Source organism: Nyctereutes procyonoides, unplaced genomic scaffold (genome assembly GCF_905146905.1).
Source record: "Nyctereutes procyonoides isolate TBG_1078 unplaced genomic scaffold, NYPRO_anot_genome, whole genome shotgun sequence".
In the NCBI taxonomy this organism is placed as follows: Eukaryota; Metazoa; Chordata; class Mammalia; order Carnivora; family Canidae; genus Nyctereutes; species Nyctereutes procyonoides.
The window spans coordinates 12,143,648-12,287,826 of NW_026575121.1; positions in this window are offsets into that span (position 1 = coordinate 12,143,648).

The following is a 144,179-nucleotide window of genomic DNA, read 5'->3' on the forward strand; positions in this document are numbered from 1 at the left end:
GCAATCTGCAGAGTACTCGATATTTAACCGATAAAATCTATGTGGAGACAGAAAAATCAAGAAAAATTACACCATGACCAACTACTAAAAATCAGGAAAAAAAGCTTGTTCCGTTTTCTGCCATCTATATCCATTGCATATAGAAAGAATCTTAGCTTACTGAATTTCAGCTGGCTTTTAATTTAGGGCCTTCTAGGCTTAGCCTCATGATGTCAAAGAGAAATTGCATCAGATGGAGTTAAATAGACATGGGAAACTATTGAAGAGTATTGCAGTACTTCCCTAAAAGGCAAGAGAGTTTGTGAGCACTGGGTTGAGTTGATAGGAAAGTATGGACAGATTTGTTCAGGGAGTTGGTTCATGTGATAAAGCAATCTGTGTTTGCTAATTGGTGCTTATTGAAGTTAGGGCCCTATGCTCCCACAGAGACTGGAAGATTGGGGCCTTTTCTTCTATAATGATTACATTTCAAAATAGTTGTTCCCAGGTTCTTGAGAAAGATTGTCCTAGGTTGTAGATTTCTATCTCAAAGGGGCAGAAAAATAATTTACAATCACAAATTATCTAAATTTAATGCTCTAGGAAAGGAGGGTGAGGGGCTTATGTCAGGTAGAAATTTATCTCAAGTTTAGTCAAGTTGAGGGAATCATTAATTAATAATGACTTACAGAAGCCTTCTATAGACCACAATGGATATTTGAATTAATTATCCTCAGCGTCTTTTTAATTCATTCAGAAAACTGATAAAAATGGGCAAAAGACATGAATAAACTTTTCCAAACAAGACATACAGATGGCTAACAGACATGAAAAGATGCTTAACATCACTCATCATCAAGGAAATACAAATCAAAACTACAGTGAGGTATCACCTCACACCTGTCAGAATGGCTAAAATTAACAACACAGGAAACAACAGGTGTTGTCAAGGATGCAGAGAAAGGGGAGCCCTCCCACACTGTTGGTAGAAATGCAAACTGGTGCAGCCAGTCTGAAAAATAGTATGGAGGTTCTTCAAAAAATTAAAGATAGAGGTACCCTACAACCCAGCAGTTGTACTACTAGGTTGTTGATACACAAGTGTTGACTCAAAGGGATAGATGCACTCTGAGGTTTATAGCAGCATTAGGTACAATAGCCAAATTATGCAGAGAGCCCAGATGTACCTCAATTGATGAATGGGTAAAGAATAAGAATATATATGTATATATTTATGTTATATATATGTGTGTATATGTATATGCTTATATATATACACACACATACATATAATAGAATATTACTCAGCCATAAAAATTAATGAAATCTTGCCATTTGCAATGACATGGATGGAGCTATAGAGTATTATCTTAAAGTCCGTCAGACAAAGACAAATACCATATGATTTCACTCACATGTGGAATTTAAGAAACAAAACAGATTAACATGAGGGGATAAAGAGGAGAAGCAAGCCATAAAACAGACTCCTAACTATAGAGAACAAACTGAGGGTTGCTGGAGAGGAGGTGGATGGGGGAATGAGCTAAATGGGTGATGGGTATTGAGGAGGGCACTTGTTGTGATGAACACTGGCTGTCGTATGTCGGTGATTCACTAAACTCTACACCTAAAATTAACATTACACTGTATGCTACCTAACTGGAATCTAAATAAAAACTTGACAATGGAAAAACAACAAGAATCTTTTCTCCAAATATTATGGGGATAAAAGGAAGCAAAATACAACTACTGACAAGCCTGATTCTTTTCTTACCCTTAAAGCTTTGCACTTCAGAGCTGATTACTAGAGGTAAGAAACTTCCAATTGTTTCCATAACAAATCTCAACTTCTTAGTACCTATGTTCTTAGAAAATAATACAGCTATCCCCCAGGAGGACAAAGTTGACTGCAATTCCTTGCCACTTGATTGACCCAAGCCTTACCATGTGTTAGTCTATTTTGGCTATTAACCTCTTTTTGTCATATATGATGAAAGCTCATTCATATTTCATAACCTCACTTTAATGTCAGTTCTTTCTAAAAAAAATGTTGCCAAAATAAACTCCAATATATACAGACTATCATTCTTTCTTCTGTGTTAGTATTGTACCCTTTGTACATAATTCTCTTATTACATTGATTACATTATACATTTACATAGCTGCTCCCTTCAGTGTCATCTATTATTTATCTAATCCACAGAAACCAGTAGAGGTCCAAACATATAATATTCAACAAATATTTGTAGAATAGATAAACAAATGAATAATCATTAACAGTTAATATGAAGATCAAATATAATAAATTATATGAAAATATTTGAAAAACAGATGTAATTTATATCTTCACGTGGTTATACACCTATAAAAACATAAGTAGTGGCATAATTCTAGCCACTATTATGATTTACACATTTATATGTTTCCCTATAGGTCAGATCTAGAAACATAATTATAGGGAAACCAACTAGTCTAGGGTTCTATCTGATGAATAAAAGAATGAAAATCAAAATAGGATCTCTGTAGAGAAACATTTCCTTAAATAAAGCTTCAGGAATAAAAATCCTGGGAGATTTCTACTTGGGAAGAAAATTAAGTATTGGAACATTATTCAGTGTAGCATTTCATAAATAAATATGGTCAATTCCACAAAATAGATATTTTATAAAACCAAGTCAAAACCATGGCAATGGAGAGCAGATAGGAATCAAGATCCAAGATGGTTCTGCAATGAATATGAGGTTAAGTGGAATACTTCCCACTCAAGATGGCACTGAGACATCAAAATCTTGAACCAGTTGTGTGTGTTTTTGACCTCTCCTGATACCAGCCTCAGCCCCAAACTCAGTATGAAGGGTGACATGACTTTTCCTTGCTTTCTTGTTATTTTCTGGAAATACTATCCTTACTATATTGGCTAACACTAGCAGACTGTGAAGAAAGTGAACACACTAGCCCCACAAGCCTATATCATACCTACTAGATTTCACTTCAGGGTCATGGCTCCCATCTGTAAAACACTTTCTAAGAGACATTAGGATTAATTTCACCATAACTAACTTTACTGTTCGCTGCTGTTTTTTGTCCAGCGGGCATGCCAGTTGCTTCTATAATACATGATGTACTACATTGTTACACCCTTACTGTCTTTGAACGTCTCTTCTTTTACTCTACATTGCCTGACTACTTTCTCCAGCTTTCAACTAATCTCTTGAATGCCTGTTCTAAAATCAGCCAACCCATTCTCTGAACGCTTCCTTCATCATATTGCTTTAAATGAAATCTTGCCATTCCCAGAGGACCTGTTTTTTTTTCTCTAATCATCAAGGGAAAATATTTATTTATTCAAACCCTTCATAATTCAGGGCAAGAGTGAAGATGTTGCCTTGACACTCACTACTGCTTCCATATCATTTGTCATCCCCCTAGGATATAAAAAAAAAACTATTTTTAGCATCTTATCATCAATATTAGATTAGTCAACTCCCCATCCCTTGATTCATTGATGACTTGGTTATGGCTGACACATCAGATTTTGACATTTTGGGTATATTTGATGTTCACTGATAACCCCTGAATAGCCCGGCCTCTGGGTTTTTGGCATCTAAGATTTTTGACTTCATATTTTCTAATGACTTTCTCTTCACTTATCCTCACTAATTCATTCTACAATCACAAATTATATTTTTCTTCACAACTAGTGTCACCGAACATAATAAATAATTTAAACATCAAACTATGTATGCAGCCACACCTCTTTTCCCTCCTTACTCAAGTACTCCAGATGCAGTTTTTCCTTCTTCCTTATTATAATTAAAACCACTGACTTCCTCCTTTCTAAATCTTTTAGTGTCTAGTCCCAGATCCACTTAGCAAACATTTAGTGATTTATCTCTTCAATCACTCCTTTGGATGATTTAATTTTATGGTATATCTGAGGTCATAGCTCACATACCTGCCAAATTCTGACCCTGGAAGAAACAGCATGAAGGGCTGACGAATTTTGTTTTGTTTTTTTTTTTAAGAAGTCAGACTACCTATATTCTTATTTTATATTAATCATTATTTACAGATTTATTCAAATCATTGTAGGCCTCAGTTTACTCAAGCATCACATCAGAATAATAATAGTAGATACTTCATAGAATTGCTATAAAAAGAATAAAATAATCAGTGATTATTCTATTAATCCAGTAATATGTTTATCACAGCAAATATGTAATAGTTTCAGCTAACAGCATCACTATGGTTATTGTTTTTACTTTTGTTTATTTTCTCTGTCCTTGCTTATGACAAAATAGAGGCAGAGTTTAAACTTATGATCATTTTATTTTTTATTTTTTTAGACATTTTATTTATTTATTCATGAGAGACACAGAGAGGGTCAGAGATGTAGGCAGAGGGAGAGGCAGGCTCCATGCAGGGAGTCTGATGTGGGACTCAGTCCCAGGACTCCAGGATCTCGCCCTGGGCCAAAGGCAGATGCTCAACTGCTGAGCCACCCAGGTGTCCCAACTTATGATCATTTTAAACGTATGGTCATAATCTTTAACTGGATTTCAACAATGATTCACAATATTATTACATTTTTAAAATCTTTGCCTTATTAGGGAAACTAGTCTTCCAGTTCTCTCTACTGTCCTCCAGGTCCTTACCTACCAGTAATTCTGCCCTTCTTCATCCTCATAACCTTAACTTGTATTTAAAAATATGGGCAGCCCGGGTGGCTCAGCAGTTTAGCACCTGCCTTCAGCCCAGGGTGTGATCCTGGAGACCTGGGGTCGAGTCCCACGTCAGGCTCCCTGCATGGAGCCTGCTTCTCCCTCTGCCTGTGTCTCTGCCTCTCTCTCTCTCTCTCTCTCTCTCTCTGTGTGTGTGTGTCTCTCATGAGTAAATAAATAAAATCTTAAAAAAATATATGAACATAGGCCAGAGTGTAAGAACATTGCTTCCTCCCACCCTGAAATCTCTAAGCCTATAGGAATAAACATGCATTTCATGGAGCACTAGACTTGTTCAAAAAAATATCCCTGAGTAGGAAAAGTAAGTTCCAAGGTATCAGTGAATATTTTTGCCTTACCCTCTACTCTATCTTGACATACTAGCACAATATCTGCTAACCTATATGATTATCATATTTTTAACAAATGAATGGAACTTTTATGTACATTATTGTTATTTTTTGGATTATCATAATCTTGGAAAACAGAAAAAAATATAACTTTTTTTGAGCTAAAATGTGTCCCTCCAAAATTAGTAATTTGAAGCTCTGATGAGCAATGTGGCTATATTTGGATATAGGCTTTTAAGAAGGCAATTAAGGTTAAGTGAAGTCATAAGTGTGGGATCCTAATCTGATAATACTGGAAGAAGAGGAAGAGGCATCAAAGAGCTATCGGTCTCCACAGGCATATAAAAAGAAAAGGCCATGTGAGGACATAGTGATAAGGAGTCCGAGTCCCTCTGTAAACCAGGAAGAGATCTCTCAGACACCAGCGTTGCTGCTGTTTTAATCTTGAACTTCTAACCTGCAGAACTGTGAGAAAATACATTTCTGGTTTTTATCAGCCTATGATATTTTATTTGGGTAGACTGAGCGGGCCAATATAATAGCTTTTTAACAAAAGCTATTGTAATTTCCTTTGGAAAGTTAAAGTTTATTTGAACTTTTTCAGTTTTCCATCACTTTATTTGTTACTTGATGACACCTAAAAAAAATTATTGAAGAACTATGGGAAATTTGTATCATATTATATTTGCTTCAAATTGTTCTGCTGGTAAAGAAATCATGTAGAGAATTATGGATTTTTTTTATTGTCCAAATGATACTCAGTTTTAAAACCAACTAACTTCCAATTTGTATGGGAAAGAAAGAACAGAGATATAGAAAAGTAACTCTTCTTCCCTTGACAGGAATCAGAAAATCTATGGGATGTTGAGTTGAGGAAATGAGACTTGCTTTGCAATTAACTATCCTAGTACTTACACAGCTAAATACTAATAACTGAAAAAAAAAAAGCCAAAACCAAACCAAACCCCTGAAATGTAAAGAGACCACCTGAAAACTGGGACACTCCAGGAACAATTGTGGGTTTGCCTCTGGGCGTGCTGGTATACTATAAGGGGATGCAAGAAGAGGAAGATTATCAGCTGAATCTTCAATCTTCACTTAATAGCAAAAGCTAACAATTTATATTTGTAGAAACTTATACCTTCTCACATAAATTATATCCTGCCATTCTCTCCTTTCTGTGCAAAGCTCATTACTAACATTTCCCTCTATGTTACCTATTCCTGTTGTATTACAAAAATAGTGCTCCCAAAAGATTAAAATTGTCTACACTTGAGCTGTGTTCAGCTTTGTTCCATGCTTGCATCTCAGTCTGTCAATATTAACTGAAGAGTTCTTTCTAAAAAGATAGTAAATGAAGCATGCCAGTAAACGGTACGATACCTTTTTCCATACGTTAGTTAACCCAGGGATTCTCAAGTTCAGAATCACTGACATTTGGGGCAGGCTTATTCTTTATTGTATGTGATGCTCCTGTGCATTGTAAGGTGCTTAGTAGTATCTCTGCTCTTTATCCACCAGTTTCCAGTGGAGTATCTCCCCACATTTTGTTGAAAGCCTAGAATATCTTCAGATACTGCCAGATATCTGCAGGAGGACAAAACTCATTCTTGGTCGAGCACAACTGTGTTTACTCCTTGTTGCTTTTAATATAAATTAAAAAATATTAAAATTCTACACACTAGAGAGGTCTATTCAAATCCAGGTACTTTAATTTTTATTAACACATATAACTTGGTAAAAGAGTCAAGTTTTTTTCTTTATTGGGCGCATCGTAAAATAATATATGTTAATGACAGACTGGTGAGATCTAAGCACATAAACTTTAATTTTCTCCAAAGGTCAACTTCCATTCTTGACAAATGCTAGTCTTTATTTTAAACATTGTGTTTTATGATGCTGGTTCATATCATTTAAAGTCATATCCCATCTGTAGTAGGCTATATCCAAATGTCAAGATAAAATTTTCCAATTTTTGCATATTTAGATATTTCTGACCATAGCAATAGCCGCCAATTAACATGCAAAAAAAAAAATACTCTGGCTTATTACCAAGCCTATCTGATCATTTGGACAGCAGAAATCACTGGGCCAGCACTTGATTGATACAGTATGTTCAGTTGAATCAGACCAACTTCACAAGGATTCAGTTGATGGAGTGGGAGCCATTATTACTGTGAAGAAAGCCACATGCATTGCAGGACAGTTTACTCAGTCTCAGAATAAAGGGACCTTTGCATTGAAAGGATACCGGTAATTATTTAGTCCGAAATTTTCATCGTTGAATTTCCTCATAGATATTAACTCAGATATGATTGTAAAAATTCCGAGTTGTCGTGAAACCAATTTCTCAAAATTAGAAAATGGAAATATTATAATTATCAATATTTTTCATAGGGTACAATTTCAGGGATCTTGTGAATCACCTTTCATGCTAAGGCATTTTCAATCACTCAAAATAATTTTGTTGTATAGAAGCATGAAGACAGCAATGTGGAAGAAGTGCCTTATGTCTTTCCATCATACATGTACACAGATATACTTTCAATGGAATATTTCAAAAGGCTATTATATAAAACACGGATTTGTCTTACCCTAAACCTTCTCTGCAAAACAAACTAAAAAAGATAAGTATCTTTTCTTAAAGTATTTTTAAGTCTGTAGTATGATTCAGTAAAAATAGTAAAAAGTCCATAAAGATATCCTGAGAATATTCAAGCATTTTTATGGTAACAGAAGTGTACATTTTAAGTTAAAAATCATGTCATTGACACATTTACTAATCAACTACAAATAATGTTTACAATTTTTGTTAAAAACACTAACAAAAAATATTTAAAGTAGTTCAGATGTTTCCCTTTTTGTGGATATGTTTAACCAATGAAATGAGGCTTAAAAATTATTAATATCTGTGAATATCATGGTGAAATCACCATCATGGATTTGCTCCTAAATAATGACCTTGGAGAAGCGTGTAGGTATGTGTCTACATAAGATCTCAAGTGCTGGGCCACCTGGGTGGTGCTGTTGGTTGAGCGAGGGACTCTTGGTTTTTGCCCAGATCATGATCTCAAGGTCAGGATCTGATGGTTCTGAGATCAAGCCCCACCATGGTGCTGTGTGGTCAGCCCAGAGTCTGCTTGGGATTCTTTCTCTTGTCTCCACCTAACGCCTCCCCACTGTGTTTTCTTTTGTGCTCTAAAATAAATAAATCTTTAAGAAAAAAATTCAAATGCTAAACAAATACTTCTAGAAAATGAGGATAAATTGCTTTTTTTTTATCTTTGATTTTTACTTCTCATTTTCTGTCTTTATTGCGCTCTCTAGGGTTTCTGCTACACAATAGAAGTGTTGATAGTGACTATACTTGTTCTCAGAGAGAAAACTGTCAATACCTCAATATTACATATGGATTTTTTCCATACATATTATCAGATAACAGAAGTCCCTTTGTATGGTTAAGCTTTTTTTCCCATCAATAAGAATTGTTGGCTTATTTGTAAAGTTTTTCCTTTCTTGTTGATCACGTGACTTTTTCCCTACTAATGTTGCAAATTATATAACAGTTGAAAATGATAAATAACTGTTGTACTTATGGAATAAGCTTTTCCGTGTAAGCATGTGTTATTCTTGTTATAGTTGAATTTGGTTAATATTTTGTTAAAGATTTTTGCATCCATGTGCATGAGAGATACTGATCAGATATTTTCTGAGTTTCATAAAGTGCTTACAATTTTTGATATGAGGGTCTTATTGGCTACATAAAATTAATTATTTCTTTGCTAAAACCTGGGAAAATTTTGCAACATTGATGCTATTTCTTTCTTAGAAATATAGAAGAAATATGTGAGAAACCTGAGCATGAGTTTTTCTCTTTAATTTTTTAAAAATTATGTATCTTTTTTATAAGATCTGTAAAAATTCAGATTTTCTATTCTTTTCTGAGTAAGTTTCAGGGTCTGTGAGGAATTTGCCTACATAGTGAAATTTACTGACAAACATTATAAATACTTTTACTATTTTTATGTCTAGAATCTCGTGATGATCATTTGGGCTCTTTCTATTTGTGGCAGATTTCTTAGGAGTATCAATTCGGTTAATCTGTTAGCATTATCATTGTTCTCGGTCGCATTTTCTTTCCTTTTCATTGTTTTTTCCTTTATGCCATTTTGTTTGATATTCTTTTTGGAACTTTTTGAGATGGAGCTTATAGACTGTACATTTATTCAAAACCATAATAATTAAAAATGCTAGTGAGTTGATTAGTCCAATTTTCCAGTTCACTAAGGGATGGGTAATTCATAAATAATAATTATGTTACTTCACAGAACTTCTGCAAATTAGAATCAGTATAGCCACCACAAGAAGTATTTTATAAAGGTTTTCATATCTCATTTAGGCAAACGTGAAATTAAAGAATTTTGTTTTCATTCTATATGAAGAATGTTTTTTTTTTTAAAAAAAACCACTGCAGGTAAGACTTATGCAAGTGTCTATGGGTTCTGTGCTGCTGATCCAGTAGGCAATGCAAAACAGATGAGATGCTAAAGGACCTGTATGAAAATATATCAGACATCTGGATTTGAGTTTGATAAATCAAGGCCTACATTACAAAATTGTGAGTCATAGCTCAATTTAAGAAAAAAATGCAAAGTTTTTTTTTTTTTAAGAGGAATTATAGCTCTGTACATAATTCTTTATCGCCTAGCTGATGAGATAGTGTAAAAGTGGTATGAAAGCTCTGGGTGAAAATAACTCTCTTTAAATAGAAAGAAGCCATCATGAAGGAGAAACTCCCTTTTCCTGGAAGTTTAAACACTTTTTCCTATTTGAAGGGAAAATAAGGGAGGAAAGACATGTTGAATAGTACAGCTCTCTTGAAAAAAAAAAAAAAAACAAAGTATATCTCTAACTTCTAACTTTTAGTAAGAACTTTTAGTTCTTTTTAAAAGATATATATGTATATATTTATAATATATATGTATATATATAGTTTTCAAAAAGTTACACAACACATATACACACATTACTGTAAATAAGGTATAGGTAGGGAGTAATTTTTTCTGAATATTAGTTTAGGAAATATGATAGTTAATAACATAATTATAATGGTAATAATAGTATATTATAAACTCCAAAATTAATTAAAATGACGTGACAAATTTACATAGGTAGAAACAGTGTGAATTACTAGTGATCTATTTTTAAAATATATTTCATACGGTGCTATAAGAGGTCAACTGAGAAACTACCATTTACTTAGAGTCAACCATATCATGAGAGTGATATTTGAGGAAGCGTTTGATTAGGAGGAGCATTATGTCTTTGAGAGAAACCTGCAGATCTATTAAAGGAAAGCAAAGGAACCACCTCTAGTCTAGTATTATACAGTAATATTTTCTTCATTTGTTCACTGGCTCTGACAAAGCATGCAGTTTCCCCTTACCTTTGTGCTATACCTTACATCAGTGACTACATCATTAAAATACAGAAAATAAGTTGCATTGTCTATCAATTCTATAATACTAGTTTGAAATACTATATTGCTTATCTTGAATACAGTCTTAGTCTCATATTTCCTTATAACAATGTCCATATTGTTGCCTTACATTGTTAGAAACCTAAAATGTGTCATTGTGCCATAACAACTCCCGTGGCTGCATTTCATAATAACAATGCATACGAACACATCTCTCTCTTTTTTTTATACAAATTTCCTGTTGTAAAATAAATTTCATGGGGATATAATGTATATAGCAAGGTAAGTCTAGATAATAATTGAATATTGAATATTTGAAATTGGCTAAAAGAATAGATGTTAAGACTTATTACAAGAAAAAAATTTGTGACTGTGTATGATAATGGTTGTTACCCAGGTTTACTGTGGTGCTCATTTTGCAAATATATACAAATATCAAATCATTATAATGTATGTTTGAAAAAAACCACAAAAAACAGTCAACACCTTACCCAGTTAATACAGTGTCAGAAACCTTAGAATAAGTCAGTGTTAGAGCTGGATAGGTCCTAGGATTATCTACTAAAATTCTTATATTCTAAGGAATGCTTTGTGCAGTAATTGACAAAGACGAAGATCCGAAGACTGTTTTATATCTGAAGGTTGACTGTGTGTGATAGAAACACACACCCCCTTCCCCAACAATAATACACCATAGAAATAAAAATGATTCCTAAACTTACAAAAACAACAATACCAACAACAACAAAAACAAAGCATGTGTTATTGAGTCCAGGACAAAGGCCAGTGCCACGTTTGCCTTTTACTAGCTTTTAATCTTGGGCAAGTTCCTAATTCTCTGGGAGAGTTATTTACCATCTCTATCTTTTGGTTTCTTTCTCTGTACAGTTGACACTAATCGTTGAATCCGTTTTATAGGACTTCTGTAAGGATCAAATAACACAATGCTTAACAATTATTGTAAGATCTCAACAACTGTTAAATTTTCTTTATGGCCTACCTTAAATAATTTTGTGCACTCAAAAGGGCCTACGACATGTAACATATACTAACTGCATACTACTTAACAGCATTTAGTGATTAAAGACGTTAATTCCAGAATGAGTCTGTCTGACTTGGAATTCTTGAAATTCCAGTTTCTAGCTAGTTTCCTTGGTGAAATTATATGGCAATGATTAAATTACCTATTTACTTATGGAACTCTTAAAACAGTGCATTGAATACATAGCAATATACAATATGTATTAATCTTCAGGCATACTAGTATTATATAAGAATATTGATATTAATAATAATTATAATAACTTCAGCTTGGACACAAATTCACTGTTTAGACTTGGAAAGACAGTTCTTTAGATTTTAAGTCTCCATCCTTGTGTTGGGTGAGAGAGATGGCTAAAAGAAACACCTGGTAACTTAATGCTGAAAAATTCTATGGTCTACTGTATCAACTTTATTGCACAGTTCTTTATGTTAAGGTAACAGAACAGCAGGGGCATAACTCACTGATACACCTCAATCACTTATGATTATGCCATATCAAATTTCTTAAGTTAAAATAGCAAAGTTTATAAAAATCTATTTATAAAAATAAATTAGGGAAAGATCTTCCCTGTCATGAAGTCAGTCTCACTCACTTGACTTTACATATGCTTTCTTGAGTGAAAGAGAGAAATATAATTACAACAATGAAACTGAAGCAAGATTTATCCCCATTATTGATGCAAACACATGGAATCAATGGCTAAATGTGAGTTACAGCATTTTCTACTGACCCCATTAAAAAAAAGAATACATAAGTTGCTATCATGCTTATAGACTTTTATCCTATCCAAATGCATAAAAATTGCATATGCCTTTTTTAAGGTTCTGGAGGATTGCTGTTTGCCTGCCCCCTCAACTCCCCAGTGCAGGCTAACTGGAAGTCCAACTTTCAGGCAGCAGCTGGGAAAGTTAGGCCATTGGATATATACAATCTACCTACTATGAGGGAGAAACTGGGATTTGGGTAGTTTTTACTCACTCACTCTGTGAATTGGAGGGAATGGTTGCTAGGAGTATTTTGCATCCGATAGAACCACCCACCTCTTTGTTTTCATGTGATCCTGGGGGACTCTGGAATGCCTAGCTTATCAGCTCCTAGAGTTAGGTAATTTGGGGGCCAGTATCTCAGGTGGTAGCCATAACAATTGGGTACCAGATGTATGGACAAGTTCCTTCCAGGAGGAAGCTGAAGACCTGATTTACTTTTGGAACCAGCAGGGCATGAGCCCACCAGCTCCAAGAGGCTCTCGGGAAGATTCTTGTCAGTCCTATATGCAGGCTGATTAGAAGCCAGAAGCTCAGGCAGCAGCTGGGAGTGTGTATAGTCAGATCCCTTCCAGGGAGAAGCTAGAAGACAAGTGTTTCTTCCTGCTTTCTCTGTGCTAAGCCCGAGGGACAGTTATAAGTGCTTTGTGCTCATTTGAAAACTATTCTTGTTTAACATGGTCCTGTGGAACTTGTGAATGCCAGGCTCTGTTGACTATCAGAGCAAGGTGACTTGAAGGACTTGTTCTTTGAGTGGCAGCCACAAAACTTGGAATGTAAGATGCATGGAGAAGCTCCTTTCCAGGGAGATGCTGGAGACCAGTTTTTCCTATTGGAGCAAGCCTAAGGGAGAATGTGGGGAAAGTGCCCACCAGCTCTTTCAGCCTCTCAGGAGGATGCAGGGTGGTGAGAAGCCTGACCCTCAGACAGAAGCTGGCAAAGTATGCAGCCAAACCACTTTCAGAGAGAAACTGGGGGGTGGGCTTTTTGTTGTTGTTTGTTTTTGCCTGTTCCCTCTACAGTGAGTCCAGGTATATAGGCATGGAGAGTGGAGTGTTCACATGCATCTATAAAAAAATTGCTTCTTTGGGAGGCACTTGGGTGGCTCAGTCAGTTAGGTGTCCAACTCTTGACTTCAGCTCAGGTTATGATCTCAGTGTTCTGGGATGATAGAACCTGCCCTGAACACCCTCCTCAGGCCCCACTCAGGGTGACGTCTACTTGACGATTCTCTTTCTCTCCCTCTGTCCCTCTCCCTGCTCATGATCTCATTCTAAGAAAGAAAGAAAGAAAGAAAGAAAGAAAGAAAGAAAGAAAGAAAGAAAGAAGTTGCTTCTTTGCTTGCCATGGTGCTGTAAGACGCATGAATGCACACTCTGTTGGCTAGGTGTTTGGAGGGCCTATTTTTCAGGTGGCAGCCTTAGGTGTTGGGTGTTAAGATGTGTGTGGATAGGCTCCTTGAAAGGAGAAGTAAGTGACTTGGCTTTATTGTTGGAATGAGCAAGAGGGAGAGGATGGGGAAAGGACTCCCTGGGTGATACCCTTAAAAGACAAGGTGCTAGTCTGATGCAACATCTTCCTTTAGGGAGAACCCAAGAGGTGAATGTTCCCTCCCAAATTTAAGGCATTGTGCAGGGGTAGGGGTTGATGGTGAGAGTGTGTCTTAGTTTATCAGAGCCCTTTTTGGTGTTGGTACTTTCTCAGTTGCCCAATGTGTAGAAGTCATTCACTAGTTTTTGAATTTCTCCCAGAGGAAATTGATCCAAATGTAGCTACATATTTTGTATGTCTGTGGCAGGAGGGAAAGTCAGGAGCCCTTCAAGTGGCCATCTTCATGACATCTATCCTTAACTCTTGTGAGATGTTCACTTTGGTTAAAATTGTTTTTGCTAGTAGAAATAGAAACAAAATATATTATATATATTTCATATATATATATATATATATATGTAAAACCATTCTTCTATAAATTACTGGAGATCAGTATGAAAATAATTATTTTTAGAAGGTATCAAATAGAGCATTTGTATCTAAACATATATGCCTTCTTTCTCGCCTTTCATTTCAAAATGAAATTTAGATGAAAAATAAATTTTCAAAAACACAATTTAAACTATTTTGGAAAAGGATATAATGTATGTTTAAACAGGGTAAAAGAAAATTGAAAACCCTGACATCAAAAGACAATTATAAACCTTTATTGAAGTTTAATTATAAAAGAGATCCATGTTGGATGTGTTTATCAACTCATTAAATATGTTTTAATTCTGTACTTATAAATTTAAGGAATAGATTTCCTTTCTCATGTCGGGTGCTTGGGGAAATAACAAAGTAATAAGATAGTGTTTGAAGGAAAGTTAATTTAAGAAATTAAATTATCCAATACAATAAAGTTCACACTAAGTGACATTTAAGCAATACAACACAGTACTTAAGATGGTGTGTAGCTACTGTAAATTAATTTCCACTCTGTTTATTTTGCTAATTTATCTTGTTTAGCAAAATAACAGCAACATACCAGAGAACTGCTAAAACCTTTGTCATTGATTGATTGATTGATATTTTAGCTAAGTTACAGCTTTTACATCAACATATACCTGTTATAAGTATTGCTGTTAAACATTGTATGCACATGGGTACTTCAGAATAATTTGGTAAATAAACAGTAGTTTCAAGTCTAAAAAGGGATTTATCATTTTGCTCAGGATATATGTATTTCTACTTTATTTATTTTTATTTCTCTCAGGCAAGTTGTTGCAGGAGAAACTCATGGTTTTAAGTTTCTTGTTCCATAAATGTAAGGTTGGGTATCAGCATTCAATAATATCTTAAATCTATGTGCTTTCTAAAATATTATAAACCTAGGCAACTAAATAAAGTGTATTAAGTGCTTTTTAAAAATGCCAGATCTTAGCATAATAAAATCACATTTTTTACTGTTTTTGAGCAAATTATTCAACTTGAGCATATCAATTTTACTCCCCAAACATTTAAATTTCATTTTCCCTATCATTTACAATATCCATTTAAATAAACATTTGGAGGAATGTTTGAGAAATGATGATATTTCACATATAAGCAGAAGTAGGAATAAGGTAGTGCCATATATTTGAGCATTCCATTTTTCTCCTGGAAAATGTAGAGCAAGAGCAAAACAAAAGGAAAAACTCCTCAAACTACATCTTCAGCAAAATTGGACAATCCAAATGTCCAAATTACTTAAAATTACATTAAAAGTTACCGATAGTAGCCATACTGGTGGACAGTAAGACACAAAGGTGTAAAGAGGTAGACTCAAACAAAAGGACCTAGCTATGTTAGATCTTGAAGTCACGATCAAGCAAATGTTCTTCCCCGGAAAAAAGAACCTCACCCTATACATGCACAGCACTGAGCTGAGCTGGTACTTTGCATGACATCATGGCAGGTGGAGACAGAAAAATCTAGGTTTGGTAAGGGACAAGGGGTGGGAGGCTGGGGCACTGAGGTAGAAGACTTTTGAAATTAAGTAATCATTTTGGAAAACTTCAGTAGAAATGGCCAGTGAGTGAATGGGCAATTCAGCACTGAATCAAGAGTATTCCTAAAGCAAGTAAGTTTTGACAGTAGAAGAGGTCTACCTACACAGAGAAGCCATACTTTCATGAAACAATCCATGCCTGTAGGAACAGAGAAAGAAGCCCTTAAGCTGATGAAACAGGGAAACATTCCTGGCTTCACCTTCTACCATGGGAATTCTCTGCTAATAACTGAAATAGTAAAATTCAACTCATTTAAATAACAGTTACACCAAGATAAACATAGTATCCATACAGAGATACTACAAGAAAGAGATAAACAATATGAGTACATTCACCAAATTCTTGAACCAAACACTGTAATGTAATTAAAAAAAAAAAAAAAAAACCAAATGCTATGAGGCACCTGGGTGGCTCATTTGGTTAAGTGTCCAAGTCTTGATTTCAGCTCAGGTCATGACCTCAAGGTCATGAATAGAGCCCCAGTGGGGCTCTGTGCTCATCGCCGAATCTGCTTGAGATTCTCCCTCCCTCTGCCTCTAAATAAATAAACAAACAAAATCTTCAAAAAACAAAGTATTGGCTCATGCAGTTGGAGGCCAAGAAGCCACACAATCTGCCATTTGTGAGCTGAGAAAACTGGTGTTCTAATTCAGTCTAAAAGCCTGAAAACTAGGAGTGCCAGTGTCTCAGGGCAAGAGTTTATTGTCCTTCCTCCATCTTTTGTTCTTTTCAGGACCTCAATGAACTGGGAGGTGTCCATCTCAACTGGTGGCAGCTGCCAATTAAAATGTTAATCTCCTCTGGAAATGGGCTCACAGACCCCCATTCCCCACCAAATAATATTTTTTTCCCATATACCTGGTCATCCTTCAGCTCAGTTAAGTTGACACATGACCACAGAATTAAAAGAAAACCAGGAGGATAGTATCACAAAATAGAATACAATTGTTATGGCTCTATGTAGAAATCATTCCACTGACAAAAGATAAATGAGAGAAGAGGGGAGAAATGCAGAAAGTAGAATAAGATCTATATAAATTGCAATGCCCTGGGAGGGCAGAAAGAGGTATGTTAGTAATGGGAGTCAAAATTCTTAGTCAATACTGTACACTCATATGCCTCTTGGTGAAATATCATATTTGAAGAAGGAGTTGAAGAATTAACTTTGCAGAGTCTTTAGAACTGGAAGACAAGAAAAAGAAAGAAACATAGAAAGAAAGGAGGGAAGGAGGAAAGGAGGGTTCCCTCCAGGTTCCTGATTCCAGTCTCATATTCTTCTCCTCACCACAACTTCTTCTTCAGATAGATAGGGGCAATGCATTTTTTTTTCCACTGAGTTACTGTGAAAATTAAAATATGTATTCACCCTCAGAAAAAAAAATATGGTTTTATTTTATTTAAATAGATGTACATTTAGAGAGAGCCCCGGTTCTACTGCACTTCTACTCTCTGGTTGAGAGGATGCTATATTACTACTACATATTCAACTGATAATAGATCAGGGCATTAGCTTAACTTCAAAACTATTTAAATATTTCCTTACTTTTGAACAAAAAATTATTTGTTTCCTTCATTCTTTTCTTCCTTCATTTCCATTTTCATTCTTTTGTTTTCTTCATTTCTAATGCTGCTACAAAATCAGTCCTTGGCAGCTACTTCTGCTTACTTGAAATATGCAAAATCTATGATTTCCAGACACGGTACTTTTTTTGTCTGAGTATATCTTCCAAGTATATTTTATCTTAACATGCCTCTGACCTGTAATTAAATAGAATTCTGTCTTTAATTTGTTTCTGATAGTGATGCATCATTAGTATATCAGCACAGAGATGGTGCGCCAGTATAACACGTTATCAAACATGATGGAGTGCTGATATTATCTTGAAACAATAGAGGGAATGTTCTCTGAATAGTTGGACTTCATTATGAGCAAGAGAAAGGGTAGGGACTTGCAAGGACAAAACGACAACGGTGAAACTTTTGCAACTTCATTCTCAAGGACTAATATCTTTTGCCAATCAGTCTAGAAGTAAAAAGTCAAACAAATTTTACAGTCAACATTTAGCTTGGAAACTAAAGAGTAAAATAAACTTGACATTGAAAATGACCTGCATTGTGTTTAAACTTCCTGCCTTCTTAGGACAGTGAACCCCGTGACAAACAGGCAGACCTTAAACACACGATGATCTTATCTTTCAAATTATAATTTTTTTTACTAATATTATCATTGATTTGACATGCTCTTGGTGACAATACCTAATTTATTTTGAAACTCAAATGACATTAATGGAGAACATAAGAATTTGATGTTTACCAAAATGGATCATAGGTTAAAATAAAGTTGAGACACGCTTGTTTGAACATACATTGGAACTTTAATTATAAAATGATTATCAAAACTTAAATGCACTAATATCTTTCTCAGCTAGCTTCCTGAGAAAGATGAATATATGCTGTGCAATTGATTAGTTCATGACGTTGAATGTATATAGATGCAAAATAAGAGGGAAGGGAGTACCGGGGTATTATCCAAATTTCTGACCATATCATTGTATTTTTCCCATCTTCATCTTTTTCAAAAACAAGAGGTGTTTTTTTTTGTTTTTTGTTTTTGTTTTTTGTTTTTTGTTTTTTGTTTTTTTTTTTTTTTTTTTTTTTTTTTTTTTTTTTTTTTTACTTTTTTCCTCATCTGCAAATGACTGTATAACTAATTTGCCTTTCAAAATTCCAAAATTTTGTTTGATTTCCAGAATTTCCAGTATGGTGCTTGGTTGACTTGGTAGGTTTTAATCACATTAGTGAAATGGTAAATTATAAACCAAAAATGGACACATTTGGGGATCCCTGGGTGGCGCAGCGGTTTAGCGCTTGCCTTTGGCCCAGGGCGCGGTCCTGGAGACCCAGGATCGAATCCCACGTCGGGCTCCCGGTGCATGGAGCCTGCTTCTCCCTCTGCCTGTGTCTCTGCCTCTCTCTCTCTCTCTCTCTCTCTCTCTCTCTCTCTCTGTGACGATCATAAATAAATAAAAATTTAAAAAAAATTAAAAAAAATGGACACATTTACTACAATTTGAAATGTAGGATATTTTACAGGGATAAGTGCTTTATTCTGAGGCATTATACATCACGGTCAAAACAAGGACCTGGGTTCATGTTGTGAAGAATAGGCATAGCAAGATACAACACAAGTCAGTTTTAACAGCTATCAGTCATTTATTCCTGTCAGCAAGCTAAGTGGCAACTATGAAAAATCAAGAGGTGAAAGGGGGTGTGTCTTTCTCCCTACCTAGGCTACCATTCAGTCCCAGCTGCTGATCTAATAGTGGTGACTTGTTCCTTCAGCTGACAGCCTCCTCATCTGTGCAAAGGGTTGGAGCTGCCTCATAACAGGTGACAGTTCCTGAAAGAGTCCAGTGCGCTAGGAGAGATTCAGAGTTAAATCTTTTCTACTAGCAGGAAGTCTAGGTATTTTGAGTGAATTTCACTTTTTTTGCCTCACAATTGCTTCAACTGCTAATTTATACCCAAAATTACATACAGCACTCCATCATTCATTTTATGAGTTGTTAACTGCTGGAGCACCTGGGTGGCTCAGTCAAGCCTCTGACTTGATTTCAGCTCAAGTCATAATCTCAGGGTCATGAGATTGAACCTAGTGTTGGGTTCTGAGCTAGACCTTGAGCCTGCCTAAGATTTTCTTTCTCCCTCTGAGCCTCCCCAGTGCTCTGGCTCTCTTAAGAGAGATTGAGAGAGAGAGAGAGAGAGAGAGAGAGAGAGATCTTACTATTTCTATTAATTTACTATTTTTATTAATACTTTCTGGTCTTTCTTTTTTTTTAATTGGAGTTCAATTTGCCAACATATAGCATAACACCCAGTGCTCATCCCATCAAGTGTCCCCCTCAGTGCCCGTCATCCAGTCACCCCCACCCCCCGCTCACCTCCCTTTCCACCACCCCTTGTTCATTTCCCAGAGTTAGAGTCTCTCATGTTCTGTCTCCCTTTCTGATATTTCCCACTCATTTTCTCTCCTTTCGTCTTTATTCCCTTTCACTATTTTTTTATATTCCCCAAATGAATGAGACCATATAATGTTTGTCCTTCTCCGATTGACTTATTTTACTCAGCATAATACCCTCCAGTTCCATCCACATCAAAGCAAAAGGTGGGTATTTGTCGTTGCTAATGGCTGAGGAATATTCCATTGTGTACATAAACCACATCTTCTTTATCCATCATCTTTCGATGGACACCGAGGCTTCTTCCACAGTTTGGCTATTTTGACATTGCTGCTATAAACATCGGGGTGCAGGTGTCCCGGCGTTTCACTGCATCTGTATCTTTGGGGTAAATCCCCAGCAGTGCAATGGCTGGGTCATAGGGCAGATCTATTTTTTACTCTTTGAGGACCCTTCACACAGTTTTCCGGAGTGGCTGCACCAGTTCACATTCCCACCAACAGGGCAAGAGGGTTCCCCTTTCTCCACATCCTCTCCAACATTGGTTGTTTCCTGCCTGTTAATTTTCCCCATTCTCACTGGTGTGAGGTGGTATCTCATGATGGTTTTGATTTGTATTTCCCCGATGGCCAGTGATGCAGAGCATTTTCTCATGTGCTTGTTGGCCATGTCTATGTCTTCCTCTGTGAGATTTCTGTTCATGTCTTTTGCCCATTTCATGATTGGATTGTTTGTTTCTTTGCTGTTGAGTTTAAGAAGTTCTTTGTAGATCTTGGAAACTAGCCCTTTATCTGATACGTCATTTGCAAATATCTTCTCCCATTCTGTAGGTTGTCTTTGAGTTTTGTTGACTGTATCCTTTGCTGTGCAAAAGCTTCTTATCTTGATGAAGTCCCAATAGTTCATTTTTGCTTTTGTTTCTTTTGCCTTCAGAGATGTGTCTTGCAAGAAGTTGCTGTGGCCAAGTTCAAAAAGGGTGTTGCCTGTGTTCTCCTCTAGGATTTTGATGGAATCTTGTCTCACATTTAGATCTTTCATCCATTTTGAGTTTATCTGTGTGTATGGTGCAAGAGAGTGGTCTAGTTTCATTCTTCTGCATGTGGCTGCCCAATTTTCCCAGCACCATTTATTGAAGAGACTGTCTTTTTTCCAGTGGATAGTCTTTCCTGCTTTGTCAAATATTTGTTGATCATAAAGTTGAGGGTCCACTTCTGGGTTCTCTATTCTGTTCCATTGATCTATGTGTCTGTTTTTGTGCCAGTACCACACTGTCTTGATGACCACAGCTTTGTAGTACAACCTGAAATCTGGCATTGTGATGCCCCCAGCTCTGGTTTTCTTTTTTAATATTCCCCTGGCTATTCGGGGTCTTTTCTGATTCCACATAAATCTTAAGATGATTTGTTCCAACTCTCTGAAGAAAGTCCATGGTATTTTGATAGGGATTGCATTAAACGTGTAAATTGCCCTGGGTAACATTGACATTTTCACAATATTAATTCTGCCAATCCATGAGCATGGAATATTTTTCCATCTCTTTGTGTCTTCCTCAATTTCTTTCAGAAGTGTTCTATAGTTTTTAGGGTATAGATCCTTTACCTCTTTGGTTAGGTTTATTCCTAGGTATCTTAGCTTTTGGGTGCAATTGTAAATAGGATTGACTCCTTAATTTCTCTTTCTTCAGTCTCATTGTTAGTGTATAGAAATGCCACTGACTTCTGGGCATTGATTTTGTATCCTGCCACACTGCCAAATTGCTGTATGAGTTCTAGCAATCTTGGGGTGGAATCTTTTGGGTTTTCTATGTACAGTATCATGTCATCTGCGAAGAGGGAGAGTTTGACTTCTTCTTTGCCAATTTGAACGCCTCATATCTCTTTTTGTTGCCAGATTGCTGAGGCTAGGACTTCTAGTACTATGTTGAATAGCAGTGGTGAGAGTGGACATCCCTGTCTTGTTCCTGATCTTAGGAGAAAGGCTCCCAGTGCTTCCCCATTGAGAATGATATTTGCTGTGGGCTTTTTGTAGATGGCTTTTAAGATGCTGAGGAATGTTCCCTCTATCCCTACACTCTGAAGAGTTTTTATCAGGAATGGATGCTGTATTTTGTCAAATGCTTTCTCTGCATCTATTGAGAGGATCATATGGTTCTTAGTCTTTCTAGTGCTTTCTCAGATGTTTACAATTTTATTTTGTTTTATATTTTTTATTTAAAGATTTTATTTATTTATTCATGAGAGACACAGAGAGAGGGGAAGACATAGGCAGAGGGAGAAGCAAGCTCCCTGCAAGGAGCCTGATATGGGACTGCATCCCAGGAGCCTGGGATCATACCCCGAGCTGAAGGCTGATGCTCAATCATTGAGCCACCCAGGTGCCCCAAGTACAGAAGGTGCTTCATCCCTTGTGCCACTTGTTCATATTTGCACCAGAGAGTCTTACAAGTGGCTCTTTTCATCTCTCTAGGTGCCTATTGATCTTTTTAGTAGTACCATCGTCACATCAAGGCCTCCTCTAATTTCAATGTGGTAAAGAAAGAAGAAACTGGAAGGTTTTGTACACAAAATTAATTGATATGGTCCTGAACTAACACATATCACTTCTGTCAAGGTCGTTGGGTCAAATTAAATGCAGATACTTTCCTGAATGTGACAGGGCTAAGGAATTGAGTGTTCATGGACCAGAAGGGAAGAAAAAGCAGATATTGATGAACACTACTGCTGTCTATCATATCGCAAGGACATTTGCAATCATGGATTCCTGATACAAATTTCAAGATCTTAAAACACAAAATATTTACATAAAGAAATTCTATGATGACAAAGGAAAGCCATTTAAAATTGCATTTGGGGGGCACCTGGCTGGCTCATTCAGAAAAGCGTGTGACTCTTGATCTCAGGGCTGTGAGTTCGAGTCCCATGTGGAGTGTAGAGATTACTTTTAAAAATAAAAAAAATTAAAAAAGAATTAAATAAAATTAAATTAAATTTGGGCATGGTAGGCAAAACAAAAAAAAATGCATTACTACTATTAATTACATTGATCTTACCTAAATTGAGATTTTTTTAAGCATATTACATCTGATATATTTAATCAAGTATATTAAACCATATTGATGAGCATAAAACTAATTTAGGCATATTATATCTCATATTTTATACTTTGGTATAATTAATTATTCTTAAAAATTAATAATTATTTGGATCCATGTTTTAAAAAGCCACAATAATGTATGTCCCTTCATTATAATCTGAAGCCATATAGTGCATTTATCTATACGTAATAGCAACTATTGAAAAGTCCATTTTATTGGTTTTCATGAACATAGCACCAATAGAGAAATAGCATCAATAGATAAAAAGCATTATAATATATATTAAGATAATGCTTTGAGGGGATCCCTGGGTGGCTCAGTGGTTTAGTTCCTTCCTTCAGCCCAGGTCGTGATCCTGGAGACCTGGGATCGAGTCCCTCATCAGCTCTCTGCATGGAGCCTGCTTCTCCCTCTGCCTGTGTCTCTGCCTCTCTCTCTCTCTCTCTCTCTCTCTCTGTGTGTGTGTGTGTGTCTCATGAATAAATGAATAAAATCTTTAAATACAAAAATAAAATAAATAAAATTATATAAAATAATGTTTTGAGGTATTATCATATTAAGGGTATTTCTAAAGAAGCCTTAATACCTGGTTTACTGGGATCCCTGGGTGGCGCAGCGGTTTGGCGCCTGCCTTTGGCCCAGGGCGCGATCCTGGAGACCCAGGATCGAATCCCACATCGGGCTCCCGGTGCATGGAGCCTGCTTCTCCCTCTGCCTATGTCTCTGCGCCTCTCTCTCTCTCTCTCTCTCTCTCTCTCTCTCTCTCTCTGTGACTATCATAAATAAATTTTAAAAAATTAAAAAAAAAACCTAGTTTACTTATTTCAAATGATTTCAGTTGCAAAGACCTTTCCCTGTACAACCCCAGGCTTTAAATTCCTCTGTCTCTTCCTGTTGTTAATTAGTTATATTTATGGAGCTTAAATTCTCAGAAAATAAACTAATAAGGCAATCCTCCCATAGCAGTTTTTCTTTTCTACATATATATGTATATATATAATTTATCAACACAATAAATGTGCTCTCTATATATGTTTAAGTAAGTCATGAAATTAATTTCAGCCTGAGCTTCACAAATTTCATAATATGGATCAACCCATGCTAAAGATTAAAACTTAATTATATAACAATTTTGAACTTTCTCAGATAGTCATGATCAAAATAGTTTTTATTTGTTCAGCTTCATCCATTGTTCATTTCTCAGATGACCTTTGTGAAAAGTTAACATTCTACTGCTTCCTTTTTTTCTATAAACACCTAATTATGTGACTGTTTATGTATAGTAAGTATGTTATGCATAATGAAATGAATAATTTGTCTCTATTTTTATTCTGCCATTAGTCATTCTTATGTGATTCTAATTAGTCTTTTCAATTATGTAGTCTTTAATATGAGCTAAACTCCACCATATATAGAGATTACAAAGTATGAATAAATGAGTTTGAGTGTTAACAAAAATATTCTAAGTGAGTAAAAGAAATACGAATTTCTGGTGTTCATGAAATTGTTAGTGAAACTAATATCTACTTTTTTCATCCCACAAAGTAAGCCATGTATAGAAAATATCTGAGTATTCAGGTATTTAATAGAAAATTAAAGAAGAACAACATAGAGCAGTTTCTAAAATGTGGCTGATATGTTCAACTGAAGATGAAGATTAAGTTACATATTTGTAGGACTCCATAAAATTCATATGAAAAACACAAAAATCCCCTTGGAGAAGAAATTTCAGTACATTAAACAGAAAATAGTCAAATAAAACCCAACACATAAGGAAACAAGATAGCAGAGAATGACCTCCAACAATGTGGAATTTAGATTAACAAAGACAGTTTATTTTAAGAGGCTTTTGAGAAAAGGAAGCACTGTTGATGAAATCAATCTGAAAACTTGGGATGATTTTTCAGACCTAAATCTTCAGCAAATATAATATGAATAATAAGGTAATGAAAGTTATCTTTTTGACTCAGGAACTAGACAAGGACATCAATGATTATCATTTCTTCTCAACTTCAATTTCTCTCTTTCTTTTTCTTTTCTTTTTTTTTTCTTACTAATCATCTCAACCAGTGAGGATAGGCAATATAAAATAAATAAATCAAAGATTTGAAACTGTATTCACTAATGATATAATTTTATATCTAACAAAATTTTCAAATTTTAGCTGGAAACATTTACTATAATTAACAAGAGAGTTAGGGAAGTAGCTGGAAGATACAAAGAAATTGTAAAAAAAAATATATTTTTTTTATCTACAAGCAATAAAATTAGCAAGTAGAATTTTTTAAATGCTATTGATAAAAGCAACCCAGAATATGAAGAATCAAAATGAGAAGTATATCATGTTTATAGATCAAATTAGTCAATGATATGAAGATGGAATTTCTTCCCCAAAAAAGTCCATAGGTTCAAATAAATTATTAAAATACTCATGACTTTTTATTTTATTTTTAAATATTTTATTTATTTACTCATGAGGACACACACACACAGAGAGAGAGAGAGAGAGCAGAGACATAGGCAGAGGGGAGAAGCGGGCTCCATGCAGGGAGCCTGATGAGTGACTAGATCCCGGGATTCTGGGATCATGCCCTGGGCCAAAGGCAGATGCTTAACTGCTGAGCCACTAGGCGTCCCTACTCATGACATTTAAAAAAAAAAAAATGGGACATAATTAATTAGCTGATTCTAAGTATATTTGGAAATGAAAAAGATCAAAAAAAGACAATATGTTCTTGGGGAGGGGTGATGTATTTGAAAGATTTTCTCCACCAGCTATCAAGACCTAAAGAGCTCTGTTATTTAAGACAATCAGATGCTGATATCAGGCTAGAGAAAGATGATGGGACAAAGTGAAGAAGCCAGAAACAGACCTCTACCTTTCTAGAGACAAATTTTTAATGCAGCAGTTTGCAGATTATAGGGAAAGGACGGACTTTTCAATTAACACTGCTAGGATATTTGGGTAGTAAAAACATTTTACAAAGTGGGAATCCTACTTCATACCATATGTGAAATTCAATTCCAAAGAGAATAAATACCAATATGTAAAATGAAATCTATGAATATTTTAGAAAATAGGATAACTATCACCATGATTTCAAGGCAAAAATTATATTAAAACAGAATACAGAAATTATAAACATTAAGAAAGTTAACCTTTAGGACTCATAGGTGGCTCAGTAGGTTAAACATCTGCCTTCAACTCAGGTCATGATCCCAGGGTCCTGGGATAGAGCCCTACATTGGGCTCCCTGCAAGATGGGCAGCCTGCTTTTCTCACTTGTGCTCTCTCACATATTCTCTTGCTTTCTCTCTCTCAAATAAATAAATAACAATTTTTTAAAAAGTTAACAATTCTGACTGTCTTAGAATTAAGAATTCTTTCTATTAAAATTAACATTATGGAAAAAATGAGAGAAAATACTTTTCACTCAGAATCAACAAAGGACAAGGATCAAGAATATATTAAACATTTCTACAAATGAATAAGAAAACAGACAAACCAAGAAAAAATTTATCAGCAAAATACTTTTGATATTTCAAAATGGAAAATATAAATGGGCAATGTGTTCAAAAGTACTTAGTATTTTTAAACATAAAGTGAAAATTACAACCATGAAGAGATTTTCCTAGATTCATTTCAGAATGACAGAAAAATGAAAATTGGATAATACTAAATATTAGAGATCATGTGGAACATAGATAAATTTCATACCTTCTCAGTAGTGTAAATGTCACAGGTGATGTGGAAAACAAGTTGGCCTTACCTAGAAAAGTTGAAATATCTCCCAGCACTTCAACTACTAAGTACCCTAGAGAAGCTCATGTAAGTGAACACCAGATTCCATGCACAATAATAATTATACAAACCTTGCATGAGAAATTCCCAAACAGGAAGTAAACTAGATGCTCATCAATTATCAACTACAAAATAAACCAATAAACAGAGACACATTCTGTAATGGGTTACCAAAGAGAAAGGCTAAGGAGTGAAATTGGGTCATCTACAACGCTGTGGTTTGATCTCAAAAGCATAATGAATGAAAGAAGCAAACTTAAGAGAATATTCACAATACTATTCCAGTCACAGAAAACTCAAAGGGCAGGAAAAAAATAAAACGATATTATTTAGAGTTGTATACATGTGTAATAGCACAGAAAAACAAAGCAACGAATGAATAAAACAAAAGTCAAAAATAGTCCTTGCTTTGAGAGGGAAAATAGGAGTGTTTGATTATTGAGGGACATTTACGAGGTTTCTGGGATACACATGTAATGTTCTACTTCTGGATTTGAGTACAGTAAATTCCTTATGTATTTAACTGTACATAGGTGGTTTCTATGCTTTTTTGGTCTATGTAACAATTCACAATAAAGAGAAGACAAACCACTTACTTCAAAAGACTGTTGTGATATGGAGAATCAGATGTGTTAATGCCCATAACAATCTTCTTAGTTTAGTAACTGATATAAGAAAAAAAAATAAAACCACTCTTTTTATTGTTATCAGCAACCAGTGATGACTGTAGTTGCTTACACTTTGAGAAACTGAGTTGTTGATGCATCCAAACATACAGAAAATAAAATGTGAATCAGAAGTTGTAGACTATATTTTTAAAAAAAATTTTTTTTATTTATTTATGATAGTCACACACAGAGATAGAGAGAGGCAAGGCAGAGACACAGGCAGAGGGAGAAGCAGGCTCCATGCACCAGGAGCCCGATGTGGGATTCGATCCCGGGTCTCCAGGATCGCGCCCTGGGCCAAAGGCAGGCGCTAAACCGCAGCGCCACCCAGGGTTCCCTGTAGACTATATTTTATAAGTATTTAATTCACTCCTTTACCTGTACTTTCAACAATTATTATTACCTCCCATGTGCAAGACATCTTTCTTAGTGAGGTGCACACACACAGGTAGATAATAGTGCCTGCACTCAATCAGGATCTCGGTTCCTAGGGAGCTTATAACCACTGCAAGATAAGTGATTTTAAACAAGTAAATCAACATTTCTAGAAGATAATTTGATGAGTACTATAGAAGAAATAAAACTGAAATATGAGATGGAAAGCAGCTGAAGCACTGCTGTAAGTCAAATGTAGGGAACAGCCTAACAGATATATGAGGAAGTGATGATATTTAAACAGATTCTGAATATGGAAGGTATTTTAACAGCATTGACATAGGATTAACTCCACCAGATGTCAAAATCTTTTATAAATTATAATTTTTAATATTGGTCCAAGGCTAGATAGAAAGATCAGTGAAAAATAGGAGAGAACTTAGAAACAGTCATTTAAGAAGTGAATGAATTTATTTATGGATTGCAGAAGGAATGATAAACTTTCCAATAAAGAGGACCAAGATATTCAGATAATAAGTACATAATAAACTTGAGTCCCAGTTCATAAAATATGCAAAATTTAAAACACCTGCTTGAAAATTTGCTCTTCAAGGGTAGATACCTTTCTTGTTTTGTCCAATGATAAGCTTCAAGTGCTCAAAACAGTACCAGGCTTATGGTACTGGTCAATAAATGTTTGTAAGGCAAATGAGAGCAACTAGGAAATACCACTACATTTGAAATATGTATCAAATTTGAAATATTTATCCCCTTAATTCAACAATTACATTTCTAAAAATTTATGTTTCAGAAATAGATTAGAGGGAGTCAATATACCTACAAAATAAATGCTTGTAATGCTAAAATTATAAACGCTATATTTGTCCCTTATTGGATATAGTTTAAATAAATTATGGCAAATACATATTATAAAATATTATTCAACTATCAAAAGCCATTTAAGCCTACACAAACTTATCTGAAAAATTATCTATGATATACTGTTGAAAGAAAAGTCAAATTGCATAACATTATATTTCATATGAACACATTTATTTAGAAGATTTTTCATTCTTTTGTAGTAATCGTATATTCATGCATATGAAAACATGTGAAAAACTAAACTAAATATTCATATTAATAATCATGATTGTCACAAGTGGCTTTTCTAAATGTTTAAATTTACTAATTGGTCAAATTATTATATATAGTTAGAATAATTTAAAAACTAAGTATCAGTTTTATACATTTGGTACTAGGATTATTTTAAAGGTCAGTCAGTAAGTGGATATGCTTTTTTAGAAAAAATAAGTACTAGAAATTAATTTCTTATATGGGGTTTGATATCCTTAAAGTATTAAGAAACATAATTCACATTAGAATGTATGCATTTTCTTATATTGTTTTAATTCCCTTTCTCTTTGGTCAAATTAAACATAATCTTCAAATTATGAAAAGGAGAGAGTCGAAACAAATATGTTTATTCCTGTAAAAGTTTCTCAGACAGCCTACAATAAGCTCTTATGGAGTTTCTTGTTTAACTGTAGCTCTTGTTACAAGAAAAAAAAATGGTCATAGGAAATAGTATAATGGGTTCTAAGTATAGCTTTGGAGCTAAAGTTATCCCATAGAAGTTTTACTTTTCAACTGCAGATTATTCACAATCCTGAAGTGTTTTTACTTTTAAAATATTTGTCTTGGGTCATTCTGTATGACCCCTTTGTATAAGAATAGTTCTGCTTAAAAAAAAAAAAAAGCTTTGCCTGATCTTTTAGGCATATACTAAATAGCATTAATTTGACTTTGTTGGAGATCTTTTTCACCTAAAATAAAGTTAATCATACCTTGGATGACTGTTCATTTGGAGAAGGAAATAAGAAAGAAGAAAGCCTACTAGGTAGTCTTGTTTTTGTAAGTATTGCAAAATATATATTTGTTTAGCAGCTATCAGAGTCATTATTCTACCAACAGAAAGTTTAATGTAATGAGTAGAAAGTTTTGTAGAATGAGTCTTTCTCTAAATGAATATATTTTGCACATGAGATTTTAAACACGTCCTGTTAGACTTCCTTCCTCTCCCCCTCCCTCCCTTTGTCCCTTTCCCTTCTGCAGTCCTGCTCATTTTTTCTTTTTCTCTTTCTCTCTTTATCTTTCTTTCTTCTTTCCTTCTTTCTTTAATCTGGAAGAGAACTATTACATAAATAATATATAAAATAATATTATAAATAATAAATAATATTACATAAATAAATGTAAGCACTATAATAATTTTGGTACCTATATATCAATGTTTAAGCCATTCTTGTGAAAATTAATTGTAGATTGGAGTTTATAATGGGAATCCAAATGCGCCTAGGCAAGTACTTCTGAATTTCATACCACGTCTTAATACATTTATTAGTATCAGGAAATATACTTCAGCCATAGTCCGTATACTTTTTATTGTAGATAAGAAGGTAATGCTTTTCTCTTTAGTGTCATATCAAGAGCTTTTGAAAACCTAATAAATAGAGCTAGCTTCATCTATGAGCCCTCAAGTATTGTTGAATTGGAAAGACCACATGACTTACTGAAAGATATGCTAGGATATCCTTGAATATTTCTGATAGTTGTGTTGAGACTCTACGCAACCAACTACGACTTTGTTACTCTCATCAGACTCTGCCTAATGATCAGGGCAATCCTACCATCTCTCTTAGCTTGAGCAGACATTAGGTAGGTTTCTGCTTTTATGTCCTGACCTCCTCTTCCTTAGAGCCTTTACTTTAAACAACTTGTCAATATAAATTATTTCTCCACCACTTTGAAATATATGTCGATCTTTAAAAAGCCTCTTGCCAGTTTTAAAGCCCAGGAATGCTTTCTCAGTGATCTAGGAGCCATACCTCTGAAATACAATCATCAAAGAAGATAGTGCTCTATCTCTATGTGTCTGTAGGAGGGTAGGAGACTACAACTTCAGTAGGTGTCTGCTCTATCATAAAACTTGTCCCTGTCATGAATGTAAGGGACTGAGTAAAGCCAATTAGCAGACACAGGTGGTCACCTTTGACTGTTTCACTCTGGTGCGATTTTTACTTTGATACTAACTCACCAAAATGTATAGTATATATTTCAAACAAGGCAATGAAAGAAATGGAAATTATATAATGATAAAATATGGTATTTCTAAATGAAATTACGAAGAATAGTTTCATTTTAGGTTGACTCCTGAGGCAAGGGTGGGATGGAGAGGGAACAGTTATCTTCTTTTGATGTTGAGGGGGTGTAAGTATTTTCATAAAACAAACAGGACTATGAAGAATTGTCTTTTTTATTTTTTTGCAGAAATATTTCTGTATTTTGTGGAACTTTAATTCACAGTTTAATAAATAAATTTTCTAAGTCCTCAAGAGCAAGATCAATAATTCTTTGTACTGGTGAGCCATCTGTCGGGAGTGCAGATGGTGTAAAAGAGGTAAGACTCATGCACTGAGTTGCATAGTTGTTGAGGGCTAACTTTTGCCAAATGGAAGACTTGGACAAAAAGATGGAACTGGGCAGCATCTGTACATTCAAAAATAACTCCTATGTGTGGATAAAGCATTTCAAATACATATATAGATACATCTGCCCTCTCCCAACTGGAATGAAACACAAGCAACACCCTGTTACCAGAGGAAGAAAAACATGTGAAATTAGTATTTAGGTTAAATCTCTTAAATAATGCCGAATTGTCATGTTTGTTCTAAAAATATTTAACCTCACAAATCGTATAATTATACAGTGTAAGTAGTCCCATATAGCCAATATGGGGAGGTAGATATGGCTTTTAAAAATGTAACATATAATTCCAAAAGATTTTTGAAGAATAAAGTTTAAATCAGATTAAAACAAAATCGTGAGGTACCTGGGTGGCTCAGTCAGTAAGTGTCTGACTCTTGGTTTTAGCTTGGGTCATGATGTCATGCACTGTGGGATTGAGCCCCTTCTCAGGCTCTGCACTCAGTGAGGAGTCTGAAATCTTGTCATTTGCAATGACATGGATAGAGCTACAGTGTATTGTGCTAAGTGAAATAAGTCAGTCAGAGAAAGACAAATACCTTATGCTTTCATTCATATGTGTGTAATTTAAAGAACAAACCAATGAACACAAGGGAAAGAAAAAGAGAGAAAGGCCAACCACAAAACAGACTTTTAACTATAAAGAAAACACTGAAAGTTGCTGGAGAAGAGATGGGCTGGGGATGGGCTAGATGGGTGATATGTATTAAGGCGGCACTTGTGTTGAGCACTAGGTGTTATATGTAAGTGATGAATCACTGAATTCTACTCCTAAAATTAATATTGCACAATATATTAACTGACTGAAATTTAAATAAAAATGTGAAACAACAGTAACAACAAAAATAAATAGTTACAAGTCTTGAAATAAAAAAATGGAAGAAATTTATCAGATAATTTCATATCACAAAAAGCTAACTATAAGAAACTAGAAAAAAATCAGACTAGATAGGCTTTAAAAAATGTTGGAGATAAGGAGCACCACTACATAGTAATAGTAATAAAATATATTGATTACTACACAGTAAATAAGTATAATTATAACAGATAAATAGCACCAAATACAGCAACCTCTTCTCTCTTCCCCCATCTCAGTTATTAATGGAATTACAAATAATTAATAGATAAAATATAAATTGCTAGGAATATAGATGATTTTAATTTCACAATTAAAAAGCTCAATTTAATGGCCATTCATATACTCTTGAATGTAGTAATTAGAAAGCTTGTGTTCTTCTTAATTTTATCTGGAATACTTGTGAAAAAGAAAAGCATTTTACGCCAAATAGCAAGAGTCATCAAATTTCCAAGTATCTGTTTATACAATCCAACTTTTCTGAATACAACTAAAGTAAATCAAATCATAATGTTTAGAAAGTAGCTTAAAAGACTCTTAAACCTAGATAAAGTATTTTATAGGTAATGAGTCAGACACATAAGTAGTCATAATGGAACTTAAAATTAACTAGAATTAAGAATAATGAAAACTCTATAAATTTTAGAAGAAACTAAACTTTGAGGGAGAAGTATGGTCTTAAATTCAACCAAGAGGGAAAGCTGATTTTTTTTTAAGATTTTATTTATTTATTCACAAGAGACAGAGAGAGAGAGAGGTAGAGGGAGGAGAAGCAGGCTCCCTACAAGGAGCCCCATGTGGAACTCAATCCCAGGACTCCAGGATCACACCCCGAGCCAAAGGGAGATGCTTAACCACTGAGCCACCCAGGAGCCCCCAAAAAGTTGATTTTTCAATGGTATATGGAATCCAGCTTGAAGAGTAAGGGTAAAAAACTAAGTAAAATAGTAAGAAAAAATAATAATTAAATGAGGAAAAATTATTGAAAGAAAACAAAACCCATGAAACAAAACAGTAAAATTTATTATTTGGAAAATAAATGTTTGGAAAAAAAAAAGAAAAGAAATGTTTGGGAGAATTTATGAAGAATATAAAAAAAATGAGCGAAATATACCAAATGAAAATTTTATATGAATATTAGTTATCAAATAAAATTAAGAGATAGTATAATAAAGGATAAGTATGATCAATCATAAGTCATAAATTTGAATATTTAGAATATTTCCTAGGAATAGAACTTCAAAAACGAGTTCAAAAGGAAATAACAAACCACGCTTTTCCTCTGAATCAAATAGTGATTTGTGCAAATAAAATCTGTCATTTGGTCAAAAATTAAGGTAATTATTTTTTGAACTTCACTGATATGTATATTGAAAGTTTACAATTCCAAAAATCTCACAAATTTAGCTGGCTATGTGTATCTCCAAAATCAAAATACAAGATGTTTGTGTCACCACAGAATATACTCATGCCGTTTGCAATCATTCTGATATTTCTGTGCCCTACCCCTAACAATTTTGTACTCTGATTGTAGAATTGTCTTTTTCTCCTTTTAAATCTGTTGACATTTTCTTACCATATTTTGTGGTTCTATTATTAGATGCGTCCACCTATATAGTTACTGTGGTGTCCTGATGAAATTTTCCTTTTATCATTTTAAATACTCATATTTATTTCTGATATTATCTAAAAGCCTATTTTATATAATATTAATTAAACTTTAGTTTTTGCTTAACATTTTATACTGAGCTTTTTCCTCACTATTATTTACTGTCAACACTTTGTATCATTAAATTTAAAAGATATTTCTTTCAGGTAGTATATTCCAGACTAGCATTTTAAGTACTGTGTCATTTTTTTACTTAATGTATTTTAAAGCATTAATCAGTATTACTTAGTGTTAATTAATATTTAGAGCCTTAATTTTCATGATTGAATTTATCACTGCACTCTTATTATTTACTATTTTTTAATCTTGACTGTTTTTTCCTGTTTTTCCTTTTTTTGGCCTTCTGATAATTTGGTTATATTTTAGTATTTTATTTTAATTTATCTTACTTGGCTTTTTTGACTGTAGTCCTTGTGCAATATTTTTAGTGGCTGCTCTAAAATTTACATTATGCATATGTAACATTTCACAGAATACTTACAGTAAATAGTGTTTGATTTTATGCAAAATGGAGAAACCTTGCAATGATGTAGGTCCTTTGACCCCCATCTATCACTGACATTTGTGCTGTATTTGTTAAATATATTAACCTGCATACATTGGCAACCCCACCAGGCAATATCATATGTATGTATATAATATGTCTGTATCAGAGAGAAAAAATGAACCAGAAAGATGATAAAATATATAAAATGGATTTTGGAAAATCAGTACATATGGATGGCAGATGAAAATATGAAAAGTTGCTAAAATTCATTAATGATTGGGGAAATACAAAATTAAAAAGACATTCTATATCTTAGTATATCTACCTATTATATCATATATCTATTTTATAAGGGCAATCAATATCATATCCACTAAAACAGCCAAAATTCATTCTGACAAAACGAAATGTGTCTAGGATGCCGATCATATAATACTATAAGTTAAAATTGGAAAAAAATGTCTTAGAAGATAAATTGGCTACTCTAATAAAGTTGTAGGTAAGATCTTCTTTGACCCAAAAAACCCATGTTTAAGTTTGTACTATAGAGCAACTGAAGAAAATATACACACACACAAAAAAATAAAAATCTGTACAAGATCATTTGTTTTCATTATATTAAAAAAACTATTCCTCAATAGAGCAGCAAAATATAATCCTTCATTAGCAATGGACCTATTTTTGGTGAAATGAGAATTCTGTTTTGCTCATTGAAAATTCACAATATCTATTAACACATAAATGGATTTTTGAAACAGAATGATTATGCATATAAATCTGAAGCCCTAAGGACAATTCTAAGCTAGAAAAATAAATCAGGACTCATATCATTGCAACTGATAATTAAAAGCAAAGACAGAGATACAATGACCCAAAGAAAAAGTTTAAAGCAAAAAGAAATAAGAGGTCAGGATCAAAATGCTCAAGAAAGAGAAAAAGCGTTTTTGTGGAATCCACATTAAAATACTGAGGAAATACCTGGCTGTGCCAAATGATTCTCAGCCATAAAGTCAAAAATATGGTTTTGAGTTTTAACAGCTAAAAATTCATTGATGATCATTTGAGCAGCAGTTTCCATAAAACGAAGGGTGAAAATAGTTGGTTGAAGGAGATAAAATAAAACCGGTACATATACATGCCATTTAGGAAGATGGAATATGAAAAGAAACAGAGAAAACCACAGGTGGAGTGTAAAGAACAGAAACCTCTCCGGATTATGCCATCAATTCCCTTGCTTAGTTCTGATTTCTTAGTACTCTCTTGGCGACTCTAAAATTTTCTACCTGCCCTGTGCCTGCTCTGGCATCTGAATGGCTAAACAAACACAGGCAGCTAGGCTGACTTGTCTAACTTTAAGTTGTTAATCACTAGACCCAAGTGGACCCTTTATGTCTGTTGGAATTAAGGCTAGCCTCCTGGTCTATTCACTCATCTATGTTTCATACGGAAGGATCAAGAAATGTTAAGTTCTTTACAAGGTGGGTTTTTTTTTTTTCTTGCTGTCCAAAGTAACAGTATACCTAAATACTAAAAAAATAAATAAATAATAAAATAAAATAATAAAATAAAATATAAAATAAAATGAAATAAAATAAAATAAAAACGTTTGAAGTAGCATAAATTGTAACATTTGCCCTCAGGTTTGGTGTAGCAACATTCTTTCTGAGCCATCTTTCTTGCTCGCTATCCTATCAACTCTACCTGCCTTGGCTCCCCCCTGAAGAACAGCTCTATTCCTCCATCAGGGCACATGTCTGGCTCTGGGTGGGTCTTCACTCTGCACTGCAAGCCTGGAAACTCAGACCCATAAGTAAACTGGGATCCTATGTGAGTAGGGCTCATCTCCTTTCTTTTCCATACATCAGAGGTCACTGTCTCATTCCTTCCTGCCCAGAGTCTTGCAAACTACTGTGTAATGTATTTTCTCTGCTTTGTGATTGCTTCAGATGGGGAAGGGAATTCCATTTTTGTTACTTCATCTTGCCCGGAAGTGAAAATGAGGGGAACCTGGATTTCTTGGCACAATATTTTGCTGCCTATGAGAACAATACTGGTAAAATCACTAATATGTTTAGAAGTGGGGAATAACCCACAATATCACGCGATAGATTATAATCCCTAGTGAGGTAAAAACAAACAAACAACATATTAATTCCCTGGACCCTCCTCTGAAGCTCTGAAACTCCTAGGAAGTTTCTGGCAAAAAGATCAGAATCAGTGGACAGGATTGTTACTGGTGCCCTCTGGGGTATGGGAAATGTGTGCAAGCTGTGTTCTATATTTTAAAGAAGAGTTTCCCTCAGGGCGCCTGGGTGACTCAGTCACTTACGCGTCAGTCTTGATTTCCACTTGGGTCATGATCTCAGGGTTGTGATATTGAGGCCCCATGTTGGGCTCCACCTTAAGAGGGGAGTCTACTGGAGATTCTCTCTCTCCCTCTCCTATACCCCTCCCCTGCTCAAACTCTCTCTTGCTCTCTCTCTCAAATAAGAAATAAATCTTTAAAAAAAATAAAAATAAAAAAGAATTTCCCCAAATCATGAAGATTATAATTTGTCCCTCTTGTATGCCTATGATGTATATCACACTTCATTGCATTCTATCATTTTGTTTTGTTGTTTATATGTATTTTTTCCCCACACCTGTGAGATTCCTCATGGTTTTATATATCTTTCTATTTCAAGAGGTTTGGGGAACATTCAACATGTTTCTTTTATTGAATTATATATGATATGTAATAGAACTGCAGCCTATAGGGATATTTTTTGAGGATTTTGACAGTGCATGTTGCAATGTAGGTAGGATACCACTGAAATTTTCTTATTTTAGACTTAATCCCTTTGAAGAATTCTGAAAGTAGCCAATGTTTTTTGGTTGATAGTTCAAAAGTACCCATTATTTTTTGCTGATTTTAATATAGCACAATATTAAATAATATACATTAAATATTAAGAGAAAAGGCAAAGTAACCAGAATCCTGAAGTAATCAAAGGAGAAATTTTTTTTTAATTTTATTTATTTATGATAGTCACAGAGAGAGAGAGAGAGAGAGAGAGAGAGAGAGAGAGAGAGGCAGAGACAGGCAGAGGGAGAAGCAGGCTCCATGCACCGGGAGCCCGATGTGGGATTCGATCCCGGGTCTCCAGGATCGCACCCTGGGCCAAAGGCAGGCGCTAAACCGCTGCGCCACCCAGGGATCCCTCAAAGGAGAAATTTATGTGAGTATGTGTGTATATGTGTTTGAATGCATATATATATATATATATATATATATATATATATATATATATAGCTATATAGCTATATGAAACAAATCCTAAGAAAATCAGCTGCAGGAGAATTATAAATTAAATCCAGGTTCTAAAATGTGTATATTTTAATACAATATACTTTACAAAAATTATTCTTTTTGTATTATGTAGAATGATGTCTTGGTCATTTTACAATTATTACAACACAAATGCTTAAATTGTTTTCACTGCATATGAATAAATTAAAACAAAGTGAAGATTTTAAAATAATGGTTAATGCAAAAGGGTGTATTTTGAATAGCTTTAGTTTTCTCATATTTAAAAGGAAATTCAAAGAAATGGAGCCAACTTTTATTAAGAAATGAATATAAAATGGGATAAAAAGCTGATTCTACCTAAAAAGATAAAAATATGAAAGTTGTTCAGAATGACAAAACTACATAAACTTAATTCATGAATATGGTTCTGTATTTGGGCATGAGCATTGGATATGAGCTAGTTAGCATTTTGTGATTTGGGTTTTTTTTTCCTGTCCCTCTCTTTTTATCCTTCTCTCTTTTTTCTTTCTTTTTTTCCTTCTTTCCTTCATTTTGAAATATGCTTTTAACTTAGTGAGATTGTATTTAACATAGCTAGCACAGTACTTATCTCTACTAGATGCTTAAAGAGACCCAAAAAACCTTAATTCTCTGTTGCAATCCCTTTATTATTTCTGGATTGTCATTAGTTTCTAATCAAAATTTGTACTATTTATTTTGACATAAGGATGGAGTTGATTTCCAAACTGGAAAAAAATAAATAAATATGCAGGGTTTTGGAATTTTTCTCTAATGAAATTTTTGCTTATAATTTAGGCTTTGTTTGTTTGTTTCTGATGAGCAGCTTTCCGTGTGTGAATGATTCTATATTACCTCATCATTTCCAGCTATTTTCAGGACTGAATTCATTTTTTAATGATATTTAACTTTGCTCAATATGTTGAAGTGATTACCATACCTTGAATGATTTTTTAGCATTTCTAGGTGCATTTTTTTTCTTAAAAGCTTATTCTAAGGAGGGTTTTATTTTTAATGTTCTGGTAAGGTAAATAATACTTTGCAATCAGCTTAGCATAAAATGCCTTTGCTGCAAAAATTATTGATATATATCAACATTATACATAAAACATTATGAATTCCAAAAGCAGTAGTCTGCATCTGAGAGATTAAAACAAAACAAAACAAAAATAATGCAATCTTCTTTTAAAGCAATACTCCTAATTTACACAAATGCCTTTCTCCTATAATATACAAATAAAATATATTAGTATATGTGGTAATGGCTTGCCATCATTACTCTGACATGAGGAAATGTATTTTTACCAAGTAAACCTCAAGATATTTTAGATATTTTTACTAGTAGTAACGGAAGTGTTATTATCATTATTATTTCTTAGTCATCTTTAAATTATGATAAATGAAAATATTTTTAAAATATTGGCATTTAGACATTAATTCAAAAGTTAATTTATATCAAAAAAGAAGGTATAATTCACATAATGCCTTTCATGCCTTTTATCAGCGCATAATACTTCATATTTAAATTCTTTCTGATATTGTAGGTGTTAGAAGAAGACTGTGTGGTTTATTGCCAATGAATAATGTCATTAAAATATTTTTAACATTGTGTTATTTTTCAAAAATATGTATTCATCAATGTGCCCAGTGAAATGTTTCATCTAAATGCATACTATTATAATGTTCCTTAATCTTTTCCCCAAGGTCAGGATTAGTAGGAGGAAAAGAAACACACCTTTTCTATGTAGAATTTCCGCATAATCTTTGGCAAGACAAAGGCTTTGTTTGTTGTTTGTTCGCCTATTTTTTTTCCCCTAAATCCGTATGTTATATCTCTATCCATGAATGGGAATTTTCTGAATATAATTTCTTCCTATTATATTTTAAATTTATAGTTGCTAAGCCCATTATTAAATCTATGTCAGAATTTTATCATCAGATTCGTGGAGGCTGCATCTTTACAATTTTTCTTACATTTAGTTTCATACTTTACATATGTTTGCTTCAATAATTACTGTGTTCATCATATAACCAAAATTATATTGGTCACTGGGAATTTTAAAGAAAATGCTAATTGCAGTATCACCATGAAAAATTACCATCTTAATTTTGTCCTGAGATTGAGAACCCTGACTACAATAGCCTGGAAAGATTGTGAAATCTCTTTTCAGTGCAGACATCCTTCAATGCGTTAACCGAAACAGTTTCTAAAAGTCAGTTTTCAAAAGTACCTAGATTGATTCAGTGAAAAGTTTCTCAAGGCACCTCAATTACTGCATGCACAGATTTGAAAATTACAGTGTTTCTCTCTACTTTATATTGCTTTAATCATTGCTGGAAGGGGGATGCTTATATTTTCACTAGCATGATAATGGCTTTGAAAATCATTTGTGTCACGAAGAGAAAAAGTTACACAAATATACAAAATTTCACCAAAGAGTAGAGAATGGACCTGCAACAAAATTAGTTATGGCGATGACATTTCCCTTTGCAAGTTATTCAGTTATGCACCTAAGTGTGAGCATATGTGTCTTGATCCAATGCTCTGCAAAGTCTGGTGTAGACGGGTTTGGGATTTTTTTTTTTTTCCCTGAAGAGAAAGAGATGCAGAATGAGAATGATCTCTTTAAAAATGAACCACTAACTTATGTCTCATGTGACTTTTCTCTGTGAAGATGTGATACTTGCAGTAATCTGTGACCTTGAGTTTAGGAGCTCTAACCCAGGGAGGATGCTAGAGTGGAACAGTTGTAGAAGTGTGGGTCTTTAGAGAACATTATTACCTTGATAAACAAACCCTGAGAGCTCTGCCTTGGATTCATCATTAAATAACTATAAGTTCCTGTCTGTTTTAACTGGCATCTCAGACAGAGTACTTGTACCCTAGGGCAGGGAGGGGGACTTGTTCCCAGACAATCCAAATAGTATTGTGGTATGCATATTTTTTTAGGGGGGATCAATCACCAAATGCGTTTTTTTGAAAACTGATTAAGTATTCACTTCAGTTGGCATGATTCTAGCTCTACATCTCATTTTATGATCATTCTTCTCCCACTCTAAAATAGAATAACAACATCCAAGAGGCATACAAATTCTTTTAGAAAAAAAATATAGTGAAACTTCAGCTTTTAACAATAGCCGATTAAACTATGTCATACCAATTAAATGATCTGGACTATATACATGTGTGTAAGTGTGTGCATGTGTGTGTGTGTGTTAGTGTGCGTGTCTGGTGTTTGGGTTTTTGTTTCAGTTGGAACGTAGAAAGTCACACGACAATAATACTTACAAACTAGATGAGCTGCAAAATTACAGATTTTTAAAGCTCATTATAGAATCGAGGGCTCAGAGAAACACATGCACTGAAATCCAGAGAAGTAACAAAGCCTCTTAACATGGAAGAGACCTATATCGACTTCCATCTTTGCTAGAGCAGCAGCTGAACTTCTAATGAATTGTCAAAGTTTGAGCATATGCCAGTGTGATGACTTAGAATCACTTGGAGCCCCAGATATAAGGAGAGTCTGTACTTTCTTGACAAGTTTTCTGTGCAGGCATTTACCAAGTGCTTGTAAAACAGAGTAAGAGCAGGGTAAGAGCTAACAGATATCCCTTACTTGGGGCCCAGAGAAGCCTGAGGAGAGGTCATGAGTGCCTCCAGGCACTCCAGGCCTTCAGTTGTCTAAGCCCGTGGGAGGCTCTGGTTTATTTGGAAGGAGAATGTCCCAGAGCACAGACGTAGGCACAAGGTTCTGGGAGTTGAGTATACCATCCAGGCCCTGTGCATTTCACACTGAGTATGAGGTGAAAGCTACCTGTAGATGAGTGAGGTGAGAGACGTTGAGAAAGACCCACATGGCCAGGATGCTCAGGCTGTAGGCAGGTCAGAAGAGAAGAAACACTTCTGTTTTCTCAGATCGACTATGAAATGTTCACCTCCAATTCCACATTAAGCCAAATCATCATCCAAAAATAAGAGTGACCTCAAGCCAGTTTCAGACAGATTACATAAATGCTCTAAGACCCATTACCAGTTAACCAGCATGTACCCACAACATTTTCAAGGATGATTTTTGCACTGAAGGGAAATTATATCAGAGGGGAACCTAAGGATGAGGAACACCAGAGAGTATAATATGTCAGTAAACATAAAGGGCTTTTTAGTATCAAGATGTTAAATCTCTGTAAAAGACTATCAATTTCACAGAGTAAAAATAATAACCATGCCGTGTGGTTTTATAGCATATGTGAAGGTAGACTAGTTGACAACAGAAGTACAATGCATCTCAGGAATAATTGGAAGCATATTTTGGTGAAATTCTCATATTGTATGTGAAGCAGTAGAATATTTTTAAAGAGAGCTGTGTTAAGCTACGTCAAGATGCATATTATGGTACTGCGAAAGCACTGAAAGCAGCACAATTAGGCATAACTGAATTGACAGAGGAAAAATTGGCAATGAAACAAGTGCCTGACTCATTGAAAAGAAGGAAGGATATGAGAAACAAAGAAATAAAAAGCAATGGGGAAAATATAAAACAAACATCAAGGAGGTGGTAGGCTTAAACCCAAATGCTTCAACAAATACATTAAATGTAATTATATTAAACATCCTAACCAAAAGGCAGAGACTGTTAAAAGTAATTATGATATTCCACAGAAACAATATATAAACCTAAAGACACAACCATGTTAAAAGTAAAAGATGACGAAGTCTCTATCATGAAAACAGGAATGATTAGAGAACTGGTATGACGACATTAACGTAACACAAACTCTACTTCCAGACAAATCGTGTTAAAGAAGGGATAAAGAAGAACGTCATGGTATTAAAATGTCAAATCCCAATGGAATGCACGTATCATATTCATTCAGGTTGTCGGTGTTTTCACAATTTTGCCAAGATAACTCAAATTTTGAGCTATATTTGCCTATCAAGTCCATTTGGACATTTTCCTAAAACAAATAAACAAACAAAATTAATATCTATTCTCAAAGGTTCATAAAATCTCCATCTTTAAGTCTCAGAAACTAACTAGTTTATACAAAATCACCCTCCCTTCTTCTTTTTTATGTATTTTCATAAATTTTAAGTTATAACTACAGGGAAGATATGCTGTTACAGTATTTTCTATTTATTCATCTCTTTCTACCTTTGTAATCATTACCTTAACATTTCTCATATTTTAGCGTGTATTCGTAATCAAAGATCTTATTGGTAAACAGTCTGAGCCCCACCCTCTAAGATGCAGATTTATCGAGTTTGATGGAATTCAAAACTGTTTTTTTTTTTTTAATTTCCCTTTGTGATTTTGAGGCATGTGAGCCAACAGCTATACTTGAGGAAACACTATTCTAGGCTTTTCTGTTATGTTGTTTGCCAGAATGAATTTCTTCCAAAATTTAGCCTCTTTCTTCATCTTTCATTATCACTCCACTAGATTGTAGCTCTGGGTCGTTATTCCATTTCACTATTCCATTTCACTAGCAGAACGGGGCACTCTCTACTTCACATGGTAGTTATCAGAGGAGAACTTTATAAAATTCTAGTAAGGAAAGACATGATGTTGCAATCCTATAAATACACATTAATATAAGTCATTGAAAGATTTAATTGTTATGCTCGAGAATATTTGACTTATGTTAGAAACAGCATAATGTGTCAAATTATGTGTCAGAACTATGTGAGAGCCATATACAAGGAGGCTGAGGAGAAGGAGCTATTACACCTTTTTATAGAAAAGTCTTCTACAGAAATACTGGACTTTGAGGCGGCAAGGTTTGTTTTCTTGGTAATTTTGTGATAGCTGTCATTTGCTGAAAGTTGAGGTGGCCTGCGTTGCTGATTGAACATCTGATTTGGGTAGACATGAGGCTCAACCCTGTCTAAATGAGTAAAGCAGTTGGAACAGGGATCCGATGGACTCACTTAACTACATTTTTGAGACACCCCAACAGTGCATCTTTACCACCCTACTCTGGGTTGGTTTCAGAGAGCCAGAATCTGTATACCTTCTCTGAAACAAAATACTAAATGTTTGTTTATTTAGATATTCTGAACAAAGTAAAGTGGATTTTATTCCTTTATATATATTTAAACATTTTTAAACACATGGCAGTAACTTGGATATTATTCTTCATCTCTTTCTACACTTAGAGGGATAGGTGAACTCTGTAAGCAGGTGATTTGCCCGAGCCAGGAAAGCAGGGAGAGAGGGTTTATATAGCTCACCATGCACGTGGTATGGTGCCACGTTCCTTCCTAGCCTTGAGGTGTTTGGATGCAGTTTTGCTAACATTGGAGATGTACACTGCACTCCAGGAAATCATCCAGGCCTAGGGCAGATATATATATATAGACTTTCTAATCCAAGGAGGACCAGCACTATGCCCAACCTATTGTCAAAGAAAACTGCATTCCTTTTGTTTAACTAATCTCCTAACTCCACTGTCCCTCACACTTCTTTATTATTACACTATGTGGTTCATTTACTGTTCACATTTCTATTGTCTTATTGAAAGATAACTGAACACCTATCTTTAGTTTTATATCCCTCAACGAGTTTTTGATATTTCTCATGAAGAAGTCATATCAGGGCATAGATGAGAGACAAAAATGAAAACACTATTTTTTATTTACCAAATAATTATTGAAATGTATTCCCCTTAAAATGGAACTTCAAGGGCATCTTAGCCTGTTTTGAGAAACAAATGAGCAGTTAGTGGAGAGAAAATAAATGTACTCATGAAGTAGCAACAAAGTCTATCACTCAGCAAGTGCATTTTATTTTTTATAAATGCACCATTGGTTAGCAGAGAAAGCAGAAGGAACACTGGTATTAAAATGCAAATTAACATCTAGCATAAAAATACTGATATTTCTCCAAATTTTCCTCAAGGTGATGTCTGCCCATTCTAAGGCTTACAATTATTTGATGAAATTTTCAAAATTACTTATTAAAAGTAATTTTAATACTTAAAAGTAATTTCCCCAGCAAAACAAATATTAAAGAGCTAGGATACAGTGATGATTTTTCTAGTTTAACATTTTGTTATTGGAGAAGTAAGACTATGTTTACCGACTATATGCTGTCTGCAGGGAAATGCTAATAAATGGAAGCCTAAATTACTTTCGCTTATCTCCTTTCAAATATAAAACATAAAAATTATAAAATGATACAATGGACAGGCTAGAAATACAGCATTCAGGTATTATACATAGTAGATGCTGAACAGCTTATTTATGTATTTCTGATGCTGCAACTTCCATATAAATGGTGGTTCCCAAAGGGAACATGTCACATTATGTCTACAAGTATCGCATAATTAAAATTAGTCAGTGTACACCACTTGTTAAATGGGTTCAAACAAAAATGGGACTACATGTGTGATTGGGAATAAGAACAATGTTTAAATAAACTTTACGATAACAGTTAATATGCTGCTAAAATTGTTTTTATTTTTATGATGGCTTTTTTTTGGTACTATCACATACTAAAATAATTAAATATCCCCAAGTGGTTCGTAAAATTATGCGTTTCTGTGAAAAGTGTTTATAAGAAAAAAATGATGGGAAAATATCTAGATATGACAATTATATTATGCTAACAAAGTCTTACCTGGGTATTATCAATGTAAAGTACTATGCTTTCATTTCCAGTGTTGAGGATTACTATTAATTCACGATATGTTTCCTGTTCTTAGGAAGGCAGAAATTGCAACAAATGGAACAATTGCCACTTGCCAGAGCTTTCACTTGATGAAATGTAAATAGGCTTTTTCTTGAAAGTACAAATTCAGAAGAGGATGATGAAATTGTTACATGGAGGCTATAATAAAAATTGATTAATTTGTACCAGTTCTAACTTTATTCTATCTAATGCATAAGAATATATTCTACTTCAGTGTATTGCCTCTGCAACATGCTCACATCACAAAAATACAAATTTGAACAATATTCTTGCTTTTTCGTATTTTATATTAAAACAGGGTAGCATCATTCTGCTGTTTTGACCCTTCCCAGATTTCTCATAGATAACTGAGAGGATTGAGAGCCAGCTAGATTCTCAGTAAAAAGGGTTTAATGAATGTTGCAGAAGGGTAATTTGCATGGAAATGACATTTTTTGAAGTCTGAGAAATGTAACAAAAAGAGAAAAGGAAACAACCTATCTTCATCCTGATGACAATGTTTATAATGAGTCTGAAAAACAGTAGAAATTTAGCCAGCTCTTGCAATATTATAATCTGCTTTTGATTTCTATGGGAGCTTTTCAAGTAGACATGGGTATGACTAAATAAATTATATTTAAAACTCTTCAATTAAACTAAGGATTGATAGAAAATAGTTCATTTATGTTCAGTTAACTGTGTATATGATCATCAGTAATGAAGCAAATCAAAAAAATAATGATGCAAATCTGTTGATACCTTCATATTTTATTCTTAAATTGAGACCAGGGAAGTTTAGTATTAGTTTAGATGATTCTCTCACGTTATTTCAATCTCTCTCTCTCTCTCTCTCTCTCTCTATATATATATATATATATATATATATATATATATATATATATATATAATTTAATGTAACTATTTTGCACCAATAGACAAATGTGCAGCAGGTAAGTAGATATAATGTATCACTTTAAAAAGAGACAGTAGTGTTGAGAAATCAGAGAAGCTAATTCATAAAAATTAACTGCCTGGAGGAAATTGCCTGGAGAAAATATAGGGAATATTTCAAACACTTCCAAAAGTTAAATTTTCCATTGGCATATATTCCAGAATATTACTAGTAAGTATTAGTTGGGATTAAGAAACCGATGACATGCTGAATTTATAAGCAACAGTTTATCTTTGCTCAACAAGAGATTTTCCTAAATTTCCTAACTTTCATACCGATGTTTTTGTCTCACAGTTGATTTATTTTTCAGCCATTATGTGACATAATGGGTAAACTGAGGATATTAACATGTGCTATAAATTAAAAGGTTTCAGTTAATATAACTGGATTCTTTGAATCACTTTTGGCTACTACATCTTTCAGATAGATGACATATAGATGATAGATGATAGATAGATGATAGATGATAGATAGATGATAGATAGATAGATAGATAGATAATAGCTAGCTATAGATTACAGATTTAGCTATATCTATACATGCGCATACATACGTATATATGTTTTTACAGGTTTCAAAAAAAAAAGAAACAAAATCCTTTATATTAAACCAAAGGCAAAACAGAAAACAGAAAGCAATTTTTCTCATAAAAGTATATATCTCAGTGTTTAAGAAACTCACCTGTTGTGTTAAACATCTGTTATGAACTGTTACTTATTGAAAAGCTTCATAAGGTTTTAAAGGCTAAAGAAGAAAGATCAGTCAGTGTGACATTTTGTCTTGCAATAAGCAGAGGGACACTTGGCAGTGTTGGTCCATCAATATGCTGATGACACTCAGCTCAACATTGCCTTTGATGTGACCCAGATGGTGTTTTGCCAGTTTTTTTTGTTGTGTCTTGCTGTTAGGGACATGGATTAAAACAAACTGACCAAGTTGCAGTCCAAACAAGAAAGAACCCTGATAGGCAGGAGGAATCATCTGGAGCATGTATAAAGAGCAGTCTTTCTCAGTTATTTCTCTGTCTTTGCTACTGAAGCCTGTAGTCTAAGACGTCTTTGATCCACAATACTTATCAGTTAACCCAGTGGTTAAAATCCAGTTGTATATGATTTATAATTTTCATGTCTCTTTGAAAGACAACCCAGAGGAGGAACTCTGTGGCGCTCTGTTCTTCTGATAGGAAAAAAAAATCTCTGGTAAGAAAATTAATAGCCTAAACCTTTGATATACAGGGGAACCATGGGGATATTTTACTGTTTTGCCATGAGAGTAAATGATGTTTACATCATGAAATATAACCCTCTTATTTCTCTATTCAGAAATGATCTTTCCTTGTCTGAATCTCAATTATCCATTTTGTACTTCTCCCACATTTTGTAGATATAACACTGATGCTATATCTATATAATGTGTTTTCTATATGTATTCATATGCGTGTACACATAAATATAAAACATTATATATATACATACATATATATAATGCCAATGTTAGTCTTTTCTTTTAATAGATAAATTTGTCTTATTTTTTGCAAGGGTGTAAGAAAGCATAATCAATCTTTTAAGCCAGTGGATCAAAGAATTCGACTTTTAATTAATTAAATTTTAATTAATTGAATTCTAAATAATCACAATAAACTATTAGTTACCATATTAGACAGTATAATTTTAGATTCTTTTTGATAATATAAAATATTAATATAACTTACTAAAGTCAATCTAATATTTTTAATTTAATAATTTTAAGTGTAATAATTATTGAATTGTAAAAAAGCATATTTGATTTCCAAAATTCTGCATTCTTACTAGATGATGTTTTACAGATGAAGAAAATTACCACAAGATACAGATTGATAGGAACTCATGCTGGTTTAAATTAATTCCATCAGCTAATTCAACTTCATATTACTTTCAGCTAGAAGATAGAGGAAAAGCGAGAAATCAAGAGGGAGAAGATGACTGAATTCTATGGCATTCTACACAATGCCTCTCCTTTATTCCTACAATTGGCTAAAGTAGTCATTCAAAAAGACTAAACTGGGAGGAAGTGAATTTTGATGGTTTAGTAAGTTTTTATACTTCTATGTCTATCTTGTAGAGGACGTAAAAGTACGTTCCTTTAGAAGATAAAGGAAACGCATCTGAATTTACTCTGATGCTTATTTGGTCTTTACAAAGTCAAAATAATCATATATTATCACTAATTTCTACCAGACCACTTAATTTGCTGGTAAAATTTGGAAAGACAAAAATGAGTTACTATTTTAGCCAATGCAATTCCTCATCAAAGTATAAAGATAATTTGTATAGTTTTCTTCCCCCTTTTTTTTGGACACATTTTTGTTTACTTAGACCAATGATTTGAGCTTTTTATGTGTTTCAGAATTGGACGGGAAAATGAAAAAGAGTGTGGATGGACACATGGATTGAGCTAGGAGAGTTATTTACAGAGATGACAGATGGATGTTAGAGCATCTCTTCTTCAGTATGTGAGGAAAAGTGAATGGGGGAGAGTGACTTTAGAGAAATTACATTATATATGTTATATATTACTTAAAAATGACAGATAAAATATCTTTACTACTACAAGGTTAATTGGTGTTTTTGGATTATATATGTGTGTATATATAGACATAAATTTATTTCTAAAATATACAAGGAATGTGATAGTATATAGGACATTGATTTAATAAGGTATTTGACACAATGCAACATCTAAAACCATTTTAGAGTAATATGGGCTAGAGAAATGATTTGATTACTTTTAATTAGCAGGAAAGCTTTTTATTTTTCCAAAGAAAATAAAGTAAAAAAACATTTTTAGGAGGTAAAATCAGAGCTATTCTAGTGAAAGTAGAGAAATGAATGGCCTATCCATTTAGAGTTCCTTAATCCTATCCCTCAACTCCCAGAGGCTCTAAAATCTCAGATACGATTGGAAACTCCTATGACTATAGTTTTCCATATATATGGTATATTTTGAATTCTGGTTTAGAAGGATGATCATTTTTTTTAACTATTATCAAATTTAAGGGAGAGCCTTCCACTTCTGTTAGTCATATTTTTTTTGTTAGTCATATTGTTTTCACCTTGACAGACAATACATATGCTTTATAGATTACCTGAAACTGAGAGAAATTCTTAACCCGTTAGCTATAAAATCACTAAATGAAATATTTGTGACAACAGTTGGAAGCAAGGTTTTTAATACATAATGTTTTGTTGTAACACACTCCTATTAATTCATTATGTACTACCTGTGGTTGCTTTCCTTCTACAACCATACAACTGAGTGTCTGCAACAGAAACCTGTAAACCCACAAAGCAGAAAATATTTACCATCTGGCTCTACACAGAAAAAAAGGCTTTTCAACACCTCTTCTTACCTAAAAAAGACAAGGTGTAAGGTAAATACTTTTACCTATCCCCATTTTGTTAGGTATGTAGATTTGCCAGGAAAACAGACACAGCAATGAATGTGAAAAAGATATTGAGATTTTAGTTGTCTATAAATTCAGGGTTTTGATTTGATTCAAGGTTTGTGGTGTTCTTACTCAACATGTAAATATAGTTTTTAATCACATTACTTTAGTGAACTTTTGTAATCAAGGAAGACTCCTGTGGTGATTAGCCCAGGGGGTGGCAAACCATTGCCTGAGGGCCAAATCCAGCTTTTGCAGCTTGTTTTTCTATGGTCTTTAAGACATATAAAATATTTTTAGTGCATTCTTTTAAAATACAACAACAAAAAGAATATATTACATAGACAGTATGTGGCCACAAAAACCTAAAATATTTACTATATCCTCAGGATAAGACTATCCTTAGAAATGTGTTTGTGTTCTGTTTTAGACAAGTCAGATTGTGAAAAAACAAACATATAAACAAACAGGACAAAAGATAGGTTAAAAGTTCTCTTAAAAATGAAAATCTTAAAAAAAATGAAAATCTTTAAGGGAACGAAATGTGCTTATTTTGGATAAGGGATCATTTAGGAAAATGTAGTTCAAGACTTCCTGCATTTGAAGATCTCTCCTGCAGATAAGAATCCTTACCATTTTGTTGTTTATAGAGCAGAATTAGAGGGTAGAGGCAAATGTGTGGGAGCCACAAATATGCAGACTGTGCCTGAATACGAGAAATAATTTTCTAAAATCACCGGGTAACACTTGTAAATCACAGAGAGTTTTCTATTAGTAAGGTGGCTAAATGGAGTAAAATAGGTGGCGGTGTAAAATAAGTCTATTCCATATGAAATGGGATTAAGGATTCTAATGTACTTCTATCATTTTTAATTTTTAAGAACACTTTTTACTTTTTGAATGTTTTTATTCTATCATTATACTCTATTTTATAAACGTCTTTATTAACTATAAATATTAATATACTTTTAGAAATTTTTCTTTGCAAATTTTGTGTGTGTGTGTGTGTGTGTGTGTGTGTGTGTGTGTGTAGGATTTCTGGTTTCCAATAGAAAATTTATGTAAAATGCCTATTCAGGGGGCACCTGAGTGGCTCAGTGGATGAGCGTCTGCCTTTGGCTCAGGGCGTGATCTCCAGGTCCTGGGATTGAATCCTACATCGGGCTCCCTACAGGGAGCCTGCTTCTCCCTCTGCCTATGTCTCTGCCTCTCTCTGTGTGTCTCTCATGAATAAATAAATAAAATCTTAAATAAAATAAAATAAATAAAATAAAATAAAATAAAATAAAATACCTGTTCATCCTTGCCTTTTTCTCTATTTACTGATCGCTTGAAAGCTGATTGGGAGCCTTCTGCGTATTGTCTGAGCTTGTCTTCTCTGGAGGGTGATCTGCTGATCTGCTTAGGATGCTTTCTTTGAAATCAAGAATGTTGATACTTTAGGTCTTTTCTATTTTGTGCCACAGATATCTCCAGAAGGCTCTTCCAGTCCTTAGCATGGAAAGTAACAGGACTATCTTCCAGAAACCCCTGAGAGGAGCGCCAGATGAAGGCTAGTGTTTTCAATATGCAATATTGGATTAAAAATTTAACAGCTGGCTTGGCTTTCCTCTAGCTGCAGGAGTGCCTGAGAATTTGGCTCTTTGTTGAACCCTCCTGCAACATAACTCAAGGACAGGATAAGTACACCACATGCAAAGGAAATCAAGGTTCTTCTCAGTGTTATATACCTATCCAAACACCTGTGCCTGGTGACAGAAAATGTTTGTTGAGGAACATGCTGCTGATAAGCAGCCCATAATTGATGAGTAATATTTAAGTGATGAGTAATATATAACTGATGAGATATAGCTTGACCTGGGAACTTGTCATGTACCTCTGAGGAAGCATATGACCTGCAAGGTATAAAAACGGAAGGAGCTCTACTAAAGATGCCTTCACCCCAGAGGCATCACCCTGCCTAGCCTCTCCTAAGGGACCCAGGGCAGTGTGATTGAGACTTTCAGACAACATGTCTAAGAGGCCCAAGAATTATTCCAACCTGTTACTGCATATTCTGTGTCCTTTCTCATCACTGTTTTGGCAATGCCTCCATTGTCTTACGAGTTTGGTCATCAAATCAAACCCAGGAACCCCGCTGTTGGAGCAGTGTGGACATTGCTGGATGTAGACTTTTATCTATTACTGCCACTCACAGTATGATAACGCCTCACACCTGCCTTAAATAATTGTTCCAGTGTCCTTCCCTTTTGCCTTTTTTTTTTTTTAAATAAAACATCAGGTTTGTTCTGAACAGTCATCAGTTCTATAGACCGGCAAAGAGATGAGGAGGTTTGACCTCCACTTAAAAAGATTGCTTAACCAATTCTGTTTTACCTCCCTTTCACTTCACTCTCAGGTGTGGCTACCATTGTCAATTCCTGCATTTTGGGAGGGAATTCAATATATCAGTTAGCTTCTTTCTTTGCTTTACATTTTGCCAGTTTCACATGCAGCTCAATAGCCTCTTCTAAGTTACCACTTGTCCATCAGTTTTACAGTTTCCAGTATTGTGTTTTTGATCTTTTTTTTCTCCCATTTGTGTTGATTTTCAATTTATGTTTAAAAAATGTTTATTATCCTTTTGTCGTAGGTGGTCCTCATATATTTTCTTCGTACATCTCTTTGGCAGGCTAGAAAAGTCTATGGATTCTCAAAATAATGATTTAAATTCATGAGATAAAATGTATAAGAATACAACAGAAAGCAACAGCACTGAAAGGTGGTTATAAAAATATTTTAAACATTTTTATGTAAGAATAAATATGTGTCTCCACTCATGCATTAAATAAAAATATTGAGTTGCAGGTCTAATATCTACCATAATTTGGTAGTGATCAGTATAATCTAAATTCTAGCTCTGCAATAGATAAATGCGATATGAAACTACCTGTGATTTTTAATGATAATAAAGCCATAAATATTGCTAATACTACTGGGGTTTGTTGCCTGTACCTGTAATTGAAGGAAAGATCATTTTCAGTTAGAGGTTACTGAAAATAAATATATACATTCAAGTTCAAATCCATTCAAGTTCAGGTACTATGGTTATGAATTCCTGATTTAAAGGGTCTTCAAGAATGTAGGAACTAAATCTGTGTTTCAGTGTTCCACCTTACACTGGAAGTACCATAACTTAAATCCATGCAAATAAAAACAATTTTCTAAAAGTCAAATTGGTTGAAAATACATTCCAAGTGCTAGTAATAATTCACAGTCATCGCATGTGATGTTTCACCACTCTTGTTAAGAAAAAATGCATAATATAAATATATTTAATGGGTAATATGTATTATTTTCAGTGTGTTCATGCAGGCAGAAGGCTACCAGAATAAAGATGCAGCACTGATATTTAAACTGAATTGAAATATATTCTTGTTATTAAAAAAGGTCATGCTCTAGTTGTTGAGGTAAGTGGGATGAGAAAAGAAAACATTTGAGGTTGTCATTACTCACATTGTGGAACTTCTAATGTAATACATCAGAAGGCATGCAGCATGATTTGCTGGTGCATGAGTATTTTCAAATATGTGGGAGAAGAGCCTTTTTCTGAACCTTTGCCCATATCTCTGTGGTTTATGGAACAGAATCTTTCTGAGCTGACATACTACAGTGCCATATTTTTTCTTTGTCTTCTCCATTATTTATGTGGCTTAAAAGAATATATAGATGTATATACATTAAATATATACATGTTAAATTAAATGTCTGAAATGCTTAAATCTGTCATTTTGAGAAGTATAAAAATATATTACCAAAAAGTAATAGACTAATTTCTCCCTGCCTCTTTCTGCTAAATACAACTAAAACCCCAGAAATAACAGGTAATGAAAGGACGACTCAGAGTGTGGTGTGAAGATGAACTGGTGTGGTGCCCCATAACCGAAGGAACAATACAACAGAGTATTTTATGTCCTCCCATGCAACAGAGGCAAGAGATCCTGGCTCAGAGCTTTTATAATCACCAACCAATCTAGAAAAAACGAAACAAAACAAAACAAAACAAAAAAACCCAACTGACCAAACAAACAAAAAAACAGAATAAAACAAAACAAAACAAAACATGGTGCAAATAAGTTCATTTAATCTCTGGATCATTTGGGAGTCCCTCTGACAACAGACGAGTCTGGCACAACTGGCCTGTGAAAAATAGGTAACCCAGCAAAATGTTTTTATCTGTTGAGTCTCAGACTTCCCTATCTATTGACTAAGAGATAATGGGGTAACTGGGTCGCACTGGTAAGAGGGACTCTTGACATTAACAAATGTCCTTTAGTTCCATGTGCCAGAGATATCCATATTCTACCCAGAAAGACCAGGATGGCCAAGGAGCACTGGTAGGGAGGATCACACCATTAGAACCTACCAGAGAGCTCCCTCCTTTCTCCACCATCCTGGTTGTGTGTGTTAACTGTTCCTCGCCATGGCTTCTCAGAAGACTTTCAGAATCAAGTGATTCCCAGCCAAAAAGCAAAAGCAGAATCGTCCTATTCCGTAGTGGATTCATATGAAAACTGGTAATAAAATCAGGTACAACTCCAAGAGGAGGCACTGGAGAGAAGAACCAAGCTGGTCTATGAGGAGGCATCACACATCATGAGATAGCAAACATAATTGGCACACGTTTTTAAGCTGCATGGAGATCATATGTTCCTATCCTATCAATATGGAAACCTCCTTCCTACCTGGAAAATAGACATGTCTTATTAAGGAAATGATTTTCTCTGTTACTATGCCTCTATCTCAGTAGGTTTGTTCAGCAATAAATGTGAGATCTTTCAGCTGAGCTGCTATTGTGTTCTGATTTGTGAAATACTGAATTCCCCCTCCTGTCAGATCTCACATAGCACTGTCTGAGAACTTTCTACAGTGATAGAAATGGCCCTTGACAAGCAAGTATTTAAAGTGTGACTAGGGGGTACCTCTGTGCCTCTGTCTGCTAAGCCTTTGGCTCAGGTCTTGATGGGGAGTCTGCTTGTCTCCCCCTCTTGGCCCCTCCCCCTGCTCATGTGCTCTTGCTCTCAAATATTTTTTTTTTTTAAAGAACCTACCAGAGAATTGATTTTCATGCCCCACTACAGCAAATGCCTAACCAGAGAAGCCTCTTCATCCCTGAAGTTCTGAAATGAGACTCTCCGATGGATTTGGTTTCCTTCTGCTGCTAAAATAAAGTGCCACAAATTTAGTACCGGTACTTAAACCCCACTCTAACAAAAAGGTTGTACAACCCAAGCACCTGCCTGGCTACAGATAGTGCTTCCTGAGTAACATACGATTAACAAACAACCTATAATTGATGAGTAATATATAACTGATGATATGCAGCTCCACCTGGGATTGGACGCTTATTACATACCTCTGAGGCAGCACATGACCAGCCGGGTAGTCTCTCCAGAGCATGCTTTCCTCATAATTAATCTTCTAATTTTAGCACCTTTTAAAATCTGGATAGGCTGAGAAGTTTCCAAGACATCAAATCCCGGTTCCTTTTTGCTTAACAGTTCTTCCAAAATGGGAGTAAAAAAAAAAAAAAAAAAAAAGGTTAAGGTAAAATATATATATAAAAAAAAAAAAATAAATTAAGGGTTTGGGGGGGGGGGGTAGGGTTTTATTTTATGGGGGGGGGGGGGGTTTTTTTTTTTTATTTATTTGGTGGGATGTGAGAAGAAATGGGGAAGTTTTTTTATTAATTTTTAATGATATGAGGATTAAAGTGAGGTTATGTGAGATTAGTTTGTTAAGTAAGGGGAGATAGGTGTGGATGAGGGATGGTTTAGATTTGATAAATAATGATATATGGGGTATAGATTGTACTTTTGTTTAGTAAGGAGGGGAATTTATTTTGAAAGAATTTAAGGAGTTGAAAATAGGATATAATGGTTTTATAAATATGGTTATGATGTTGGGTTAGGGGGGGGTTGGGGAGTGTTTTTATGAATGGAGGTGGGGATGAGTATTGAGGGAAGAGAAATGTAATTAGTAGTGAAGAAAATATTGATGGTTGTAATGTTGGGGGAATTGTTAGGTGGTGGTGACTAATATTCTCTAAGACAATATGATTTTTAACTATCTATCTACACTTCCTATAGGTCCTGACTAGCTTAGTGATGACTTTGTATTTCCACTAACAATCTCTTCACGGGGCACCTGGGTGGCTGAGCTGGTTAAGCGTCTGCCTTTGGCTCAGGTCATGATTCCAGGGTCCTGGGATAGAGCCCCACATCGGGCTCCCTGCTCAGTGGGGGGGGGGTCTGTTTCTCCTACCTGTGCCCCTTCTCCTCCTGTGCTCTCTCTCTCTCTCAAATAAATAAATAAAATCTTTAAAAACAAACAAACAAACAAACAAATATCTTCAAAGAAATTTAGGCTACTTTTTTTTAGCATGCTCCTCAAAGTTCTTTCAGCCCCTACCCGTTACTGAATTTCAAAGCCACTTCAACCTTTTTTAGGTATTTGTATGTAATAGCAGCATCCCACTTCCATGTAATAAAATGTCCATTATTCACTGTTGCCACAACAAATTATCTAAATATAATGCACTAGAACAACCCAGATTTATTGTCTTACTGTTTTGGGGGTCAGAAGTCTTAAAATCAAGGCGTGGTCGGGGTTAAATTCCTCTGGAGGCTCTAGGGGAAATATATTCCCCTGACTATTTCAGGTTCTAGAGGACATCTGAATTTCTTGGTTTGTGGCTCCTTCCTACATTTCAAAGTTTACAACTCCGAATTCTATTTCTGTTCTGATACCTCTTCTGACTCTTCCATCTCCTGCTTCAATCTCAGGGACCCTTTTGATTACAATGGGCCCACACAGATTATCCAGCATGTTCTTCCCATCTCTAGATACGTAACTTAAGCCACATCCTCAAAGCTGCTATGCTATGCAATGTAACATACTCACAGGTCCCAGAGATTGGGACATGAACATCTTTGAGGGACCATTAGTTTGTCTACTGTGCCCACCTGAGACCCTGGGCACCTCAACCTGGGGAAAGGCCCCTGAACCCTCAACAACAACAATAAGGGTCATAAGATTCCCCAGAGATCGCAGAGATCTGAAAACCAGAATAGCTTGGTAAAGACTCTGAAAATTAAAATGTCCTTGGAACCAAAGTATGCAAGTGTTAGACAGGATATGTATGTACTCAAACATAGTGACTGCCTGTTAAAAGAAAGTATTTAAATAAAACTCAAGTCAAATGCTATAGTAGATAAAATGTCCAGGCTACTATAAAAAAAAAGCCACTCATCTTATTAAAAACAGAAAAAAAGTTACAACAGATGCGAACACCAAGATGAATCAGATGTTGGGAGTATCCGAAAGTATTTTAGAACAGTCATGTTTAAAATGTTTCCATGATAAATTAAAAAGTCTCCTGAAACAGATATAAAATAAAACTCTCAACAAATAAATGTTATAAAGAAGTAAATGTAAATTACAGGACAAAAAAAATACAAAACAAAAATTAAAAATTAGCTCCATAGTAGCCTGGAGATGACAAAGGATAGGATCAGTAAATCTGTGGAAAGATAAATATAATTTACATAATACAGACGATTATGAACTAAAAAAAGATATGAACAAAGCCTTAGGGACAATAGGGTAGTAACACAAGCTCCACCACTTATGTCATCAGAGTGATTGAGAAGAAAAGGAGAAAATATCTGAAAAGGGATTTGAGGAAATAATAGCGGAAAACACCCCACATTTAGAGAAATAAATAAGCCACAAAGTCAAACAGTTCAACAATCCCTAAAAGGATACAAGAGTTATTGCCCAGAAATAGAATTAAATTTTGAGGACTAAAGACAAAAAAAAAAAAAAAATCTGGAAAGCAGCCAGAAAAAAAATGACACATTACCTTTAGGGGAACATCAATTTTCATAATGGTTGATTTCCTATTTGAAATAATAGAGGCAGAAAGAAGTAACACAACCTCTTTCAAATGTTAAATGAAAATTACTGTCAACCATGAATTCTATATCCTTTGAAACTATTCTTTAGGAATTCAGCAAAATACATTCTTAAGTGAAGATAAACTTTTAAAATGTGTCTGTATCAAACCCACTCTTAACAATTGACTAACTCAAAGCCTTGGAAATAAGAATCATTTTTCTTACCCTAGAGTCTGGGATAAGACCCTCTATTCTCATCTCCTTTTCTCTTTGGGTTCTATATTCTCCTCCCGCAGCATGTGTCAGATACCCCATGGTCATGATGTAATATTTACTTCAACAAATGTAATTTGCTTTAGTTGAATATGATTTTTAGATTAAGTTATAGTGGACAATATTAAATAGATTAAAATAATAAATAGTCAAGACATGCTGTAGTTTTTCAGTAATTGTGCCAATCAATATAAACTAACATTTCTTTAACTTAACACAAAACTTTAAAACCAAAGAGGACAGCCTAGGTGGCTCAGTGGTTTAGCGCCGCCTTCAGCCCAGAGCATGATCCTGGAGTCCTGGGATCAAGTACTACCTCGGGCTCCCTGCATGGAACCTGCTTCTCCCTCTGCCTGTGTCTCTGCTTTTCTGTTTCTCTCTGTGTCTCTCATGAATAAATAAATTAAATATATAAAAAAAAACAAAGATAATAGGATGATATTCTGGGTAATCTTTATAATGCTTTTGATTAAGTGATCTTCTCAAGATTTTGATATGGTTTCATTTATGAGCTATGACTATATTAGAAGTATATTGTGCACATTACTATCTGTGAAGGAATAATTAGGTTACTTCTAGCTTATTATTTTAATCACTACTTAACATATTTTATAATTATTTACAAGCTCAAGGAAACCAAAGAACTTGCTGGTTGGTTGACCAGCAAAAAGTAGTTCAGTTTCCGTACATGCATAACTGATATTACAATAGTACACATCACTTAGATTTATGTAATAATAATAATTATTATAACAAATAATTACATAGTGCTTACTGTGCACCACAGTCTGACCTTTGTGGTCCACGTATATGCATTCATTTAATTACTCAATATGCCTATTTAATAAATAGTATTTCGGTGTCAACGCAAAGGTACATATCTTGTAAAAAGCCGTATTTTATTATTTAACTGCTATAACAAGCAAGTCTCTCTCTCTCTCTCTTTTTTTTTTTTTTTGCAAGTCTCAAATCTCAGTGAAAAAATATGGAAGTTTGGTTTTACTTAGATCAAATTCAGTGATAATGCTTCTGGTCAGGTGGCTTCCCTAAGCCCTTTTTGAAGTGGGAGTGAAGGTCACTAGCTGATGCAATCTTCTGTTTTAACTCTGCCATCTTGTGGCTTCAAGTTGACCCTGACTTCACTGAGTCAGGGAAAAGAGAGCATGAGGAAAATTATATAATACAACTTGACATGGGACCTGAAATCGCATATTATATTAGGCAGGCCCAAGTCCCTGACCTCATCTAGGAGGTATGAGAAATTAGAAGACATAATTAAATATAGTCCCTAATATGGCAACCAGTTTCCAGCCAAAGTTTCTTACTATGGAAGGAAAATGAGTATCTAGTCACCATCTTGTCATCTGTAAAACAGTGAATTAACCAGAATATAAACTCAGAAATTTGGCTCCAAAAACTATGTTACACTATTGTGTCAACAACAAAAATAGAATAATACATGTATTTTACAGTGTAGTATATATTATAGTATCTCATGTAGAACACATATATACATAATACAATGTAGTATATAATAGTGTTTGGTATAAGACATTCAATAAAAGTAAGCTATTATTATACTATTAAATAAATAATTAATAACAGAAACCATTTCAACAAATTTAAGAATAAAAGGATGATTCATTACAAGGATACAAGCATATCTTATATCATAAAAAGGTGGGAGTGAAATATGCTTATAATGAATGAAGATAGAAAAACTTAGCAAAGAAATAAAGAGTATAAAAAAGAAACAACAGGGATTCTAGACTGATTAAAATATACCTGAATTTTTAAAAATGCTAATGTACTGAGTGGGTACAGTGCATAATATATGATAGAGAATGAAAACAGATTTTTTAATAAAAATCTATAAATTATTAGATTTCATAAATGTTGACTTAGTTTGAGTGTAGTAAGTGGATTACTTAAAGATTGTCATAGTCATGAAACAATCAGTAGTTGATATTTAGTTGGAAAAAATTCCAATATAATCAGCTTATAACCAGACATTTTGAATAATATGTATAAATATGTATACATATGTATATGTTTAATTTGTCCTTGTAAGGCATTTGGCAATTTCTCCTCCATCCTTGGAGGGTGTCTTTCTTCTTGATATCTGAAGTGTGGAAAATGAAATTTTCTATTTAGTCCCAAATTTGAATTCATTAAAAAGAATTAAAAACCACAAGGTCAATTTTAAGATAGAAAACCCAGAAGTATTTTGTGAGAAAGAAACACTGGCTATAATAGACAAAATACTCTGAGAGATACCTAGGGAAAAACTTTTTACAATTGCATTTTTCATTACAGTATATCTCACGAATACGGTATAATGCTGAAGGTTATAGCAAGCAAGAAAGGCAACATATCCTAAAAATGCTTTGCCTTTAACAGAACTCTGATGATATGCATTTGCAATTGTGTAGTATTTAGTATGTAGCAGGCTTCAAGAAGGAAATATACACACATACATAAATTAAGTATAAAAGGTGCAAGAAAGTGACATATACACTTCATTTTTTTGTATAAAACCATATACATATGACTGCTGAAAATTCAACTGAAAATCTTGATATTTATAGTAAAGATTCCAAATTAGGATTTTGAATTAAATTTTCATCTAGTTAATTGAAGTAACTTTGGTATAATCTAACTCTGCATTAAAACTTAATAAATTTGCAAATATGTATACACCTTGAAATTTGGATTGAAAGAAGTTGAAGAAAACTCAACATGGTATTGATGTAATGGGAAAATTATGAATGTGTATTCTCTGCCTAAAATAAAAAACACAAGAGGGGTGCCTGGGTGTCTCAGTCCATTAAGCATCTACCTTTGGCTCAGGTCATGATTCCCAAATCGCAACCAAATGTCAGGCTCCCTGCTAGTGGAGAGTCTGCTTCTCTCTCTCCCTCTTCTCTCTCAATCTCTCTCTCTCTCTGCTCCTAACCCTTGTTCCTGCTCTCTCTTTCTCTCTCACTCACTCTTTTTCAAATAAATGAATCAAATCTTTAAAAAAAACACACACATAAGAGACAACATGTGTTGGCGAGAATGTGGAGAGAAAGGAGCTCTCGCGCACTGTCGTAGGGGTGCAAACTGGTACAACCATTCTGGAAAGAGTATGAAGGTTCCTCAAAAAATTAAAAGTAGAATCATCATATGTTCCAGTAATTCCACTACTGGGTATTTGCCCAAAGAATACAAAAACACTAATTCAAAAAGATATATGCATTTTTATGTTTATTGCAGCATTATTTATAAGAACCAAATTATGGAAGCAGCCCAGGTGTCCATCCATAGATGAATGGATAAAGAAAAAGTGGTAAATACATATAATGCAATAAAAAGAATGAAATCTTGCCATTTGCAATAAAATGGATGGATCTAAAGAGTATAATGCTCAGTGAAATGTTAGCCAGAGGAAGACAAATACCATAAGATTTCATTCATATGTGGAATTTAAGAAGCAAAACAAATGAACCAAGGGAAAAAAAAAAGATATTAACCATTTATCAGATATATGGTTTGCAAATATTTTCTCCCACTGCGTAATTTGACTTATTGTATTGCTTGTTTGCTTCGCTGTTCAGAAGCATTTTAGTTTGATGTCATCCCACTTGTCTATTTCTGGTTTTGTTACTTGTACTTTGGGTGTCACATGTCAATTTTTTAATTATTTTAAATAGACATACCTAAAAATAAAAGCCAGCATTAAAGGGAATGAAAAAGGGAAAAAAAGGAAATTTTGATATAAAATACAAAGATAGAAATAATAGGAAAAAAGAAAAAGAAATGCTAGCTGCAAGATAGAGGTAACATAACAGTAGTAAGCATTCCTGTTTCAGAATGAAAAAACAAAAAAGGACACTCTGGAAAGTGCTGCGTACATTGAAGATTTTGTAGCCATTTGGTGGTAGGTAGGAGAGAGTGGGCGGTTCTCCAGGTTCCTTTGCTATAGAGTTATAAAGGTGAGATATTTTGGGAATCTGCGAGAAAATTCCCTTCTTAGCTGTACTGTTCATACTGTTAATCTTCTAAAGAAATCCAACTGTTATTTCTCTTACTGCCAACATACTTAATTATTGTTGCATAGAGCAAAACAACGATAAGATCTGAACAAAACAGATGGTGCAGCATTGCCAGAAAACTTATGTTTTACCATGAATTTTTATAAGATAGAGAAGAAAGTACAATTTTGTTGAAAATGGCCTAGACAAATCAGTATTTTTTACAATGCTGATGCATATACATTCGTGGTGATTGAAGTACTCTAACATCATTTCATATTTCTAAAAGATGGTTATCTAAGTACTTTATAAAGCATAAAGAATACACAAATCATTTCTAAAGGATGACATAATTAAGAATCCTTGCTTGTTCATGGTTATAGCCAACTTACTGGATAACGTTCCTTTGTATTGTTGCATACTATCTTTGAAAAATCTACCTGTAATCTGGAGTTTTAATTAAATCAGTTTGGACTTTAAGGTTGCAGGGTTCTTTGGATTTCCTGAATGTATTTGACATGTTAATTTCTAATCTGTTATATGAAAAATAATTAGTTTGCTCATACCCATTTCTAGGCAATACATTATGACAGGTAATATGTAGACTGATGATAAAGGGCCTTGCTCTTTGGAGAATTACCACCCTGTAGGAGAAGTTGACATTTAAACTGACAATGTGGGATCCCTGGGTGGCACAGCGGTTTAGCGCCTGCCTTTGGCCCAGGGCATGATCCTGGAGTCCTGGGATCGAATCCCACATCAGGCTACCTGCATGGACCCTGTTTCTCTCTCTGCCTGTGTCTCTGCCTCTCTCTCTCTCTGTGTGTGTGTGTGTGTGTCTCTCATGAATAAATAAAATAAAATCTAAAAAAAATAAATACAAATAAACTGACAATATACATTTTATGAAATTATTAGGTAAGTACAAAGTTAGAAGAAAACCTGGGGAGCACAAATATTGGGGCACTGAAGTCAAAATAACAGGGCCAGGAAAAACTTTTACGTAGATACGATGACATAATAGTGTTTTACAGAGAAATGGATGTCTCATCGATGTGAAGACAGATAGAAAATGATTCAAGTCTGTAAGAAGACCATCAGAAAAACCACCAGTGCATTATAATGTGTGGTGTAGGTAGCCAGGCGCAAACGTAATACCCAAGGTGAAGAATACTGAGAGAAACAGCTGAAGAGATAAGTAGTCTTGAGTCCTGTTGGGGCCTTCTCTGACATGTAATACATTAAATGTCACTCTGTTGGTGGATGGAGGGCAATAAACATGTACAGAGGAATAAAATGAACCACTTGGCTGTAATATGAAAGAAGAGTTTAAGGGGGGAGATAGCACTGAGATCAGAATAGATTAAATTTATAACAGTAGAGATATACACTTGCTTGTATGCTTGGCAAATAAACAAATGAAAGACAGTATGGTATATATATGGGCATACACATGCACATGTTTGCGTGCACACACACACTAAACCATTGTTGACTAAATGGAATTGTACATCTTTATTTTGTTTTGTTTATTTTTAAAAAGAAAACAAACATGTTCAGTCTTCAGATAAAGAATCTGAAACTCAGAAATATAGGTGACATTTCTAAGGACACACAAGAACTAGAGTCAGATTCTGCGCTTCCAAAACAACTTGTTTTCCACTCTACTATTTTCTCCATCAAATTAGTAAAAATAATGACTTAAAATTTATTTCTATAGGAAATAAGTTTTTCTGTAAATATGTAGTAGTTATTTTAGGGATTCTTTTATGCATGTAGTATGGGATTTTAAATCATTCAGTCTGTTTAAACATATTGCTAGATTAGATCGATAATTTTACATTTAATAAAATAAACCATCTATAGAATGTCTTTTAATCATTTCTGCAATTGTTTCATAGTCTATTCTAAAATTAGCATTGATAGTTTAACAACTGAATCATTTCTGAAGAAAATGCTATTATCAGAATGTTTCTATAGTTATTTGAAAACCTTATGATCAAAATACTATAAATATTAATTAAACTGTATGAGAGTAGTCTATTCTTAAAAAAAATCCAGAAGGCATGTAAATGGATTTTAATTTACTTACTTACATTTTTATTGATTTTATTTATGTCTATTTATGTTCAAATAGTAAGAAATGCTGGGAAAATACATTAATTATTAATGATTTTAAATCTTGAAATAAAGCTTACACACATTTTTAATGAAACCCCCGTGTGCTAATATTCCTTTTAGTGTTGAGTTCATTGTACATTTCATTTAAATACTTTTTTTTTCATCTGTGAAAGTCATCACACTTATATCTATTTTATTATTTGCTTCTTGTCCTCACCTGTTCCTATGTAGAAACTTCTCATAGATACCTACTCTAATGTGTTTTATATGACATTGTCGGTCCTTGAAAATGTAAATACTGTGATTTGGTATATATCTGTTTTAATTTATGTTAATGCTATGGTGATAGAAATTGCATTCAATTTCATACTTATTCTATTCCACAGTTTTTCAAAATCTACTCATATTGTCAACAGTCTAGTCCAGGAGTTGTATTTACTTCACAGTCTACTGCCATAGGTACCCAACATATTGCTCTTATCCATTTCCTTGATTGTGGATACCGGGGTGCCACTATCTCACCCCTACCAAAGGAAAGCTTCTCTGAAGACCCAAGTATACACCTGTCTGGGGACCTGAAAGAACTTTGCTGTAGTATGCAACAAGTAGAATTTCTATGTCATAAGGAATGAGTATCTTTAATTTCACTAATTGCCAGGATGGTTCCCACATCAGCTGTGTGATATCAAGTAAGACATGAGTTTCTCCGTATTCTCACAGACTTTGATATAAACGTATTTTTACATTTAAGCAATCTATTCTATATTAACTGGATCTTAAAATCACATTTTTCTTGAATGCTAGTGAAGTTAAGCTGCTGAATTAATATTTATGTATGTATGTATGTGTGCATTATAAATAGCTATAGATGTAGATTTACATAATTAATTGCATTAATGAAAGAAATTTAAAAACAATCAAAGCCAAAGATCAAGAAAAAAAATTTTTGGTATCAGATTTCTGTACTTATTAATACATAGAAGTAGCTATATTGCCTTATAGGCTTAAGATTTTATATGTATCTTCTCCAGAATGTGACCAACCTACCTATTCTATTCACTCCAATTATAATATTCCACATTAAGCAGACATAATTAATTTTAATGAATTCAAATTCATAGAATTTTATGACTTGTACTTTAGGGTTTCTTTTAGAACTATTCACCTTAATGTGCTAAAGATATGTTTCTCTTTTCTTGCATTACATTTTAAATTTGTCTTTCCCATTTTAGTCTTCTGTCCACCTGAATAACATACTTGTGTAAGGTATAAAAGCTCCTTTATTTAAGTCCATGTAATGAGCCAAGTTTAAAACAATAATGTTGGAGATCCCTGGGTGGCTCTGCGGTTTGGCGCCTGCCTTTGGCCTGGGGCATGATCCTGGAGACCCAGGATGGAGTCCTGTGGCAGGCTCCCTGAATGGAGCCTGCTTCTCCCTCTGTCTGTGTCTCTGCCTCTCTCTCTCTATCTGTGTCTCTCATGAATAAATAAATAATTTAAAAAATAAAAAAATAATGTCCACACTGACCTGTAATGCTTCCTTAACCACATACTGTATTCTCGTATATAGATTTGTCTCTTGTTGGACACTCAATTGTGCTCTGATATCTCTTTTCTGTTTCTTTCTAGTATCACCTGTTTGCCTGTATTTGTTTATTCATTGATGCATTCGCTCGCTCATTTATTTATTTTTATTACCATGAGTTGGCAACATGTTTTGTCATCTATAAAACAAATCTTTCCTTCATTTTTTTTTTTTTTTTTTTTTTAGAGACGGAGAGTGAGCATGTGAGCAGAGGGGAGGAGCAAAGGGAAAGAGAGACTCTTAGGCAGGTTTCATGCCCAGTGTGGGGACCCGCCACGGGGCTCAATCTCATGACCTTACTAAGATCATAGCCTGAGCCAAAAACTAAGTCAGATGCTTTAACCCAGTGGGCCACTCAGGTGTCCCTCTCCTTCATTATTTATTTAGTTATTTGTTAAAGATTTTATTCATTTATTTGACACAGGGAGCACATGCAGGGGGAGCTGCTGCAGGAGAGAAGCGGAGTCCTCGCTGAGCAGGGAGCCCAATGTGGGGCTCAATCCCAGAACCCTGCGACCTGAAGGGAAGGAAGTTAACCAACTGAGCCACCCAGGTGCCCCTTTACTTCAATTTTTAAATCCAGTATTCATAGATATTTGTGAACTCTCCCCTAAGAATCCATTTGTAAAATTTATTTAATTAAAAATCCTTTAGATGTTTAATTAAAATGGAATTGTATTTCTAGATTGCTTTGAAAAGACCTGGCATCTTTACCATGTTAATTCATGTGTATGTCTTTTTGTATTGTCTTTCAAGGATTTTAACCATATTTAAAATTGCCTTTATATACATATTCTTCATATTCAAATAATTTTATATCCAGAAACCTTGCATTTGTAAAAGCAGAAGGCAATACATTAAAGTTGTATCTCCACATATCAATTCAAAAATATGTTAGAGTTTTTAATTATGCTATTCAAATACTCTGTATTATGGCATATTTTATGTGTTTGTGCTTTTTGTTTTATTTTGGTCTGGCTGAACTGTTTTTTTGTGGTGGTGGTGGTGTTTTTCACTTATTTCCCCACCTTTCTTGTTTGCCAGATCCTGATTTATTTTAAATATTATAACACAATTTTTGAAAATCTGAGTCTTTGTTCTTGATTTATAGTTTACCAGCTACATTTCTGAAAATAGTAGTTATATTAGACTTAATTTTGCCATCATATATCTTACTTCCCATTATCAACTGAAACAGATTTTTTTCCTCTTTTCCCATCCTCTACTTTACAGATTTATCTGGCAAATCTTTTATTTTATTCTCTGGTGGCTATCCCTATTATATTATTATCTATACGTGTGTTTATCCTTTCTTTTTCCTAAATATCTCTATCTCACTTTTATATTACCTTCAGAAAGGCAAATTAAAGTGCTTTTAGTGCCCTCGGGGCCTTTCTTTCTCTTCCATTTGGTATTTTCGTAGAATACTAATTCTCAGGATACAAAGACATAGATAATTTCATGATTGTTTGTTTATACAACAAGTAGTTATTATTCGTCTTTCGTGTCCAGGCATTTGCCGAAGCATTGTTTCAGTCAGTGGTCGATCAGAAAAGCAGAAGCCTATTATGATGCTTTAAACAGATGCATTTAAAACTGGAAATTAGGTGTAAATGTGATCAAAGTACAGGCGGGAAATAATGAAGCAGGGATCTGAAGTAACAACAGGAAGCAATGACTATTTTAGGAAAATTTTATTACTGAGTTCCCAGATGCCATGCCTCAGAAGCTGCTGGAACATTCCAGTTGTCACCGTGTTTGTAACCAAGCTGCGTGTGAGCAACAAGCCCGGAGCCTGGCTAGGAAGTCTGGAAAATGTAGTCTGCTAACTTCTCACCCTGGCAAGATAGAGCAGACTACAAAAGAGCAAGTGTGGCAGCGAGAGAAAAGAATCACTATTTAGTTCAGGTATATTCTTCATGGGCGTTTTCAAAGATGACCTTTGTGTGGTAAAATTTTTGAGAGTCTTGAATGTTTAAGATAATTTTCATTTTTCCAGGAAGTTTCATTGCATTTTTCTGGATATAATAAAATCTTGTTATAAGCATCTCTTCTTTCAATTTCTGGAAACACTAACCCATTGTCTTAACCTCCTTTGAATGTTGCTGGTAACAAATTTGCTGCCAGTATATTTCTTATTGCTTTGTGGATATAGTTTCTCCGTGTGTTCTGATTCAACATATTTTTTTGTGTGTGTTCTGATGCAATATTTTCTCTATAACGTGTTTAGATTTATTTTTCTTTTCTCTTGTGTCCTTTTGATTAACCATATTTTCCTTTCATTTGATATATCACATTTTTATTTACTTTTAGACAATCCTAAAATTACCTTAAAATAATTCTGCAATTCTTTTTTTTTTTTAAAGTATGGTAAGAACACTGAACATAAGAGCTCAACAAATTCTTAGGTACACAGTACAGTATTGTTGACTATAGGTACAATGCTGTGCTGCAGATCTCTAGATTTTATTGCTCTTGAACAACTGAAACTTTGTATCTATTGAACAGCAACTCTCCACTCTCCCAACTCTCTGTCCCTGTGAGTTTCACTATTTTAGTGACCTCATACAAGTGGAATTATATGTCCCCTAATTTTCCTTTATTCTCTCCTATCACCCTGGTATATTAGTTTTTGATATTTTTGCCTCTTTATTCCAGATCTAACTTTTTTCTTATCTTCCCACTTTTCTTTACCTTTCTAATAATGTCTGGTTGAATTCCTTCCAGGTCGGTGATTTATTCTTTAGCTGAATCCATTTTACTACTGAACACATATTGGTGATTTTTGTTGTGGCGACGGTAGTTGTTATTTATCTACTGTAAGTATTACATCCCATATTTTCAGCTATTTCTTTACAATTGCTCATAACAGCCTTATATTTCTAGTGCATTTTCTTTTCCCCTTAATGTTATTTATTATGCTCATCAAAAATATTTTCTTGTCTAGGCCATTTAATTCTGTTTTTCCTTGCGTCTTTATCATGTTTGTACTTTATGCTTTCTTTTATTTTGTAACGATCATACTTTTCACATATACTTGACCATTTCCTGTCATTATATTCCATTGAGAGCATCAGCTTCTTTGATTCAGTGTTCTATGGCTACAATAAGACATCCACTCCCTAGTCTATCTGCTGCTGAGTTTAAGGAGAGAGAAAAGTAGGGACAGATATGCCTGGGGGTCAAGAACCATTGATTTTAAAATCAGGACTCACCTGGACCCCACTTTCATAGTCCTCAATTCATCAACAGAGTGTATGGAGAATAATTTCCCTATCACTATTTTAACAACTTCTCTTGTCCAAGTTCTTCTTAGAAAGTTTGTGAGGGGCACATTACAAATGACTTGATGATGCCTCCAGTCATTACATGCTCCCACACTCCCCATGCAGTGATGTGATACCACTTCACTCTTGGAACTCCCGTTTTACTGTCCCAGAGTAGAGGTAGAGTGTACAACGTTATTCTTTCATTTTTTTGTATTCAATATCCTCATTACTGTAAGATTGTATTTCTACCACTTCATTTTATTTGTATTACTTTTCCTTCAGCTTACTTGTATAACTTTGAAGTCTAGAAGGTGAAAGTTAAAAAAAAAAAAAAGTAGCAAGGAAGCAAATAAGCAAACCAGCAAAAGAGACCAAACCAAATATTTTAGTAAACGATTGGTTAATATAATACCTAGTGATGGGCAGCCCTGGTGGCTCAGCGGTTTAGTGCTGCCTTCAGCCCAGGGTGTGATCCTGGAGACCCAGGATCAAGTCCCACATGGGTCTCCCTGCATGGAGCCTGCTTCTCCCTCTGCCTGTGTCTCTGCCTCTCTCTCTGTGTGTGTCTCTCATGAATAAATAAAATCTTAAAAAAAAAATACCCAGTGTTATAAATAGATTATTGATCCTTTTAATACCTATTTTTATTGGTCTAAGCCCCAAACTTTGGATTCAACTTATTCAAATCTTAATTCAAATTATTTTTGAAATAAAATTCAAACTAGGGGGCACCTGGGTGGCTCAGTTGGTTACTCATCTACCTTCAGCTTAGGGTCATGGTCCTGGGGTCCTGGGATAGAGCCCTGTGTCAGGCTCCCTGCTCAATGGGGAGTCTGCTTCTTCTCCCTCTCCCTCTGCTGCTCCCCTGTTTGTGCTCTCTCTCTCTGTCATATAAATAAATAAAATCTTTAAAATAAATAAATAAAATAAAAATTCAAACTGGATGAGCTGGTAGAGCTCTGCCATAGAAGTCTATTAAAAAAAATCAAAACTATTCTCTCTTAAAATGAAATCAGTCTGCATTTGGCTGGCTAGAAGTTTTATCGTTAATAATTTTAAATTGTTAAAGATTCTTTTTATATTGTTTTTCTTTACTTTCTCCCCCCTGGGACTTTTTATTTAGGACAAACTCATATTGGAGATAGGAAACAGATGCAAACACTTGAGCTTGTTAATGGTATGTGTGAGTAGAGAAGAGAAAAAGTGTTGTGATACATATTCTCCAACAATAATACAAAAAGGAAAAGGAAAACAAAGGGTGGACAAGAAAAACGGACCTCTTTTTTTTCCATTCCTGGAGGGAAATTTGACTTAAAGAAACTTCCTTTTCCTTCCAACTGGTGGGGTTCCTCAGTGTGATGGATGTCTCCAATTCCAAGCAATATTATAGCAAGTAGCTCAGCACCACTCTGCTCAGCAGTGAAGGCAATGCAATGTATTTTCAACTGGCACTACAGGGGAGCTGAGATTTTTCTTTTTATATATCATTTATAAATTGATACTGTAACTCCATCAAGCAGGAGCTTTTAAAACTTAATGAGGATGAAAAATTATGTGTATGTTCATATGTATACCTGTGTGTGGGAATAAGTATATGTTTAACATTTGATGTTCTAACAGGTTGACAGGAGCAACAATTCAAGCACTTAAATATATTTTTATGTTTTCCCTTCTTTTGTAAAAACAACTTTATCTTTAATTTATTGATAATGAAAAATACAGGACTAATGATTTAAAAAAATCTGTATTTGACATTGTAAGACACCAAAGCACTATAAATATATGATATTTGAAGTACCCTGGCTATTATCTAGAGAATCTACAGATTCCCACTTAAATTTGAATTTCAGATAAACAAGTACGTTTTAATATAAGTATATTCCGAATATAGCATGGGAAAATTTATACTAAGAAAATATTCATTGTTTATTTGAAAATAAAATTTAACTGAGAATCCTATATTTTATCTGGTGACCTTAATATTATCCACCACAGATTTCATTCTCATGAAGCATAATTTGAAGGAAATATAAATAATTTCAATGTTTATGTATGATTACAGAACAAATACTTAGGGGGGATTAAATAGATCCTTGAGAATTGGAAAGCTGATTTTTTTTTCCCCCTGTCTCTGTATTTCAGTAAAGTAAAGCAGTGAACAATGTTCCATAAAGGTCAATTGGCAACTGTACCATCTGCTCCGGGTCCCTAGAATAAATCTCCTGCTGGGGTCCTCATACACATGAGCACATGTTGTTTTCACAAAGACCAAAATCTTATATTGTATTCTTGCCTGATCCCTGCTGTGGATGCCAGCTTAACAGCATCAGTGATGCTGTTTGGGGCTGAATTCTGGACCTTCATTATGCTGATTGCTGCCAATCCCAGGAATAAAGATTCCACTAGGTTAAAATAACATGAAGTGAAATGCTGGAATTCATGCCTGTCTACTAACAGATAATGCTCCCAGATTACCTTTAACAGATCCGTTTGCCCATGCCCCAGGTTCTCTGAGTATTGGCTGCGAGTGACTCAGCTGCACTCTTCTCTAGAGAATGGCTCTGGGAAGACAGAAATGCCTGGGAGGTCATGTGTCTCCTGTCATCCTCAGCTATGTGCAGTGAATGAATGATTGATAATAGATTGCAAAATATCTCATGATGGGACAACTCGGTGAGGTAATTAATACTCCTGAGCTCCCTGTGAAATCAGGCTGAGTCTAAACTTAGGTAAAAACATAATTTTTTTTCCTGCTATGTTCTCATAGAGAACACTATCTCAATAAATCAGTTGTACATAAATCTTCACCTCAAATTCTGCTTCTGGCATCTGGAACCAAGACATTATCCAGTTGTTACAAAGGAAAATATTCATTTAGATAAAATCCAATGGGAGGATCAAAGAATTAGCTGTTGAAGGTAAAACCATATATGAGAATAAGTATACACGATCAATAATAGCTATACTTCTTCCTAGTCCCTCATGGCACTTCACAGCAGGTTTACAGCCCAGAAGAATAGTCCCAGAATTACTACCATTTGTGAAAGACTCGGTTGCTAGAGAGAGTGGCTAAGAGTTAAGAACAGGTGATTATAAAAAGGCTCAAAGACAAATCTAGCCTTCTTTACAGCTTTAAGCCATTTCCTCCTTTTGTTTAACAAAACAGCACTAAACCTTTGACTCCAGTTGGCATATGTTGGTTTCTATGTTGATAGAACCCTATAAAATAAGATACCGTAGTAATAGCCTATTATTGTCTTCCATCCAAGGAGAGGATAAACCATTATCATAGAGTTAAATATATTTTTAGTAAATACATGTTACAGTGTGCAGTTTACTAAACAATCTTGTAGATATTTATAGGTACCGATTTCCCAAAAAGTAGAATGAGGTCAACATGTGGCATGTTACAGGATCACAGGCATGAACATCCCTGCCCTGATATACATGAAAAACAAGCACCTAAAATACAAGAATGCAGTGAGAGAAATACTCAGGTTCTAATGAACAAGGAGGAGCAGTTCCCCATGGTGAGATGAATTTATAGAAACAACATTGGCAGAATGTGGTAACAATGGCTGCATGTGGAGGGAAGTGTGGAGCACCTTCACATTAGAATTTAGGAAAACCAGGGTCAAGATTATCAGAAGAAATTTAAACATGCTTTCATGTGCAAGATGCTGAAAGTAAGTTTGTGTGACAGTTTGATAAGGGTTCAAATATATAATTGTTTTCATCATAAAAACGAGTCATCTCCTCAGAATCCTTATACTGAAAATTTATGGATGACAGTCTGTTGTACTGACATTTTATGTTGTTACATGATTTTTTTTAATTCTCAATTTTTATCTGCATCCAAATAAGTAAATGTATTTTTTTAGTGTTCACTTCCCAATAATTTAATGTAGCACCATCTGACGAAAGGATTGAAACTATTACAAGTCACTTTACATATTTGAAGTATTTCTTTACTAACAAGTAATATGTTCACTTATTAAGATACACAAGATACTGATGATACACTTTAAAGTCTATTTTGAGGATTCCTCTTTGACTCTGATAACATGACCTCATGGCGAAATAACACATAGAGGTAGGATTTTTGTTCTTTTGTTTTGGTTTTGGTTTTTTTTACAATTAGCTAAAATCAAAGCACTCGGAATACAATATTTTTCCAGATTTGTGTTCTATACATAGCATGGAAGCTTTAAGTATAAAGTTACTGACTTCTTAACTGGGTAAATATGACATAGGAGTGAGACTGTAAGTCACTTCTCAAAACTTTTTTAATCAATATTTTCTGACAAGAAAATTTGGAACTAAAATCATAAAAATAAAGTGACATTTTTTCCCCCATCCACTTTTTGTAAGAGGCACCAGATCTATCTATGAGAATACTGCATTATAGAAAGAAAGAAAGGGGGGAGAAAAGGTAGACAGAAGTTACAGAACCTTGAAGGAAACAGCTATAAAAGCTAAAAATCACAGCAATAGTGAAAGAACACACGCATGCTCAGTTATATATAATTGAATTCTGAATTGTGGCTTTTAGCTCACTGTGATATGTTACATAGGTATGATTTTATCTGATGTTTCCTAAATTTTATTCTTAGGCAGAAAAACTGGTGACACTCTGGAAACTGGCAAGTCAGCAGGGCAGATGAACTGAATATAGTGCCAACTCCACCTCAACCATTCTTAATGGCAAACCCATTCTACAATGGTTAGACCTTCACAAACCTGGAGTTGTGAGACATAATAGAGTCTTACTAGGACCAAAGAATCAATCTTTTCAGATTAATGGCACAGGTTGGAATACCGTATACAGTTGTTTCATTTTACCCAGACAACTGTTAACGATTGCTATCCCCCACCGAAAAACACATTCTTGGCCTCATCCAATGTCCAGCAAACACACAGGTAGGTGGAGGGCTGGGATTCTGTGTGATGTGTTGTGTGTACACGCCCTACAGGTCTTGTAGAACAGAACATGGGGCTACTAAGGCGAATCCTTCCTAAGAGATTCTTCAGTCCAAAAAATCTGTGTTCCCCTAACAACTGAAATTGTCTGAAACTTATCTTCGCAGACATTGATCAAGATCCAGTGCCCTTCAGATGAGCCCCAAGTGTCTGGCCTGTTTTAACAGAATTCCCCTTAATGTCTTTTGGTATCAACATTTGCTTTGAGCCTTCCATTGTCTTAGGTAGCTAACATATTTTTCAGATTAATTTCCAATCACTACTTCAAACATATGAGACACCCTCTTTTGTTTCTTTTCTTTGAAGTTGTACCCCCCCCAAAATGCACAAAAAATCAACACATTTGTGTCCAGTACCCGATAACACAAAAATATACCTCGTGGAACTAAACAATACTGCAGCCCACAGGATCACAAATTCCAAATTTCCTCCTTGGTTCAGACTGTAACTCCACTCTCCAAATAAGATTTATGACTCCTCTCGGGACTTGCATTACTGGTCAGTGAGGGAACTTTCCTCAGGAAGGGGAACATGTATCTAAGTCACAGCAGAGTTCTGACAGATTTTCTCCTGGAAAGGATGGGAAGATTAAGAGCTACCTTAAATCCCCTTAAGACTCTTTTGATGGGAAGCAGTGAAGCAAGTTTAAGGTAATGTCATTTTCTGCTGCTTTATCAGTACTATCTAAGATAAATTTCACCTTCTAAGCTGCCATCTATCAGCATTTTTAGTGATAGTACAACAAATGGGACCAAACAGAAAGTCGTTCAAATTGCTTTTTTCTGGTATTGTGAGGTCTAGATAAGCCGAAATTCTCTCCGTTAATTTAAATAATTTTCCTGCAAGAAACAACCTTAAGAGGACCTAGGTCACCCGATTTTTAACACATTCTGCGGCTGAAAAGCTAAGCTGTTTAAATATTAATTCTTTCATATCCTTCATAGACCAGATGCAGGAAACTGTACTTCATGTGCTACTACTGAGTTCTCCCTGAATATGCCTCATGTTAATTACTTGCTTTAATAAAGGTTAGGAGTGGATGTCTCAGAAATAAAACCCAATGGAAGAAACAATCCTTTCATCCTTTTCTGCACTTATTTTCTTTTATCATTTATCCTTATAGTTCTGTTCTTTTGTGCTTTTTAACTGGCTATGACAATGGTGCAGAATGTTAAAAAGGCATATCTCGGTTCAATGTCAGGTAATAATAACCTTCTCCGGTAATGATCAAGATAGAAGCTAAATATTAACCATTTTCAAATTTTCTTTTTTGACTTTGCTGGCGGTAATCTAAGAAGATGACAATGTAATATTCTTTTAATATTCATGCACACAATTATATGAATATGCAAAACTCATGCTCCTAATACAGAACAACAAATAATATGAAGAGTCTTACTTTGGATTTCACCCTTATCTATTCTAAAGTGTGCGGGGATTTCAAAGTAAAGTATTCTCTTGTGTATAATATATCTAGCTCAATTTCAAAATCTTTGACAATGGCTAAATGTACTTGAATAAGTAATATATAGTGCATTAACTTTCTCAGTAAATGTTCTTGTATTGTGAGTTTAGTCATAATGGGACATTCAGACACTGAATGAGTATCTCTGCTTAACAATTATTTTCCTTCAGGGTCATTTAAATATATGGGTTTTTGGTTCCTCTTTTGTTTAAACAAAAGAATGATCACCATGAAACATTTCAACCCCTCCCCCAACTCTATTTGTGTTTAGTCTTCTTATATTTAATTTTTTTTATTTTTAGCAACAGTGTTACCAGTCTTAAGGTGCCTCTCAAAATGGGTATATTACCACAATTTATATTAATAATTATTTTTTCAAGATAAAAGATCTGTCCCTCCAAAGCTACCTCCACCTTATCCTACCACTTCGTGGAATGATTTTACTAAAACCTCAGTGGCAGATGCAGAAGTTAGAGTTATATCACTCTTAATAATGCAAAATTTAATTTAAAATATGTATTAAATCATTCTCTTCTTCCACACACATATCCTAAAATATTCCTGGTAACCAGCTGCTTCATCTCCCCTGATTTTTTTTTCGTTAGTATCTCCAGACTAATTAATATTACACCTTCTATCTTTTGAAACTCCTTCTCCCACAAACTTTCAGCAAAAATTTCACTGCTTGTTTTATTAGTTGGGATTCTGCTGGTACTAGTGATCACAATTCAACTCCATGTAAAACAAAAGTGAACCTAATTTGTTTAGGTAACTCAGAAATCCAGAAAAGAGACTTGTGTTCAGGTACAGAGAGACCCTTCTATGCAAAGAATGTTGTGACTTTTTACCGTGGGTTGTGTTTTTTGGCTACACCTGCCTGATTGTTTCTTACTGGGAGGAGTTACTCCTTGTGTCAGAAAGTGGGCTCTCTGGCAAGACCAGCAAGAACCCAAACTATTCTCTAACTATGGACATTAACGTTTAGTACTAGAATAATAAAGTAGTTACCTATATGGACGATAATTCGTATTAAATATTGAATTATATTTTATTTTTAAAAAACACTGCATTTTAATTTGTTTTCAGAAGCCTTGAAGAAAAATCAGTTTAATGGAATTTGAGAAGAGGTTTCCTTAGTCATAAGGAAGTTATCCTCTTATTTCCATCCTTCTCCCAGAATTTTCAATACCCATTAATTTGAAAAAAAAAATTGAGTACTTAACAATTTTATGACTCTACCGAATGTTTATGGTCATTAAGATATTCCCTCATGTGCATGTATATGTATAAGTAGCCAGTTTGGTCCTAGCAGAAATAGAAGAGGTGCAACACAAATATATCCTCTCTCTGTGTTTTGTACTATGACTCTATTTTCCCTGCATCTTTATAGAGGTTGTGTAGAACTGTTGAAGTCCTTTTATTTCATGCACACAACTATGTGAATTATGTAAACTTAATTCATATAAATTATGTGAATTTTATTTCATTTTGTCTTCCTTCCTTTGTTCTTTTATTTCCTTTTTGATGAAAAACAGAACATAGCCCACCATTTCTTTTTTTTTTTTTTAATTTTATTTATTTATGATAGTCAGAGAGAGAGAGAGAGAGAGAGAGAGAGGCAGAGACACAGGCAGAGGGAGAAGCAGGCTCCATGCACCGGGAGCCAGACGTGGGACTCGATCCCGGGTCTCCAGGATCGCGCCCCGGGCCTAAGGCAGACGCCAAACCGCTGCGCCACCCAGGGATCCCTAGCCCACCATTTCTGAAAACATATAATCTTGAATAATTCAAACCTAAGATATGACTATTAATAATAGTATAAAAAGATTAAAGAAAGTCATGAATAGATGAATAGATTCCCCAGCATTAAATACGATCCTCTTAAAAAGGCAGGATAAATGCTTACTTATTTCTCTTTAAATTACCAATTTTCTGAATAAACACGTGATGTCATAGATACTTCAAATGATATAAGTTATTTTTATCCTTCTTTGGGTATCCCAGTGGGCTCACTTATTTATATTTGTTTCATTTCTTGAATTTTATAATGAGTAAATTATAACATGAATTTGATAAATCATTTAATAATGAATTTTAGAATCTTATGATTAATTAGAATCATGTAATGCTTTCATGCAGTGTGATGAGCACCCCAAAGATGACCTCAGTCCTTTTGCAAACTCTTCCCGTCTCTCAGTATCTCTTGTTCCCTGGAATAGTGAGGTACTTAAGAAGATTTACCTGGGAATTTCATGATTCAGATCTGGCCAAAATATGCATCTTCCTAAGATTGGATCTTTTCAGTGGTAGATTATGCTATGAGCCAAGATCTCAGAGCTACATGTATTTATTGTTACTGGGATATTTTTGCTTCCAAACCTTGTAAATAAAAAGAAAGTTTAGAAAAAAATATGTACACATTTGTAAATTCATAGATGTGTCAATAGACAAAATACTTTAAAATTAAGTGGGGCTTAAATGATTTGATTTGTTTTTTTTTTTTTGCAGTCCCTTGCACTTATGCCAAAATTTGTGATTATTAATAACATCAATAGAATTACTTAATGTGCCACCTAACATCACTCAATGAAGTATTTTAGATTACAGTTAATGTATTAATACTAACAGACTACTGATAAACTTTATGGTCTCTTATTTTTTTTTTCCTTTATAGAACATCCCCTATCGATGTTCAGAAAGAGTGTATTGCTCTAAAGTAACTTGAAAAGATTTATATGTTTTTCTGTGTGGTTAGGTTACCAATTTGAATACATGAATCAGATGTCAGCTTTCATTGCCAGTCACTAAACACATTCTTTTCTTATGTCACTCTCTAGAGCATTTAACCTAGAAAAAATTCTAATTACTCAAAAAATGTTTTCTTAAAGGCTTGCCACTCGCCAAAATGAATGAATCCAATCAAGAAAACTATCATTCTCATTTATTGGCTAAAATTCTAGTATGTTTATTAAATGATTTCTGATTTAAGTGAAAAAGAAATTCAGATCTATTAAGTTTAATGCCACTATTCCTTTCTATAACAGAGCTTTTCGGTCAGTACAAATGTAGCCATCTTTTGTTCTGGCCAGTGAACTAAATATGTAGTATGCTTTCTTCAATGTAGTTGGCTTGTGCCAATCTGTTTTCTTTCTTTGTTGTGATTTTCATGCCATTAACATCTTTTTATTTTTTAATAATGGCTGTTAATTCACAATTATTTAACAATACATTAACATTAACATAGATATGCGATGTAGGACTACAAATATGCTATATTGTAGGTAGATGGCACGGAGAAGAGTTGGGATCCGAACCAAGCACATAAGCTTATATTCCCTACCATTGGAAAACACGGAGAAAGTATGGAAAAGCTGAAAATATCCCTCAATAAGCTTCTAATTGACTTCAGATAAAACCTATCGAAAACTTATGCAATAAAGTTTATTTGTAAAACACAGACAACTAAATATACTCTATTGGGAAAATAAAATGAAGAAATACTGCACAGAAAATGTTGGAAAAAAATAAAATGCTATCACTGGTTAAATCTAGGTGATGGATTTACTTTCACTTTAAAAGTTGCTATTTATCTTTCTTTGTTTTTCATAACCTTTACAATGAGTATATGTTACTTTATTATAATGTAAGAGAGGTTATTAGCTGATTATGACAAAGTCACTTTGCCAGCAATGTTAAAATGCATGGGTAATGAATAAGATTACAATGACATTGCCTACCCTCATTTTTCAAAGGCTACTACAGTATTAATTTAGAAAAGAAAATGGTAATGTAGAGTGATCCAATATGATTTTCAAAGAAACCATGAAAGAATGATAATTCTTTTTTTTAACCTTATATTCATAGGCTTATTTTTTAGTATGTATATGTTTCAAATACTGACGCTAAATCAACACTTCTTATAACAACAGTATAATTTCTTTTAAAATGTCTCGCTTATCTTTCCTTTCCTTTAATCACAGACTGAACACATTTACAATATCATATATTTATTAGAATCATAGAACATGAAAGCTCATCGCATATTTTTTCTTAATAATCATTTAAATGAAAAATCTGAAGTGTAAATTTGTAAAGCCAGTTTGTGTGTGTGTGTGTGTGTGTGTGTGTGTGTGTGTGATTGAGATCTGAAAGTATGATTTAAAAAGTTATCTAGAGTTGGGATCCCTGGATGCTTAGCGGTTTAGCACCTGCCTTTGGCCCAGGGCGTGATCCTGGAGTCCTGGGATCGAGTCCCATATCAGGCCCCCTGCATGGAGCCTGCTTCTCCCTCTGCCTGTGTCTCTGCCTCTCTCTCTATCTCTCTGTGTCTCTCATGAATAAATAAATAAAATTTATAAAAATAAAATAAAATAAAATAATAATAAAATAAAAAGTTATCTAGAGAGAAGCAAACCAAAAAACAGACTCTTAACTATAGAGAACAAACTGATGGTTACAGAGGGGATGGATGTGGGTGGCAAAGTGGGTGAAATAGGTGATGGGGGTTAGGAGCACACTTGTCATTATGGACAGTGGGTGATGTACGGAAGTTTTTAGTCACTATATTGTACACCTGAATGTAATATTATGCTGTATGTTAACTAAATTTGGAATCTAAATAAAAACATAAAAAAGAGAAAGAAATTTATCTAGAAAAAAATTTATCTAGAAAAAGTGACTTAAAAGATCTTTTTTAAAATGTATTCACAAAGGTATGGTTTCATAAACATTATCTAATTTTAGAATACTTTAATCACCCAAAGACACCGTGTACCCCTTAGTTAACTCCCTATTCTACCCAAATACCAGCCCTAAGCATTCAATTATCTACTTCCCATTCTATAGCCTTGTCTGTTCTGATTATTCATATAAACGGAATTATGTAATGTATTCTATTGTTGACTGGCTTCTTTTACTACTGTCTTGAAAGCTCATCCATATTATACCATGTATCAGGACTTCATTCTATTTTATTAGTGAATAAAATGCCACTGCATAGATAAGCCACATTCATTAAACTATCCATTAGTTGATGGACATGTGTGTTACTTCCACTTCTGGCTCACATTGTTCAATTATGAAATGTTTGCTATGAAAATCTGTGTACACATTTTTGCATGGTGTAGGTTTTCATTTATTCTGACCAAATGCCTAGGAGGGGAATCTCTGGGTTATGGCATATCGTAACTCCATGTTTCACATTTTTGAAGAACTGCCATACTGGTTTCCAAAGTGACTGCACAATTACGTATTTCTACTACCAATCTAATAGGATTATAATTCTTCCTCAACAACTCATGCTACCTAGGGTTTTTATTTTTGTGTGTGTCTGATGTTTGTGGCTTTTTTTTTAACTTTTTTTTTTTTAATATAGGCTCCGTGTCCAACATGGGGCTTGAACTCATAACCCTGAGATTGAGTCCCATGCTCTACTGACTGAGCCAGTCAAACAGTGTTGTTTCTGATGTTTTTTTGTTTGTTTGTTTTACTGAAAACTGTCTTGTTACTGTTATGATGTGTTTGTTTATTGATTTCTTGATTTTAATAAACTAGTACATCCTACTTCCCCTGCAGAATCCAGTCTCTGATGTGGCACCATCTTCCTGACACCCCGTACCATGTGGATGACTTCCTGCCTTGTCTACCTCTGTTACTATCACATCCGATATTCATTTCTAGTGATTACTAGTTAATCACTGTTTTGTTTTTGATAGTACTTTTATGCATAAGTTGCTACACAGTCTGTTCCAAGTTAAGTAAGTCTCCTGTGGGGCCCGACCCAATCCCAAGAAGCTTCTTTTTAACTGTCTTTCCTGTTTCTCCCTGATAAACATCTAGCTGGCCTATCATTTTACTTGCTGCTGTCAAGAAGCTACCAGCCTCCTCTTAATTGCTCACCACTAAGATTGCCATTTTTTGACAGTATCCTTAGTCTTGCAGGTCCCCAAATTTTGCTCCAGATTAAGTCAGTAACTTTATGGAGAGCTATAAAATTCTCCTCCTGGGTAGAATTGATTGCCATTGCCCCAGAGTAGGAGCATGGAGAGTAGCTTACTTGACTTAGAGTGATGCTCTACAAGCAAAGTACTGAGCACGAAAGATAGCCTCTGATTTCTTGGTTTGCTTTTCCTGCTATGGGACATCTCTCCGATGAGCCAAAGCTGTCGTATGATAATTGACTGGGATGCTCAACCTGCTGCAACTGGAATAGTCTTCCATCTTTTAAGTAGGAGCTTGGTAAATGAAGCATATTGATTTATCTTGCTCTGGTTGCCTGAAATAATGCTTTTGAAACATGGATCTGGGAAGGGGGATGAGAAATCCTATACCCCTACCAGGAAGAAACCATTGCCTTAATTGGGAGCTTCCAGGGAAAGAGAGTAGGAGAGAGAGAGCCCTGTCTTGTCTGCACCCATCAGGAGTAGTTTTCATTACACTGATTTCAGAGGAGAGGAAGTGGATCATGGCTCACCACCCACAATATCTCATTTTTCTTACTGAGATTTAGGAGATCGTCTTGAATATGTTTCTCCGTTTGTCATGTGATACTAGGACAATTCCAGAGACATGATTTTTTATTTTTTTTTAATCCTCAGCAATTCTAATTGTTTCACTAGAGAGAAGGTCCATAAAAATCTCTACTCTGCCATTCCGGAAGTAGTTCTCCTCGAATTACTTTTTAATACATTATATTCTGAAGCAATGTGTTAGTCTAAATATCTTGTATTCTTATGCCTTATATATGCGGTGCCAAATGCTAATGTTGATATAAGTTTGCTATGGCAACCTTGACAAGTAATGCACAATATTCTAATCCTTTTTTGTTTTTTAAATTTTTAGTAAAAATGATGATAAATCCCTCTGCATCACTCCTTACACAAGACTGTTGTGAATAAAACTCAAAGACAACCTACAGAATGGGAGAAGATATTTGCAAATAACATATCAGATAAAGGGCTAGTTTCCAAAATCTATAAAGAACTTATTAAACTCAACACCAAAGAAACAAACAATCCAATCATGAAATGGGCAAAAGACATGAAGAGAAATCTCACAGAGGAAGACATAGACATGGCCAACATGCACATGAGAAAATGCTCTGCATCACTTGCCATCAGGGAAATACAAATCAAAACCACAATGAGATACCACCTCACACCAGTGAGAATGGGGAAAATTAACAAGGCAGGAAACAACAAATGTTGGAGAGGATGCGGAGAAAAGGGACCCTCTTACACTGTTGGTGGGAATGTGAACTGGTGCAGCCACTCTGGAAAACTGTGTGGAGGTTCCTCAAAGAATTAAAAATAGACCTGCCCTATGACCCAGCAATTGCACTGTTAGGGATTTACCCCGAAGATTCAGATGCAATGAAACGCCGGGGCACCTGCACCCCGATGTTTCTAGCAGCCATGTCCACAATAGCCAAACTGTGGAAGGAGCCTCGGTGCCCATCGAAAGATGAATGGATAAAGAAGATGTGGTTTATGTATACAATGGAATATTCCTCAGCCATTAGAAACTACAAATACCCACCATTTGCTTCAACGTGGATGGAACTGGAGGGTATTATGCTGAGTGAAGTAAGTCAATCGGAGAAGGACAAACAGTGTATGTTCTCACTCATTTGGGGAATATGAATAATAGTGAAAGGGGAATATAAGGGAAGGGAGAAGAAATGTGTGGGAGATATCAGAAAGGGACACAGAACATAAAGACTTCTAACTCTGGGAAATGAACTAGGGGTGGTGGAAGGGGAGGAGGGCGGGGGGTGGGGGTGAATGGGTGACGGGCACGGAGGGGGACACTTGACGGGATGAGCACTGGGTGTTATTCTGTATGTTGTAAATTGAACACCAATAAAAATTAATTTATAAAAAAAATAAATAAATAAATAAATAAATAAAATGAAGTAATCACCTAAAATGCCTTGAACTTAGAAAATAAAATTTATCCATTCAGCCTAGAATTTTCTTTATTTAAGGTAAATATATTTACTCCCTCCTAGGAAAGATAATGGACACTTAAAAAAAAAGAAAATGAAAGTTCCAAGTTTCCAAGGAAAGTATACAACATAGAGACAGAATTGGCAGCAAACCAGGATAAATGCAGAAGTGCCCTTGGTAACTTGTGTCCACTTGCTTTATTTATGCTCTCTTTCTCATTTTGGATATTAGCTCTAGGCTTATTTCTGTAGCAATCTTCTGAACCTCAGATTATGTTATAAAAAGGGTTGATAATTAAATTTACAGAAGAGCCCTTTGGTATGTGATGCACATGTTCCAGTTTATTTCTGCTGCCATAATTATCCAATTAACTTTATTTTCTGAACAATCTAGCTCTCAATATGAACAACCTCAACCATGTTATTTATTTTCCTGATCTGCCATCTTCTGTGTGTAATCATGATGGGATCAACATGGAATATATATGTAGGATAGGTATGGATACACATTACCTTTGTGTTTCTCTCATAAGCCATGAATCTGTGCTCATCAGGTTAATCACATAATATAGTAGCTTTAGGTTCCTTCTTAGCCTTCACTGAGACTGCTTCCAAGTCTGTTTTGTACAGGTCATTGAACATTTTATTCCTAATCATAAAATATTCTTCATTTGAACTAATGGTAACATAGTTTTCCCTCTAATATATTGATAGCATATAGCTTGTTAAGTTCTAAGTAGATTGAACTGCACATTTTAAGCAATAAAGGAGGATGACAGTTTTCTTGAACTAGAGCCTGTTTGTTTATTTGATTGGAAAATAGCATGCCACATAGGAAGATTTGGGTGTGAATTTTAAAATTCTCATCACTTTAACCGTATGAAAATTAAATCTCATACAGTGCCTGAGGAACATATTCTTTTAGTGTAGTGGGCAGTAAAAGCAGATATCTGATTAGTAAAGAGTGTTCTTCATTATTAAACATCATGTTCAGACTCCTTTTCTATCTCAAATACAAGGCAATTCATGTGCTCATAGACTCATATAATGTTTCTGGATTTTAAAAGGCTCCACTAAATGTAGAGATATTTTGTTTTAGATGTTTCTAGAAAGGAGAACTATGTATATTTAACAAGATAATAATAATAATATTAGCATATAGAACATATTTTTGCCAAACATTTAAAGCTCTTTACTATATTCCCTCTTCTTCCTTTTGTATCCTTTATATAATAAGCAACAAGAAATGATAAAACTGCCAATAATGGTTAACAGTAAGTCTTCAATTTTTTTTCTTAAGAATTTTGGTGGAAGAAGGGGAATGTCCAAAGAAAGAAAGAAAGAGAAAGAAAGAAAGAAAAAGAAAGAAACCAAGTTCCACTCAAATCTTCACATACATGTGCTAATGACAGGACCCCTAGAAATCTCACGAACACTATTTGCTAGCTGGAGTGTCCTTGTGTACGGAAAGATTGCACAGACTAAGCTATGCTATGGTTAGTCTGTGTAGAACATTCTGTAAACAAACCTGGAATCATGAAATTTTGAAGCATGCCTCAAAGAAAATATTACACAGGCTGTGCAACTATAACGTGGAGCTGTTTCAAGGTTGCATGTCTCTCCTTTAAGTCATGGTGATACATATAAAACTTAGATTTTCAACATATCAATCTTAGAGTACATCCTGATAAGCAGGAAGGGACCCGTGGAGTTATAAAGGCATTCCTAGACCTCACCCTGCTTCTTCTGAATATTATTATAGTCCTTTGTCATTACTTACAAGTAATAGTAATCCTTGATACTGGGTAAAATTTCTGGTTTGTGAAAGTTTGATTTGATGTTCTGATACTTTATGCATTTATGAAAGCTGCATTGTTACCTAAAAATATATGTAATTTATGTCTTTCTACCTAGATTGTACTTGTTAAACAGCACTTTATCACTTTATTTTAGTCAGTTGGAATTTAACCTGAAAGGAATATAGTTATTAAAAATACTTATATTACCTATAATGCAGATATACATAGAATAAGAAATAATTTATAATTTACTTAGGTTTTTTCTAGAGAGATAAGCACTTTATTCCTAACTCTAAATTTTTATCATTAATCCATAAAATTATAAATAAAATCTTAACTAGGAACTATCCCATGTTTATGTTTTAATTACTTAATAATATTTGTCATAGTTCATTCATTATCAAGTAGAAATTGCAAACCTTCTTTCCTGATTCCCCTACTATTTTACCAACCAGAGGGTATTATGGCACTCACCCTAGCGAGGCTTAGAGTATTAAACAAATGAATATTTAAAATTAAAATATAGCTTGTCACAAAGAATGAGCACCTGATGCCATTTATGAGAAACAGGTGGGTGTTTATTCAAGCATGTTTGATGTACCAGCAGGAATTATTTCAGTTAAACACCAATGTCATTGCCATTAGAGAAGACTAAAACAAGAGCAAAAGACACACACACACACACGCGCGCGCGCGCAAGCATGCATGTGTGTGTGAATGTGAGCGCGTGCACACATGCACACAAGCGTTTAAAGCACCTGAACGAATCAGATTTGGAGGATGAATTCAATTTGTCTTGATTGCCTAAAGTATGAGAAAGTAGCCTCAGAAATAGATCAAGAGAGTTTGACCTTTGTTGTTACAGTGAAATGTGCAATTCCTGCAGATGTCATTATTCTTTGGCATTTTCTCTGGGTGAGTGGAAAATAATATCTTTTTAGAGGGATAGAGAATAAAAATGACTAGGAAAAATATATGTCTTTGCATTTAGTATATAGTATCTTGAACTAAGGAGTTAGAGCAGTTATTTTAGTGGAGAAGAATATACAAAATAAATATTTGAATTAATCACACATGTAACTGTTCCTAATAGGAGAGGGGAGGAGATAGAGAAAGAATGTAAATGACCTATTTAAATATATTTTTTTGAAAAAATACTCCAGGATATTATTATCAGTAAACATGTATATGTATTTTTACAACAATGATGGCAACTTAATGTATGCAAAATTAAGACATGTTTTAGTACCAAAATACCACTCAACAACATAGTGCATCAGCAACCATTCACCCTGAATGATGTAGATAATTAATCTAATTTTCCCTCTGCTTCATTTTGTGTTCTATTAGTTTTCTTATTCAAACTTTCAAGTCACAAATCTAATTTAAAACCTCTTAACTAGTCTAACACATAATGTGTTCTCTCTACGTTCAGTGTCTAGCATGAGCAGCAAAGCTGGAATACTAATTTACTTCAGAGTGTGCAAAACACTCAATAATCAAATAATAAAATCCTGGATCCAGCACTTCTTAATGACATGACCGAATGAGTCCAATGCCTTGAAATGTGAGCATAAGTTAAAAAATAGAATAAAAGCATGTAAATGAAGAGGGGGGAAATCATGCTAACCAAAAGAATATATTCAATATTATGGGTCTCCACTCAAAATGGTCCCTATTCAAGATAACAAGACTTTAAAATTAGCAAGACATGTTTTGATTAAAACTAGTGTTGCTATTTTAGTCTTGTCTATTCGCTATATTACACTCTCTCTTCTTTTCTCTGTCTATCATGCACACACACACACACACACAGTTACTATATTTATTTTACAGTTTATATTGGAAGTAATTTTCCACAGTCTCTTTGCAAAAATCTGTATTGTTTTTCTCACTGGGATAGAGGGGCTTTCTTTCTCTTTTCCCTACTTTCTATGTTTACATCCCCTTCGTTAAAATAAAGTTTATTTCTATATACTCTCTTGAATTCAAAGTCAGTAAAATACACACACACATTTCATAAAATGAAGAAACAGGATATGTCAGAAAAATTAACCATGTACTGAGTGATTAAACTATTTTGTGTAAGAATGTCATTTCTATTTTGTTTAAATGTAATGCAATTTACCAGACCATAAAGAACTCCTTAGATGAAATGGCTGTTTTCCAGGCAATGCTGCTCTGCTGCTGATTGCAATATATTCTGACATCTATGACAGTTTTATAATTCTTCTATTCTGTGCTCCGAAGTGTCCTTACTTTGCTGAAGGCTTTCTCCTGGGAAAAGGCACTAAAGTTTTGTGGACTGAAAGGACGATAAACAGTTTGATGCGAAAACGGTATCACCATGTGATGCAATCTTGTTGCTAATTTGTTTTATGTTAATATAGGAAAGTATTTCAAAAGACCTTTACATCAGGATTTAGAGGAGATTTTGTCACACATGTGAATATATTATGTGAGATATAGAGAAGGAAATCATGAAAAAGAAATAAGGACCATCTTGTTTTGATAGCTTCTTCTGTCCAATGCAAAAAATGTTAGAACAAGGTGTATTATGCAAACAGTTCAAAATATTACATATAAGACATTACAATGAATTTGAATACAATAATTTTAATGAAGATCATCTTAGGCTAAACAACAGAATGTAAGATTTGGACAACACTTTATCATAAATAGTGACCAAAGATTTTACTGCTTGTAAAATTCTGTTAAAGCTGGTTCAGTAAATAATATTTAAATAAAATTTTTAGGAACCTATGAAAGGTCTGTGATGAGTACTGTGTTTCCACTAAATAAAAGCGGAAATATAAAAAATAAGTTCTTATTTTGAATGTGTTATATTAAATTAACTGTAAGGAACATACCCATACACACCCATAAGGATGAAATGTATATCACAAGGACAGAATCACAAGAAAAGAGATTGCAATGCTGTCAAACAGGCAAAAGGAAAGGGTAAGTGCATGCATACTCATACTGAGAAAAGCTATGGAACATATTGGCATATGCAAATACACAAATATCCATATGACTTTCATATATAGACCAATGGAAAGGATTTCAGTTGAATCAGTGTTCAATTTGAAGACAGCCACAACAAATGAATTTTTAAACAATTTTTAAACAAATATTTAATAAGAATTTTATTCAGAGTAAAATTTAAGAACATGGACCATTAAATTGTTAACTGCTTCATTATAGAAGTATTAATAAAAAAGTTTAAAAATGAAGAGCAACCCCAATCAATTATTTGAATCAAGAATTAATTTTCACATAGAATAAATAGATTGCATGAAGCCCAGAGAAAAGAGAAATAGTAACATAATTATCCATTTGTTTAATGATCTATAGCTTTTTAAGTTTATATATACTATTGCACCTCAATTAGATGAAATATTTATATAAATAATTGTGTTTGTAGATTAGAGAAGCCTACTTTTACATGAAAATTGAAATGGAAAAAATAATTAATTTTACAACAAAGTTACAAATATGCAAATATTGTAATTGTAATTGATTGGATATTCCTGTTTCTCTGCATTTTTTAAGAAGGCTGAAAAACTAACACCAGCAGTTTTGTAGCACTGACTAATTTCAAGATCTAGAATTGGGCAACCTTTGCATAGGTATAAGCCATGAGTTGCGGTAAAAATCCTTATAGAGTTAAAATGTTCTAATTTGCTAAATTCATAATTGTGTTATTTATGTTATTTCTGGATCTGTCTAAATCATTTATTTTTCTTGGTTATGGATCATTCTTCTGCTTTTCACATATGCAGTAAATTTTTTATTAGATGCTAGACAGTATTAATGTTATTGTTTCAGATGTGTAGGTTTTCTTTTAATGACTATGAAGTTTGATCCCTGCAGTAAGTTACTTGGAAAAGAGATTTATCTTTTCTTATATGTGTTTTTGTTTTGTTAGAGGGGGTAGCCTTTTTCTCTAAGGCATGAGCTTTTTGGGGTCTCTATTGAGTGCTACAAGTGTTCAAACAAGGATTCTCTTTAACAACTTAACATTTGACTTATCAATCCCACTTCTAGGTAATACTCAATAAAAATAAAAATATATGTCCATGAAGAACTTACACATGCATTCTCATAAGAGCTTTATTCACATTATTCAAAATCCTGAAACAAAACAAATGTCCACCAACTAATTAATGGATAAATAAAATATAGTATAACCATACAGTTAAATATGAGCAAGAAAAAAATTATGAATAGTGATAAACGTAAGAACAGATAAATTTCAAAAAACATTATGTTGAATGAAAGAAGCACACAAATTATACATACTGGATTATATATTTACATATAATTCTAGATAAAGAAAAAAATTACAGAATAGAAAACACATTAGTGGGTGTCTAGGACTGAGATTTGGGAAATTGAGAAAGAACTGGAAGGATTATTTGGAGAATGGAAGTATTTTATATCTTTATTATGGCGGTATTATGTGGTAGCATACATTTGTCTAAGTTAAATAGATATTTAAGACAGGTGTGTATTGTTCTACGTGAACTCAACAAGGTGAGTTAAAAAAATATTTACATATCAGCACTTTTTGAACTTGAGTTAATTCACTTGGGAAGGCCAAATAGCATGCTAGAAGAGCCCAGCTGTATATGATGGGGTCGAGTCAATCCTCACATTTATAACAGCGGGTAAGTTAATCACTCTCTCCGAGTCTTAGCCTTAGACGTTTGTTTGACATTTCAGATTGACTCTGAACAACAATTCCATCTCTCACATTAGATATACAAAAAAATATTAGCCTTCTTCTCTCTTTGATATACATTCTGATTTTAGGGTATGGTTTAAGTGATAATGATCATCTAATGATGACATTGTGAATTAGTCAAAATGATTTTATGCATAAGTGCAGATCTATATTTAAAGTATGTTTTAAATACTCAATATTTTCATACGTCAAACTAAGACACAAAGACTGGCCAACCTTAGTATGGTTTGTTTGATGTTGACGTTTCCGGTAGAATAAGCTGTGGCCCACAGAGAGATCTGATTTCAGGGGTGCCATAGGTTAGTTATCGACTGAGATTTTAGTGGGCAAAACTAAACTAGTTTTTGGTTATTCATTCATGCTTATAAATTTGTAATCTGTCTATTAGAAATTAAATATCAGAGTGATTCCTAAAGAATTCTATTTTTCAAAACAAGAAAATAGGAAAAAAAACAGGCAAGCATTTAAGCAAAAAAATACACATGTGAGAGTATATGTTGGAAGCTCACAATGAAGTATTCATTATAATCTGCAGTTACTACAGTCTTTAACATTTGAACAAAGTTTAAGAAGTCATTTAAGTATTCCATATAAATTGCATAGATTTAGATTTTCATTTTCTTAGGCTATCCCATTTTCCAATAAAAATCATCACTGTGACCCATCTTGCATCATTAACTGACATCTAAATTTCATCTGCTGGTGCTATAATAAATAGCCTAGAGGAAGGCTATATGGGAGTGCATAGCACATTAAGTAAGCTTCTGAACACAGAGAACTAATAATTTTATACTTTCTTAGAGAACAAATTGTTTGAAAGAAATAAACAAGTTTAAGGGAGGTAATGAAAACTATCTGGAAAAGAAATATACTATTGAATACATTTCAACAACTTTATTATGCAGCATTCCTTTTTCTCTACCTATGATTCCCTAAATTATTTCCCAGCACACTCTCTACAAAGATGCAAAATAAAAGTACCAGAAATTCTAAATAAAATAAGCATACCTATTTTCTTATCAGTCTCTCACAAATGTGTAGAAGAGTATCGCAAATAAAAGTGCATCTTTCATCTTATATCTTTTTTTTTTAAGAGCCTTGCAAATAGCCACTGGAGTAAGAGCAGAATGAATATAACTGTATTTGAGATGTGAAAGAAGACTCTGCTATTTTTCTTACATGTGTATCAATCAACAAAGAAATACATTTTGGAAACACAGAAAGCGTTATTACTACTAAAGACAAAAATAAAATATCTCTACCATTAAACTACTAAAATTATATAATATATACTGGGGCATTCTGTGAGTTGTTCAATATGTGAAGCACTTCACATCCATTTAAATTCTTTTATGTTCATTAGCCCTATGCAATTGGCAATAATATTCCATTTAACAAGTGATTTGCATGAGGTCATCAAGGAGTAAGTGATGGAGTTATAAATAATATTCAGGCAACATACTGTCAGAGTTTGTACTCTTCAGCTTAGGAAGTATAAATTACCTTTAATAACTAAAAAAGAAGAGCCAAATGAAATGTACCATTAGAATAGAATCATCAAACCTGATTCGTGAAAAAAATAACACCTCTGAGTTTTTTAATATAAACATGTTTATAATGCACAATATAACATATATTGAATATAGAATTTAATAATGTAACATATAGAATATAGAATATAAGAATATAGGCATAAAATATAGGTCATAATTTAGCCACTTTTTATAACATATATTAATTTAAATATGAAAATCTAGAAATCTTAGCCACTATCACCACTCCTGTGTGTGTGTGTGTGTGTGTGCTTTTTGTTTGAAACCTTAGAATTGATTGGAATGTAATGCTGATTAGAGAATAGGAAGGAATTATATAGAATACTGATTGAAAAACTTGAAAATAATGTTCAAGAGAGCACTTCAAACTATTGTCATTTGACTATGCCCAATTGTCCTCTTGACATACTCCTGTGTGATCTGGCTTATGAATAATATATTAGCTTGTAAGTATTTAAAACAATCACATTATTCACTTACTTGCCATATTTCAAGCCAATCTGTCTTACACAGGGTAAAAATATGTTAGGAAAACACTGAAAGAAGTTCCAAAGTGGATTATTTAATTTTACTTAAAATAATAAAATTAGTTTAATTAATTTAGTTATGAATAGATTTGATAGTCACTATTTTAGGATTGTAAATAAAACAATACTTTTAATAAAAAAATATTTGCCTAAGATGCTCATTGGTTCATGTAATAGAAACTTTAAATACAAAATATTGAATAGGAATAGAAGAAAGTACTAGAGCAGAGGATTGCCCATATTAATATCCTTGAAATTAAATACATTTAATAACTAATTTCTGTTAATTTTCAGAAAATTTAGGAATCATACACATACATACTTACAGAACCAGTTAGTATTTGTTTACTTAGTATTTATTTGCATATTATTTATTATAAGAAATTGGCTTACACAGTTGAGCACGGGAGGTGGCTAAGTGAGTTCAAAGTGCACAGGGCAGGCGACCCAAAAGGGTTTATCAGAAACAGTCTGGAACCATATAGTCACAGAAAGAAGTTGCTGTCCACAGCAGAAATTCACTATCCAAAGAAAGTCTCACCCCTCCTATAGACTTGCAGATGATCCAGTCTGGTCTGTCAAAGATATTCTCCCTCCCAAATGATTAAATCAGATAATCCCAAAATAATCCCCTACTTGAAAGTTAACTGATTAGGAAATTTAGTTACATCAAAATTCCTGTCCTATTGTCATATAATGTAGCCTAGTCACAGAAGGAAATCTATCACATCTTGTCCACATTCCACTTGAGGGAAATATACATAGCATGTATACAAGAGAGTGAGAATCTTGAGAATCATGTCCACCAGAGAATGCAAAGATAGTGTGAGGTTAAAAACCCATCCATGTAATTATATTATTAGCCTAAAAGAGAAAAAAAAAAAACCACAGAAATAAAACACATAAAATTTGTTCCATCATTTTTAAGTATTTGATCATTTTTTTAAACAAAAGGAAACTTTCCTAACTTGACAGATGTTACTTAGAATATCAATATAAGTAAATCTGAACATAGATGACCAAGGTCCCCTTGTAGCTATTGCATGGTATGAATTATGAGTTGGATAATCTCATAAGCTTTCATAGCTTAAAAGAGAATGAGAAGCCAATAGAGCAATGATGTAATAACATGTATTTTCCAGAATCAAGACCTGCTTTTGCAATGTCTTGGGTCCAATGACTATGAGGCAAATGTAGCATTTGTCACCAGAGAAGGCAGTATTGTTTTTATTAACAAAAGTTTTTACAAGTTATACGAGACAGACTTTCACCATTAGTTTCCCTTTTTACTGAGTTTTTTACTGAGTTCTGAGTTTGCAGGGGAAGGGAGGGAACAAACATGATTGGAGATTGGGGACGGTATTGCCCAATAAAATCCCTCCTCTCATATGCTGGAAGTTATGTAGTCATTGGAAACCGGTTTCTACCTTCTGACTCCCTAACAATTTCTGCCTCTCCCACACTTCATTTGAAGCCTAGAAGGACACACCGGTTAGAAACACCATGTGTGATCTTTACCATATCATTTCTCTTCCATTACAAAAAAATGTTGTTTTTTCTTTCATATGTATCTGAATGAATTTTATAATGATGAAAACATGTATTAATAATCAAATCTCTCAAGCTAGCAATGATTCAAATGCTGAGTGTTTGATCTTGCCAGCTTTCCAGAATGTCTTTAAAAATGAACAGCACATTTTCAGATCATTATAGAAGAGATTTTAGGTTGATGGCATGATATTTTATCTTCAAATGGAGAAAATGCCCAAGAGTAAGCAATTTTCAAAATGTATAGCCCAACAAAGATAGGAACATATGAAAGAATTGTTACACTGAACTATGATGAATAGTTTCTAGCTTTTCTGATTAATGGACTGTTCAGAAAGATGTGCATCTGGGAGCACTGAGTTTAAAATTAAATGTGAGGAATTCCTGAGTTTTAATTTCATATCTTCAAACATATGACTCTGTAATTTATGCAAGCCGTGATGGATTTTTTTTAAGCAGCGTTTAAGATGAGCAGTGTCAATTTCACAGGAGAATAATAGTGAGTTTACTATGTGTTCATTACTTCATACAGGCAACTAAAGAGGGAAAATGAAGTCAACTACTTCTTTGGGATTCTATAAATACAGCATTTTAAAGTGTTCAATTTTGTTTTGTCCACTAAAGCGTTCTTCATATATAAGTAATATTTTAACCTAATACCACATTGCAAAATTCTTGCCCCAAATCTCAAAATTCTGCATAATTACTCTTCAACACTTATTAACTGGCTCTAATATTATTGGAATTTTACATTAAAAAATATACATACACCCTTAAGTCTATTCATCTTCTTTGTTTAACAAAAATTTTTTAAAAAGTCAATATTTTGTTGTGTTGTTAGAATTGATGTCTTGGAAAGCTTGAAACCTATTTAAAAAAATTAAATACTAAGAAAAGTATATGTAGAATTTTTTAAGAAACAGAAAGAGATTAAAACAATATAACAAATAGGTTTAGGAGGTAAAGACAGAATAACAGAATGAAAAGCAGTAACAGCAACAAAAAGAATCTATCATGAACATATAAATCCAAGACCATTTTTGTAAAGAACTAAGAGTTAACTTTTTGGCTAACTTTTAATTGAAAGACAAAAAAAGTTATTATTCAAATTGAAAAAAAAAGCACACCTCTGCAATATGAATGAAATTTCAAGTAATGAAGTAGGTATTGGGCTAAAAGTAATTTATGGAAAGTATTTAAAAATCTGAATAGACCCATAACCAAATAAGAAAATCATGTTGAGAAATCAGTCTTTCATTACAACTTAATAAACAAAGAAATAAATAATTGAATATGTATTTGCATTCATTTAAATGCTTAGATCATTTAATACAGTTTTATGGAAAATTCATTAAATTTCTTAAACACCAGAAATGATTGATATAATAATTTAAGAAAAAGAAAAGCCCCACTCATAATTTCATTAAAGAATTAAAAAGAAATAGTTTCTAGGGGAAATGGCTGCAGCTTTTTACACTCTGCAAATCCCAAGCTAAAATCAGACAGAGCAATAATGTGGCAAAGGCTGAATTCATCAACAATGTTTACACTGAAGTAGGGGACAAGTCACCCAAAGTAACACCCCAAAAGAGGATGGTGGGAATAAGTCAATAGCTACAAGGTAAGTGTGTTACCCATGTCTGAACAAAGAAGAGCAGAGGGAAGTAAAAGAGGGCCTGGGAACTGGGCTCCAAACTAGTGAGTAAGGAAGGAGTGTGCCTAATGCAGTAAAATCTGAGGATCAAGTTTGCAACAGGGACTAACAGAGCTGAAGCTCCTATAATCTCTTGAAACCGAGTTGCCATAACTTGGTTCCAAGGTAAGAACGCAGAGTAAAAAGATAGTGTTGGTTAGTAACACAATTGAGTACAACAGGGAAAACAGAAACAAAGGAAGAAAAGACCCAAAAGAATAGTGGAGGAAAAAAAATAGGACCAGGGAATCTAAAAAGCCATGCCACTATATGTTGACACATTCTTGTAAAAAAAATGACAGGTGAGACTATTCTGTGAAATCATAATAGCAAGCTATACTGAAGATGTTTCATTCTAAACACTCGAGAAAACGAATTCCACAAAACAAATGAACAATATAAAAGTATTGAGGTCAAATCCCATAAAATATTTTTATAACAAAAGGCAAAATAGAATTACTTTGCTACAGAATATGAAAACGTGCTAGAAAAAGATCTGCCCACAGAATAGTCTTAACGCTATTAGCTTCCATTGCAAATGAGTAGATGTTAATAAAATGATAAAAAAAAAGCATGAAATAACACAAGGAAAAGAATTAGAAAAAAGCTCATAAATGCGAGAATAGAATTCAGGAAATAATTAAATAAAAATATATCTATATTTAGAAAAATAATGAGCAAAGTTTAATTTTACTCTTTATTATTGCTGTATAAAATTTAATTTATAATTGCGTTTGTCTCACACATGGTCTGCTCATACATGGTGTATTTTCTGGCTAATTGATTGTTGAGAAATAAATAATGAAGCCAAGAACTGCTAAAATTTTATGGACTAGTTTAATATTTATTTTTCACTGTTGTAAGCATTTCTGATATTGACTAGTTTATTTTCATTGCTTCTCAGTGTTTTAAGTAGAAAAGAAGAACCAAATGTGGGCATATTAATTTTTGTGTAATTCAAACAATAAATCAGCAGCACAACATTTTTGCCAGATAATTCTTATTACCCTTTTCACCATGTGTATTGAAGTAGTATATCGAATTTTATAAATAAAACAGTCTTCATGAGTGGCTAAAATTCACTTGCATTCGTCTTTAAAGGGATGCAAGGGATATTTTGATTCAAATTTATGTTTAAAATTTACAATTTAATCTCAAATGTTGTGTCTTATTTGGGACAATTTGATCATGTAACTAATATCTTTTTTAAAAATATATTTTATTTATTTATTCATGAGAGGCATATATATAGAGAGAGGCAGAGACACAGGCAGAGGAAGAAGCAGGCTCCATGCAGGGAGCCCGACGCGGGACTGGATCCCGGGTCTCCAGGATCACACCCTGGGCTGAAGGTGGCGCTAAACCGCTGAGCCACGCGGGCTGCTCAACTAATATCTTTATAAAGATAAAAATACAAGAAGAATGGATTTTTAAAGAATTTTTTATTTAAATTCCAGTTAGTTAACATACAGTGTAATTTTACTTTCAGGTGTGCAATAGAGTGGACGAATGGATTTTTATAGGTCTTTGTAGTAATTTCTGAGTCATGGTATAATATAAATATAGAATTTTTAAAAAATGATTATTCCCATAGCAGCCACTTGAACTGATAGAAAAGTGTGCACAGACTTTGAATTTATAATTGATTATTACCAAAAAGATGATATTGAAATATAAATAGTAAAACTGAAATATTAAGAAACTCAGTTACTGCATTTCATTTCTAATTTGGACAATTGGTCAGGTAAGATTCTCCAAAAAAAATCTGAATAGAAATTATATTACCTCCCATGAGTATAAGCCACCTACTTCACCCTTATATTAGAGTAATTCCTCAGTAATAAATATCTGCTCAAGAAGGTCGAGTATAGACCTTCTGCTAAGTTTTTCTGTACAATTCAGGAAGTTGTAGCCTATTTGTGTCTGTTTTTTTTTTTGCCCAATTACATTTTTTCCCATCAATTATTTGTGCATATATTTGTACTGAAAAAAGGAAAGGAAACACTGTATGGAAAATGTGATTAGTTTTAACATTTTAAATTCATATGGATTGATTACATTTCCCCTCATAATAGGAGAAAACAACAGTGCAAATAGTCAGTACATATATTTTGTTTTAAGTCTGTTGCTTATGTGCAATATGTTTGCAGGAAAGGAGTATTTATTTACAAAACAGATAAGTTACTCTTTTCCTGGTATAGAAGTATGCTACTGATAACATCACTACAGATCCCTTCCAAACTAAACACATATACATTATAAAGTAAAACCATGTGATTGTGTTACTATCTGTGCCTCACAATGTTTAAAATGCAATGAGGTTAAAGTGGAAGACATTTTAGTTGTTAATAGCAGGGACTTTTTCTATTATATTCAGCCAAAAAAAAAAAATCCTTGGAAGATAAAGTATTTTTTTTAAATGTACATTTAGAAGCTAAAACATTATCCATTGTTGGCCATAACTCTATTATGCTAAATTAAAGGAAATAAATCATTTCTAGTCAAATACAAAGCATGAGCTATTGTTTGAAGTTGTGTAATGAGAAATGGCTACATAACTGGTATTTTGAGATTTGTTTTGTTGTGTTAACTATAGGTCCATTAAGACACTTGAAAAAGATAAGAAACCAGAAATATTTCTGATCCTTTCATATAGATTAAGATTTTAGTTCTCATTTTCAAAACCACAATAGAAACACTGAAAGTAGAGATCTTAGATCAGACATCTTGAATTATTTAAATACTGAAGCTTTTGCAAATGAGGATTGATAGAGACACTGTGTAGGGTTGTCTTTCATTCTAATAAAAGATAGAATGTTGGCTTCAATTCCATTAACTACTGAGGTAGATACTTTGATTAGACCTCTCATCCTTTTCTACCAGGAGAAAACTAAAAGTAATTTTCCCAGAATCTCTCATAACTGAATAGTTATGTCACTTAGAGGTATTTGCAGAGTTAGCAAGGGATAGTGGAAGTGGAGGTGGGCTGAGGGATGGGGTGACTGGGTGACGGACACTGAGAGGGGCACTTGATGGGATGAGCACTGGGTGTTATACTATATGTTGGCAAATCGAAATCCAATAAAAAAATACAAAAAAATAGAGGTATTTATACAATATTTAAATGGGAGAAATACAACATAATTGTTCATGGCAGCTAAAACACAAATCCCCAACATGAGCATTTGTGAGAACTCAATTCATTTACATGTGTTTTAGGTCACCGGTAGTTTGGTTAGTGGCCCCCGTGGGAACAATACCAATGACTCCTTAATTCCAGGTAACAAGTCCAATGATGAGATCTTGGAAATAAATGTCCAGTGCCACATCTCACTTCTAATCCAGCCCTTCACTGTGTTTCTATATAGTCACTGTATTTAATCTTCCATAGTTTAAAATACTGAGGGTTGTTTCTCCCTGTATTAAACCTCGACCAACATAACCACCAATTTTTAACACTGCACTTATGAAGTAGAAAGAACTCAACTTTACTTTCTTCAATTGGCACTTCTTTCACATTTATGTTGTGTGAACATATTCTGTGAACAGTACTAAAGGTTATAAATTATGATTTGATAATGTTTGAGGAGGTATTTGGTTTTGTTTTAGCAAAACGTACATTTACATAAGAGGAAATTTGTGATTTTTGTCTTTGAGCTTAAACCTGGTCTTATCTGAATTACTCAAGATTATCTTCGCACTAACCTGGTTTAGGAAAAGGTAAACATAACAACAATGAGGAGTCATTGCGTTAACTCTTTACTTTTGAAAGGAATTTTCCAAACCTTAATTTTTCCAAAAACTGGAATATCAAAAACCAGAGATAGAAGACATATATATATGGTCACCATTCAAGACTCTAGTAACTGGTTCTTAATATTTAAAGAGATGCCCAGTAATGGTTATGTCTCCTCAACATTTATATATTGAAATACAAATCCCCGAAGTGACAATATAGGAGGTGGAGCCTTTGGAAGGTGATCAGTCCCTGAGAGTAAAACCCTCGTGAGTGGAATTAGTGCCCTTAGGCAAGAAACCCTATGTGAAAACACAATAAAAAGAAGGTCACATAGGAGCCAGGAAGCAGGTTCTTACAGATACTGAATCAGTTGGCATCTCAATCTTAGACTTGCAGCCTCCAGGCCTGTGAGCAATAAATGGTCTTTACGATATTTTTCTTATAATAGCCTGAATAGGCTAGAACATTCTGGTATGGTTCTTCTGGACTTTGATACAAATTATCTAATGTTATATTAGTTTCAGGTATACCGCCGAATGATTTAGACAATTCTATACATTACCCAGTGCTCATCATGACAAGTGTAGTCACCCTCTGCCACTATACAGTGTCATTGCATTATTACTGATTATATTCCCTATGCTGGGAGGGAAAATAATGTAATTATAAATAACTAGATTTTTAAAAGAAACCGTTTAAGTAATTAATTATTTTAGAAACAATTATCACGTTCAAAATCAAATGTAAAAACTGCAGAGAAATAACTTAAAACACAAAGATCACTGATTACCAGTATGTCTTCTGGTAGACTGACTTTAAATGTTCTTTCTGAGAGTGGTTTGCATGGAACAGAATGAGCCCTTTAGTACATTGTTCTTGGATGTTTTTTAAAAACGCACTCAAAATTTTATTATTTAATTTGTTATAAATCTATTTTCAAATGCTATAAAATCTTAAAATGAATTTATATGTAGATACACATCATACACATGCACACATCTTATTCTCCTTGTGTATGTAAAAATGGTCTTAGAGGAGGAATGAGCTAGATACAATTGTAGAGAAACAATGAAAGCTTGGATAGAGATGCAAGAAAAGGAAAAGGAGAAAAAATAACATTAATTTTTAAGCAGTATTTTTTCATTTATACACAAATAAATAGGAGTTTCTACTTTTTTGCAAAAATGTTGATTTTTTAAAGCAATTTTTGACTTAGTATTAATAAATTCTTGGATATGCTTGTATAGCATGTCTTTATAATGAATAAATTAGCCACATTGTACACACAAAACTTGCCCTACCAAGACATACGTATTCATAACAATGTAACAAACAACTGAGCATCATCCTTCTCAGAAATTCTCCTGTGAGAATAACAAGCTGTGTGATGTATGCACATGAGAATCCTTTATATCTGTGGTTTATGGAAATCCTGCTGATCATATAACAGACGAACAGACTGAATGTGTCCAAGATCTAGCTTTGTCAGAATTAGATAAAACAGAAAAACACACAGCAATAATACAGAAAAAGACATATCCTAATATCAAAAATCATATTTTAATTATCATTCATTTTATTTTTTCATGAATTAAGCATATTTAGATGGCTTTTAAATTTTAAAAAATACATATTAGGGATGCATTTGTATAAAACCAAAAGTCAGTAAGTATATATGTGCATATACTGTATAACATAAATAAATGTGATATATTAATATATATGAGAATATGTATAATCATATTATGTGCATTTTTCTTTTCCCACAATATGTCATGGAGATTAATCCATCTCAGGATGTTTAGAGATCATTTATTTCCTTAAGTGCTGCAGAGTAGTCTATGATATGAATCTATCCACAAACCTTTACCCAGCCAGTCAGCTATTAAGTATTTTAGACTTTGTGGATAAAATAGTCTCTTTCACAACTACTTAACAACATCATTGTAACATGAAAACAGTCGTAAACAATAGATAAATGTATGTAAATATTACAATATGCAAAAACACGGGTGAAGCTGTATTCCAATAAAGTGTTATGTAGAAAAATAGGCAAGCCCTAGTTGTCCAAAATGACATATACCATTAGTTTTATTTTTTTATTTTTTTTATAAATTTATTTTTTATTGGTGTTCAATTTGGCAACATATAGAATAACACCCAGTGCTCATCACATCGAGTAACCCCCCCCCCCCACTCAGTGCCCGTCACCATTAGTTTTAAAAGTCACTCCTTGGGGCACCTGGGTGACTCAGTGGTTGAGCATCTGTCTTTGCTCAAGTCATGATCCCGGGGTCCTGGGATTGAATCCCAATTGGAGTCCCTGAGGGGAGCTTCTCCCTCTGCCTGTGTCTCTGCCTTTCTCTCTCCGTGTCTCATGAATAGATAAAAATTTTTAAAAAGTCACTCCTTGATAGTCAGTTTGGCTTTTAATAAATAATTTGCTATTTTAAGCCTGCAATAAATATTTTTATGTACACATCGTATTTTCACATAAACTTATATTCACACATATATTAAAATAATTTCATAGAAATTTCAATTCCCTTTTTATAGCGTTTAATCAATTTATATTCTAAGCAATAATGTACAAGAGGACATTTTTTATCCTTGCCAATCTGGTACATTAAAAATTGTATCTAATTGTATTTTTTAAATATATTTATCTTTTGATTAGAGGAATTGCACATAATTTCACTGATTGGTGTTATTATTTCTTTTTTTTTTTTGCCTTACACAGTATATGTATATCCTTCACTTACTTTTCCAAAGATAGCTCAGCATTATATTTTGGGGCGTTTTATCAAAAATGAGTTTAAATTACATTAGTTTATGAAAAAATATATTAAGGATCCTTTCTAATGGATGGCTGCACGGGGCCAGCAAATTCCCATGGTAAATAGAAGGATGGTGGTCAGACATACGTAATTACACTGTCACTATTGATTTTATGGGCTTGTGAGGCACCTGGAAATCAGTGATTTTTTGACAAAAACTAGCTGGTTTTGACAAATAATGGAAAAACCTACTGAATAGTCAGAATGACACTAGCTAGAATTCAACAGCTTATGTGATGGGACCGATGTACAACAAAATGAAGTACATTGTCTGAACTCATGGCTACTATGTGGTGCCCTTTCTCACTAAACTTAAATTATTGATTAAATTATCAATTGATAGATGTACAAATAATTCCTTTCACATGACACTATTACCCTTTTGTATATCCAAAACATGGGCTTTCCTTGTTTGGAGGCCTTAGTTTGTAAGAGACCAGTACGTCCACATGTGAACAATATTTCAATTAAACTTGAAGTTGTGACTGGCTCTGTTGAGTTTCTGTGCTTCTTTCTTTGTCACAATAATAAAGTTACAAGGCTAATGAATTAATTGTGGCCATTGATCCTGATGATAAACAGGACTAGCTTTAATGACAACTCTTTCTTTTTACCAATAAAGAAACTGACACTGCTCAAACTCAGCAAAAACTATTCTCCAGAAGTGATTTCATAGTTTAAGAAGTAATTTGCATCTTCCATGATAATTTAATCAGATTATATCTTAGTTTGGAGACTCAGAGACTGCAGTGACTTACCCAAGTTAGGCCTATGATGAATATAGTTTTCCTAATTCTCAGTCTAATAATTTCCACTGGATACTTGACTTTTCCTAGGATTCAATTAAAGTCACAGATCTTTAGACTGACAATGCTGACAATCAGCATTTTTTTTTAATTTTTAGAATAAAAGTTTTGTGTAATATAGTTGGTAATAATTGTGAGCAAAATTTCACTTTATTATTGCTTAGGACTATATATATATATATATATATATATATATATAAGTTGGACTAAGTGTTAAGATATATAAGTTAGACTAAGTGTTAAGATACTCTTTAACATAACTATTTAATAAAATATGACTCTGGAATCATTATTTCAAAAGCATAAATGATATTAAAAATGAATATTTGTGACATTTTACAGAGGTTCTGTATCATGTCAGATCCGCAAATGTTTACTTGACTAAAAATGTTTTTAGGACTACTATTTTGGGCAACTGTTAAAATTTTCCACTGAACTCCTTTTAAAATTATACCTATTAATAAAATAATTGGTTTTGTTATTGTACTTGAATAATATAATTTTGGAATATAAATAATACAGTTTAGGAATATAAATCACCTACTTTCCTTTTTCAGCATAAACCATTTACTATGAAACGGCATTTGTTTCATCTAGGGCAAAAAATAAATGAATGTTGGAAAAACAGTACACATACAGGTACATTTGCTGTGACAAATCATTTTCTATCAAACCTCTACATTTGACATTCATTAACTGGTAAGACATATGAATAATTGCATATTAATTATTTGGGTTGCACTGTACCTAAAATTAATAAAATTATTCAGATTTTATTTTATTTTGGTCTGACTAATATCCATCCCCCCCCCCGCCCCAAACCCAAGAAAATGAGAAAATGCAAAAACAAGAGTGATATTAACAGTTAAACTCCATTTTTGGTCTCTATTCTGAGTGCCAATATACATTTACCTACTGCCAATCCATTTTCTTTCAAAATTGTCAGTTCTAAAAAATTGTTTTAATGATTTAAACTTCTGAGGAAAAAAATAGCTTATTTTGAAGAGATTCTTTAAGTGAAAAAAGAATTAAAAGACAAAAAACAAATACAAAAAATATCTCCTTTTAATGACACTGACAGCAAAGATATAATGAAATTAACAAAGGTGAGCAAGATATCCTCAGTTCTGCTTTCTTTCCTCCAGTATATTTGATGAATTAGGTTGGGGGCTGAGAAGCTAAGAAGTTAATAGAAAATAGAAGCTAAATGGCTGAGAAGATTAGCAAAGCTTCCAACATTCTCAACAGAGTGGATATCACAAGTGGAGTTCAGGCTCACCAAGCAAGGGAGACCTTAGTAAATGACTGGGTTTGTACTTAGGGCCTCTAAGCTACAGTTTATGACAAACTAGGTAACAAAGATTAACGTGTAGGTTTAAATGAGTTCTCTTTCTGGATTGAGGTAATCTACCCCAAAAATACTATATATCAAAGTCAAAAGTGAATTATATGAGGAATAATAAAATATCATCTAGAATCTCAAATTACCTATACACATCTGATACACAATAATGGGAATTCAACAAAAAAATGGCTAGGCAAAGGAACACCTGAGTATCTGCTTTAGGTCCAGGGCATGATCCCATTGTCCCAGGATCAAGTCCCACATTGGGCTCCCTGCATGGAGCCTGCTTCTCCCTCTTCCTGTATCTCTGCCTCAATCTCTCTCTCTCTCTCTCTCTCTGAGATAAATAAATAAAATCTTTAAAAAAATTTGCTAGGCATAGAAGCAGGCAAGGACATATGATCAGAGCTTTGAATACTGCTAGACAGAGTAAGTTCTCCATGAACCATAATTCCCACAGTTTAACCACTGTAAATTCTAGAATGAAAGTGGAAATAACTACTATTGCAGTATATGAAAACACTGATCATTGAACAGCAATGAAATTAAGCACAGTTAGAGTGAAAAGGGGACATATTACCCAAACATAATGTATAGAATAGAATAGAAACTATGGTAGAATAAGTTCATGCATTATGATTTCACTTATATAAAATTCAAAAATAAGCTTGATAAATATATGTTGTTATAAGTCATGGTGGTTTCCTTGTATTTTATGGCTGTGAAGGATTTATGAGTGTATCTTATAGTACTGTTAATGTTTTTTTTTAATTCTTATTGTGATTAAATGGGTTTATTCTAGATGCGATAATTCATTGAGCTGCATACTTAAGATGGATGGTTTATATACTAAAAGTCAATAAAAATTTACAACAACGATTTTAGTATCATGTAAAACTTTCAAAGATTGAATGATTGATTTACACAGTGTGTGTGAGTGAGGTGAGGGCAGTCGGAGGGAATCTTCAAGAAGACTACCCACTGGGTATGGAGCTGAACTAGGGGCTTGATCCCATGACCCATTAGCTCATGACTGACCAAACCACCTTAGTCTCCCAGTACCATGTAAATATTTTATGGATGTGAAATGGCAGTGGCATTTAAAAAAAAAAAACAACAACACTAAATAACATTTATTTCCTTAATCTTCAATTTCTACAATAATTAATGTAGCTAAAATTGGTAAACTTATTAGTATAGCATATCTATTATCCACTTGTATACATGATGTATTTGTGAGAAATCCTGATATAGAAGCAGCAATAATTATAATAGCAAGCATATTAGAGAAAGGAGAATATAATAAACCTCCTTGCTAAGTACAATAAACCTTGGAAATAATGTAAGAGACAACCACAGAAAATTTCTGAAAGGTGGTTTGGGGTCCCCAGGACTAGAGAAACAATACAGTGCAGGGTGTCTTAACTCCCCTGACCCAAAAAAGAAGGCACTGGATCCCAGTGTTTCTACTATCAACCTATCAACAGAAGGTAGCTCAGGTAGGCTCATTCTTCCCCTAGATCAAACTGGGAGACCCCCAGCAACATTAGAGGCCCAGTAGCTCAAGCAAGGAAGATCAACTGGAAGGCATGTTAGCAATAAGCAGCCTGCAAAAATACCATACTTCCTCATTGGATTCAATGTTCTCTTTTTCTTAACACCCTTCTTCCCATGGCAGATTGATCTAGAGCAGTGGGTGGAAACACCAAGGATTCTTCAATAACAAATGACTCATAAACACTAAGACAGCCTGTGAGCAACAGCAAGAGGACCTACAACACAACATTCAGACCTGCCAAAGAAGCCTCTTCATGTCTAGGAGTGTGAGATGTCCTTTCTTCACCAGGAGACACAAGGATGAGTGGGCAGCATCAGTAAAGAGAACTTGGCATATTAAGTGGCCTTTGGTCCCAGAAGTTCTTAGTCTTTATGGACCTGAGACACCCACTCCCACTGGGAAACATGAGAATGGCCAGGCAACATTGATTCGAGAGAACCCAGCACAAAAAAGGATGCAGCCAAGGAAGAGGAGACACTACCTCCCCCCCCCACCCCCAAAGACACCTATTTGCTTGGGGGAACCTAAAGAGTGGATTCCTCCAAAAGTACCAGGCCAGTAAAGCCTCTTCATTACCATAAACCTAAGATTCTCCTTCTCCGCCAAGAGAAACTCAGTGGCCCAGCCTGAAGAAACCCATTTCATCTCTCAAACAGCACTTAAAGGGACCAAAGGGAGTCTCATCAGCAACAGATAAAACCAAACCAACCAAAATAACACTGTAAAGGCTCTGAAAATTAAACTGTCAGAACTACAGGCCACAATAGTAAGCCAAAATGTGCACACTAAACCCAAACAGTGTGATTGCTTGCCAAAATAAAATATTTAAATAAGACTCAGAGTCTCCTAATAAATAGACAAAATGTACCAGTACGATAAAAAAAATCCCTCATCATACCAAGAACCAAAAAAAAAAATTAAAATATGAGTGAAAAGAGACAATGAATTGATACAAACTAAATAAATTATCTAAACATTAGAATTATCCTACAAGAGTTTTAAAGCAAAATCATAAAACTGCTTCAAATATCAGTTGCAAATTCTATTGCAACAAATGAGAAAAAAAGGAAATCTGAGCAAAGAAATTGAAGTTATAAAAATAGAGAACTGAAAACCGTAATAATAGAAAAAAATGTCACATTGAATGCACTCAATAGCATAATGAACATAATGGAGGAAAGAATTGGTGAATTTGAGACCAATAGAATTTATCCAAACTAAACTACAAAGAGAAAATAGACTTTTACACAGATAGACTGAAAAAGAATGACAGGATCTCAGGAGCCTTTGGGCAAAAATAAAAAGTCCAACATTGTATCATTTTCATCTCAGGAGAGAAAGAAGGTAGAATTGAAAGAGTATTAGAATAATGGCTGAAAATTTCTCAAATTTTGCAAAAGATATAATCCTACATATCCAAGTAGCAGAATGAACCCCAAATAGGATAAATATGACACATCGTAATTAAACATTTTTTAAATGAAAGAGATAAAAATTCCCTGAAAGTAGCCATAGAAAGATGACACATTACCTAGAAGGGGAATACCAATTTAAACAACAGAAGGTTTCTCATCTGAAACCATAGTGACAAGAAAGAAGTAGAGCAACATTTTTCACAGGCCGAAAGAACATTTTTGTCAATAGTGAATGCTATGTTTGGAAAATGATCTTTCAAGAATAAAAGGGAAATGAAGACATTCTCGGACAAAGGAAAACTAAAAACATTGGTCATTAACAGATCTACCTTTAAAGATTGGAAGATGGTTCCATTAAAGAAGGAAATTCTTTAAACAAAAATAGTATGATAAAAGAGAATAATTGTGGAGTGTTGAAAATAAAAAGAACAGAAAGACCTGCAATATAGGTACAGGTAATAGATTATTTTATTCACATTTAGTTGAATAAAAGATAACTATTTAATCCTTAGGAAAATAATATGTAACAGTGGTGATGGTCTTAAATTAGTACTAATTACGAGAATTACGAAGATGTTGGTAGACTATGGTTAAGTCATGTATATTTTTAGAAAAACCACTACAAAAATATATATAGACACAATAAAAAACATGACAAATAAGTCAAGATGGAGTAAAAACAAGTTTGAGTAACCTGCCAGAAGGAAGAAAAGAGAACCAGAAAAAAAGAGAACTAGAGGAAACAGAACCAGAACAACAATCAAAATGGCAGATTTAATAGGATCAAAACACTATAATGAAGTCTCATGTATTCTAACTTTAGATTAGACTTCTTCCGTTTTTCCCTTTCTTTCCTTCTCCTCCCCCTTCTTTTGTGTCTCTGCCTTTCCCTCCTCCCTCTTCTTCCCCTTCCTTTACTGTTCTTGTTTTTGATTCTGCTTCTGCATCTCCTTCTTTAGATTTATAACCCCAATTTGAAATTTGGATCTGTGGAGGTCCCTTACCAGAGATTTCAAAGTAAAATTATTTCATGAATTAACCGATACACATAAATAGAAATATCAAACTGTTTTCTCAACATGTGAACGTATTTCAGCGACTTTCCAGCACCCTTGTAAGGCTATATTATGGATTTTAAAATGTAAGCTATTCCAAGTTGTCAAATATACGATGTCTATATAATGGCACCTGTATAAAAAATAAATAAGAATTAAATATGAACTTCAAAGTAAATTAAAAAGTAAGTGCTCTGAATTGAGGCTTCTCTTTACAAAAGCAACTCTAGATGTTTCCTTTCACTGTAAGTAGCTACAGGAATTTTATAAATTTATTGAGAGTTATTAATTCCTTGAAATAAGGTCAGAAAGATAATTAATACTTATTATACCATTCAGTTATTTATCCATTAATTCAATAATTTATTAGGTTCCATTATGTTCCAGGTATTTCTTAAAGGTAGATGTTATAATAGGGGCCAATAGTCAAAACTATCCTGACTCATGAACTTATATTTCAGTAAACATACTTTGTATATATCTGATTTTAATAACTTACTCTAAAGCTTTCAGACGGTGTAAGACTTTAATAATACAAGTTTAAATATAACTATATTCCTTCTTTATCTATGTGACCAAGATTGTCTTCATAATTTCTTCTTATCTCATTAGGAGAGTGCTATGCCAGTTTTATCCACTCATTCTCTTATTAACTCATTTATTTAACAGCATTCATTATATGCAGGATATTCTATGCTTGGCACTTGAATAATAAGGCATGACTATGTCTCAGGAAATTCACAGTCTAGTAAAACACAGCCAAAATGTTAAATAAATATATGCAGAACTTGATCATCCCTGAAGGCACTACTTTCTCCCCATTTATGTCAGATTCCAATACCTATATGCTTTAAAAAGTAGGAAGCAGGGGGTGCCAGGGTGACTCAGTTGTTTAAGCATCTGACTCTTGATTTTGGTTCAGGTCATGATCTCAGGGTTGTGAGATGATAGAAGCCCCGTTTTCCCCCTTCCCTGTTGGGCTTCAGGCTCAGTGTGGAGTCTGAGATTCTCTCTCTCCCTCTGCCTCTGCCCCTCCCTCCACTTGCTCATTCCCTCTCTCTCTCAAAATAGGTAACTAAACTCTTCAAAAATAAAATAAAAAGTAAGAAGCAGGAAATTCTGGGGTGGAAAGTCAGGTTTCACTTCAAGTTTTACCAGGAAATAGAGTTTGTCTCTTTTATATCCTCAATGCCTTGCCTGGGACAGTGCCTGGTACACAGTCACTGCTCAGAAAATAATGCTTGATTGATTAAATAATGATTTAAATAACTTTTTTTAAAGCAAACTGGGCAACAAAAAGGTGTTTGGGAGTAATGTCTAGTCAAGAGGACAGAACTAAACCCACTAGGTTGAGATGAACAAGAACATAGATTAACAGACCATTGTTATCATCTTAGAAGAAGCATGTTACCTGCAATAGTACTACAGGCATAGGGATTTATAGATACATGATTTTATTGATGTGTCACACACATATGTTTATAGAATATATTAGGAGACCAAAAGACCTGGAATATTTATTTTATGTGTAATTTTGCTTTATGAAGGTATATATTATTTTTTTAAAAAATTAAAAGTGACAACAGAGGCCTCATTTAATCACATACGCATTCTTAATCTATAGTCACATAACTTTTGTATTAGGAGCTATGTTAGAGAGAGACTCTTAGTTCTGTGACCTTTCCTTATAGCAGTGTCCAGTTAAAGGGAGAGTAATGAATGAAAATAATAAAGCAGAAAATTGTACAATAATATTTACTCAATCTTAGATTTCTGGTTTTGAATTCATCAATAACATCCCACTTTTTACATACGACTTAAACCTTTCAAATACATAAATACATGGCTAAACCACCTAAATTTCTCTAGCCTGAAATATTACTTATCTTTTACCAATGTTTTTCTATTTTACATACTCAGTTTGTCCATGCCTGTTTAAAAGTCCTAAGAAATGTATAAAAATCTCATGTGATGTAGCATCTTGGTTTTTTTATTCAGATCTGCACAATAGAGAATTCCCTATTCCATTGTCTCTTCCACACAAGCATAGTGAAATTCTGTTGGTTGGTTTGACCTCCAAATGCAGTTGCAATGTTAAATAAAAAAGGTATTTTGACTGGATACACAGTAGTGATAGAGAAAGAGAAGAGAAGAGTATCATAGAGACTGGCAAATTAGTCAATATGGCTGGTGTATTTTATGTGAAGTGTCTTTTGAGGCAATAAAGTTCCAGCTTGTAAACTTGCAAGGGTATGTATGGCAACTGAAGACTTTGTATCTCTTCTATCCACAGGAGAATTCAATCAACCTTTTGAATCACCTTCTCCTTGATGAAAGTAAAATATTTTCAAGTTTTCCTATAATGAATTCTTGGAAATATCTCTCATACAGTGACTAATAAAAAAATACTTCTAAGGTAAAATTTGCAAATATACACCTCAGTTTGCCTTCAATTATATTTCTCTGTATCAAATAATTCTTTTAAAAAGGTCATTGTTAAGGTAAGTATATTAAAAATGTCTCATAGATTAGAGACTGAAGAAGCTAGCTCCCAGAAATCTAACTATAATAGAATGCCTCTGAAAGTTTTACTTTTCTGAAAATTACAATAATTGGCAAGTTTCCTCCCCATCTCAGAACAGTGAAAAGATCCACTTGGGTTTTTCTAGGCTTTTCTATTTTTTTTTTAAGTAGGAATTCCTCTCACAGGATTTCTATCTCAATTTCTCTTCTTACAATCTGACAAGGCCGAATTGATGGCTGAATAACTCAATTAAAACTTTTTTTTTGCAGTTTCTCTCCCATTGCCTGAATATTATATAAATGATTCCTATTAAATGTATGAGCAAAGTGAAATGACTTTGCAGGAGATGAACCTTTGATAGCTAGGGATTAACTTTTCTGTGTTTGCACATGGAGGTCCCTTTTCATTCTTTATAAGTGGGTTCTAATGATACAGAAACTCCATTTATCATGGTACATTAATTAGATGTGCTATACTCCCTAAGATAAAATGCATAATAAAAATGTAAAGCCAGATGAAACAACCTTTCCTCTTAAGAATGTCAGGGACCAGGTTATTCAAACACAGATTGCAGATTTTTCTATCTTTTTTTTTTTTTAAGTTTAATAAGCTATTGTTACCTTTAACCCAGAGCAATACTTCTCTTCTACTCATCAGGTTTATCCTACTCACTTAATTTTTCAGATTCTTCAGTTATTTACCAGTCGGTTCATTAAGTAGTATGTAAGTATGCTGAGTTTTGGGGAGTTGTCACCTCTTTTCTCTTTCTGTCCATCTTGTCTAAAAACAAAGAGAATAAGTTGACCCCATTTGAAAGCCATGCACCCAACCATTTTTATAATTTCACTGATTCAACCAATTTATTCCACTTTCTCCCTGATAACTCTTTTAGATTCAGAGTCTCTCTGTCTTTCCTCTACAATGATCTGATTCAGACAGAAAAGCAATAATAATAGATGTCAGGGTTTCATATATTTCTTATCCTTTCACCTACCTGCTTTATTTCATTTATTTATGAGGCGAAAAGAGTCCTGTGTGGGAACTCAGGACACCATGCTTTTAAGTATAGTTTTATGGGACCTACACTTATACAATGAACATATTAGAGAATCTCAAAATATCTAACAACCTTTGACATAGTATTATTTTATTATATAAATGAATTTATTTCTTACCGAAATATCACTGATTCATGTTTAATAATTAATAGACTTCCAGTTTAACACCTAAAGAGTTTGGAAATCACCTCTCTTGTTATCACAAGAAGAATAAAACTCAACAAGCAGAAAATCAACTTTTCTCGGGTCCTTCAGTGAACAGAGGATACAAGGCCAACTGTTGCCCTTAAACTGAAGAGACATGTGCTACAGAGAATCATAACTTCCACGAACAGAAGTCTGCAGGTAAAACCAGCATCAATAGGAACACTTGAAGCTCTAACTAACTGACCAATTCCTCGAAATTCCATGTAGGCTACCTTGAGAGGGGGCACTTGAAGGGATGAGCACTGGGTGTTATTCTACCTGTTGGCAAATTGAACACCAATAAAAAAATAAATTTATTAAAAAAAAAAAAACTCTAAGGGGACCAATCTTAGGGAGCGCTCACATTTCCTTGAATTTTACCTCCAGGGGCCCCAGCAGTTTTTTACTGTAAAAATCAAAGAGATACCCTGTCATGCTTCCAGCAGGGAAAGGAAAAGAGTAACAATTTTGAAATGTGCCAGAGCTAGCAGTTCTTTACAAAGCCTGCCTGAGACTATTTAACCAGTGCCCAACTGACTGGGATTTTACCAAAGGATCACCAACATGAGTAAAGGGAAATGCCCAAATGAAGCCTCCTTTATCCTTTGTCATGGAAGAAGGAAAATACAAGTTCACTAGACGACTGAAATCTAATTATAGGACTACAGAATACTTCTCTCCCCCAATAACTTTCCAGGACATTAACAAGCCTCTTGAATAACAGCAGGAGATTAAGCCAGAAGAGCTATAAGACTCAGGGTTTTCAGACAGGGGACTATAGGGAATTTTAGTCTCTGACAGCACAGCTCCAGGAAACAGTAAATACCACCTAATTCCTAGCCAGATAAACACAAAACTTCACACTAAAATCCTATCTAATCAGTTTCCTTTACCTAATAGGACATGGCCGGTCTCCAACAAAATTTATAAGGCATGCTAAAAAGCAAAAAAACACAGACAAAAGAGACAAATCGAGCCCTAGAATCAGACTCAGATATGGCAGAGAGTTTTGGAATTATCACACCAGAAATTTCAAACAATTATGGTTAATATGCTAAGGGCTTGAATGCAAAAAGTAGACACCATGCAAGAACAGATGGATAATATAAGCAGAGAGATGGAGTCTCTAACATAAAAATCAAAATAAGGTTCTAGAAATGAAAAACACTGTAATTGAAATGAAGAATGTCTTTGATTATTTTTATAAACAGACTAAACATGGCAAAGAATCAGTGAATCTGAAGTTGTGTCAATAGAAATTTCAAAAACTGAAATTTAAAAAAACAATGGGTAGCATAGAATCTAAGAACTGTGGGATAATTAGAAAATGTGTAAACATGAAATGGAAATACCAGAAGGGATAGAAACAGAAGAGTGTTTGAAGTTATAATAGCTGAGAATTTTCCAAAATCAATTACAGACAGTAACCACTGATCTAGTAAACTCAGGGAATACCAAGCAGGATTAAAAAAAAAAAATCTCTATCTAGGCATACCATATTCAAAGGGCACAAAATAAAAGACAATGAGAAAATCTTGAAAGAAGCTGGAGGAAATAAATATCTTACCTACTAAGAAACAAGATAAGAATTACATCAAATGTCACTTTATTCACCAGGCAATCAGGAAGATAATGGACTGAAATATTTAAAGAGTTGAAAGGAAAACAAAACCTACAATTCTGTATCAAGTAAAATTATCCTTCATAAATGAAAATATAAACACTCCTTCAGACAAAATTGAGGGAAAATTTTACCACTTAATCTGCCTTGCAAGGAATGTTAAAAAGATTTTCAGAGTAGGGAAACCTATAATATACATAAAGATAGAATAAGCATTGGAGAAGGAATACATGAAATTAAAATAAAATATTTTTTTCTTATTCTTAATTGATCTAAAGGATAACAGAATGTTTGAAATTTTAAAAGGACAATATATTTGTTGGTTATAGCATTTGAATGAGTGACAGTTTCAAAAGAAATATAATTGATAAGAGATAAGATAAAATGCAATCACAAAGTTAAATAAAACAGAGAAGACAAAAAGTGAAAGATGACAAAAAAATAGAAAATATTTACAAATATGGTTGATATCAGCTAACTATATCAATAATCACTTTAAAGTGTTTATCTAAAAACGTCTACTAAAAGACAAATGTTCCACATTATAAAATATTGTCTACAAGAAATCACTTGGAATATTTAGATACATATTTAAAGTAAAGGGATAGAGAAAGATACACTATGCTTAAATTAATTAAAAGAAAATTGCAGTAGTTAAATAGTTTCAGATAAAGTTGACAAGAAAGAAAATTATCTTCTTCCCCTTTTCTTTCTTCTCCTCCTCCTTCATTGATTTAACTTATATCGTAAATGTAAGTAATAACAAAAGAATATTTTTATGTTCACACTCAAATTTGAAATGTGCAACTGCAGAGGTTCTTTACTACAGGTTTCAAACTAAGTATATTATTTCATGAGTTAATCTTTGCAAATAAGTATATAGTTCTATCGGTCTGTTTTCTAAACATTTGAAATATTTGAATTATTTTAAAATATAAGCTGTTTGGTAAATGGAAAATTCACCATGGGATAAAGAAGGGCATCACACATCACATGATGATATAAAAGATGTAACAATCTGTAATGTATATGCACATAACACAACATCAAAATACCTGAAGCAAAAATGATAGAACTACAGGAAAAGTAAACAAGTCTACTCCTATATTTGGATACTTCAACAACTCTAACAATCATTGACAGAACCAGCAGGCAGAAAATCAGTTAGGATATAGTTGAACTGAGCAGACTCATAAACTAAATGGATCTAATCGACATTTAAAAACACTTCATTCAATACACATTCCTTCTCAAATTCACATTGAACATTTACCAAGATGGAGAACGTTATGGACTACAAAATCCATCTGATATATTGCAAAGAATAGATCTGATGCAAAGTATGCACTTAGACCACATGGAATTAAAGAGAAGTTGATAGAAAGATAATTGGAAAACCCCAAAGTATTTTGAGATTAATATCACACTTCTAAATGACACATGGATCAAAAAAAAAGGTTTTATTTATTTATTTGAGAGAGAGACACACACACATTTGTGCGTGTACATAGATGCATGAGTGGGGGTTGGGAGTGGGGGGTGAGAGGGAGGGAGAGGCAGAGGCAGTGAGGGAGGGAGGGAGGGAGAGAGAGAGAGGGAGAGAGAGAGAGAGGGAGAGAGAGAGAATTGGACTCCCCACTGAGCAGGAAACCTGACTTGGGATGCAATTCCAGGACTCTGAGATCATGACTTGAGCAGAAGGCAGATGCTTAACTGACTGAGCCGCTCAAACTCCCAGAAAAGAAGTCGTAAAAGGAACTTTAAAATATTTTGAACTACGTTAATATGAAAATACAAATTGTCAAAATGTGTGAGATGCAGGAAAAGTAGTGCTGAGAGGGAAACTTACAGAATTGAATGCATATATTTGAAAGAAGAAATATCTAAAACCAATGATTTAGGTTTCCACATTATAAAATAAGAAAAATAAGCATGAATTAAATCCAAAGTTAGCAGAAGAAAATAAATAATAAAAATCTAGATGGAAATCAGTGAAATTGAGAACATAAAAATAAGAAAAAAACTGGTTATGAATTTGTCAAATTAGCACTTGTTAAGTGGAACACAGGGTGCTGGATGATGAGTTGTGGTTCAACAACAAACACAAGAGAAACTGAAATACAGAAATTTATTACCCACAGGTCCCAAAGAAAGTACTTGGCATACCTCAAGGTTCCACAGAAAAAGGTCAAGGCAGAGTATAGACAGAAAAGAAACAGACACAACCTTTATTAGGGTTTGTGGGTGAAGTGTTTTGGGATCAGGGTTAAGGCTGAATTGGAAAATTCAAACCCAAAAAGCAAGATTATACTAACCTCACAGGGATCTTAGCTAATGGGTACATAAGAGAAAGGTGTTGGGAGGCAGGGGAGACTTTGATCACAAAAGCAGTTTGGAAAATCATATCAAGAACTCTTATTTGCTTGCGACCCTGTGGGCTGCTTTCTAGGGCATGCACCTGCATGAGGGACTATGTCATGTTAAGGACAATACAGGGCATTTGGCCAAAGATAAATGGATACCACAGCAGCAATATCGTGGAATAGTTTAAGTAAACACTTAACATGATCTTTTATAAATATCAATAAATTTGATAAACCCCTAACCAGATAAACCAAGCAAAAAAAGCAGAAGACACAATTTATTAATATCAGAAATGGAAAAAAAAAGCCTATCACTACTGATCCTATGGGCATTAAGTAGATAATAAGAAAATCCTATAATTAACTCTATAGTCACAAATTTAAAAACTTAGATGAAATTAACCAATTCATTGAAAACAATTTACCAAAACTCAGTCAAGGACAAACAGATAAATTGAATAGTCCTGTGTCTATTGGAGAAATGGAAATGATAAATGATAATTTTCTAAATCAGAAAGCACTCAGCCCAAATGGTTTCACAGGTCAATTCTACTGTATATTAAGGAATAAATGATATCGATTTTCTATAATCTAGTCCAGAAGATAAAAGGTGAAGAAACACTTTCTGACTTATTTTATAACGTCAGGATTACTCTAATACCTAAACTGGACATTACAAGAAAGGAAAACTACACACCGATATCTCATCAACATAAATGTAAAAATCCTTAATGAAATATGAGCAAATCAAATCTAACAAAAATAATTACACACACAGCAGTAGAAATGAGATTTCTCCAGATATGTAAGGCTGGCTCAACATTTAAAAATCTATTAAGCATATGATCACATCAATAAATGCAGAAAAAGCATTTTACAATAACTAACACCCATTTATAATAAAATAAAAATCTCAGCAAACTAGAGATAGAAGTGAATTTCTTCAACTTTATTAATAACATCTAACAAAAAAATCTACTAGTTAACATTGTAGTTAACAGTGAGAATCTAGATATTTTGCTACAAAGGTGAGGAAAAAGGCAAAACGGCAAGAATGCCCCCGTCACCATTTCGAAACTCAACATTTGGACATTGTACTGTACTGGATTCTTCTGGCCTATAAAATAAGACAAAAATTAGGAAATGTATACAGATTAGGAAGGAAAAATAAATCTCTATGCTCACAGATGGCATAATTGTCAATATACTAAATACCAAAGATTTGACCAAAACATCTCTTTAATTAAAAGCCATTATAGCACGGTTGTAAGATAAAGGTTAATTGTTTTCCTATATATAAGCAATGAAGAATTGGATTTGAAAGTAAAAGTATAACAGCTTTTTAATTAACACCACCAAAATTGAAATTATTGGGTATAAATCTAATAAAATATCTTCAAGATATATTAGTAAAGGTGCAGAACTGATGCAAGTAATCTTATTGCTAAGATCTTCAGTTCTTCCAAAACTCAATCTGTAGACAATTCTTCCCAACTTGACCTATAAATTTAAAGCAAAATCCCAGTCAAGATCTCAGAAACTTTTACTTTGTGTTTATAAACAAGTGAATTCTAAAGTTTCGGTGGAAAAGCAAAAGTCCCAGAATACCAAACATGATATTGAAGTAAAAGAATGAAGTTGCGGGACTGACACCATGCAACTTCAAGACTTAGGATAAAACTACAGCAATTAAGAAAGTGTATTATTGGTGACACATTAGACAACTAGATCAAGAGAATATATTTATGTCCAGAAATAAGCATACACAAAGATAGTCAACTGACCTTTGACAAAGTATCAATGGCATCCCAATTGAGAAAGGATAATATTTTCAACAAATAGCACTAGAACAACTGGGCATCCACATCCAAAAAAAAAAGAATCCAGACACAAATTTTACACTTTCAAAAAATTAACTCAAAATGGAACATAGATGTAAGGGTAAATGTAAACCTATAAAACATCTGTAATAGAACAATAGAAAAACCTAAGTTTCCTTGGATTTAACAGTGTGGCTTCAGACAATATTGCTGTGTGCAGACACTGTTATGAGAATGGAAAGACCAGCCACAGAATGGGAGAAAATATTTTCAATGCATATAACTCAGAAAACACTTGTATCTAAAATGCACATGATTGAACACCAATAAAAAATAAATTTATTATAAAAAAATAAATAAAAGTAAATAAAATAAAATACACATGAGCACTTGGAACTCAATAATAAGAAAACAAATAAATCAATTAAAACATGGGAAAAATAATTTCTAATTTTTTATTTGAATATCGTTGACACACAATGTTCCATTAGTTTCAGGTGTACAACATAGTGATTTAACATCTCTATACATAATGCTGTGTTCACAAGTGTAGCTACCATCTCTCACCATATATCACAATTACAATGTCTTATTCCCATGACTTCTTCACTCCAAACTGAAAGCTTGTATCTCCCACTTCCCTTCACCCATTTTGCCAATACCCCACTCCTGTCTGGCAACCATCTTAATAGGCACCTCACTAAAGAAGATATGTAGAGAGCAAATACACCTATGTTAAAATTCTCAATATCAATATTATACGTAACTAGGAAATTGCCAGTGAAACTAAGATATCACTACACTAAAATATCAAACAGTGGCAACACCAAATGCTGATGGGGAAAGGAAGCAATGAGAAATCTCACTGTTGTTTATTTTCTGGGGATGCAAATTATAAAGCCACTTTAGTTTGGCAATTTCTTAAAACAAAAAACAAAAAAACATAGCTGTGCCATACAACCCAGCAATTACGCTCCTAGATATTTACCAAAATGAATTGAAAACATATGTCCACACGAAAAGCTGCACACTGATATTCATGGCAGCTTTATTCATAATTACCAAGAATTGGAAGCAAACAAATCAAGGCACATCCACACTACTCAGTGATAAAAGAGATGAGGCCTCAAGTCATATAAAGACATGGAGGAAACTTACATATTGATAGATGAAAGAAGTCTGATCAAAAAGGCTGCATCCTGTGTGATTCCAACCACGTGATATTCACAAAAAGGCAAAAAAAAAAAAAAAAGCAAAAAAGATCAGTGTTTGCCAGGAGTTATTCGTTGAGGGGCAGGTAGTGATGAATAGGTGGAGGATGAGGGATTGTTAGGGTGGTGAGTCAACTGCATATGCTACTGTAATGGTAGATACATGACATTATGCTTTTGGTAAAACCCATAAAACCCGTAAACATAAAGAATAAACCCTAATGTAAATTGTAGGCTTTAGGTTTTAGACATCAATATTGTTTTATCAGTTGTAACAAATGCACCACTACAATACAAAATGTTAATAATAGAGGAAATTGAAGATGGAGGGAAAGAATGTAAGTGGAAAGTTCTGTACTTTCTGCTCAATTTTACCATAAACCTAATGCTGCTCTAAACATATCTATTAATTTTTTGAAAAGTGGTAGATTGACCTTGAAAGATTTATTGAATGCCTGATATAATCATAAATTTAGTCATTATAATTCATAAATTGTATCACAATTAATAAATAACCAGGCAGTGCTTTGAGTTAATAAAATGATTTTATTATCTAAGTTTTTCTTCTGAACAAATATCTTTAAAAAACATGGAATATATTTTTATCTCCATTTCACAGATGAGGAAAATGATGCCAGAATAATGATCGAGAGCAAGTTAATCCTAGACTTATTCTTTCATTAGAATCTGTGGCCAGAAAATGCTTTTTAGCTTCTGTCTCAAGCCTGAATGTAGCAATAGAGATTCGTATCCTTCTTATTAGGACAATGGAGTCTTTCCTCAGATACTAAGAAGCAAATGTCAAATAATCGTATCTATAAAGCATTTAAAATTGGATTTGGAAAAACGAATGCTTAATTAGAGAAAGTATAATTTGAAGCTTTGTCTTTCATATAGAGTTTCAATTTATGTCTTAGTCATTGTAACAATTCATGGAAAATGACTTTAAGTAATTTTAACTGGGTCAATGTTTTTTACACTTAATATTTTTCTGATTTTCTTATTTATTCTTATATTTAGTTTTTGAATATATTTATTTGAATTTCAGAGTTTTAGAGAACTCTGAGTAAGCACAATTAGAAGAATATCAAAGATCAAGAGTATTGAAACAACCAAGAATATTTATCAAATGTTACTCATATTAATAACATTGTTGTTCCTTATGTAATAATATAGTTTTTATGAAGATTTCGGTACTTTCATACAACACTATCTTGATTATAATTTATTTCTTTTTTATTATAATTTATTTCATTCTTTCTGGCTTCATAGGTCTGTATTCTTTTTACACTAGTTCCATTACATCTTATCCTTCTTCCTTCTCTTCCTTTCTTCTTTCTTTCCACCTTTTTTCTCTTCCTCTTCCTTTCTTTCATTTTTTATTCTTTTTACAGTATGAAGAAAGCTAATGCTGTAGTTTTCAACATCAACTGAACAAAGGTATGTCATCAAAGTGAGATGACAGTAATAAACCAAACACTAGTCTAAGTATGTTTACATAAGTTTATTTACTCCTTATATCAACAGTATGAAATGGGTTTTATTATGGGTTTTGCAACATGTCACAAACTACAGTGAGGCATCCCTGGGTAGCTCAGCGGTTTGGCACCTGCCTTGGGCCCAGAGCATGATCTTGGAGACCCAGGATCAAGTCCCCCGTTGGGCTCCCTGCATGGAGCCTACTTCTCCCTCTGCCTGTCTCTGCCTCTCTCTCTGTGTCTCTCATGGGTAAATAAATAAAATCTTTAAAAAAAAAAAACTACAGTGAGAGAGAAATCTGGGATTCAAACCCATATGGTTTATTCTCAGACTGTGCAATCCTAATCACTATAATATACTCTCAAATGAAGAAATTACTTTAGTAAGAAATAGCTCATATTTCCCAGAAAAAAAATACAGCATATATTTTAGATAATGCATATACTTTTAAATATCACGGTCCTTTCAGTACCTCCTTAATAATGAAAATAAGAATATTTATAGTGAAATTTTAAACAGTTAACATACAAAAAAATTTTCAAAAGTCTTTTCTTGGTAGTGTTTTTGTTGCTGTTTCTTCTTGTTTGCTTGGAGTTGAGTGGAGGGAGCAAGTTTGAATTACAAAGAAAGTAAATACCATTGTCCTTATATGTCTAGAAAAAATTATATATAATAAATGTTATAAGTTATAGAATTATTGAAAAGCTTATGGCTGATAAATACTAAAATACCTAAGTACCAATTTAGCAACTGTGAAATCAAATAATAAAATAGAAATGATTTTCATTTGTGCTATATATTTTTCACACTAAAGTTGTAAATATAAATGTAACTATTGTGCTAATAATTATAAATAAGGCCAAAATTAAACAATAAATACATGGAGTAGCTTACACTAACCAAATAAGAAATTATAATAAATAACTTCATGTCAAGGCTCCAGTGCTGTAATGATTTTAAATTAGAACACAACATTTCTAAGATAGGTCGCTCATTTAACATTTTTAGGATCTGTCAATAAGATCACTTTCAGTATGAAACAGCCTATTTATTTTGATTAGGAGGAAAATCCCCCAATGAAACACTGAAACAGAGGCCAACAATAACACTTGACTAACCAAATGCCCAGCAAGCTACTGCATATCCTTGAGGATTCAAATGGGAAAACAAACAAAGATCTGAAAATGTCACTGCCACTTGCAGATTCCATATGGACCCTTTAAAAATAACTGTCCTACAATGGTTGGGAAACTTTAGATATAATCAACTGACAAGGGACTCTGTAGTTTTTATATTGTATTTGCATAGTAAAAATTGCAAGTTTTCTATTCCCATTATGAAATAAACTTTGTAAGTCAATCCTTTTGTGTTGGTCAAATATCTGATGAGGTTTGAAGGAAATATATCTTGTTGCTTGCCATTAGGGAGAAAATAGATATTCATAAATTGCTTTGCTCTAAAATTCTTTGGTAGGATTTATACATAGTCTAATTTAAGGCAAGAGCTTTTAATACAATGGCTATTCTCATTCCCCAAATCCATATTGTATAAGTGGATATTATGTGAATGGCTATCTAAACAAGAATATTTTTCAAATAAATTTGGATTTTCAGAAAAGGATTTTGGACACTGTATAATTTAAATAAACCTTTGAATTCAACAGAAAAATGTTGAGAAATGGATGTCAGATTTGCTACAAAATGATGAAGAGATCATATAGCTTATGGTGAATGTACCTAAATTTTTTTTAATTTTTTTTTAAATTTATTTATTTATTTATGATAGTCACAGAGAGAGAAAGAGAGAGAGGCAGAGACATAGGCAGAGGGAGAAGCCATGCACCGGGAGCCCAATGTGGGATTTGATCCCGGGTCTCCAGGATCGTGCCCTGGGCCAAAGGCAGGCGCCAAACCGCTGTGCCACCCAGGGATCCCTGTACCTAAATATTTAAGGAAAAATAAATAAACACATCATTTAAAAATCTAGATTTTCAAGCAAATTTCATAATTTTTATTAAAAAGGAAAGTATGAGGGGAAAATTATGAAAAGCTATGTCTGTATTGCCATCAGTATCTCGGTTCTGAAATATAGGAGAAATCCAATTCTGTAGATATTATAAACAGTAAGAAAACTTATTGCTTTTAGGGACTGTATATGTAGAAATTATATGGTAACTTGATTTCAGAAATAGACCTCATTTTGATTTCCTTGTGGCATGTTAATCCACAGCATTTGCTGTTTCCCAGCAAGCCACAGGGCTCCCTTTTCCTTAATCATCTCTTATTGTGTCCTTCGAGTATTTATCTCCATATATCAATTTTAAGTAAGACATGTGTTTGGGACTAAAAAAAAAAAAGAGAGAAAGAGAGAGAGAGAGTCTCTAATTCCAGACCTTCTTTCACTGTAACCACAAAGAAAAAGGAAAGAATTGGATGTGGTTAAACTGCACTGAATACTGCCCAACATTTCTAAAATCTTGCTCCATGGGGATCCTGATTACATGTAATGAAGATGAAAATGAGTTGAGATTTATTGAGGCTTTTGTCTGAGTATCCGGAATTATGACAAGATGACTATCCTGTTGGTGAGTGAAAATAACAATACAACCTCAGGAAGTCATCATACTTTTCTCATTATTTAAGTTGGGAACAATGAAGGCCCATAATGACATCTGAATAAATATTTTACTTTATTTGAGACTTGGAAAGTTTCATAGATAATAGTTAAGATTTATCTCATCATAGTTTTTGATATAAGCACGTTATATTATTACATTAACTTCTTTTAACACATCTTTGAAGCGGGTGCATTTTTTTCTGTATTTTAAAGGTGAGTGAATTTACTACTGAGAGAATAAAATCTTTCTTAAAGTGACATAGCCTTTACATGGTGGCATCTGGATTCAAACTTAGGCAGTCTCTGTCAAGTGCTAGATGGATAGTATCAAAGAAAAATCACACTGGACTAGGTAGACAAGGAAGATTTTATTCAACACTGTTACAATACAGGAGAAAGACTGAACTCAATTTCTCTGCAATAAAAGGCAAAGAGAGTTTTTAAGTGTTGAAGTAAGCTAGTATAAATGTCCTGGAAGATATTAGTGGGGAGGTTGGTCAATGTGATTAAGCCATCTGTACTTGCTAATTGACATTAATTTAAGTTAGGTTCCTCTCTTGCCACAGAGAAGAGACAGGGACATTATTTTTCTTGGTGATTGCATTTGGAACGCAGGGCTCTCAGGTCCTGGAGAACAATTTTCCTTGGTTATAAAATTGGCAAGAAACTAGGAGAAGATTTACATCTCAAAGGGGCAAAGAAAAAATTTACAATTGCAAATTTTGTAAAATAAATGCTCCAAGAAAAAGAAGGTCAGGAGACTATAGTCAGGAAGAAAATTGTCTAAAATTTAGTTAAACTGAAGGGACTATTATAGCCATCTTGGTCAATAGCTAAATGGATAGCTAAATAGATGGATAGATAGGTGGGTGGCTGGATGAATAAATTGTTGGGTAGTGGAAAGATAATCAGTCTATCACGATTCTCATGCAAACATGACTCTGTGAGAGAAATAAAAAGACCTTTAGATACTATGTACTTATTTTTGCTTATAATAAGCATCTCTTAGCAGAAACATTTATATCATTGTGTACTTTGCTGAAAGGTCATATTAATGTCCCAATAATTTATTTAATTTCCTGTAAAACTAAATGAAAAAAAAAATTATCTGATAATATCGAGGGACTCTTCTGCCCCATTTAGAGTATTTTCCCAGAATATTCAGTGATGTATTACTAGAGAGAGAGACACTAGAAAATTTTAATTTATTGCAAACTTTGACACTATCTTTAATCCTTCATTTACTTTTCATTAACATATTCATATTTGTACATTTATAGCAAATAAACCTTAAGTGGCTACTTCATGACTGACAATGTTCTATGCTGAGACAATTCAGAGATCAAAAGTAAACCAATAATGGCTTTGGGGGATGAGAATTATGAAGAAAAATTAAAGTAGGGTAAGAATATGAGAATCTAGGGATTAAAGGCATTTTTTTCTTTTTTTATTATTTCATTTCATTTTGCTTCATTTTATTTCATTCATTTTATTTTGGAAAGTAGTTAAGAGAGACATCTCTGAAAAATGGGACTCATACCATAGACAAGTGGGAGTCCAGAGCAGAGGGAGCAAATACTACAGTTGCCTTGAGGCATGGCTGAAGAGCAAGTAGAAAAGTGTGTCTTAATCAGAATAGGTAAGACATAGATAACTTAAGAAGAAATGAAGGGCCAGATAATGAAAAATTTGTAGACCATGTTATGCGTAGTGTGCACATTATCCTAAATCTGAGAGCATATCTTTGGAGTTTTGAGGAGGGACATGTATCAAGATAATAGGTTTCTTTACAGCAAATCTGTGATTTTATACTCTGGAAACTTCTGAAAGTTTTCAGATATTGGCTGTGTCTTGTAAATAGGGGTTTTACTATAATCCTTGAAGTATATTTTAAGTTTGCACAAATCCCAAGGCTATATTTCTACTTGTTTGTAACAGTGGTTCTCAACAGTAATCTGCTGAAGAATCACTATATTCCATCTCTGTCTAGGATGTAGAAAGTTAGAAAGAATATCTCTCCCAACTAACAAGAATAATTCAGAAGAAAACTACAAAATCATAACTTTTCTCGAAACCATCAGTGAGATGAGGTCTTAGCCTGAATTCCTGGAAGGGAAAGTCAGCCATCTTTTTGAGATATGTGGGATATGGACTGTTTCACCTATGGCGGAGAAAGGAGACACTTTCATATAAATGGGTAAGAAGAAATCTGCTAAAATTTAACAAAAAAATTTAACAGCCATGTATGAACTACTGTAAGAGCATAAAGCCATCACAAATTCCCAAGTCAAAGGAACTTTACAAGCACATGTAGACTCTTTTCAACTGACTTCCAGTGGTCTCCTGAGCAATACAAAAGATCTTTATGTATGGCTAAACTGTACATCATTATTTACTAATGTTTGTTTTCTACATAAACATCATTTAAAATTAAGAAGAATATACAATAAATTATTACCTTTCATCATTAAAGAATAAGACACAAATCCATATATTATTGACTGCACTAAAATTGTACTTTGCATATGTCTTTTCACATTCTTACTAAAATAAATAATATGAGTAGCACTCATTTATTTATTTTTTTTGCTTTTCATTACAACCTAGTTTTATATGAAATAAATTATATAGAAAACACCCAGGTCGACTGTATACATTTCACATAATTATAAGTGGCAATAAGGTCTGAAATCACCATTTGATATTTTTATTGCTGTTTTTAGGCAATGACTACCCATAAATTGAGCTGTCCTGATATCATATATAGGATTAATTAATTAACCTAAATAGGAACTAAAAAAGTATCATGGGGAAAAAAAACAACAACAACCAGGAAATGGATATCAAAGTAAAAAATGAAATATTTTTTCTCAGAAATACAGGATCTTAAACAGGTTACTTATGTGAAGTTGTACTTTTTCTTCACATTTATCACCTTTTTAAAAAAGATTTTATTTATTTATTCTTGAGAGACAGAGAGAGAGAGAGAAGCAGAGACACAGGCAGAGGGGAGAGCAGGCTCCATGCAGGGAGCCTGACATGAGACTCGATCCCAGGACTCCAGGATCATGCCCTGGGCCAAGGCAGATGCTAAACCGCTGAGCCTCCTGAGCTGCCCCATTTATCACCTTTTAATATCACATTAAACATGCTAAGATTCTGTGGTGAGTAGATAAGAACAGACATATATTTCAATGTAACAGAATTGAGACAGTAAGCAAATACTGATTTTTGACAAGTGTTCTAAGACAATACAATGGGGAGCAAATAGTTTTTCCAGTGAACAATGATGGAACAACAGAATATCCACTTACAAAAGAATGAGGTTGAATCTCTCCTTATACTGCACACAAAAATTAACCCAAAATGAATCTTTATCCCAAATATGAGAATTAAACTATATGACTCTTACTTAGGAATAAGTTCTGGTGACCCTGGGTTAGGCAATGGTTTCTTAAATATGACACCAAAAGCACAAGGAGCAAAATCTGAAACATAGATAAATTTTACGTATTCAGAATTAAAAATATATGTGCTTTAGTGAACACCATCAAGAAAGCAAGTGAAAAGAAAACCCAGAAAATATTTGCATATCAGATATGATAGTGGATTTGTATCTAGAATATATGAAGAGCTTATGGAGCTCAAAAATAAAACTCTGATAACCCTATTAAAATTAGCAAAAATTTGGAATAAGCATTTTTCCAAGAATGTACACATATAGCCAATAAGCACATTAAAAGATGCTTAACATCATTAGTCACTAGAGAAATGAAAATCAAAACCTCAACAAGATACCACTTTGTACCCACTAGATGACTATAATAAAAAATACAATAATAGTGTTGGTGAAGATATGGATAAACTGGAACTCGTATACATTGCTGGTGGGAATGTAAAATGAAGTGCCATCTTGGCAAAAACAGTTTGGCAGTTCTTCAAATTGTTAAACATAAGAGTTACTGTATGACCCATGATTTAATTTCCAGTTATCTATCAAGACGAACGAAAACCTATTTTCACACAAAGCTTATGTGAAATATTCACTGCAGCCTTATTCAGAGAAGCCAAAAAGTGGGGACAATTCAAATTCCCATCAACTGATGAGTGAATAAACAATATTCCGGTGTATATCCCTTCAGCGGAATATTGTTTGGCAATAAAAACTGAATTAATGACACACGCACAACACAAATGAATTTTAAAAATGTTATGCTAAGTGAAGAAAAAGTCATGAAAGATTATATATTGAATTATTAGATTTATGTAAAATGTCCAGTATAGGAAATCCATAGAGACACAAATAGATAGGTAGTTGCCAGAGGTTGTGGGAGAAGGAGTCTGTTGAATGTGATTGAAGTGGGGTTTCCTCTAGGGGTGATTGAAATGTTCTGAAGTGCAATAGTGGTGATGTTTGAATAGCTCCGTTAATATCCTAAAAATCACAATAATCTATACTTAAAAAATGGAGATTGTGGGTGCCTGCGTGGCATAGTTGGTTAAGCATCAGACTGTTGGTTTCAGCTCAGGTCATGATCTCAGGCTCATGAGATGGCACCTCAAGTCCAAGCTCTGTGCTCAGCATGTGGAGTCTGCTTCAGATTCTCTTTCCCTCTCCCTCTGCCCCTCCTGCTCATGCTCTCTCTCTCAAATAAATAAATAAAAATTGAAAAAAAATGGAATAGTGGAATAGTTATGGTACATGAACTCCATTTCAATAAAGCTGTTGTTAAAAATATTAATAATTACAGACTGGAGGTTGTGGCTAGAAAGGTTTTACCAGACAGAGGAAAGAGACCTGCATTGGGCATGAGCAACACTTCCACAGCAGCTCTACAAAGTCCCTTCATCTCTGAGTGAGGCAGTGTGGTATGATAAAGAGTACCCACACTGCTGTCATACAGCCCTGGTTAAAATCCCAACCCTGCTCTTTATTAGGATCATAAACTTGATCAAGTTTCCGCACTCACAAAATGGGGATGGATGTATTGGACTGTTGTGAATGTTAAATGAACTAGAACGTGTAAAATGCTTCAGCAATGAGGGGCACATGATTAATGTTAGCTGTTATTACTATTTTAGCACGCAGGTGTGGGTCAGTAGAATACCCACAGAAGTGAAATGCCTTCTTGACACATCATACCAGGGGGCACACGATGGAACTATGACATATAATTGGTGATGTTAACTTTGATCACTCGGCTAAGGTACTGTTTGACAGGCTTTTCCACTCTACAGTTATTATATTCCCCATATGTATACTCTATTCTTTATAAATGAGTCACTAAGCCCAGCTCTCCAAAAGGCTCTACCTCCTAGAGAGGGGTGGGTCTACATTTATTATTTGAAAAACTCTAAAGATTTGTCTCTTCTTTTCTATTTATTTATTTAAACATTTATTTATAACGGTATGGAATGGTGCACATGCATTTTATATTTTGTGTTTATGGGCAGATAACGGTTCCTCAATTCCTAGAGTCTGTGCATATTACTTTACATGGCAAAAGAGATTGCAGATCTGATTAAGGTGAAGGGCCTTGAGATGGAGCGATTATCCCGGATTGCCGTGCTGAGTTCATTCTTCTCTCACAAGTCCTTATACGTACTTTTTCTTGACTAGAGTCAGAGGAAGATAAATAAGACTTAGGAAGAACTGTCAGAAGAATGCAACATTGCTGTCTCTGAAAATGGAGGGAAAGGCCCCTAGTCAAGGTAAATGAAAACAGCCTTCAGAAGTAGGAAAAGGCAAGTGAGCAGATTGTCCTCCAGAGTCTCTACAAAGAATACAATCTTCCCAACACCCCAGTTGTCCGCCAGCGAGCTTCCTGTTGGACTTCTGACCTATGCAACTATAAGATAATTTGTGATTTTTAAGTCCCTACATTTGTGTTATTACAGCAATAGTGAAAAACTAATAGAATGTTACAATCCAATACTAATGTATTTTACTATAAATTCATTTTATTGCACAAACTGTTCAAGTTTTGGCCATTGAGAGCCCTTTCAGATTGGTTCCCATAATCCCTTAACCTGCCATCTTTTTGATTAGTGAGAAAATTCCTAATTTTCTGGCACTATAAGGTACCCTAAACTCAGTCGCTTTTCCAAGAACTTTGGTTCTGTTTATTGTAGGATAGTACTTAGAAACCAGGATCTGAATGCTCGGTATTTTTGCTGCTGCTTGTGTGTCTCTGCTTCTAGGTCTTCCTAACAGACAGAAGTAGAAAATACACTGAAACATAAAAACTCATATATACACATAATTACTACCACATCTATAAATTTCTGTGTATATTAAACAACATGGAGATAATGATGTCTCAGACTTTAATGCATCATGACAGGGTTTATTCTAGTTTTCCTTTCTTGCTTATTTCTAATGTCTTTTTCTGACAGTGAAAAACCTGGCTCTCATTATCTTCCATTTATTTCCTTTTCAATGCTAATATTCATACAGAGTTCTTTCAGAATTGTTGAAGTCTACTCATGTGAGAAAAAAAATTACCAACTGGAGTACAGTTCTGATTGCCTTTAGCCTTAGAATTTCCAGTAAAATTAACATTGTTCCCCAAATTAAATAGATCAACTTCTTTTCCTTCATGCCCTTCAGTGAGGTCATGTCATAAATCTACGAGACAGATTAATCTTTCACAGCGTATACTGCATCATGTGATCTACATTGCCCTGTGTGTCTGTGTGTGCTTAATTTTTATACTTTAAACTACATTCTTTGGAATGGAAAGTTGTAAATGCTTTTAGAAATGCATCAAATTATATATTTTATCACCCTAAAAATTTCCCCATGCATGAACAATCAACTCTTCCCAATCCCAATCCCTCGGAATTTCTGATCTTTTTCATCCCTTTCTTTTAGGGTTGAGCCTTCTAGAATATCATGTGAATGAAAACATACCATATGCATGTAGCCTTTTGTATCTAGCTCCTTTCCATTAGAAAATTGCACTTAAATTTATCTCTGTGGATTTATGAATTAAGAGTTCAGTCCTTTCATTTCTCTGAATAATATTCCATTATAGAATGCATTGTTTATTCATGTGTCTGTTGAAGAATATTTTGCTGGCTTCCAGTTTATGATGGGTATCAATAAAGCTGCTATAAACAGTAATGTATGGAATTTTCTGTTAAAGCAACTTCCAACTCATCTCTGTTATATAAGAGAGCAATTGCAGGATCATCTAGTGTCTATGGTTAAACTTAAAAAATACTGCATTCCAAAGAGGATGTGCCATTTTGCATTCCCATAGCCATTAATGAGAGAGTTCCTGTTGATCTATATCTTCATTAGCATCGGCTAATGTCAGTCTTTGGATTCTGCTCATTCAAATAGATGGATAGTGGTGTCACGTTGTGGTTTTAATTTGCATTTACCCAATGATAAATGATGTTGAGTGTATTTTTATATACTTATTTGCCAGTAATACATCTTCTTTGGTAAAGAGTCTGTTCAGACATTTTGCCCATATTTGATTGTTTGCTTTCTTATTATTTTCAAGGAATGTTTATACGTTGCGGATAAATTCTTTCATCAGCATTTGATTTTGAATATTTTCTTGCTGTTTATGCCTTGGCTTTACTTTCTTTTAATAATGTCTCTAACAAGGCAAAGGTTTGTTTTGATTTTGATGAAGTCTAAATTTTACAGATTTTTTATAGTATTCAACTTCTTAAAATGGTTTAGGTTTTTGGTATTATATCTAAAAATATATCACCAAAGCCAGAGTTACAAATAGTTTCTCCTTTGTCTTCTTCAGGAACTTCATAGTGTTAACATTTTTTCAATTTGGTGTGTAGTTCCTGTTGAATTAACTTTCCATATGGTGTGAGGTATCTACTAAGGTTCATTATTTTCTAAATGTTTCAAGATATTTTTTTGAAAACAATAGTTTTTTTTCCATTGAAATGTGCCTTTGCACATTTGTCTAACTCAGCTGACCAGAGTATTTTTTAACACTAAAAATTTATTGGAAATACCATGGCACTATGTTAGGTATTATCTTGGTTTTCTCAGAGAATGCATAGTAATACTTGTCATATCCAGTGACTTTCTGCTTATATACTCAATAATCAACTCAATTTAACAACCTAGTTTCATGTGCTATTTCATTTTCACAACTACAGAAAAAATATTAGCTTCACTTTATATGTGCTTCCTAGGGGAGTTTTTATACCATGTCTTCTTGTGTCTTATGAATATATACGTTTGTATGTGTTAAAACTTCCTTTAAACTAATAACAATAATATTTTGCATTATCATATTCAAGGGTTTTGTGCTGCAGTCCCTCCTTATCAATAATACGTATGCTTTTTTTCTTTAGTTCTTTATTTTCTTTTTAAGGATATGATATGATGGTTGACTCCTCTTCCCCAGTAATGCTTGTTTCCTAATTCCCGTGTTTTTCTTAGTCTCTATTTACTTATTTGATATATATATATATTCCATATATATGTATATATCCCATATATATTCCATATATGTATATTCCATATATGTATATTCCATATATATATATTCCATATATATATATATGGAATCCCATTCATACCACAGTTTAGCTTTATGTAATGCATAACCTATACACTTATGTGGCAGTTCTATTTCCCTATATATTAAATTTGCTAGGGAAAATATTCATAGTTATCTCCTCTGTGTATCTATCCTAGCTTATTTATATGCAATAAAGTTTCACTTAATTCATCGACTTGAGAAGAAATGAATTACATTGAGAAAAAAAAGAAAACAGCAAACTCTTTGTAAACTTCTAACACATTTCATAGTTTTATTAACTCTTTGATGTTAAAAGTTCCTCAGAGATCACCCAGTCCATTTTCTGTGTTTTATGGATAATGAAATGAAACACAGCATTGTTCTATGACTTGTCAAAGGAAATATTCTTAGTTAATGTTGTAGCTGCTCAATATTTTATGTATCTTGACACCCAGTCCTATGCTGTGCCTAGTATGTTATCCTGCCAATTTTTTGTCATGTGTGTATTATGAAATTATTATATTCTAACAGTGTAAATAATTGTAAAATATAAAGTATATTTATTTATTAAATCCATGTGATATTTTATTTTTAAATAACATGGATTCAGAAAAAATAGATATATTTTGAACAAATTATAATGATTTTTCCCAAAATGGTAGATTCAAACCTAATGGGTTTTATTGTATAATAGGAAATCTTAATGAGATTTTTTTTATTTATTTATAGGGTTAGGAGACAAGTTTTCATGAGTCCATGTGTTTCAGTACTTTTTGTGGTCAGAGATACTGATTACTGTTGATTATCTTTATGGGTATGTATTGATAGCAAAGAGCTTGGAAGATAGATGTCTCCCTCCAGAAGGAAATGTAAGCATGTATACTGTCCAGTGGGTTAAAAAAAATAAAATAAAAGTTTGGGTTCCCTGACATTAGGATCCTCCCATGTAAAGCCACCTACTGAGTATGAAGGCATCACTAATCCTCTTCATGTGACTGCATAGGAATAGAAGCTCCAGAAAATGGCACCAAAAATATTGATAGCTCTATCTACTACTATTTCTGCTAGTAATATGGCTTTTTTCTCTGACTCAGGAATTTCTTAGTTAATGTCAGCATCAATGAAATGGTGGAGGCTTTGTGTTTGGTGCCGTGAGCTTCTCGGATAAAGTGGCCAACAGGCTGGTGGGCATGGCCATCCAGAGACTGTATCCCTGCTCCTTAGAGATTTGCTGCAGGGATATCTCCACTTCTACCACTGGGCTTCTACCACTGGTTTATGGTGGCTGCCACCCTCTGCCTGTGCAGTGTCCTCATCTGGCCCATCCCCTGATGGGGAACCTGGAGCCCAGCCCTGACGCCCCACAGTCCCTGTCCTGTGCCCAGGCCACTGCTGACCATGAATAAAGAGCCACCTGTGGGTGAGGCCTGCAGCCTCAGCTGCCTGCCTGGAGCCCAGGTGGGAAGAGGGCAGCTGGTGGGTCCCAGAGGGTCACCAGGGTCTTGGTTACTAGCTCCCTTTATTGGGCTTCCGCTAGACGCCCCCCCCACCCCAGTCCTCCCACCACCCCAATCCTGGAAGAAAAAAAGCTACTTGTTATGCTAATTTGTTACATTGCAAGTAGGGAAATTTCCAGATCCCTCACAGTTGCTGATGATAGTTACTGTGGATATGCACTCTATTTTTACAAATATCACACTATTTTTCTTCAAGAAAATGATCAAAATAATTAAATAAAACAAAAAGTTAAATAAAACTTTCTTAAATAGTCAAGAGGAAATATTACTAATTCTATCACTTAGGGGAAATATACTTTATCACTCATCATATATGTATATATGATATATATTAGCATATTGCAAAAATCTAAAATACATGTTACATATATAATTTTATATACAATAATAATATATATTAGTTTATCTTCTATATCAAGGTTGTTATTCATTTGCCTTTAAGAACTCTCGCTTACAAAATTTATATTTTATATAAGTATGTTTTAATTAAACTTTTTTCCCCCAAAGTGACATTTTTTTTAACATCAAGTGAACTTACAAAAACCATTTGTAAAAGAGAAAGATGAAGAGTATTCCTTTAAATTACTTTTTTATTTACTCTTCAAAATTCTAACCAGTGCAGTTTATGTTTACTTCACACATATATATTCTACAAAGTAAATTCCCTTGAAAAATCCGAGTGCCAAAGTCAAAAAGAATATATGGTTTTATACAACAATAAATGTTTCATGTTAACAAATAAACTTTCAGAAATGAATGCTTAGGCTAAAAAATTGCCGTATGATACATTTCTTATTCTGATACTAAAATATTTATTCTGCATTTTGTACTATGCAGTCACTTCAGGCAAACTCTGTTTTTTCTCAGAAATTTCCTCAAGAGATATAATTCTTAAACTATACTAAATTAACATTACTGCTGTTTTATGGAAGCCATGATTATTCCTAGTATCTTCATTTGTCTTCTTGCGGTTCTATTGGGAAAGAAATACTGTTCATTTTAGAAAGATCTTCTGCCATGATTACAGAGTCCTGCTGTGAGGTTTAAAATGTGTGTAATTCTACAATATTTGTGAAAATAATCACACTGTTTACATGCAGTGATGATGTTAATGAAACTAGGTCATCATCTTTAAACAAATGTTTAACCCTATTAGGGGAATAAATATTCACTGTTGAAATAATTTGCTAATTGCTTTCCCTGATTCAGATACTAGCTGGCATTTGATCTTTTATTCATTGTATACATTGTTTTATTCACATTTAATAATAATTTTTACTTTAAACAATATCTCATCTTAGTAAAATAACATTTGAGTCCACATATTCTGAACACTCACAGTTAATAACAAAAATACTTTGATATATTTATGAGTACCAACACAAATAGGATTATATTTACATGCTATACTTTAAATTGTTTACTTCTACTTGATATGCTGTGAGCATTTTTCTAAATTCCTCTATAAAATAGTTTTTTAGAATTATATTGCATTTTATCTTATGTAAGAATGGAAGTGTTTAGGATACTCAAAAACACGAGTTTTGGGGTCTTACAAACTTGGGATAACCTCTGATTCCAGAAGCTATAATTTGGGCTTGTTTTTTAACTTCCTTAAACCGTTTTCTTTTCTGTAATATAAAAATAATTATAACTACCTATATACATAATTATAGTGATTAATGAAAAAAATATATGTTTGATATACATGTATCTCACATGGGGCAATGCCTATAAAATAAAAAGTATTCAGTACATGCTAGTTCTACTCATAATAGTAACTATGATTTTAATCAATCTTTATCACTGTACATGATGTTTAAAATTTCTCACAACTTTAGATTATTCTTTGCCCATACATTGTTTTGAACCTTTCTAAATATGGAATGAACAAAATCATATAAATAAAAATACTGACCCAAAGCATACTACTTAAGATTCTTGATTAATTATGGAAAGTTACTGGGGATCCCAGGGTGATTCAGCGGCTCAGTGCCTGCCTTTGGCCCAGGGCCTGATCCTGGAGTCCTGGGATGGAGTCCCGCATTGGGCTGCCGGTGTGGAGCCTGCTTCTCCCTCTGCCTCTCTCTCTCTCTCTCTCTCTCTCTCTCTCTCTCTCTCTCTCATATCTAGATAGATAGATAGATAGATAGATAGATATAAAATCTTTAAAAAATTAATTGTCAAAATGTAAATAATTATTATTTCAGACATCCTCAGATATCTAATGTCTGTTCTGATAAACCCAAAGGAATTTTTTTTAAATATTTATTTATCTATTTATTCATGAGAGACACACAGAGAGAGAGGCAGAGACACAGGCAGAGGGAGAAGCAGGCTTCATGCAGGGAGCCCGATGTGACCCTTGATCCCGGGTCTCCAGGATCAGGCCCTGAGCCTAAGGCAGATGCTCTACCACTGAGTAACCCAGGCGTCTCAAACCCAAAGGAATTTAAGAGGAAGTCATGGTTTTAAAATTATACATTTTCTGTCCACAGGCTTATAAAAATCTAAAAATCAACCTGAGGAATTTACAAAGAAGATGAGGACTGTATTCAGTAGTTTCAAATAAAGAAAGAAGTTAGTATTGTAAGTACAATTCTTGCACTTACAGCCACGGTCCCCAGAGTTTAAGTGAGAATATTTGGAGTGAATGTGGATGACTTGAGATGAAGCCAGGGATTTCTTGTGTACCATAATAGTACCACTTCTCTGCTACATTTAGCCGATTGTTAGCTCCACGGGAGGAAGAAGAAAAGAATGGAGTTGTATCTGTAATAGCAAAATGCATACTTCTCGAGTTACTCTGCTGATCATGAATTGGTCTTTTATCATACTGACTCCTTCAGTTTTAGGGGCATAGGCTGTTCTCTAGAACATTTGGAGAGGTAATGTTCAGTCTCTTTCACACACACAATGTTTTGGTGTGTATATTATAATCGTGACAATTATGATTATGCCAACATATTAAAATAAGTACACAAAGTTTAATATCATGGAATTCCCTTACATTAACTGATAACTTAGTGAAGCATATTGTTTCTAAACCATAAACATCCCACGTGGTAGGCAGTATAATAAAAATATATGCGTTATTTAAAAATATCTTTCCATCGATATGAATATTTTCTGGGGTAATTTCTTAAATATTTTGGATCACATGAAACATTTAAAATTTCATAGATAATAATAAAGCAATCAGTACTTTTAAACCAAGCACTAACCTCCATCACTGTGTTAGTCCTCCAACACTACTATCCCCAAAACCATTCCCTTCATATACTCCAAAAATAAATATAGGATAAAGAAAAGAAAGAAAAGAAAAATTAAAACCTGTGATAAATTCATTCACTTTTTTAAATGATCTTGAGAATTATTGCAAATATTACACTGTAGACAGTGGTTGTTTGATATTTTATTTATTATTTTATTTTATTATTTTATTTTATTTTTTTATTTTTATTTTTTTTTGTTCATTTGATATTTTATATACAGCCATACCAAGGAGAAACTGTAGTTCAGATTAGACCATTCTAATAAAGTGAGTATCACAATAAAGTGAGTCAAATGAATCTTCTGGTTTTCTAGTGCATATAAAAGTTAGATTTCATTAAAGCATAGTCTGTTAAGTGTGTGATGGCATTATGTCTGAAAATACAATGTACATACCTTAATCAAAAAACACGTTAGTGCTAATAAAACACTAACCATCATCTGAGCTTTCAGTGAGTCATAATCACTGATCAGGAGTCACCATAACAAATATAATATTAATTTAAAATTTTGAAATATTGTGAGAATTACCAAAATGTGACACAGAGACATGAAATGAGCATAAACATTTGGAAAAAATGGCACCGATAGATTTTCTCAATTCAGTGTTGCCATAAACCTTCAATCTGTAAAAAACAATCTATCTGTGAAGTACAAAAAAAAAAATGGGATGCTTATAGTTGCTACCACAAGTTCTTTGTCAACCATTCCATCTTTGCTACTTTAATCATTTTTAAATTGTATTTCGTACATAAGTAAATAGATTGAATGTGGACCCTTTTACAAGACTAAGTTTATTTTTGAATTAACTTCTAATGTTCTTTAACCATTTTTCTTTGTAGTATTGATATCTTGTTTTGCATTTGTAAATGTTCCATGCACAGTAATGATTTATCCCACTGAATAGCAATTTGTTGCTAACACTTTCCCAGTATTCCCAATGCACTGCAAATTTTGTTTCTCATTATTCAAATCTTCTTTAGATTGATATTTTAATTTTACTCATTTTCACTGTGACAAAATTAGCAACTTTTGTTTGCCTTTGGATTACCAGCTCTAGTGTTTTACAAGAAGAGGATTTTCCTACTTTTTGCCTTTGCATATGTGTTTTTCCACAAAAGTGGGTGAAATCCCTCAAAAGAGAGAGAAATAAAAAGAAAAACAGAGAGAAGTAGGAATTTAGACTTTTTTATAGTCAGTTTCCCTAAATAGTTATCAGAAGCAACATAGGAAAAGAGGAAGATACAAAAAGCTTAAAATTAAATGGATTTATAGGATAATCTTGACTTCTTTGACTCCCTCAGAATCTTCTTATTGTCCTTACAAATTTGTATCTAGGTAAATTTCTTTTCCTTCAATCTTTTGGAAATTGAGTCTTGTTTCAAATTGGATTCTCTTGAAGAGTGAATTCCAAATGCCTTCCATATAAGCACATTTTATTCAGACTTCACAGTGGTCAAGTAGGTGATTCTGATTACTCTCAAATTCATCGTGTTCCGCACATGGGACCTACCCATTTCCACAAAAATTCAATGTCTCGCCATAAGAGGCAGCCACACTCAGTTCTGTCTCTGGGATAAGGGTCAGTTCTGCTACTGGTGATTCTTGCATGATCAATTTGGCTTACGAGCTGGAGATAGGGATGCCTGGGTGGCTCAGAGGTTTAGCGCTGCCTTTGACCCAGGGCCTGATCCTGGGGACCCGGGATCGAGTCCCACATGAGGCTCCCTGCATGGAGCCTGCTACTCCCTCTGCCTAGTCTCTGCCTCTCTCTCTCTCTCTCTCTCTCTCTCTCTCTCTCTCTGTCTCTCATAAAAAAAAAAAAAAGCTGGAGGTAATGCCTAAGTGTCCTGACTAGAATTTGAATTATGATCCACATTCAGGGTCACTGCTCTCCTTTGAGCATGTGGCTCTATTATTTCTCACAAGAGAGGGAGTTCCTGAATAACCTTATCCTGTTACCACTAGTTGATTACATGGGATACCCCAATCACAAGTTCTATGATACAAATACTGTCTTTCTTAATAGGAAAATGTGCCATTAAATGCCTGTATTCTGCATAAGCACATAAACAACAGGAGTACTTGCAATTTCCTAAATTTTTAGAGGCTTTCTTAGAAACATTTCCTTGGCAAATCTGGAGAGTCCAACCTCTAGATTTTTTATGAAGTTCAGGCTTTCTGTAGGTGCAGCTGACCACTCTCACATGCCTGGCAGATTGATTTTGTACGGAGACAGCTCTTCATGTCTCTTGTATTTGTTTAAGTCTTGTCAAGTGACATTGATTTTTGTTGAAGAAGTTTGTATTGAAAACACCTTTGGAAGATAGAGACAGTGTCTCCCTTGAGGGCAGAGGGCAGATATTTTTTTCTTGGCTAAGACAATAAAGATTATGTATTTATCCAGGGCCCATAAGGGGTGGATTTGCTAGCATCTCTTGATATGTTTGAGGGCTTCCTAAATTTTAGGTTCCTCAGCTCTGACACAAACTTACTGTATGTGCAGCATCCACCTTTGGGAACCAGGGGAGCTCATGTGAATATAAACCTTGTGTTTCGTGCTCTGCTGAGAGGAATGAAATCCTTGGTTTCTGATACAGGAGTCTTGTGTCTTCTGTCAACATCTATGAAGCCTTGCCACTACTTGTTATTATGGAAGTAGGGTCAAAACTCAGATCCTTCACGTTTTAGACAAATTTATACTCTTAAGAGTCTCAATCAAAACACAATTAATTTGGTGATAACATTTTTTGGGGAAAATTCCAATTAGCCAAAAAGCAGAGTGGACAAAAATGCTTTAAAGGAACCAGGTATATAAGAGAAACAAGTAAATAGGTCACACAAGATAAAGGAGTAACAGAAGGAATGAGCAAACTGTGATGTACCTGTCCTGCATAAAGCATTCACATGTTTTGTGAATGCATCTTCTTTTGCTTTTTTGTCATATTTATTTAACATTTGCTTGTCAAATAAACTACAGAATTAGGCCAAACTTGGCGTGAGCACTGGCGCCGTGTGAATCTATAGCACAAGTTTTCAATTTTGTGATAATTCTCTATGTAGTTAAGTGTGCTTAGTTTCTGCAAGTAGAATAAAGAGATCCCAAGAGGTTTTGAAAAAATCTCTTGCTTCTGCCCCTCTTTCTGGATATTTCTCCTGAAAATGAAGAAAATCTGCAGCGTTTAGAAATTGTTTTCAATCCTTTATTCAGACACCTTTTCTTCCTTCTCCAGGCTACTGAATTTGGTCAGGAAAGTAGACTCCACAGGACTCTTAATGTAGTCTCATCGTAATTCACTGACATTGCTGAAATCAGCAGTAACTTTTGAGAAGCCACCTACTCTCTGATTATCAGTTATTCCAGCAAGGTCAAAACACTTGTATCAAAATTAATCCTAAATTTTTATGGTTTGTAATCAGTTTACAGCATAGTTCATGTACCACATAAAAATTTTTAGCAATGTGTAATAACTAATCCTCTAAGTCCATAAACTGCAAGAAAAATTTTTCTCTGTTTTTCCATGACTCGAGCTAATTTAGCTTTTATGCTCCTTCCACTGAAGTGGTGGAAATTTTTACCTTCAAATATTCTTAGAGGTTCCCTCCTTCCCATAGTCTTACTGTCAAAGTTTTGAAAGTCTTATACAGTGCCAGGATGCTGGGGTGGTGTTCTAGTCATTTGTCCATAAATTTCTGAAATTTCTGAAATTTCATCCATTTACCTGATCAACATGGTCCTTCAAGTCCCTCCCCAATGTTTCTTGAATTAAATTTGTGTTACAAGATCAGGAGAGCAAAGGACAAGAGGAGGAAGACAGTGTTGGGGTGTGTGGAATGGTGAGGAAGGAGAGAGCCATAGTGCAGACAAACTCCATCAGTGGAGTTTCATCTCTATAATGTTTTTCTTTGTCTATTTTAGGCCTAATTATAGAACCTCTATGTTGCTATACAGGTTTTATAGTTCCTACCTATTTATGTTACTTGACAATTTCCTGCCACCTGGAAATTTTTGGCTTTGTTGTTATGTAACCTAAATAAACCTGGGATGCTTTGATACCATTTAAAGGCTCATGTCAGTATGAGATCTACAAAATATACAGGTGCACATGCATACATGCCCAACACAAATAAGATTACATTTGAAACATATGTCTTTGTAACAGTATTTTGGAGGGTGGAAAAGGGATTACATCACAGAAAACATAATGAAACTCAGTAAAAACCCTTTTTACCCATCTACCTGTTAAAAATAACAATGGTTTATAACAACTCTCCAGATGTCTCATCTCTTACAACTTCCCATGTACATTGCTTCTTTCTTCACTTTTCTTACCTCTCTCATATTTGTTTTCTCTCTTCTACTGTTTCTTTTTGTTCCAGAAAGTAGTGCTCCTTTCTTTTCCTGTAAAAGGGCTCATTGTCTCTCCTATTCTATTTTTCTTATCATCACTCATTTATTAATCAATTTTGGTGTGCAGTGGAGGTGCAGGCGGTAAGCTTATTTTCCTTCTCAATAGACTTATTATGTAATAACTTCTACCACTGACACTGCTTTCCAACAATACATGCACTTTGAAACAAATATAAACTCCATAATTCTTTTGTTAATTATTGTATTCTTTAACTACTATATTCTAGCTTGCCCTTCTACATTAAAAGTTGTTGATAATTTCATTCATATTTTAAATAATTTGATATTCGCCTTTCATAATTCTGAGATGAACTCTCAAGAATTACTGTTAATGAAATTAATATTACTTATTTTGAAGTAAACATTTAAAGTCTGTTGTATTCCACTTAAGAACTTTCAGATGACCCTTAGACCCTTACAGATGTGTTTTAAAATATTATATACATTCATATTTATATTTGAATTTCATATCATAAATAGATTGGTTCATCATCTGTATTTTTCACAAAGATTTCAAAATGCTTTTCAAAATATGTGGCTAGAGTTTCAGACTGAGGATAAAAAGTTTTTATTTTTAATCTAGTGACTATAAGAAAATAGACATTTTTCAACTACATATATATTCTTATAATACTGTATCTGATTCCAAATTTATTAATTAAACAGTATTTCCTAACTGGGACAAAATTTCATATGTAATGTTATTACTTTTCAAAATGTATCATTTTTTTTTAAATAACTATTTTTATCAGGCTCATCACAAATTTTAAATAGTCATCTTATAGACTGAATGTGTATGTCCCTCCCAAATTCCTATGTTGAAGCCTAACCACCAGTGTGGCTGCATTTGGAGTGATGATGAAATTATAGTTAAATGAGATCACTGGAGTGGGACCCTGATCTGACAAGATTAGTGTCTTAGGAGAAAAGGTGCCAGAGCTGGCTCATTCTCGCAGTGTATCTCGCTCTCTCTCTATGCATACATAAAGAACACGTCAGGTGAGTATAAATCAAGAAGGTGACAGTCTTCGACCTAAGGGAGAGTTCTCATCAGACACCATCCCTGCTGGCACCTTGATCTCAGACTTCCGTCTCCAGTACTGTGCGAAGATAAATGTGTATTGTTTAAGCCATAATCTATGGCACTTTGTTATAGCAGCCTGAGAAGACTAATGTAATTTGCAAACAAGTTTTTACATATTCAATCTAAGTTCATTAGCTCTTAACTTACCCATTCTAGAAATTTAGATTTCTCCATGATCATTTTTTCCCAGTTAGGAAATAGTTATTGATAGAGATTTCTTTACGGATCTTTACATTCAGTAAGGTATGATGATACCAAAAACACAAATAAAACAGAAATGCATATAAATTATATATAAATATATTTATGTTTAGGTAAATGTTAGTAAATGATGAACACAATAAAACGGTGTGTGGGGAAAAGAAATCAAATGATATCCATGTAAACTTGATAAACAATGCAAAAAGTCCTCAGAATTTTTTAAGGAAGTGACTGGGAATGTTGGCTTAGAGTTGCTTTGCAGAACTGAGAGAGTGTTTTTTGGTTGGTGCTTGGTCAATACGGTTTTAGTTGAGTTAATATGCCCAGAGGTCAGGAACAAGCTTAAAGTTGAATAAATCAAAAAAGGAAGTGCATATCAGTCTAGGATAAGAAATATGAAATAGATTTAACCTTAGATGTCAATGATAAAATAAGAATACTAGCGCATGATGAAACTATAGATGAAGTGGAGAGAAAACATGCCAATAGAGATCCAGAGAACAAAATAAAAGAGAAAACTATGTTGTACATGTCTAAGTTATGAACTGTGTTATACTTTGCTAAGAAAGCACCCTTTTAAACTGTTATAAATGGAAAATATTCAGTAGAGCTCAATTTAAACCACATCTGTAAAAAGGATGGGGATCACAAAAGACTGACAAAACTATATCTATTCTATACAAGACAGGCCTATGTAGAAAATTATTATTTGCAATTATATAAAGGTTTTTTTTTAAGGTTTTCTCTTCAAAACTTCTGAAGGAAATAAAAGGAAGGGGCTTCTATGACAGTAGATAAAATGTCCATTGTATGAGACACACATATTCTTTGAAGATTTTTTTCTGTCATGTTGATCAGACAGCTTGTACAAGGATTTACAGAAAGTAATTATTTTTTGAACAATATTGAATTCTTCAGCTGTTGATATAAATAGCTATTTTGAATTTTAAATATACTATTCTTTCAGTAACAATCTATTGCCAAGACTTCAGTTTTTTTCTCTGTTATATGGGACTTGCAGATGTACATGTTTCTATAAATTATCTATTGATTAATGAACCTTATATTCACTTCCACAAGTGGAAACTTAGAAAGAAAAATTTGAAAATAAGTACAAGAATAATATTATTATATTGTAAAAATATACTCAAGCTTTATCAGTTTTTGTTTAAAATTTAAAAAATAAGGATACATCTTTAAATCTCTGAATCACTTATCCTTAAAATAAAACACTAGCAAATGAGATGTATTGCACATTTATAGGCAATGACATAAATATCATCTGAGTAGTTTGTCTACTTGCAGCTATGTAAATGAGTAAAATTGGATTAGTTCTAAAGACAGTGCAAAAAATAACATACCAGAGGCATTCTACAAGTAACATGGAGTCAACTCTTAAAATTGAAAGACTGATAATGTACTTATTATTTTTTATTAAATATACACCCTTCTGCTCTCAATATGCTGATCTTTTTAAGGTACTTTTCATTTTTTCTTAAAAGACAATAGGGAATAATAGCCAATTCATGCTTTAAGTGCCATATGCCAAAGTTGAAGTTTATGAAAGGGACACACAAACAGAGAGATTATAGCAAAGGTGTTTGGAAAATGATACGCTGAATTTGTACCATTGAGTTTGTACCATTGAGTTTGAACTTTGTGGATTCATTTTATTTATTTATTTATTTATTTATTTATTTATTTATTTATTTATGAGATAGAGCAAGCTGAGAGGTGAGGGGCAAAGGGAGAGGGAGAGAAAGAATCTTAAGTTGGGTGTGGAGGCTGATGCAAGGTTCAAACTCACGACCCTGAGGTCATGACCTGAGGTGAATTCAAGAGTCGGACACTTAACCAACTGAGCCACCCAGGCGCCCTTGAACTTCATGGATTTAAGAAACTTTATTTAACCAAGGAGCAGTGACAGCATTCCAAGAAACATGGACTGCCATTCAATACCTTGGGCAAACGAATTTATTTTTCTTTATATGTCCACTTGTATAAAATGGATATAAAACAGATGCCCTATATATCAAACACATATTAAGTCAAATCTTATATTTGAAAAATATTTGTAATAGTAAACAGTTGTGTTTCCCAGCACCCATTACCCTTTTTTCAAGGCATAGTGATTCACTACATTGGTCACTCTTAGAAGGTACAGTTGTCTGTAACAGAAATCACTAGAACTGAGTAAGACCTCCTTTCTTACTGGGAAAGTGTCCTCCTTGATGTTAAGCAAAGCCACATGACTTGATTTAGTTAATGGAATATAAGCCGATGGAACACGTATGAGTAGAACTACATTGCCAATCATCTTTGGACTTGTCATACAAGTGAGATATAGGTTTTCAAGCCACTGAAACTTTAAAGTTGTATTACTGCATTATATAGCCCATACTGAGGATCCTGGTGACATTTCACCTG